The 140,214-nt window shown below is 57.9% G+C and overlaps 1 protein-coding gene and 1 long non-coding RNA gene across 3 annotated transcripts; both read right to left on the bottom strand.

Annotated features, from left to right (window-relative positions):
* Positions 1 to 5,433: 5,433 nt before the first annotated feature.
* Positions 5,434 to 59,714, bottom strand: WNT7B (Wnt family member 7B). Of its 2 annotated transcripts, none has more exons than XM_070790576.1 (4): positions 59,256 to 59,714; positions 32,191 to 32,417; positions 13,991 to 14,262; positions 5,434 to 8,168 (listed from the first exon to the last, which is right to left on the bottom strand). In XM_070790576.1, exons 1-4 carry the CDS (start codon positions 59,324 to 59,326, stop codon positions 7,689 to 7,691), a joined length of 1,050 nt encoding a protein of 349 aa, XP_070646677.1. In that variant the 5' UTR covers positions 59,327 to 59,714; the 3' UTR covers positions 5,434 to 7,688. The 2 variants fall into 2 exon arrangements, with proteins under 2 accessions (XP_070646677.1, XP_070646676.1); XM_070790575.1 differs by lacking the exon at positions 59,256 to 59,714 and adding an exon at positions 54,885 to 55,425.
* A 52,205-nt stretch (positions 59,715 to 111,919) lies between these two features.
* On the bottom strand, positions 111,920 to 113,050 carry LOC109558859 (uncharacterized). The gene is made up of 2 exons (XR_011566901.1): positions 112,905 to 113,050; positions 111,920 to 112,315 (listed from the first exon to the last, which is right to left on the bottom strand). It is a non-coding gene; the product is annotated as an uncharacterized lncRNA (long non-coding RNA).
* Between the last annotated feature and the right edge of the window lie 27,164 nt (positions 113,051 to 140,214).

Raw genomic sequence — 140,214 nt, forward strand, 5'->3', positions numbered from 1 at the left:
TGAAACTGGAACGCCGTGGGGGCTGCACACCCCCGCTTGCCATCGTGTGGAGGTCAGACTATGCTTCAATTCCTCTAGTGACGACGAGCTCCCTCCTTCCAGCAGCTCGGGCAGTGAGCAAGGCCTTCTAACGTGGCCTGAGGCCCACCCTGCACCGGACCTCCTAGGGCTGCCCCTCCGTGTCCTCGGTGAGCGGTGCTGGCAGGTGCTTTCCACCAGAGCAGGGATGGGAGACTGCCCCTCCCGACAGTGGGCACGCCCCCAGCTCCCGGGGAGACAGCCCCGGTGACTCAGCTGTGTCCACTCCCTCCCCTAGCATGTTTGCCTTTGAGATTTAATCGATGCTCCTTCCCTGGGAACACAGGAGGGGAAGCGGGCGTCCGGGTCAGGCCCCATCTGCAAGGCCAGCCCCGCTTACTCTGCCGGCAGCCGGCTGCCTTCCCGGACAGGTCGACGAGCAGAAGCTCAAAGCTCTGGCATAGGCCTCAGCAGCTCAGAGTGCGGGGTGTGAGGTGCTGGGGTGGCCAGGCTCGTCCTGGGTCTGAGGAGGAGCTGGGGAGTCGCAGACAACAGGGCAATGGATGCCCGACCCCCCGGGCTCAGCAGAGGAGGGCCAGAGTGGGGAGCTGCTTCAGGAGGGGCTCAGCGCCCAGCCTTCCTGCCCAAAGTCCTCCCAGCCTGGTGACTCCTGTTTGAGAGCCTTCTTTCTTGCAGCAGGTTAGGCATGTGGGATCGTAGTTCCCCAACCAGGAATCGAACGCGTGCCCCCTACACTGCAAGCGCGGCGTCTTAGCTGCTGGACCACCGGGGAGGTCTCACTGAGAGGTTTTCCATGGACGAGAGGGCCGTGGATTGCAGTTCAGGTGTCAGGGAAGCCAGCTGGCTTTGCCCAGAAGGCCCAGATCCGGGATCTGGGATCCGCGATGGCCCCGAGGAAAGGAGAAGTGGGGAGTGCGAGTTCTGGAAAAAGCTGGAAACCGTGCAACTCAAGGGCCGGGCTCCTTCCTGTCCTCCCAGAACCTTCTGGAACCTGGTCGGTGGTGGGGTAGCTGTCCAAGCTCCACTCTCCCCACTGCCCAGCCCCCGCACACTCCAAGCTCTGCGTCCCTCCAGCCAGCCAGCCCAGGTCCCGCCGGAGACCCTCACTCACCTCTGCTCCCAACCCCTCCTTTTCCTCCCTTCTCTTGGAGGCCTCAGCTCCTGCAGGGAGCTTTGCCGACAGCCCCCCAGGGTCGGTTCCCCACCCCTCTTGCTCCCACACCTCCTGCCTCTGCTGCAGCCTCACGGATGGGGGCAGGGAGGAGGGATGAAGGGACCTGCTGTTCATCATTCTGCCCCTGTCCTGGTTTGAAGCTATTAAGGGACCTGATTTCAGCCTCAGCTCTGGGCCCCACCAGGCCCAGCCAAGCCCTGGGCCCCAAGGAGATGAGCAGTGATGGATGAGGGGACAAAGGAATGCAGGGAAGAGTGGGCGTGCTGTCCTGTCCTGCTTGGAGGAAAAGGGGAACTCGGGAGCCAGCGGTGAGGGTCTGAGCCAGAAGCCAGGGGAGGGACTTGGTCAAATGCCCCCAGCCCACTGCGGGCCTGGGGACCCGGTGAAGCAGCAGAACAGCCCCGTTGTGGCCCAGCCCCCACAGCTCAGGCAGGGGGCTTCCAGAGCTGCAGACCCTCGGAAAGGCCTCCTCGGGGGTCCTGGCTGGCCTTACCAGCGAGACCCCACGCTGGGCTAGTTTGGGTGGACTGGAGTCCTAGAGACCACCCTGGGGCCTGAGGGTGGGTGGGCCGGCCACCCACAGGGGACGAGCGAGGCCACCTGTGCCCAGCGCCTGGAGGGCGTCCCAGCCCGGCTGGCCTCTGCCTGCAGGTGGTGTAAGAGGACTCCTGATCCAGGGCCCGTGTCTGGGCCACTTCCCGGCAAGGCTGGAGGGCTTGCTGTTCCTCGGCGTCCCAGGAGGCTGCAGGATCCCAGCTGAGCTCAGGGCGGCGTGCCTCGCAGACTGCGAGAGGACAGGCCAGCAGGGGGACCGGCCAGGCGAGTCTGCCTGGGCGCTGCTCACCCCTGGCACCCTGGAAGCAGTGCCGGCCCAGGGCAGGCTGAGGGTAGGCCCTGACACCCCCCCTTGCCAATTCATTTGGCAGACCACCTGCCACAACCCAGGCCTCTGCTGGGCACTCCTGGGGGTGCCAGGACTCCCTGTGGCCCCCTGCGTCCTCAGACCTACAAGATTCCCAAGACTCCTGGATGCTCAGGCCAGGCAGCTGAGTCTCCAGGTCCTACAAGACCAAAGACCTGATGAGGAGGCAGGGGCATCACAGAGAAGGGAGGTGGGCGCAAGCTCAGACTGGGAGGGGGAAGGGCAGGGGTAGCCGCAGGTGAGGTCCAAGGTGATGATCAGCTGAGCCTCCCGACTCCCGGGGCCCCTGACTCAGTGCTGTGCCTCCCAGGGGACGTGCTCTGCTCAAGGGCCCTCAGCCTGCCCGTCTGCCTGAGCGCCAGGAGCTCTAGTCCTCACTCACCTCTCGTGCCCTCCTGGGCCCCTCGGGCTCCCTAGACCACAGCCCTGCTTGCCCCAGGCCCCTCTTCCCTTCACCAGGCCCGTGACTCCGCCCTCCTAACCCCTCCCCACCTCCCAGCTCTAGGAGGCAGGAAGTTCACCCGGATGTCTAACCCAGATCCCGCCTGCTGCATTTTAGCCCAGTCTTCACCATTCTGTGCTCAGTGAAGACAGCTGCTGTCATCTCCTCCCCAGACCCGCTGTAGTTATTCTCTTCCCACTCATCTCTGTGAGGCCTTGGACTAGGCCCTGGGGCCTCAATTTCTCCTCGTGGGAGTTGGCATGGAGCTGGGTTGAGGGCAGACCCCAGAGATTTGAGTTCAAACCCCGGTTCTGCCTCTCACAGGCAAATGACCTGGGACAGAACCCTCTATTCTCTGTGCCTCGGTTCTCCCATCGATTAAACAGAATTAGCACAGGCCTAACTGGGGAAGGGGTGTTGTGAGGTTGTGGGTAACCGTGGGCCAGAGCCAGGCACTGGCATGGTTGGGGGCCCTTCTCACTTGCAAGGGCCCCCAGCCTGCTGGGAGGGGGCAGTCACAGCAATGAGACCTCTCTGCCCATGAGGACAGAGAGCTGGGATGGAAGGTGAGGGAGGGCAGGAGCCCTGGCAAGTTTGCTGGGGAATGGTGGGCATTATGGGGGAGAGGGTTGCAGGCAAAGGATGGGAGGAGACAGGGATTCCCTGGCTGGAGACACAGCTGCAGCAAAGGCTGGGCGGGAGGTGGGGGTGATGGGTAGCTCTGGGGAGGAGAGGTTTGCTGGCAGGGTCGGGGCTTTGTGTGTGGATGGGGCAGAGGTTGGCCGTAGGAGATGAGACAGAAAATCAGGAAGGACTTCCAAGGCCGCAGCAAGGAGAGAGCCTCTGTCACCACGGCCACGGGACCCCCTGGGAGCACTGGCCACTGGACAGCAGCTGAGTGGGCAGCCCTGGGAAACAGGGTGGGAGGCCTTGTTGCCAAAGCTTGGCCTGAGAGCAAAGTGTGGGCAGGAGTGTCCTCCAGAGAAAGCAGGAACGCGGGCCTGGCCAGACAGCTGGCTCCCATGTCCACTCTACGGAAGGGGACATTGCGGCTCAGAGGTGGGCGAGCCAGTCCAAAGCCCTTTCCTCTCTCCCAGTCCGCCTCAGTCCGGTTACACCCCTGGAATGGGCTGCCTTGCTTAGGGCAGGAAAGAAGCAAAGGCCTGGAGCCCCTGAGGGTCGGGGGCAGGCTTGAACCACCGCCATCTCCAGGGCCAGATGGGGCCTCCAGCAAGGCTAAATGAGCCAGTGAGTGAATGAATGAATGAGTGGGTGGTGGAGACATGCCCCCAGGACTGCAGGCGCCCTCCATCCCACCCCAGCGTCCCCAAATCCTGCCCAGGGAAGCCCTTGTGACCCACCAGCCTTGGTGATCCTTGCTGTCTCGGGTGCAACGGGAAGGCAAGCCCGCAGAAGCTGCATTCTGGGCAAGTTCAGAGGCAGGACGGGCCTGCACGCCCGGGGCCCACAGAGAGAGTTGAGGGCACAGGTGTCACTCTGGGGGCCGTGGGGGTGCCGGGCTGCTGGGAAATGCTTCTGAAACATCAGCCTCAGAGGTGGCGCCTGGGCTGGGGTAGGGGGAGGTCTGGGGGCCCCCAGACCGGGCCAGGCCGTGTAGGCTCAACGCCTGGGGCAGGGCTTCTTGGAGGGTGTGTTGGGCGGCCCTGGGAGGCCGGGGCTGGGGTTGAACCATGGCCAAGCAGTGAGTACAGTCTGGGCACTGGGGCCGGGGCATTCTCGGAGCTCTTTCCTCATTCCTGGCCCTGTGGGAGTAGCCGGACCCTGGCGTTCTGCGGTCGCCGCCACCGCAGACGCACTCACCGTCTCGTGGGGAGCAGGGGCCTCCTGCCAATCTCCCTGGGGCCCTTAGGGTCTGGCTTGGGGCCCCCCAAAGCCCGTTGACCCCCGAGTCCTGGCCCCAGCCACCTCCCACTCTGGGATGGGGACGCTGGTGTATCTGATTCAGACGCTGATAAATACGGGTGCAGGGGCACTAGAGGCTGTGCCCAGGGCGGGGGCGCCAGGAGGGGCAGAGCTGAGATTTCAGGCCCAGGGCTTGCCCCGTCTCCCTCCCTTTCCACGCCCTGAGGGGCACGTCCTCCTCCGAAAGCCCACCTGGGGGCCCCTCCCCCTGGATCTGGGCCCGGGTGCCCAGGCGGATGGGGGCTGTGTGATGCCAGGCTGCCTTGGGACAGCGGGCAGTGGCCAAACCGGCCCCACTGCATGCCTCCAGCCCTCAGCAGGAATGCCATTCATCCTCCCTGCTCACAGGGCCTCTGGCAGAAGCAGCGAGGCCTGATGGCCAGCCAGGGGCCCGTGGAGCTCCCAGGGACCTCGGGCTGCCTGGCCTCCCCCAGAGAGGGCAAGGAGCGCCCTGGGACGGGGGGGTCATGGAGTCACAACCCCCCAGATATAGCTGGACAGACCCACAGGGACCCTGAGGACAGATCCCACTGGGGTCACAGGGGGAAGGAGACACCGAGGGAGACAGATGGGGCCAGGGCCTCCCACCTTCAGCCCCTCTTCTCCCGAGAGCAGCCCCCTGGCACCAGGCTGACCCTCCTGCCCCTGTGGCCTGACCCAGGCTGTCTGGGGAGGCCTCAGAGTCTGTGTCCAGCCCCCCAGCTGTGGCCCTTGCTTGGTGGGGACAGGCCCAAAGTTCCTGGGGACAGGCAGGATGAGAACCAAGCCCCCGCAGCAAGGTGTGGAGGATGGCGTGGGGGAAGAGCCATCAGCACAGCGCCAGCTCTGCCCGCACACGGGGTCCAAAGGGTGGGAGGCCTTGTCCTCAGGGGACTGCTCGTGAGTCCCTCTCCTACTCCTGCGGCAAGGGCTGCAGAGACTTCACACACTTGCTTCTCTGATTCCAGCTTTATTGGAGCCGAGCGCTCCCCTCCTGGGGAGCCCAGACACAGCCCATCAGAAACCCGCCAGCTCTCCTGAAGGGGTGGGGGGGTGGCCACCGCAAGGACACACAGCGCCTTGGCCACCAGCGTCCCTGCCTGGGCCACACGACAGCCCCGCCCCCACCCAAGGGAAGGGTGACATCCTATTAGGGGAGGGCGGGGTCTCGGTGGCGGCCACCGAGTAGCCGAGGGACAGTGCACGTGACTTGGTGGCATCAGGGGCCCCAAGGTCCAAGGGCCGGTTTCAAGCAGAAGGAGGAGCCTAGCTCGGGGACAGCGCGGCCATCCCCCTGCCCCCCAGTACCCAGTGTAGGTCACAATAATTTAAAAGACACTATAGACATTTCGACGCTATATAACAATATAAGTTAACCAGGTTTCTTGGCAGAGGATGCTAGGCCTGTGGACTCAGCGGGGTATCCTGGGACCTGGGGTGGGGTGGTGGGAAGGGGGCTTGGGGGCATTCACAGTGGCCTGGGAGCTCCCAGGACAGCAGCTGTTGGTGGCATGTCCTGGCATCGTGCGGGCAGGCAGGGTAGACACCAGGGCCAGGGCCCAAGGTCACTCACCCCAGGCTAGTGTCCAGCCCACTTGTCTGGTTAGTGGCCTGAAGATTGTCTCCATGGGATTCTGAGAGAAAACGCCTTAAGCTCAGAACAGGGACGAGCGCATGGATGGTGGTGCACACCGTCCTTTCTGGCCCTGGACACCTCGTGCCTCGGTCTCCCCAAGGTGGGCAGGAGTACTGGCAGAGGGCATGTCCAGCACTGAGTCTCTCCCCACCCAGCCCACAGCTTAGAGTCAAGCAGGACCCCTTTCCATTCCTGTCTCCCCAGTTTCAGGGTAACTTAACCTCATGGAAAGGTCTGCGTGGGGTGGGGACCACAGATGACTGGAGGGCAGCCATCTGCTGGCGCAGCTGTGGGACCCTGGCGGAGCAGTGCCCTGGATCCGAGCTTTCTCAGCATCAGGGTCAGGATGAAAGGACTGGGCAAGGAGACCACCAGAGAAACCCTCAAAGGCACCTCGAGGCAAGGGGCGTGGACCCCATTGAAGCTGGCAGGGGGAGGAAGGGCACAGCCAGAGTTTTCAAGGCATGGGGACTGCCTGTCACCCTGGGTGTCCCCAGAGCACGTCCTTCAAGGTCAGGAGCCCTGGGATGACCGTCAGGCAGCCTGAGCCCAGGGGAGAGCCTCCACTCGCAGCCTTGCGGGTCCCCTGCTGGTGCTTGAGCTGCTCCGGGCCTCAGGGTCCCCATCTGTCAAATAAGGCAAATACCCCTGAACTGTCCCCCTGTCCCACCAGCCTGCCCCGGGATGGTGCTGTCCTGGGGGTCCAGCTGATTCCAGGGTGGGAGGGGTTTCTGTAAACCAGGGGGTGTCAGGCTGGTGGGGGGCTGGAAGAGCAACACACTCAGGGACGTAGCACTCCTGGAACCTGACGTGGGTGACAATCTGATTTGCTAGATATGATTTTCAAAAGAAGGGAGGAAGGGGCCAGAGATCCCTGTCCGTGGCTCTCCTCACAGGCTCTCGTCCGTGCCCCCCGCCCAGCTCACGTGGAGACCACGTGCACTGGCCACCTCCCCCTGGACAGGGCCATGCACAGGGATACTCCCGCGGGTACCCAGGGGCCAGAGGAGGGAGCAGAGGGGGGCAAGGGGACACACTAACAGAGTACAGAGTTAGGACCGGCTATGCCTTAGTGCTAAAATCCTCTTCGGATACTAAGAAAACATAAATAATTTTTGTCGACATCTGCCCAGACTGCCGCAGAGCCCAGTGACTGCTGAGGCCTGGGACGAAGTCTTTCTGCGTCCTGTACCACCAGGCTGGGAGAGAAGGACGCTCGGAGGCTTGTCGCCTTGCTTTCCGAGCATGTGTGTCCTTGAGGTTCACTGTCCCAGAGAGAAGAAATGCACTGTGCGCCGCTGGGGACACTCACGCCATCGGCCTTGCCCTCTGGACCAGCTGATGGGCACTGTTCTGCCACAAGAGGGGACTGGCGTGGCAGGAGAGAACCGCTGGTGGGCCAGGAAAAGGTGACCGGCCCGTGGGAGCGCTCTTGCGCCTGGAGCGCCCACCTCCTGCACACCCCTCAGGCAGGCCGGGGCAGAGATGCCAAGGGGGCGGGGCGGGGCCGCGGCGGAGTGGGCGGGGCCGCGGGCGGGGCGGGCGGGGCCGCGGGCGGAGTGGGCGGGGCCGCTCACTTGCAGGTGAAGACCTCGGTGCGCTCGCTGCACGTGTTGCACTTGACGAAGCAGCACCAGTGGAACTTGCAGTTGCACTGCCAGACCTTGGTGTACTGGTGGGTGTTGTAGCCCCGGCCGCAGCACATGGTGTCGCAGCCGTCTGCGCCGGGCGACGTGCGGTTACACAGGCGGCCCTGCGTGCCCACGCTGCCCGTGGCCGCGTCCTCCTCGCAGTAGTTGGGGGACTTCTCGATGTACACCAGGTCCGTCTCCATGGGCTTCTGGTAGCTGCGCAGCTGCTTGATGCGCAGGAAGGTGGGCTGGCGCAGGCGGCTGGCGCGCACCACCTCCACCTGCACGGCCACGTTGTACTTCTCCTTCAGCAGGTGGCCCACCTCGCGGAACTTGGGCAGCGTGGTCCAGCACGTCCTGGTGGTGCAGGAGCCGGACACGCCGTGGCACTTGCACTCCAGCTTCATGCGCTCCTCCAGGACCTGCGGGCCACAGGGCAGGCTCAGTATGGGCTGGGGAGGAGTGGCGGAGGGGAGGCAGGTGGTGGGGGGCCTGCCACCTCGCCTCCATCTGACCCAGATCTGGCTACCCACTTCCCACCGTGTGACCACACATCAGTGTTTCCTCCTCTCTGAGCCTCAGTCTCCTCATCCATGAAATGGGGCTACTGACCACAAGGTCCCTAACTGCATGAGACCCTATGAGGGTCCCCATGAGAATATTCAGAACTCGGCAGAGCAAGGCATGTGCTCATCAAATGTGTTCCTCGAGATTCTCACAACCCTTCAGGGAGCTGCAAGTCAACGCACTGATGAGGAAACAGGTTGAGTGGATGGGGCAGGCGTGGGACTCACTGTAGCAGGTGAAGAAGCTGGTGCATGCACCCTCCAGGTGGGGTAGCAGGTCCAGCAAGAGCAGGTGCTCAGTAAATGTGGACCCCCCCTCTGGTCTGTCCTGCTCCCCACCCTTGTGCCTGGTGTAGGCTTTGGCATGCAGTCAGCACTTAATAAGTGGCTGTTCAATGGAAGCCTGGCACGCACATGGAGCTCTGTACACCTTTGCTGAAGGACGGAGTGGGGGCAGGCGGCGGGTGAGTGCATGGATCAGTGAGGCCCAGGCGTGCCGTCTGCTGGGAAGCCGCCCTCCGACCAGTGTTGTTCTTTCTCCCCAGCTCCCCGAGGGCCCGTGATGGGTGCAGCCGTGTGTTTTCCTTGGGCCTCCCTCCTTGGCCCCGGAAGGCTGATTCCCAGAGCCAGCCCTGACCCCGGGCACTCATTTACTCAGATCGAAAAGGCCCTGCCAGCCGGGCCTGATTAAAGATGGGGAATCATTAGCTGCCGCCCCACGGCTGCACAAGGGCCATTTGTCAGCTGTCTTAGTTCCCGCTGGCCTCATTGCGACAGCCTAGCCCTGCGTGGTCTTGGCCACCCTCTGCCTCCTGGTCCAGAACCCCAGCCCTGACCCTCAGTGAATGAATGAATGAATGAACAAATGAAAGAAACAGAGAGAGAAACATCCCACGATATTGGGGACTGCCCAATCCCTTTCCTGCCTGCCCTGATCGCACAGGGCCCTGGACCAAGGCGAGGAAGCCCGGGACGCCCAGGAAACTGAGACAAAGCAGCAAAGCGCAGGGGCCTGTGGTGGGGGGGTGCTGGCGTGGGGCTTCCTGGGGGAGGTGGTGCCTGTGCTAGGCGTTGACGGAGGAGCAGAAGCTCCTCAGACAAAGAGGAGTGGCACTCCAGGAGGGGTGCATCGAGAGAAGGTCTGGAGAGCCGCCACCATCACCACGAAGGGAAGATTCGACCCAAAGGAGCACAACGCGCGGCTAGCGGCCTGAAGTTTAGGGGGCGAGAGTCTCCTCTCCTGTGCGGATGATGTCCTGGCGGATGATGTCCTGGCGGATGATGTCCTGGCCGAGGTGGGGAGGGACCCCGTGTTCGGAGGAGGGAGAGGGGGCCCAGGGGAATATTCAGAACTGGAATGGCAGCGCTTGATGACTGCCGTGGGGCGTTTGGGTCAAAGGCACTGGCCAGAAGTCTGGTCTGGGGGTCTGGGTAAAGGTGCGACCTCTTCAGAAAAAATGTATCTAGGCCTCTCGTCTGCCTCCCACCCCTCTCCTCACTCTTGTCCACCCCAGTCCGACCTCTCCTCCCCCTCCTTCCACCCCACCCCATGATCATCTTTGCTTGGACCATTGTAAGCTAAGTTGCTTCAGTCATGTCTGACTCTTTGTGACCCCATGGGCTGTAGCCCGCCGGGTTCCTCTGTCCATGAGATTCTCCAGGAAGAATCCCAGAGTGGGTTCCCATGCCCTCCTCTGCTTGGCAGGACATTGCCAGTAATGCCTAATGCGGCTCCCGACACTCCTCCAGGGGACCTTCCCTCTCCCCGAAAGCCCCTCACTCTACTAATCTGCCCTTCAGAGCTTGGAAGCTTCCTTGGCCTGGTCACGCTGCCTGCCATGGATGCCCCAGGCCAGGAGCTGACCGGATGCATAGCCCTCTCAGAGCCCCAGCCTGGGGGGCAGCTGGCCCTACCCCATGCTGCTGGCCCAGGAGGTGCTTCCTCAGATGGGCGGTGATGGCCAGAGACCTGGCAGAGTGTCCAGGCGAGCCTCTGTGCAGGCCGGGTGGTCCACCGGCGTGCCCACGCTGGCCCGCTGAACAGCTGCCCCCCGCCTCGCTCTGCCGCCCGCCCTGAACCCCTTCCCTCCACAGTCAGCTCCTCTGTGGCCAGTGACAGTCCGCAGATGAAGTTGACTGGACCGCTGTGTGCAGAGCAAAGGGCTGAAGCCTTGCTTGGCTGGGTCCCCGGGGCTCACTCTCCCGGGAAGTGATCACAGGATTCAAGAATGTGCTGTTTCCGGCTTCAGTGCCCTCATGGTAAGAGAGAGAGAGATGGTGGCGCCAGCCCCCACTGCCTCAGGAGACCACCTAGGAGAGTGGAGAGCGACGCACCCTGCCCAGAGGAGCTGCTGGCTGAGCCCCGGGCCTCACTCCTGCCCTAGGGAGCTCCAGAAAAGGGCAGACAGGGGTTCTTCCCAGAATAGGGGCTGGCCTACACTCTGGGGAGGGTGCTCAGTCAGGGGGAGTCCCCGGTTGGTGGACCAAAACCCTGAGGAGCTCAGAGTTGAGCAGGTCTGCACGCTCAGCTTGTCTGCTCCTGGCCCACGAGGGATTCAGTGGGCCATGTGCCAGTCTGGGGTGGGCTGAAGAGTGTCCTCCCAAATGTGTCTACTCAGCCCCTCAGAATATGCCCTTCTTTGGAGATCGGAAGTTTGCAGATGTAAGTAAGGTAAGACTCGTGATGAGATGGTTCTGGTTTTGGGGGGGCCTGAGTCCAGGGACCTGTGTCCTTGTAAGAGACAGACGAGGAGGGAACACAGACACAGAGCAGGGCCGTGTGAAGGCAGAAGCCGAGACTGGGTGATGCGGCCACAAGCCAAGGAGCGCCCGCGCCCCTGGAGCTGGAAGAGGCCGGAAGGACCCTGCCCTGGAGCCTCGGGAGGGAGCTCGGGCCTACGGACACCTTGACTTTCGGCCTCTGGCTCTGTGCAAGAACAAATTCCTCTTGCTCGAAGCCACTTCGCTGTGGGACTTCGGTGTAGCAGCAACAGCCTCCTCTCCTCCTGACTTGCTGAACTCCGTGCAAGGCCCGGGGGCTGGGGGTCGGGCCTGGCTGCTCCACGAGTGGGCCGGGGTGCCCAGCACTGAAGTGACCCGTGAAGGTCTGGACTCAGCTCTCCAGGAAACCTCAGAAGCCATACTCACCCGTCTCAGCTGCCATGATAAGCCCCCAGGGGGCCCTGTGTGGTCACTACCACGGCCTTTTCCAAGAGCTCAGACTACACATGGGCTGCACGGCCCCATGGGGTCGGGGCTGCTGGGGGCGGCAGGGGGGAGGGGCACAAGGTACCTTCTACCTGCGGGGGAGGAGATGGACGTGGGAGAGGGACAGGGCCACCAGGGCCTCGTGGACAGCTGGGGACAGTGTCAGCAGGAGAATCCTGGCTGCCAACCACGTTAGAGGCCTTTGCCGTGGCTGCCCTGGCCCCGACAGGCCCTCGCACGGCTCATCTGGCCCCCACCTTGCCTCCACCAGTCTGCTTCTCCTTAGAGCATGGCTTCCGGGTTTCACGGCTCCACCCCAGTCAAACTCCCCCAGCATATTGACTCTTCTCCATCCCAATTCCCCCCAACCCCCGAACAGCCCCAGGCCCATCACCAGCCTCCTGTTGTCAGCCTTCCTGTCTGCCTCAGGCCCAATCCTGCTAGTCTCCACTTCCCCTGTGCCTTTTTACCACCTGGCAATTGCCACCCCTTCTCCCCCGCCAGCCACCAAGTCCCCAAATATAAAATGGAGACAGTGAGACTGTTCTCCCAGGGGTGTGGGAAAGCCCCTGCTCAAGACCTAAGCCACTGCAGAGGCTCAAAGGGGATTGGTTCAGTTTAGACTTCAGATGTGCCTCCTCCTCCAGGGAGCCCTCCTGGTGTCCTCCATGTAAGTGAATCTCTTTCCTCTGCCCTTCCAGACACAGATCACCATTGCCTGCTCCCAGAGAATGGAGCCTGGGGCTTCCCTCGTGGCTCAGATGGTAAAGAATCTGCCTGCAATGCCGGAGACCCATGTTCGATCCCTGGGTCAGGAAGATCCCCTGGAGAAGGAAATGGCAGCCCACTCCAGTATTCTTGCCTGGAGAATTCCATGGACAGAGGAGCCTGGCGGGCTACAGTCCATGGGGTTGCAAAGAGTCAGACCTAACTAAGAGATTAACACACACACAGACACGGAGAATCCACAGCCTTCATGCTGTCTGAGAGCTCCATGGAGGTCCAGAAATGAAGACTCCTTCTTCACTATTTGTTCCTCTGACCATAACGGAACAAGCACGGGCTGCAAGGCGACCTCCACTTCTACAAGGTGAAGTCAGAGCCTGGGCCTGGCGTTCAAGGCCCATTCTGGGCTGGCCCCTGCATATGTCTCAAGCCCTGTCTCACCCACCCCTGGTGCTCCCACAGGCCTGAACCCTCTGCAGTGGCCCCCTCTTCCACCGGGCCCCTTCCCTGCCCTCACCTCTCACACCCTGCTTCTGCTCTTCTCAGCTCTGGCATGTCCTTCAAGGTCTCCCTAGGACACTACTGCCTTCAGAAAGCTACTGCTACCCCTCCCTCAGGCCCCTGGGCTCCCTGCATGTGGACCCACTGGGTGCTGGGGGAGCTCCCACAGCCAAGGCATGTCTCACCCCACCTGTGCCCTGTGCCCAGCATGATGCCTGGCACACAGACTGGGCAGGAGCATTGGTTGAGTGAATGAGATCAGCTCAGGGCTTGGGGGCAGAGGGCATTTTCAAGGCTTCTTTGCCTGGAAAGGCTAGTCTGCCCCTGGCCTGCAGAGCCCCTCAGGCCCTGGTGCCCTGGGTGCAGCCCCTGGGGCTGGAGCACCAGACCCAGAGGCGTTCCGCTCAGCTGGCTGCTCTATCTCGGGCCATCTTGCCGCCATGGCGGCCGCTCCTCCCAGCCCAGTATCTGGGGCCTTCATCTCCCCAAGGCGGAGCTGGACTCGCCCTGACTTCTTCCCCACTGTGTCCCGGCTTGAATGTCTTCCATTATCACGCACCTCTCTGCACCCCACCCTACACATGAAGCTGGCTGCTCGAGAACTTCCAACTCAGTTCCTGCCTTTCCTCAGGCTGCTCCTGCTTCCTGGCACCACCCCTTCCTCCAGCCTCTCAAAATGAATCAAAGGCCACCTCCTCCAGGAAGCCTTTCTGGGTGTATTGGCATGACTCCTATAGGAGCGGGGGAGGGACAGACTGTGATCTACTCCCGCACGACGCTTGCCAGGCCCGGCTCCTACCCTATGTGCAAAAAGGGTCCCCGTCTTACACCACTGCCCACCAGCTGGGGTCTGCGGACACATCACTTCTCTAGTCCCACCCTCAGTTTTCAAATCTCTGCAATGGGAATAGAAAGGCCCACCTTCTGGGATGGACAAGTGATGGCTTGTGCTCAGCATTACCCACCCAGCACATTCAGGCCTCAGTTCACCAACTCCCTTCGCTAGAAGAGAAGCCCAAATCTCAGAGAGGTCCAGACCCTCCCTGGATAACTGGGTAACTCAGTTGTCACACCTGAAGCAGGCCTGCCCCGCCCAGTCCTCCCAGCCCCTCCCCCTGCTTGCATCGCCCCTCCCCTTCCAGCTCCTGCCCCGCCCACCGTCGCCCCGCCCCGCTCACAGCGCTCTTCCCAGTTCCGCGTCGCCCCGCCCACCGCAGCCGCGCCCCGCCCCGCGCCCGCCCTACCTTCCTGCCCGCCTCGTTGTTGTGCAGGTTCATGAGGCGCCTGGCGTTTTTCTTGATCTCGCGGGCGTCCACGAAGCGCCGGGAGAAGTCAATGCCATAGCGCACGTCGGCGGAGCAGCCGCCCCACTTCCAGCCCTCGGCCTGGTTGTAGTAGCCCTGCTTCTCGCGGTCGCAGCCGCAGTTGCTGAGGTTGCCCTGGCTGCAGGCGGCGGTGACGGCGTGGGCCACGCCGGCCGCGGTGATGGCGTAGGTGAAGGCGGCCTCACGGCTCCCTGCGGGGAGGGGACGGGTGCGGACGGTGAGCCCCGCAGGTCCCGGCCGCGTGGGCTCGGGGCCAGGCGCTGGGCCCTGATCCTGCTGCCGGCCAGCCGTGTGACCCTGGGCTCAGCCCTGGCCCTCTCTGAGCTTCCGACTCAGCCACGTCGGGCTGATGGAGCCCACCTGGCAGGGCTTGTCGTAAGGACAGTACACCCTGGGCACTCGGTGCTTGCCCTGGCCCTGCCGCCACACGGAAGACCCTTCTCTTTCTGTCCCAGGAGCCTGGGCGGGGGCCCAGTTTCCTCCTGGGAGACAACGCAGTCGGGGGTCCTGGGAGGGGCTGTTTGGGGTCTGCACCTCTGCCAGCCTCCCAGCGCTGCTCTTCAGGAGCGGACCACCTGTGCTGATTCCTTCAGGGGCGCCCACCCCACCGGCCAGGGGCCAGGCAGAATCCTCCGAGCTTGCGGTGGACCCCGAACCCGTTTGCTGCCATCTCTCTCTCTAACCACCCACTGTCACCCCCTCACCAGGCCCTGGCCGCCTGAATCTTCCTTCTCCATCAGCCCTGCCTGCTTCAGGGGCCACTGAACTCCCAGGCTGGGGCACGGGTTTCCCCCGCCACCCGCACTCCCCAGCCATCCTCCAGGCGGGTGCAAAGTGCAGTTCCGCACACACCTGTGCTACATACACATTCCCTCCCTCTCCTCTGCCTGAGCTGGAAAGGGAAGGCCTGAAGTCTGTGCAGGTTGGATCCCCAGCCCTCTCTCCCTATCTTCCACCCCAAACAACTCAAATTCCGGTGCTGGTCACATGCTCCTGGAGGTTTCCTGGTCTTTTGGGTGGAATTTCCTTCCCTTTCATGCCCAAATTTTTACAACCTTTCAACGCCAGTTCCAATGTCTCCTCCTCCAAGCAGCCTTTCCAGACCACCAGCCAGAAGACAGCCCGGGCTGCCTGACCACCCTCAGTGGCAGATCTGACCCTCTCATTGCTCTTGACACTGTTCACCCAGTGAGCCCGACCACTGGGACTTCCTGGCTCCACGTGGGTCAAAGGCCCCTCAGTTGGGCAGTCCCAACTTGAATTCTTTATTTCCCACGCCCCGTCCCCTGCCTGTGCATCCAGCCATTCCAGCCCCAGTCTCTCGGGCACCCCTCACCTTGCCCACAAGCAGAGAGGCTCCCTGAGGGCCACGACTGAGACTGTGTGGTCCCCAGCACCTGCCACTACGGGTCTGGAGCTCAGTGGTGTTGACTGGACCAAAGCCCAGCTCTGGTGAGCGGCAATGGTGGTGCCCTCAGCCACAGCAGGGCGTGGCCCAGTTGGACTCAGGGGGGGCCTGGAAACCCAGGAGCCCTCCTCGCACAAGCCCACCCAAGAGTGCCAACATGCCCCGTGTGCTTGCCTACTGTTCCTGTTGTTGGGGGCTGGCATGGTCCCCCAGGTTGAGAAAGGGTTGAGAGTCAAGTTAGGTCCATTCCACGAGCATCCACTGAGCACCGACTGCCTGCCCGGCCTTGTCCTGGGTGCTGGCCTTGTGCTCTGGGGCCCACCTCTTCACCCACCAACCGGCTGAGGGGGGCTCATCCAGAGGGGGTCCCCACTCCCCTAGGAGGCTCACCCTTGGTGGGGGTACTCATCCTGAGCGAGTACCTACACTCTGGGGGCTCATCCTGGGGGCTCACTTATCTGGGGTCCCTGCTCCCGGGGTTTCTCCCATTCAGGATGAGGACCAAGGTCTCAGGGGCCCAGGGCGGAGGAGGCTTTGGTCGGCCTCTGCCTCTCGGAGGGGGCCATGGCTTCCTGGAAATTTCCATCCTCTGAGAAGAGCTGAGGGAAGGGTGGTATCCGACATCCCTTCCTCCCTAGGAAGACCAGGGGCTGCAAAGGGCGCCGCCTTCCCAGGGCCTTGCTGCTCATCCGCCCCTCTTCCCGGGCAGGCCCGTCCTGCCTACACTTTCCCCTCCTGCCCGGGGACCACTCTGATGGCACTGCTCAGTCAGAAGTCCGCCTCAGCCCAGTGAGGGGCTCTTGGAGAAGCACGGAGGAGCCCTGGTCCCACACCATCCAGGCCACTAGCCAGGAGCACCAGACAGACAGGGACAGGGAGAGCACGGTGTGAAGTGGGCGCCTGAGCTCTTGCTGGTGTTGGTGTCTCCCGAGCCCAGCAGAGCCTGCTGACTAGCTCATGCATGGGCAGGGGAGGTGGCAGTGAACTTCGGGGTCCAGGAGAGAAGGTGACCACGGAGCTCTGCAAGGAGGCCACAAGGAACCATGGAACCTCCAAGGATTCCTCAACCTGCCTCTCAGTGGGGGGTTGGGGGTGGGGTGGAGTAGTCAGGGAAGGCTTCCTGCAAGAGGTGACATCTTAAAGTAAGTCTTAACAAGAAGTATGTGTTAACTCATCATGGTTTGTGTGTGTGAATGTGTGTATGTGTGAATGTGTGTGTGGTGTGTGTGACTGTGTATATGGTGTCCAAGTATGTGAGTGTGTGTACGTATAGTTGTGTGGTGGGTGCACGCTCCTGGTGCACGTACAGCAGGTGCAGAGGTGTGCAACAATTTGGTGTTCCTGGGCCAGGAGTAGGAGATCAAGAGTCGAGAAAAAAGAGGTGGCCGAGGTGCCAGGGAGCCAGTGTGTGGGTGGCCAGAGATGTCCCGTGAAGCAGGTGGCTCTTTCTGCCGGTGTGGGGGTGAGAGAGAAGCTGCGGGGTTTAGATCTTAGAGCCCATGCTGGCTGCGGGGCGAGGGGGCTCCTGGAACTATTTAGCAAGCAGATCAGCGGAGCTGTGCTTCCCTCCTCCTCACCGGCTCTCACAGCACCAGCACTCCCTGACCCTTCATACGTGTCCTCATCGACCTGTCCCGACGATCATGTGACAGGTTTTATCCTTATTCCCATATCATAGGTGAGAACACCGAGGTACACAGAAGCTGTGAAGTGAAGTGAAGTGAAAGTCACTCAGTAGTGTCCGACTCTTTGTGACCCCATGGACTATACAGTCCGTGGAATCCTCCAGGCCAGAATACTGGAATGGGTAGCCCTTGCCTTCTCCAGGGGATCTTCCCAACCCAGGGATGGAACCCAGGTTTCCCTCATTGCAAGTGGATTCTTTACCAGCTGAACTACAAGGGAAGCCCAAGAATACTGGAGTGGGTAGCCTATCCCTTCTCCAGGGGATCTTCCTGACCCGGGAATTGAACCAGGGTCTCCTGCAGTGCAGACAGATTCTTTACCAACTGAGCTATCAGGAAGCTGTGAAATGAGGTGTTAATGGCTGAAGCAGGACTTGAACCCGGGCAGTGGAATCCAAGCCCAGCTTTGCAGAGGGAGGGCCTGGGGCATAGGTCATGGAGGTCATCCTACCTGCTCCGTGGCCCTTTGCCCTCAGTCATCTTGGGCAGGAGGAGACTGGGAAGAGGATGCACAGCCCCTTGGAGGGGGTGAGATTCTGCCTCTGCCTCTGCATCTGTGGGCGGTGGGGTAGGGGGTGGGGGAGTGCTAACCAGCAGGTGAACACTGGTTGGGAGCCCTGGGGAGGCAGAGCTAGCCTCGGAATGGGCGTGCCACACGCTGGGCACCGGGCAGGGGGTGAGGAATCTCCTCTGGTTGTGTAATCCACCAGGAGGCCAGGCCCACGGAGTTAAAAGCCCCACAACCAAGCCCTGCCTGTGCGAGCAGGGTGTGGGCGAGCCCTCGGAGGCCCTGGACCCCCGCACTCCATCCTCTTCTTCCCCAAACGCCCTCCTCCCCAGCAGCAGCCAGAAGGGGGACTCCCACATCCCCCACCCTAAAGCGCCAAGCAGGCCAGCAGGTGCCCAGGCCAGGGACGGCTGCGTGTTTGGAGGGCATTTCACAGAACCCCTCCTCCCATCTTTTCTGCTCCCGCCTGGTTTCTGCCCCGTACTCAGCTCAGACCCAGTTACTCATCAGTTACTCACTCGGTTGCCACTCCCGCTAATTCCTTTTTTATTTGGTTTTAATGAGCCAAGCCCTCTCATCTCACCATGGAGACAAGCGGGAGGTGAGCATGAGGGAGGCATGGTTTGGGGAGCTGAGGAGTCACGTGGGGTTCGGGATGGAGGGGATTGCTCACCCCCCCCCCACCCCGCTGCATTCTGCAGGCGCATCTCATTTAATGCAACGGCTTTGTCGCTCCATTTCACAGAATTGGACACTGACTCTGGGGGCCGACTCACAGTGTGCCTGGCCTGGAGGGAGGACATGGGCCCCTCCCCCACCAGATCACACCGGGGCGGCTGCCTGTCCTCCAGGGTGAGAAGGGGGAGGGCTTGGATTAGAGAGAAGCCCCTCAAACCCGTGGGCCTTGTCCCAGCAAACATCCGGGATTCCCGGCCCCTGAGATGCCCTCCAGCCCTGCCCACCTGTCCCACCCACCACTCCTTGAAGCCCTGCTTGTCCAAGCCCAACAGCTGGTCGCCTGTGGGCAGGTGCAGCTGCGCCCCCATGCACACCACTCTGCTAGGATAAACAGGGCAAGGCCCAATTCCTTGCTGCCTACGTGGAGAACATGGCTCCCTCTTCATGGAGCCCTGCCTGCCTGCCCACGTGCCTGCAGCTCACCCAGGCTCTGAACGCAGATAGGAGGACCCCTGCTTCCCGAAGCCCTGCTTTGGGGTGAAATGCCCGCCCCTGGCTCTTGCCAGGTGCCCGCAGGCTGCAGGGGTGGTGGACGGGATCCATGTCTGACTCCTCTGTGTGCCCCCACCCCGCAGCGTTACTCCCTGAGCCCCCATGTGAGCAGGGAGGGGGCTGGACGCGCGACAGGCATCATCCCCTTCTGTCTCCACGACCACCCACGGAATAACTCCTCTGAATGAGACCCATCTCACAGATGGGAACACTGAGCCTCAGTGCTGGGAAGTGATTTGCTCAGGCAGCAGCAGTGACAGACACGTGAGCACAGCGGCTGCTCCAGATGCAGCTGGTGATGGGGGTGGGGAGCTGGGCGGAGGCAGCGGGGACAGTCTGTGTGGGGCCAGCCGCTGTCCTGGGGGGCACTCTTTGTTCTCGGGAGCCCAGGGGCCCCGCTTGGGATCCGGATCCCACCCCAGACGGATCTGCACCCGCAGACCACAGAGCCAGCAGCAGGTCCGGCTGTCTGTCTGGCACTCAGGAAGTCAAGATGGGCTCTGTGAGCCACGCAGGGCCCCCAGCCCGAGGTTTCAGGGAAGCAGAGGGAGGTTCGGGCAGACGCGGGAGGAGCAGGCAGGAAAGCCCTGAACTTGCAGTCTCATACCTGCTGCGCAGCCCCAGGCAAGCCACAAACGCTCTCGGAGCCTGTGCCCCTTTTGCCCCACGGTCCCAGGAGAGCTCAAAGAGCAAACAACATACATAGGCATTGCCCTCACGGTCACCAAATGAGGGGGCCAGGGCGGGCCACGGACGACCAGGTACAACTCGGGGCCCCCAGGACGGGCCGGGCGCCTCTCTGCGCTATCCGCAGCCTCCTCCCAGGCAGCCTGCCCAGCTGTCCCCTCCACACATATTCTAGATGAATCCAAAACAGCTGACCCTCGGAGACCACTGTCCCATAGGTAAACCGAGGCGCTGGCCACTCAGGGGCCATCCAGCTCTGCTCTCTCTTTCCTATTGGTTACTCAGACTTAACCCCGCCCCTCCAAGCAAAGACCCACACCCACCCCCATCCCACCACTGCATGCCAGCCAGACCTGAGGTCCAGAGAAAAAGGGTCTTCCCAGATCATAAGGGCCTCGCTAACCCTTCCATCCCCTCACCCAGACCTCAAGGAGGACGCTGGGGACCAGGCAGTGCTTTGTGAGCAGTTACTGGAGGAGACAGGCTTCCCAGGTAGCTCAGTGGTACAGAATCCGCCTGCAATGCAGGAGACACAGGTTTGATCCCTGAGTCGGGAAGATCCCCTGGAGGAGGAAATGGCCACCCACTCCAGTATGCATGCCTGGAGAATCCCATGGACAGAGGGGCCTGGCACGGTATCTTCAGAAAGCCACCACCAGCACTAATTGAGCTCAAGATGACCTGATTAACTGCGGGCCTGGGGAGGCACGGCGAGCAAGGCGCTTGTCCCCTCCGAGAAGGGAAGCTGGGAGGGCCTGAGGGGCCATCCGGTGCTCCTCCACAAGGAGTCTGAGGCCCAGACACAGACAGCATGCTGCCCAAAGTCACACAGCGGCTCAGGAAGTGGGCGAACCCAGACCTGACATTCCGAAATGACTGAGGTGAGGTCAAAGTCAAAGGTCCCAGGGAGCAGCCTCAGAGTCAGAGCCCTCGAGTTCAAGTCTAGACCCTAAAACTGACCAGTTGGGTGGCCTTGGACCAATCAAGGGGCCTTTGAATATCTCAGTGTTTCCGCTTTGCAAAATAAGGATGAGGGTAATTGCTCTGATATGGCTGAGTCCCCACGTCAGAGGACCCATGAGTGGTCCCAGGGGCAGGCCTGGCCCAGCACACAGAGGGTGGCTGACCTGCACTTCATGTCCACACGTGTGTCACACACCACACACGGACTCTCCGTGGTGCACACAGGTTCGGGCATCCTGTGTACCGCTGCCTGTGTTCTCACACGTGTGTCCGGGGTGTATGTCTGGACCCACACCTGCACAAATGCAGTTCCCATGAGCGTGAGCAAACGTGTGCCCGTCTTGTGGCCAACAGCTTGGCTCTGTCAAACCCCACCTCTCTGCCAACCTGCACTTCCCCTGCTTTGAGAAAACACAGTATTTTCTACAATTCAGTAATAAAAAGGCAAACAACCCAATTAAAAACAGGCAAAGGATCTGAATGGACAGTTCTCCAAAGAAGGAATAAAAATGGCCATTAAGCCCACAAAAAGACGCTCGACATCATTAGCCATCAAGGGCGTGCAGATCAAAGCCACGACGCGAGCATGTCACATCCACTTTGCTGTCGTTGTTCAGCGGCCAAGTCGTGTCCGACTCTTCGTGACCCCGTGGACTGCAGCACGCCAGGCTTCCCTGTCCCTCACCATCTCCTGGAGTTTGCCCACGTTCATGTCCATTGAATCAGTGATGCCATCCAACCCTCTCATCCTCTGTCGCACCCACTAGAATGACTAAAATAAAAAGACACTAACAAGTGTTGATGAAGATGTGGAGAAACCAGAACCCTCATGCGCCGCTGGTGGGAATGGGTATGCAAACGGTTTGGCAGTTCCTCAAAATGTTAAATACAGAGTGACTCTGTAACCCAGCAACCCCTCCCCTAGATATGTACCCAAGAGAAACGAACGTGTGTCCACGCAACAGCTTGTGTGTGAATACTCATGGCAGCATGATTCTCAACAGCCAGAAGGTGGAAACAACCCGGATACCCATCAGCGGATGAAGAAAGCACGGTCCCTCAACACAACAAAACACGGCAGACACACAGAGGGACAAAATATGGACACAGGCTACTGCGTGAATGAACCCTGAGAACGTGGGGCTCACAGCTGCCAGACGATGCCACTGATGTGAGAGGCCCAGAGCAGGCGAGTCCACAGGGACAGAAAGCAGCAAGTGTTGCCAAGGGCAAGGGGGACTGAAGGGCGACCGCTGCGGGGTACAGCATTGCTCTTTGGAGTGATGAAAATGTTCTGGATTGACTATGGTGATGGTCGCACAGCCTAAGACTACACTAAACCCTCTGAGTTGTATACTTCAAATGCATGGGTTGTACTGATATGAGCTATATCTGAATAAAGCTGCTATACAAACACAGCAGGGACTTCCCCGGTGGTCTGGTGGCTGAGACGCCACACTCCCAATGCAGGGGGCCCAGGTTCGATCCCTAGTCAGGGAACTTGATCCCACAGGCCGCAACCAAAAAGTGATCCCTCATGCTGCAAGGAAGATCAAAGACCCTGCGTGCTGCACCGACGCAGTCAAATAAAATAAATATTTTAAAAAATACAGCAAAAAAAACTGCCCCCGACCAAAAACAAACAAAAAGCCCTACAGCAGGTTTTCAGGGGATTGCACACAACTCGTCCGAGTCGATTTAAACCTTCATGGGGTCCCCCTCACAGTGAGGGTACTTAGCTCAGAGGAGGCAGGGGACCGGCCCGAGGTCACACGGAAGGCAGGCTGACCTCAGAGCTGGGATCTGACCCCAGACCCCAGGGTCCATGCTCGGACCACTCTCCACCCACCAGAACGGAGAAACCACACGGTCTGTCTCCCGCCTCTCTGACCAGACCTGGGACCCAGGCACCCTATTCCATCTCACCCCTCCTTCCTTCATGTCCCTGAAGTACCATCCATATGTCTCCCCAGCACCAAGCACAGTCCGCCCTCCTCACCGACCCCACGGACTGGAGCCCCTACCTACCCCCAAGCCCAAGGCCGCCAGACAGCAGAGCAAGACTGGCGCATCACAGCCCAGGTGACTAATGGGCTGGGCGGGGGTTCACAGGGCGTGCAGGCAGACAGCCTCCGTCAGAACCACGGAGGGCTCGGCCGACAGGGTGGTTGTAGGGAGGCACTTGGGTGGAGGGTGGCCAGTGCAGGCCCCTCTCAGGAAGGAGGCTGAAGGGACTTCCCTAGTGGTCCAAGGACTAAGATTCTGCACTCCCAATGCAGGGGGCCCAGGTTCGATCCCTGGTCAGGGAACTAGGCCCCACATGCCACAGCTAAAAAGACCCTACATGCCACGACGAAGATAAAGATCCCGTGGGTTACAACTAAGACCCACACAGCCAAAATAATAAATAGACAAGCATACGGAAGGGAAGTCCTGAACCACAAGAGAAACGAGTCGTGCAAAGCTGCAAGGAACAGAGTTCAGGCAGAGGGAACAGCGATGCTGAGGCCCCGAGGACAGAATGAGATGGGGGCGTGTGGTTTGATGCAGGAGAGACAGCCACACCATGTCGACTCTGGGAGCCCACAGGGAGGATTTTACATTTTATTCTATGAAGATGAAAAGCCCCTGGAAGGTGCTGCTGTGACGGACATTGGAAAGGACGCTCTGCTGATGGCAGGGGTGTGGTGGAAGCAGGGAGACCCATGGGGAGGCTGTGGAAGGGTCTGGGTAAGAAACGCTGAGGGACTGCCAGGTGGAGGAGGTGAGCAGCCAGGCTTGGGATAGAGTCTGAGGGTGGAGCCAGTGGGACCAGCTGGGGGACTGGGTGAGGAGGTTTGGGGAAAGACACGTCCGAAAGGAATGCGCAGCTGCTGGGCCGTCACCACGAGAGGCGAGGAGAGGTCCCGGCTGGGGAAAATCAAGGCACTGCCTTGGCCACAAGTAGGGGGCAGCCGAGCACTCCCCTGCCCAGGAGACCCACAGCCCCGTCCAGATGGCCCTGGGGCTCCTGGGTGGCCCTGGCCCGGACCTTCACTCCCCCAAGTCTGTTTGCCCACGTAACACGGGGGTGGGGCCCAGTGCAGTGGGTTCCAAGCCTCCTTAACAGGATCCTTTGCCAGACTTGAACTTGAGATCCAAGTGAGGCTGCCAGGGCTGAAGTAGGGTAGGCACGTGGGCCAGGGTGGGCTCCTGGGCCCTCCAGGCCCAGCCAGTGGGACGCTGCCAGCTGGTGGGCTCCCCCGGCCCTCTGAGACCCCCACCCAATCTGACTCTCAGACTCCCATGCGCTTGGAAGGCGGGGAGAATACCTCCCCTACCCACGGTGTAGGTGGAGGGACGGAGGCCAGGAGACACCCCCAGCCGCACCAGCAGCTCCTGGGGTCCTCCAGCAGGGTAGGCGCAGTGCCCGTGTGGCCCCCGGCGCTGCTATGCCCCAGCCTGGCCCCTGGGCCCCAGCCTTGGCCCAGTCACGGGACCTGGGCAGGTGCCCCCTGCCTGCGGTGTGTCCCAGCACATGTGGGGTGAGGCAGGAGGCGGGGGCAGGCAAGCCCACAGGGACCTTGAGGCTGCCAGGCCCCGGAGCCCCATTTGTGCACCCGAAGACTCTGGAGCCCAGAGCCCCCGCCCTACCAGGACCCCTGCCAGCCCGACCTAGGGTTCTGGGAAAGGGGGCCCGGCCTGGACCCCCTGGGTGATGGCAGAGAGGCTCTCTTGCTCCCTGTTGCCTCTTTCTGAATCCCCCCCGCACCACCTCTTGGGGTCCAGGCAGTGGAGTGAGGGTTCTGGAAGTGCTCAGCGCACGTGGCGACTTTTACCGCCCATCTCAGAGCCGCCTGGACCTGGGCCTGGGTGGGTGAGCGGGTGGGCACGGGCCCGCCTGTGACCCGTGTGTGTTGCCCTCTCCGGGTCCCTCTTGCTGGGAGGCTCTGCCGGTCCCTGCCCACCCCCATTGCGTCTCCATCCCTCTGTCCCTCGCTGCGCCCCCCTCTGGCCCCACCCGGCCCCCACCCCGCTGGTTCCTGGCTGAGTCAGTGTCTCCGCGCTAAGCTCTTCCCCGCCGTCGTCATAAACACAGGGCTGGAAACAGCCCTGCCAGGTCCGAACACGCCGGCACGCCCGTGCCCGAGGCCTTTGTTCTGACCTAGCGGGGCCCTCGCGCCCACAGCGGCCTTCCCGCTGAGCCAGGCTTGGGCTGGCCTTCCAGGGGCTCCCGTCCTGCCTGGGGCTCTGGGAGGGCTGGCCCGGTGTCTCCCAGGAAGGACCCAGCTTCCGGCGGGCGGTCCCTCTCCTGAGGGGGGTCAGCCCCGGGCAGCCTGCCCTAGAGACGCTCCCCCGCACAGGCCTTGCAGCAAAATCAGCGGATGCCTGTGAGAGGGAACTCGGCGTGACCAGAGCCCCCTCCCCACGTTCTGCAGTTGCCCCCTGCCCCCTCCCCCAACCAGGCACCTGGATCCTCACTGAGCACAGGGCTGCACCGTGGGTTCAGATGACTATTTCTTGCCCGTGTGTGACCTCGGGCAGCTCAGGCTTCCAGGGGCTCTGTCTGTGCCGTGTGGACAGCGGAACCAGGAGCGAGCGGCGTTCGCGTGAGGGCCTGGCCACAGCGGCCTTGGAGTGATGGTGCCCCCGCTGCGGTGGCAGGAGGGGCCCACGGGGAGACAGGCTGAGATCTGGGTCAGGTTTGCCCTGGCAGCTCGAGGGTGGAGGCCTGCCCACGCTGTGACCTGTGTCCAGCATGGTGGACAGGAGCCCGGAGGCCTGGACCCCTTGTCCATGGAGCCTTGGGCAGGACCACAGGGTGGGCACCGAGGGAACTTCCTGCCCCTATTCTGGGGACACTTCGTCCCAAGTCCTGGGGGAATCAGGACCCCGGCCTTGGCGCTGGTGGGCAGACGGGTGCCCAGAGAATGTGAGGCTGTGCCCAGGGTCACCCAGTGGGACCCGGGCAGCTGGGCCAATCTGGTCTGTATTTGCAGAAGTGCCCTCTCTCCACCCACAGCCTGTCCTGTCTGTCCGGGCTCTGCCAGCTGAGGCTGGAAAATTCCCACCCTGGATGAGCGCCAGGCGGGCCTTGAGGGGCCACATGGATGGATCAGCCACCGGCCAGCCCACGCCTCCAGCTGGTCACCGCTGGACGGCCCAGCGCCTGCTCACCTCAGCAGCTGCTGCTCCTGGAGCTAGGGGCCTTCCGATGTAGGGCGCAGAGCCAGGACCCCCGGACTGACCACAGGCCTTATCTGTCCTGAACCAGGAGTGAACCGGTGGGAGCGCTGCCCTCAGGGAAGTCTTCCTGATTCTGACATTGGAGGCCCTGGGTGTCCCTGGTCTCCTGGCAGCCTGGACCCCAAGCCGTGAGCCTTGAAAAGGTCTGTTCTGCTGCCTCGGGCTGGGCCCCTGGGATGGGGGTAGGGGTAGGGAGTGACCAGACAGACAGGACAAAGATGCGCCTCCCTGAGAGGGTGTGCAGGTTCAAGGCCGGGGCCCAGCTGGGCCTCCCAGCCCAGCCCCATCAGCTCACCCGGGGCGCGCAGGGTTCGAGGCTTCAAGAGCAGCACCGGGTGGCCGTCACACCGCCACCAGCGTCCTGCCCCAGGCAGGCTGAGCCATCCGGGGCTGCTGAAGGGAGCCACCCTCACACCCACGTGCTGCCCCAGGGGGCAGACGGCGGTGACCCTCTGCCTGCGGCCGAGCTGGAGGACCATGTCCTGGGAGGAGACACTCAGATCTGGGTTCAAACGTCCACTCTGCCCCGACCAGGGTGACACAGGGCAACTCCTGACCCCTCTGAGAACAGTGCCACAGTGTCCCAAACACGAGACACAGGGGTCATTTAAAATTCTCTAGCAGCCACATAAAGACAAGTGAAGAGCAGCAGGTGAATTTAGATTTGGTGACATATTTTATTTAGCCCATATATCCAAATATTGCCATTTCAACATCCTTATGTAAAGATCTCCCAGGTCTCCCGCATTGCAGGAAGATTCTTTACCAGCTGAGCCACCAGGGGAGCCCAGGAATACTTGAGCGGGTAGCCTGTCCCTTCTCCAGCAGATCTTCCTGACGCAGGAGTAGAACCCATGTCTCCTGCATTGCCAGTGGATTCTTTACCAACTGAGCTACCAGGGAAGCCTAAATATTACCATTTGAACATCTTAATGTAAAGATCATGAAAGAGACATTTTACTTGCTTTTCTCTTTTGACATCTCTGAAATCTGCCGCATATCCTACACTCATGGCACCTCGCGGTTTGCATGGGCCGTATTTCAAGTGGCTCCTCTGCCCGTGGGGGCCTGTGTCCCCAAAGGGGACAGGGCAGCCCTCGAGCCCTGGTCCCTCCCGGGGACTCAGGTGGCACCTCCCTGAGCCTGCGCTCTGAGGCCCTGGTCAGGGGTCCAGGCACGAGCACGGGCACAGAGCTGCGGAGCTGCCCTTCTTCCTCCAAGGCCCCGGCCACTGCCCCACGGGGAAGCCCCAGACCATCCCCTCGGACGCGTGGAGGGAGGTCTCGGACTGTTCAGAAACTGAGACCTTTGCTGAGCCCCCACAGCAGGCGGCCAGCAGGCAGAGGGCCTGCTCCCAATGCCGATCTCACCCAGAGAGCAAACGGGCCCCACGTGAGGCGGGATTAGGGGTGGCCCTATGCCTGGTCATGTCCGAGCAGCATGTGATGGGCAGGACTCAGTGTTCCATGGCAGCTCAGGGTGCGGGCAGGGGCCGAGTGCATGCAGCCACAGCCCCCGTGTCCTGTGCCAGTGGGTCTCCAGGGGCACCAGGTACAGCCGGGGGCAGGGCAGTGGTGGCAGGGAACCCTCTCCTGCTCAGACCCATCTGGGCCTTCCTGGCCTTCACAGCACTCACGCCGCAGGCACCCTCCAGCCCTGACCCCTCCTGGGCAGCCTCGGGTCTCCCCATCTTCTGGTTTGCTCTGATGTTCCCGCAGTTCCCGGAAAAACACCACCCACATTCTGGACTCTGGGCTTTGGGCTCCTGGTATTCCCTCCACCCGGGGCCCCCTTCCCTGCTCTCAGCTTTGTGCTGATCTGGGTCACTCTGATAGTCACTGGGTCTCCATGAACGCTCACCCCATCAAGGAAGCCCTCAATAGGACCCCTGGCTCCATCATGGCGCCTGTCAGAAACACCCTGCCTCGGTCAGGGGCCCTGGGGGCCCTGAGTCGCTAACACGTGTCCCTGGAATACGAGGTTCACTCCAGAGACTCTCACGTTCCTCCCCATCCTTACCCCACCCCGCACCCCCACAAGCCCATTTCCAGGTAATGGAAGAGACGGGTTGAAGGGGCCAGGGTGGCCCAGCCTCGCTCTCTCGATGAGGAAATTAGCCTGAGTGGGCTCAGGGTCCAAGGCTGGAGGCTGCCAGGCACGAGGGGAGACCGCGTTGGTGGAGGGTGGGCAAGGGTGGGCCTCAGCTCCCCGAAGGAAAGTCCCAGCACACAGAGACTGGCACCCAGAGGGCCCCAGATGAAAGCTGGTGCAGGGTCATCATAAGAAACGCGAATTTCACCTGAAGTAGTAAGCCCCCCGTCCCGGGAAGCATACAAGCAACAGCACCAGGAGCTGGAGAAGGAGCTAGAACTTGGACAAGGTTGAACAGTACCTTTAAAGGGTTTCCCTGCAGCTCTCAAGGTCTGGGCACGGCCCAAGGTCACAGGCAGGGCCTGAAGGGGGCCTGTCCCACCCGCCCAGGCCATCCCCCCTCACAAGGCCAGTCATTAATTGGCACCGCTCGAGTGCCTGCCTGCCCACCCAGAGCCGGGCTCCGATCCCGTGCCCGGGGCACCCGCCTGCTTCTGACACGGGCTGGCCTCACTTCCTGCTCGTGACTCCTAGCAGCTGAGCCCTGGCAGGAGCAGGGTGCCAGCTCGGACCGCCACTGCAGCACCCAGCGGGACTCTGATGGCCCAGGGCTCAGCCTGGCTTGGCCTGCAGCCAGGCCCCCCCTGGTTGAGAGCTGGGCCTTCCTTAGAGGTCAGCAAGGGCCGGGGAGGGCGCCAGGCCCCGGGCGGGAGCCAGTCTGGTGGGAGGAATCCCGGCCACTGCGGGCAGAGTGCAGGGGGGCCTCGGGACAGGGGCTGAGCGACCCTGGGAGGGTGAAGCTCCTGGACGTGACTTCGGCCTGGCTGTGGACAAGGAAGAGCCAGGGACGGGTGGACAAAGGCGCTCCCTGGCCAGTGGGGTAATCAGACGCGAGCAAGCAGAGCGGAGGTGGAGGGCCTCCCAGGGTGAGAAGTGGCGGGAACAAAGTCCCAGAGGAGGGAAGGGGACTGGCCCGCTCGGGGAGGGAAAGGCAGGAGGCAATGGCTGGAGCTTGGCTCTCAGAAGGGATGGAGGGAGGCAGGGGTGAGGGAGGCAGGCGCTACTCAGACTCCACGCTAAGAAGCTACCTCCATCCTGGGCAGTAGGGAGCTACTTCAGGTTTTGGAGGAAGGGAGTGAGTGACAAGGCTGGGGTAAGTAGGAGGCAGAGGGAGGAATTGACAGCTGTCAGTGGAGAGGCAGACCCGGGGTCGGCGTGGAGGGAGGGGTAGAGACGGTTACTGCCAAGATGATGGGGCTGTCAGGCCAGCAGGGGGCTGAGGATGGAGCTTTCAGGGGCAGGACGCTGAGTGTTCAGCCGGAGGTGCCCATGCTCAGCTTTACCTAGCAGTCCACGGCCCGGGGGAAGGGGACATGCTGGTCTTGACCCTGGGGGAGAGCTGCCTGGGGCAGGGCTGCTGCTGCTGCCAAGTCGCTTCAGTCGTGTCCGACTCTGTGCGACCCCATGGACTGCAGCCTACCAGGCTTCTCCGTCCATGGGATTCTCCAGGCAAGAACACTGGAGTGGGTTGCCATTTCTAGGACAGAGCAACCGGAGAGCCAAGAGGAAGCCCGTGGAAGCTGAGGCCAGCCAAGGAAGAGGGTCGGTCGGCCACACGAAGGTAATGAATGGCCTGGCAGAGGGTGCCAGGGGGCATCCCAGGTGGCACAGTGGTAAGGAATCTGCCTGCCAAGGCAGGAGGCAGAGGAGAGGCAGGTTCGATGCCTGGGTCTGGAAGATCCCCTGGAGGAGGGCATGGCAACCCACTCCTGGATTCTTGCCTGGAGAATCCCCATGGATGGAGGAGCCTGGTGGGCTATTGCCAAACGTCAGACATGACTGAGTGGCTGAGCATGCACAGGGATGACAGGAGTAGGGGAAAATGAGGGACACGGATGGTGGGTGGACATCTCTGCCTAACGTCTGCCTCTGAACTGCTCCTGAGAGCGAAACGGGTGAAGCAGAGCCGGAGAGGCCTGATCCCAGAGGAGCTCAAGGCATGAAGAAGGTCACAGGCAGGGCCGCCCGCCCCCCCACCGCATCGACCGGTCCTTGGTGGTAGGCGCCTCTCTCCGTGGGCAGAGGGCTGGTCTCCAAGAAGGAACAGCTGGGACCTGTTAGCCAAGAGCCTTGGAAGCACCAGGGGATGCTTTCAGGAAAAGTGATCTGGGTTCCCTGTTGGGGGGGTGGGCCAGTCCCTGGCAGGAGTTGGGGGTCAACACCACTCCTCGGCTTTGCAGGGTGCATCGGAGCCTGGCATTTCCTGGGTACTCTTGGTGAACCTCCCTGCCCGGGGCGTGACCCTGAGGAGAGGTGCAGAGTGGCCAGCTCCCTCTTGCCGCCTGTGTCTCAAGGTCCTAAATGCAGGGCAAGCTCCTACCTGTCTTCAGGCTGTGGACCACGCCCACCGAGGTCCCCTGTGCCCAGGGAGGCAGGCAGGGCTATCAGAAGGGGGCGATCTGAACCCAGCTCCCCCGATGGGCCACGGACCACCGCACACCTCCCTTGGCCTCCGTGTTCTGGGAGCCCAGGGTCTAGGGGGAGGGGGTGCCAGGCAGCTGAGTGGGCACCTGGCATGAAGTGAGCACCAGGGCCCACGCCTGGTGCCCACGCCCTCCCAACCGCGGCGGGTGTGGAGGCAGCCCCGCCCTCTCCCCTGGCGCCTGGAGAGGGGAAGCCGCTCTTGGGTGGTGGGCCCTCGGGAGGGGGCGGTCTCACCCTCCTGGCGCTGCCAGGTGCCACCCACAGGCTGCTCACCGCAAAGGGGCCCCTGGGGCTTTCCCCTGCGCCTCCCCCAGCCCCACGAGCTCAGCGCTGGCCTGGGTCCCGGCGTCTGGGGCTCCGCTCGGCAGGCAGGCCCAGGCTCCTTGGGAGGGACCTGCGGTGCACACATGTTTGGAGGCCCTCCTTGTGCCTGCAGCGGGGGCCTGGGGTCACAGCGCTTCGTGCCAGGCACTGTGCCCCGTCCTCACTCCCCGCCCTCTGACACTCCTGGAGGGGGCAGGCCGGCTCGCCACCCCGACCCTCACCCGTGCAGCAGCTGATTATTAAGCACCTGCACCTACCCAGGCGGCGCTAGTGGGAAAGAACCCACCTGCTGATGCAGGAGACGCAAGAGATGCGGGAGACTTTATAGGTGTGATCCCCGGGTCGGGAAGATCCCCTGAAGAAGGGATAGGCTACCCACCCCAGGATTCATGGGCTTCCCTGGTGGCTCAGATGGTAAAGAATCTGCCTGCAGTGTGGGAGACCTGGGTTCGATCCCTGGGTGGGGAAGATCCCCTGGAGCAGGGCATGGCAACCCACTCCAGTACTCTTGCCTGGAGAATCCTCATGGACAGAGGAGTCTGGAGGGCTACAGTCCACAGGTGCTCAAAGAGTCGGACATGACTGAGGTGACTTAGCCCGCCCACAGGCAGGCCCTGGGAGAGGCCCTGGGAGGGGGGCCCAGACAGATGAGGAAACTGAGGCTCGAAGCCCCGAGCGCCAGGCCAAAGGTCACACAGCAGCTCCAAATCAGGTCAGACTCCACAAGCCGCATGCGCTTCTTCCTTTAGTCCTCCGTCTCCTTCCCCGGAGAGCAGGCTCGAGGGAGCCTGCCCCTGGCCCATGCGGGGAGCCCAATGCTTGGACACGCAAACACAGTGGGGCTCGGCCCCCTGAAACCCTGCCTGGCTGCTGCGGTGGCCTTCACTGCCGGTGTCCCCAGAGGCCCACTCCTTCCCCCGACTGCCCTGCACACCCACCCACCCTGCCGTCCCTCAGCCAGATGCCTCCCTGCCCCGTGTATCCGCTGCGGTGTCCTGCACCCTCTGCTCGTGCTGACCCCTGCCTACAACCCCTTCCGCTCTCAGAATCACAGCGGCATTTACACAGCACATCTTGGGGGCCTTTCCCATCAAGCCCCCGGCTCACTCCCTGTCGGAGCTGCTACCCTTAGCTCATTTCCAGACACAGACGCAGAGACAAAGTGGGGAGACAGAGCTTCACGCCCAGGACTGACCAGCAGCCACCGATCTGCAGGGCGGGCCTCTACCCGCCGCCCCACATCACCCCGTGGCCAGCCTGCTGTGCACGTCCGCCCCGGGACACCGCAGAGCATCCATTCACAGGGGCTGGCTTCCATCGACACCTGCCTCATCCCAGAGCCCTGGAGGGCCGGGCAGGCACAGAGCAGCACTGGGACGGCAGAGGAACCAGCCAGCGGGTGCAGAAAGCGAGTGGGCGCGGCCGGCCTGGCCTCCCAAGGGCGAGGGTGTGCCTGGCCCCTGGCACCCACAGCCCAGACGGCAGGTTCCCACGGGCCCGGAGGCGCCCTTACCTACTCGGAGCTCTTGCCCGAAGACGGTCTTCTCGCCGAGGGCGGAGCAGTTCCAGCGCCCGAAGCGGAACTGGTACTGGCACTCGTTGATGCCCATCTGCGCCCCCTCCCCAATCACGATGATGGCATCGGGCCGGCTCTGACAGATGGCGCGCTGCCGCGGGGCCAGGCCAGGAATCTTGTTGCAGATGATGTTGGCTCCCAGGGCCACGACGGATGACAGGGCTCTGCGGAGGGGAGAGGACCGAGGAGGTGAGCCGCCCGCCGTGCCCGCCCCACCCAGCCCCTCGGGCCACAAACGCGTTCCCTCGCCACACTGCCTGCTGGGGAACGAAGCGCAGACCCCTGCCCTCAAGGGACCACGTCCCACTGACCCCCACGCAGGACTCTGTTTTGAAAAGACATGCACACATCTCCTGAGTCCCCTCAGCCTCAAATTCACAAGAATGGGATTGGAAGGACCAGAGTCACAAGTCTGACGAACCGACAGTCCTCCAAACACAGGAACCACGCCTCTCTCAATCTCGGGATCAGACACACAGACTCTGCAGGCACTTGACGGCCATGAACTTGGGATTGTCCGCAGCTGCCCCCAAGCAGCAAACCCCAACTTCCCCATCACCTGGAGACCCCAACTCCCCTCTCCCCCAGGGGCCCGAAGCCAGGCAGGCTGCTAAGGGGGCCGCCCAGGCCAGGGGCCAAGCCCACCGGGTCCTGACTCCAGCTGCAGCCCACGTGTAGCCTGCCCCTCTGAGCCTCAGTTTTCACACCCTCGATGTGGGGTATAAAGCACCTATTCCCATCACACAAGCTCAGACCAGAGAAGCATGGGGGAGAAAGGCTGCACACATGGGGGTGACCGTCGTTATTTTATTCTTGTTTCTGGAAGTCGGGGTGCATGCGGAGAAGACAGGACCTGGCATGAACTGAGCCATGTGCCGGACTCAGCAGGCGCTTTACTGCGGTAAGTCATCCTCAGAGCGACGCTTCCTGAAAATGCTCAGAGTTAATCCCCCAGCACCCTGCAGGAACCCCGGGCATTTTCTGGGCTCTTTCTCTCTTTGCTTGGGTGTCATCAGCCTGACTGTCTGTTTAAGGAGGTGGAATTCACATGGCAGGAACTCTACCAGTTTACAGTCCTGTGGCATCCAGCATATCCCCAACGTTCATCAACCACCACTGCTGCCAAGTTCCAAGGCATCGTCACCACCCCAGAAAGCACCCCCTACCCCTTGGCAGTCACCCCCGAGCCCCCTGGCAGCCAAGACTATGCTTTCTGCGCCTGTGGACATTTCATACAGACGGAATCAAACAGCACATGCCCTTTTGTGTCTGGGTTTTCTCACTTAGTATAACCTGCTCAAGGCTCGTCCTCGTTGCATCAGGAACTTCCTTTTTCATGGTTAAATAACATTCCACCGTTTGGCGAGATCACGTGCTGTTTATCTGCTTGGCACTGACGGAGGGTGGGTTTGCTTCCAGTTTTTGGCTCCTAGGAATAACCCTGCTCTGGACACACACGCGCAGGTTCAGTCTGAATCCTCACTTTCCGTTCTCCGGGGCAGGTGCCCAGGAGCGGAATTGCTGGGTCACTGGGTCATCTGTCCTGCTCTTTGAAGAACCCTCTGACTGCTTCCCACAGAAGCTGCACCTGCTGCTTGGCTTTAAGCACCCAGGGAAGGGACAGCAAGCTGGAAAGAGGGGAGCTGGTTTTCACAGGCCCACGGCAACAGCTGGTTTTAAGATGGAGTCTGACTTCCAAACAGCAGGCCAGAGGGCAAGAGGCGGGAGTAGGGAGGCCACGAGGGGCTCCCCGAAGCCACTGCCCAGGCCCTGGTCTCCTAGCATGGTGAGCTCGCTCCTCCTGCCCAGGGCCTGCCAGCCCCTTTCTGGACAGGAGCGAGTCAGTGTTTTTCCAGGGCAGCTGGGCACCCACAGCCAGCTGGGAAAGTCCCCATGTGGCCTGAGCCCATAGCACGTGCTGCGCCCAGGACACTCCGGTGACACTCAATCCCCATGGCCCGCCCGCCCCACCCGCTAATCTGGCCAGGACCCCCCTGGGTCTCCCACGGGCACAATGGGCAGAAATGCCCGGGGCTGGCTTGGAGGAAGAGCATCTGGGCAGGCGGGGCTGGGAGCGGGCTGGAATCTGGGGAATTCAGCCCAAAGTAACTGTAGACGCTCAGAAAACCGAGCCGGGGAAACGAGATGGATGGGAACTCTGCCGGGTACTGGCCTCCAGGCCTCAGGTTGGAGCCTGGATGTGGAAAGCACATTCCCTGTCCTCGGATTCTTCCAGCAGGTTCTGGGCCATCAAGGGTGAGAACCCCCGTGCCTAGGGGCAGGGCTTCAGACAAATGGGGTCTAACAGGACGGACCTGGGGGCAGAAAGAAGCCGCGCAGCTCCGGCCCCCTCCTCCGGACTGGCCACCCCGGCACCCTCTCCCCTCATCCCTCAACCCCCACCCCCAAATCATGCCCCTCAGAGCCCACAGCCCCCCAGGCTCCTTGCCCAGAGCCAGAGGCCTCCTGGGATCTGCCCGCTAGCGACCCCGCCACTTCTGCTGGTGCTGGTCTGCCTGGGACGCTGGCCTCCCTCCCTTTTTCCTGTTCTGCAAGTTCTTCCTCCCTCCCAGGCCCCCGGGCAAGCCCCTCTGTGCTCAAACCCCTCCGCCCGTTCAGTTCAGTTCAGTTCAGTTCAGTTGCTCAGTCGTGTCTGACTCTCTGAGATCCCATGGATTGCAGCACGCCAGGCCTCCCTGTCCATCACCAACTCCTGGAATTCACTCAGACTCATGACCATCTCATCGGTGATGGCATCCAGCCATCTCATCCTCTGTCGTCCCCTTCTCCTCCTGCCCTCAATCCCTCCCAGCATCAGGGTCTTTTCCAATCAGTCGGTTCTTCGCATCAGGTGGCCAAAGTACTTCAGCTTCAGCATCACGTGGGGCCGTTACCAAGGACAAGTATGGGGGACACTGGTCTCGTGGACACAGACCCCCACCCCGGCCTCACAGTCGTTATTTCCACACCTGGCCTGTCTCCACCCAAGACCGCAAACGTGTCCAGGGCAGTGCAGATGTGAGCTGACCCTGGGGCCTCGGGGCTGCCCCCGTGTAGTCGACATGAGTGTGCAGTGGGTGAATGAATGGACAAATGAGGAAATACTCAGGGATTGGGACTTCCCTGGTGGTCCAGTGGTTGAGAATCTGCCTGCCAATGCAGAGACACCGGTTCAATCCCTTGTCCAGGAATATCCCACATCCCACGGGGCAGCTAAGCCTGTGAGCCACAAGAGAAGCCACCGAAATGAGAAGCCCACGCACTGTAACTAGAGAGTCACCTCTGCTCGCTGCAACTAGAGGAAGCTTGCACACAGCAACGAAGGCCCAGGGCAGCAAAAATAAAAAAATAATAGTAATAAAAATACTCAAGGATTGTGTCTAAAAGAGCACCTGCAGCTCAGTAACAAGAAGCCGGCTCAATTTGAAAATGGACGAAGGACTCAGACATTTCTCCCAAGAAAGACAAATGGCCCCCGAGCCCGTGGAAAGATTCTAAACATCGCTCATCACCAGGGAGATGCAAATCAGAATCACAGTGAAGAGACACCTCCTGCCCGCCAGGACGGCTGCGATCAGACAACAGAAAACAGCAGGCGTGGGCAAGGATGTGGGAAACAGGGACCCACTGCATCGCTGGTGGGTGGGGCAGCAGTTGGGATGGTCCTCGAAAAGTTAAATATAGAATGACCACAGGACCCAGCAATTCCACCCCTAGGTGTGTATCCAAAAGAATGAAGCCAGGTGTTCAAACAAAAACCTGTTCACAAATGCTCGCAGCAGCACAGTCACAATAGCCGAAAGGAGGAAGCGGCTGAGAGGCCCATCAGTGGATGAATGGACAAACAGAACGTGGTCTCTCCCGACAATGGAATATTATTTGGCCATAAAAAGGAATGGGGTTCAGATACACACTCCATGGATGAACCTCCAAAACATCATGCTCAGTGAAAGAGGCCAGACACAAAAGGCCACGTGTTGCAGGATCCCTTCGATAAGCAACGTCGAGCAAAGGCAAACCCGCGGAGACGGAAACAGCTGGGGGACGGGCAGCGGGGAGTCCCCGCTTCATAGCTGTGACGGGGAAGTTACGGACTCGACAGAGGTGGCGGCTACACAGCACGGTGAATGCACAGGCGCCACGGAACTGTATGCTCTACCCGTGGAAGTGGACACTTCAGGTTAAACACAATTTTAAACATTGCTACCTGTAGTGCTACAGGACTTGCACACCCCGGCCGTGGGTGAGATGTGTGGAAGGGGCTGAGAGGGGCCTCGGCCGGCTGACTCCCTGCCTGTAGCCGCTTGTCTGCCTCCCCCGGGGAGGGGTGGTGATGGGGGATGGGGATGGGGGCCCCAGCCGTCCCCCAGATGCCAGCGTGTGCCTTAGCGGTGAGACAAGGGCTTCCCAGGTGTCTCAGTGACAAAGAACCCGCCTCCCAGTGCGGGAGACCCAGGTTCGATCCCTGGGTCGGGAAGATCCCCTGGAGGAGGAAATGGCAACCCACTCCAGTATTCCTGCCTGGAGAGTCCCACGGACAGAGGAGCCTGGCGGGCTACCGTCCATGGGGTCACAAAGAGTCGGACATGACTGAGCAACAACAACAAGGGCTTCCGAGAAGAGAGCTGCATTGCACCCCAGAAGCATAAGAAATCAGATACGATTGATAATTCAGAAATGATTTCAGAACTGTGTCCTTTAGAACACGGGGACTTTTTTCCCCCTAAAGATATTCGATACTCCCATTCTGAGCACCCACCATGGACCACACAGGCCTCTGCAGAGTTTCAACCCTCTCTTGGAGGGATGAGCCTTGTCATCCCGATGTGACAGGTGTGCAGAATGGAGCTCAGAGAGACTGGGGGACCTGCCCAAGGCCCCCCCCCGCCAGGCCTCTGCTTCCAGAGCTCAGCACAGTGTGGCCCAGAGCACAGCGCGTGTGCACGCTCAATCACTCAGTCGTGTCCGAGTCTTTGTGACCCCGTGGACGTAGCCCACTAGGCTCCTCTGTCCATGGAATTTTCCAGGCAAGAATACTGGAGTAGGTTGCCATTTCCTGCTCCAGGGGATCTTCCCCACCCAGGAACTGAACCTGGGTCTTCCGCATTGCAGGCAGATTCTTTACCACTTGAACCACTGCGGAAGCCAACGCACAAAGCAGAGCGCATAGCAGGAGCAGAATATAGAAGATGCCTGGGTGGGAAACCGCGCCCACTTTTCATTCTCACAACACAGCCTCCATCCTTCCCGCATTTAAAATCCTCCAGGGGGACTTCCCTGACGGTCCAGTGGTTGACTCTGCACTTCCACTGCAGGGGCCTCGCGTTCAATTCCCGGTCAGGGTACCAAGACCCCTCATGGCACACGGTGTGGCCATACGTAAATAAGCAGATAAATGAAATGAATCCTCCAGGTCACTTGTTAGTTCATCGAGGTTTCTGGACAGCTTCCGTGGCTGGCCTTCAAGGTCTGGAAACTAGTCCATCCCCCTCCCGCAACTGACCTCCTTGAGCAGGCCTGGCCCCCCAGACCCCAGGACTGTTCCTTCTGCCTGGAAAAGCGGGGAAGCTGCAGATGTGAGAGACCAGGGAGTTAGGAAACCAAACCATCTGCGTGGGAAAGGGGAAGAGATACATGATCACAAAATAGCTGGTGCCCTGCAGGAGACAGGAGGGCGGACGCAGGCGGCATGCTGGGGTAACTGGCAGTTTGGGGGGTGCTGGACAGGCTAAGGGGACTCTTAGCAAGCGAGATGCCCCACCGGGGGCGGGGTGGCTCTCACCCTCCGAGAGGCTGCCCGCCCAGGTGCCCCGGGAGAGACTGGCAGGGCAGCTCTGTGGGGCCCTGAGCACAGAGAAGCAGGGCGGGGCGCTTGTGTTTCAGTCGCTGACTTTTCCCATGGAAAATTTTGCTCCGGGCTCATCCCCTCCGCTATCCGGGGGCCTCGGGACACAGGCAAATGCCAGAGGGAGTGGGCAAAGCTGAAAATCCAGAACTTTGCTCACCCCAGCCGGGGTCAGTCCCACGGGTTGGTGGGGGTAGTTTGGAGGAGGAAGTTTCAGGCCCTGCAGACAGGAAGCCCTCGCCTCTTCACTGGGGGCTGTGTACAGGGCTATCCGGTCTCAGACCAGAGGGTGCTTAGACCAGCACTGGCGCAGGAGGCGGCTGCCCCTGAACAACTATTAGATCTTTCACCTGCCAGAGCGGTCCAAGTGGGTGGGACCACCTGTAGGATGAGGGGCTCCAGTGGGGGTGGGGGAAGGCGTGCTGCCACGTGACTGAAGAGCAGAGAAATGGCCAGGGGCGGGCGGGCTTTTGCAGTGCCCTTAGCCAGGCTGCCCGCCTGGCCATGCTGTGAGGAGGGGCTAGGAATGCGAGTGCCCGTGCTGGCCAGCTTTGCTGGAGCCCTGGCTCTGCCTTCCCCCGGCTCTGAGACCTCAGGCAAGTTTCTTAACCATCCCTGGGCCTCAGTTTCCACATCTGTAAAGTGGGAGTAATAATTGCATTGGTACATCACAGAACTGCCTGGAGGGGTGCATGAGTCGCAGAACATGGGGCTTTGTAGCTGGCCTGTGGGGAGAGGTCATCAGCGTTAGCCATTAGTAACCAACGCTCACAGCCTGAGACTGCACCCGTCACTGAGCCTCTTCAGTGAGCCCCCAGGGTCCAGCCTCCTTGTGGGGACCAGGGAGAGACCAGCTGTGTCTCTCAGAGGACCAAAGCTTAAACCAGCAGTTCTGCAGCCAATGGGTGCCACACTGGCCACCGCACCCACCCACCAAGGGGTTCATTCCTGGACCAGCTCCCCCGTCTCCCCAGCAATCCCACTGTGGGGTCTATACACCCAAGAAAACCAAGCACTTATGTCTGCCAAAGGACACGCATGCAGGTCTCCAGCTCAAACTGAGAACAACCACCCACTATCACCGGGAGAATGACAGGCAAATTATGGCATATTCACCCCGCGGGAGAGACCATTTACACGGGTGACTCTCAGACGCCATGCTGTGTGAAAGAGGGGCAACGCAAATGCTGCTACACAGGAGAAGCTGCAGGCCAGGTAAGACTCAGCATCGAGCCGGGAGCCAGGAGAGCTGCCCTTGGTGGGAGGTGCTGACTGGGGGAAGGGGTGCACAGGGGAGCCTCCTGGGGGCTAGAATGCGCTCTGTCCCGAGCCAGGCAGTGGTTACACGGTTGCCCGTGTATGTAGACATGCATCACACCGTCCATCTGAGATTTCTGCGTTTTATGTAAGTTATACCTCAATAAAAAAAGTAAGCTGTTGCAGTACAGCAAGTCCCCGACGTACAGACCTTCAAGTTGTGAACTTGCAAAGATGTAAACGTTCCTGCCAGCCCCTGGATGCCAACCGGTGTGCTGTGCTACTTACTTATCAAGGCACTGTGCAAGTGTCAGTCGCTCAGTCGTGTCTGACCCTCGGCGACCCCACAGACTGTAGCCCACCAGGCCCCTCTGTACTATGAGCAAAACCGTCTTTATTTTTAGTGTTTGTTTTTTATGTTCGTATGGTTTATGTGGAAAGTATCATAAACCTATTACGGTACAGTACTATATAGCCGATTGTGTTAGCTGGGTACCTGGGCCAACTTTGTGGACTTACGAACACACTCTCAGAACGAAACTCCTTCATATGTAGGGGTCTTACTGTGCAAGACTTTACTGGGGTGGCAGAACAAGGCAAGAATGAAAAATCAAGTTTTCTTACAAAAACTAAACTAAAAAAAAAACACCCTTAAGAAATAAAATGTGAATATTAGAGGACATCCCTGGTGGTCCAGTGGTTAAGAATCTGCTTTGCAATGCAGGGGCACAGGTTCGATCCCCAGTCAGGGAGCTGAGATCCCACGCACTGCAGAGCAACTAGGCACTCGGGCCACAGCTAAAGGGTCTGTTTCACAGTGAAAGACCCCGCGCGGACCAAAGAAAGAGATAAAGTACTTTTAAAAACGTGAACCTTACAGATGATTCCTGTGTGCTTGAAGGCCGCTCACCCCTCCTGCAGCACAGGCTTGTGGGGGCAGCTGTGAACTGGCCCCTCTGCAGGCGGAGCTGGGCTGGGCCACAACACAGCCCAAATCCAGGCTCAGAGGCTCTGCTTAGGGCCCTCCCCTGCCTGCCCACCACCCTCTGCCTCTGCCTAGACTCTGTCCACTGATGTGGCCAGCCTGTGGCCACGGGGTTCTGGTCCTCTGGGAACCCTGAACAGGGAGGCAGGCTCCGCCAGCAGCTCCAGGGGCAATAAGAAAGGTAGGCACAGGGACCCCGAGGACCGTGGGGTGGAGGGAGCCCTACGTGATTGGGGGGTACTGCGCTAGGCAGGGCCTGTTGCTCTTGGCCTGCGCCTGGCCAGCATCCGGGGCCGGAGGCAGAGCTGCCCACCTGCTAGCTGTCCTCCGCCCAGAGGAGCCGGGCCGGGCCCTGAGGGGCAGCTTCCTCCCAGCGCTGCCGCACTAAGACCCCTGTCGAGGCCAAGCCCCTCTCCCGCCATGGCCCAGCCTCAGGGCTCTTGGGGCGTCCTTGCAAAACAACCTCAGGGGTGCTGCGGACCCAAAAGGGGTCGACTAGGGGGAGCCAGAGTCTCCCCAGTGCTCAGGACTAGAACCATCCTGTCCTCCCCGTCCCTGTGTAGGACGCTCCTGCTGCGTTCAGGAGCCAAAACCCTCCAAACCCACCCCGGCGGCTAGTAGTCTAGCCTAAGTCCTTCATGCTGCTGGACTCAAGGTGGCATGAGCACCTGCTGTGTGCTGGACTCGGCTCAGAGTCCCCTGAGTAGTGGGGAGGCGAATGTTGTAACAATAATAGTAATAGCGGTTGTTGTTATTCCTCAGAATAAACACTGAAAGCTCCAGAAGGTCCAACCACCTGCCCAGGAGCTCAGGGAGGGAGGGAGGGAGGGAGCCTGGTCCCAGGGGGTCAGTACCTCATCGTCTCATCCTTGACCCTCAAAGACAGTTGGAGGGTCACCTGTCCACCTGGAGAACCATCCTCCCCCATCGGTCCCCAGGGGCCACATTGGGGGGCTTCCCCGGGGGGCTGCTGAAGGAGGCCCCCAAACTCTTGCCAGGTTGGGAGCAGGGCCCGAGTCCCCGGCCTTCCCCACGCCAGCAGCCCCCCGCCGCACCTGCTGACCCACTCCCCACAGCGCGCTCTGCCCCGCCCACCAGGCCCCATCCAGCCTCAGTGGTCCCCATGGATGCTGGATGGACCTGCGAGTGAGCAGGACGCGTGGGAATATCCGCTGGGGACTCCCAGGGACAGGGACCCCACCCCCGCACAGAGAGCAGGACGCTGCCACTGACATACCCTCGGCAGGCCGGGGGCCCCAGGCGCGCCCCATCTTCTCTTCCACCCTTCCAGGTCCACAGAAAGCGGCTTGTGACAGTGACGGGCGAGGAAGTCTGACGTGCTGCCGTCCACGGGGTCGCAGAGTCAGACACGACTGACTGAGCGACTGAACGAGAGCCTTGCCACTTCACACACTGAGTGAATGCCTGCCTCCACGTGAGGCCTAGCACCGCGAGCCCCCGGAGGGGGGCAGGGTGCTGTGATTCCCGGGGGAGGCCACCCCAAAGTGCCCTCCCCTGGGCCCTGGTCCACTGGCATCCCTGTCTTCCTGCTGAAAAAGCCAGACAGAGATGGTGTCACTGCCAGCCCGGCCCACGTGACGGAACAGCCTCTCAGGCCCAGAGGAAGCCTCAAGCCATCTGATCCGTCCATGGGGCCTTAAGGCGACGGCCATGGAGGCGGCCGCTGGGCCAGGCACCTCCACCTCGGCATGCTGCTTCGCCTACAAATTCCCTGACGACCAACCCCGCAAACCACAGCCCGGGACAAAGATGCCTCCGCAGAGGGCAAACGCCCGGACCCCAGGCTCCCCCGTCACAGGACAGAGTCCCGGCCCTGATGCAGCCCTCCTCCCCACCCCAGGGCTGGGGGTTCAGCCTGCCCTGAACCCACCAAAGGATCTTGGGAATGCCCCTGAGCCCAGGACTGGGGCAGCACTCCATGGGGGGCTGGGAGCCAAGGACTTTCCGGAACCCAGACCTCATGACTGAGCCCAGCTGGGCCTCCACATCCCAGACCCCTCCCAGAGCCACCGGAGCCAGGAGCTACCGCCCGGGGGGGCGGTGTTAGGGGGGCGGGCGCGGGAGACCTCTGACCCCTCTCGTCCCCCTGGGGAGGAAACTTGTACCCGTCTTGGGGAGCTGAGCACTGAAGAAAGGTTTTTCCCGCAGGACGCCAGCCAGGCGGCCCGTTCTTCCCTCTGGTGATGCCCACCCCAGACCCGGCCTGCCCCTCTGCCCTGCCCCAGCACCGGCTGGGCGTGGCTTCAAGGCCTGAGCCCGGCGCTAGGCTGTTTCTCACTGGCCCTGGGTGCTGTCAATCAAGAGGCTGCCACACCCCTTATCACTCGGGTCACTAGCCCTGTGTTCTGCCTCTGCACCTTCACCCTCGGGTCCTTCTCCCAGACCTACTGACCTCCCCACCTCAGAGACCCTCCTCCGAGAGGTCTTCCCACCCCCCGCGGCCCCCCAAGAGAGCCAGACTCTTAAGCCTGACCCCTCCGGCTTTTCCTGAGGCCATGTGGGGCAGGGTCTATCCACCACCGCCAGCTGGGGGGGTCCCCAACATTGCCTGGCACCCAGCCAGACCTTGGACATGACCCCCCTCCCCACCCCAGCCCTGCCCCCAGCTCCCTGGGAGGCAGGGACAGGCTGGCTGAGCTGAACCAGATCCCGCCTCCCTCCAGGCCCCCAACCCTGGCCTGGCCTGGCCCTGGGGGGCCCAGCAGCCCAGAGCTCCTCCAGCCCACGTTCCTGGCCCCGGGCGCTTTGTAATTCTTCCTTCTCGGGCATCCTCCGGCAAAATATTTGAAGAATGTTCTAATTATCTGCGATCAGCCAGGGAGGCGAGCCTGGGTCCACTTGTCCAGGAAGTAACTGGGCAAATACCTGGGAGGGAGGCACCTGGCCCCCACGCCCACCCACGGCTGCGTCCCCGCCAGCCTCTGCCTCGGGTGGCCAGGGGTTGGCCCAGAACTTCCCAGCCACAGATGAGCCGGAAGAGGCTCTCAGTTCTGGAGCCCAGGAGGGCCCCAGGGGCAGAGTCGGGGTAAGGGACGCATGGTGGCCTCGGCGCTCCTGCTTGTCAAACGTGGACAAGGATGTCTTCCGGGTCAGGGAGCACTCTGCAGACCATCACAGACCCAGGGCTTGGTACCAGCAGGGTCTCCACAGCCTTCCTTGGTAGGAGGGATCAGGAGGGAATGGAGTAGCAGGCTAGGAGCCTGGTGCAGCCGGTGCAAAGGCCCAAGGGCACACAGGCCACTCGCCCCCGCTCTTGAATCTGCCTTGAATCTGCTCATCTCCTTTCCCGGCTGGGGTTCCAGGCTAGCTTGAGGGGAGGCATGTGACTTGGGGACGTCCCCAGACTTCAGGAAGGCCACTCCAAGGCTACTCTTCTGAGACTCAGTTTTCTCATCTGATAGTAAGGCACAGTCAGCCCTCTGCTGGCAAATGGCTTCTTCCTCTACTGGATCAGGAAGTGCTTTAACCCCCGGGACAATTGTGGGGTGGGGGGATGTGCAGAGGGCTGGCTTTACTGAAGTCTGGCAGGCCATCTAAGGCATCCCCTTGCCTGCCCTGTCAAAGGGCCTGCACCAGAAGAGAGGAGGGGGCCACAGGACAAAAAGACCATCCTTCCCGAGTAGCCTCCTCCCCGTGTCCCACGCCATCAGCAGCAGGTCTTTTCAGGGTGTGCCCTACCAGCCCCCTTTCCAGAGGGGGAGACTGCGATTCCGAGAGGACACCCCGCGGGGAGCTCCGTGGTGGGGGGCAGGGAGGAGGGGTCCCCGATGGCCCCCCCACCACACCCAGGCCTCAGTGTCCCATCCGTGCAGTGGGGCTGGGCAACCATCTAGGTACCTGCAGCTGGATCCTAGAGCCTTCTCCAAGTCGGGATCCTGTGTTCGGGTTCGGCTCAGCCCCTGACTCTTGCTGGCCCCTGGGAGCCTCAGTTTACCCATCCGTCCCCTGTGGGAAACGGTCCCCACTCGCGGGCGGGGTCTCCTGCGGGCTGGCTGCCCATGCCCGGGTCCCCGGGCTGCAGTCTTTCCAGGCCACTGCCCCGCTCAGCTCGCTGCCCGCAGTGTTCCCGGGGAAGAGAGCACGGCGTCCGCCGGCTCCCTCGCGCCCCCGGCGGGTGGCGGCCCCCCGCCCTCCCCGCATAACTGGCATTCCTGGCTTGGCATCCAGGGACCCCACCCTGGAGAGAAACTGGGCAGCCTGAGAGAGAGCAGGCGGCGGGCAGGGGGTCCTGGGAAGGGGCTGCAGCCACCAGAGGCAGACACGCATAACCCGTGCTCTCCCAGGCCCTCCCTGGCCCAGGAGCTGGAGGATCCATCCAGCCCCCACGTCAGCCAAATCAGTGAAGTCCGAACCTCACCCGGTCACTCAGGACATTGACCTCCGAACTCAGAAACATGCCGACCTCTGCTGGGCATGTAGGCCCTTCACGACACTCCCGGGGTTCTGGCCACGTTGTGCCACAGTTGCCCCTCCCGGCCACCCTGTCTCCTCCAGCAGCCAGGCAAGATTCAAGGCCCAGCTTGATGCCCTCTCCTCCAAGAAGCCCACCTGGGTCTCTCCTCCATTCTCCCTTCCTCTGCCCAACATGGGCGCGTCGACGCCAGGCTCCTGAGGAGGCCTTAGGGGCTGCGATTCAGCAGCTCCTGTCTGCCCAGGCCACGGCCACGCTTCCTGCACCCTCTGCTGTGCCCAGACTTTCCCCAGGCCTGAGCCCTGACCTTTCTCCTCACTCCCCGAGGTGCAGGTGGGGATGTTGATACCTAGAGGTGCCCGGGCACCTGAGGGCCCACACGAGCTGAGGCCCAAGCGGGCATGAGGCCCCCAGCCCGGGGCTCGGCCCCAATGCCCCAGACCTGTTGGATGCGGGGGCACCTGCAGGCCTGGGTGACCAGGATGCAGTCTGAAACCTCACGACAGACAGATGGACGGACAGGTGGGCGGGACAGGTGGGAGGAAGCTGGCAGGCCCCGTAGGCCTGTGGCCAGGCTGGGAGTCTGGGCGCTTAGTGGCTTGGCCAGCACCACGGCCTTCCTGACCACCCTGGACACAGTCTGAGCAGCAGGTCTGGGGGGCACGCTCCCGTCGGACAGTGGACAACGAGCCGTCCCCTATGGGCAGACGGCGAGGTCCAGTCCCCAACCCGGGCGCCTCAGGCCGGCGTCCTGGAGGGTCCCTCTTCCAGGAGCAGGTGTGGGCGGGAGCCTGCCCTGGCCACTCAGCATCTCCGAGTGACAGTGACTCAGCGAGCCCCACCCACCCAGGCTCTCCCTCGCTCCACAGTCTGCCCTCTGCTCCCCCCAAAGCTGGGCACCCCCTCTGGACCAGTCGCCCCTGCACAGCCCTCGCCACCCCCGTCTCTTTAAAGCAGCCCTCTTTCTGGACTGCTCCCTCCAAGGAGTCCTGGGCCACCGGGGCCTCCCCAGCCAAGGACCTCCCAGAAGCAGCGCCTTCACCACCTGCTCCAACCCTGGCAGCCTGGCTGTAGTGACTCGAACAACTGCCCTGAACAACTTCCGGGGCCAGCCCCCTCAGGACACCTCCCCGAGCTCAGGACTGCCCAGGGCTTGACCCAGGTGGCCGGGGTCCTCAGCACCAGCCCTGTCTCCTGCAGCCCGCCCTGGGTTAAAGGAGGGGGCAGGACCTTGGCCCCAGCCGCCCAGCCACCTGGAAGGGATTTGGTCTGGGAGCCAAGAGTGGGCTTGCAGCCTTTTCCCCACTACTGGCTCAGCCCCAGGCCCTGCCTATCCCTTCAGCATCCTTCAGCTCCTGCCATCTTCTCCCGCCCCACCCCTCCCGCCAGAAGTCTCCAGAAGTCACCAGGCTGAGCAGCAAGCATGGGGTGGCCCCGGGGGGAGCCTTCCCTCCTATGCCCACTGCTGGGGCAGAAGCTAGACGTCCAGGGGGACCCCCCCAGCCACTGGGGTCATCAGCCCTCAGCCCCTGCCTGCTCTTGGAGCCACATGGAAGGAAATGGCTTCCTTTTCCCACAGGGGTTGGGGAGGGGGAGGGGGCAGGGAGGGCACGGTCCCTTACACAGCCCCTCCGGGAGCTGCGGCCAGGAATGAAGCCCTGCCTGACCACACAGCCCTGGGCCGGCATCTCCAGGCCGCTGTCCCCGGGGTCCCCTGGGCCCTGGGAGATGAACCCAGAGTCCCTGTGTGCTCTGAACCCCTGGGAACAGAGGGAGTGGCCGAGCCCAAGGCAGCTGACACCAGCTTCACCGCCAGCCCTGGGCTCCTGGCCCGGCCAACCCCTGGGCACACGACCTGGGCACCCCCAGGCCACCGCCATCCCAGCCCAGTCCGTGGACCCGAGGCTCAGGAGGGTCACCATGGGAACCTGGGCAGGCAGGACCCCAAGCTCCACTCCCCGGGGGCGGCGGTACCATGAGAGGAGAGGACCCTGCCAGGGCGGGGCATGGTTCGTGGGGCCGCCAAGCCAGCACTTTGCCTGCCGCAGAGCTGAGCCGGGGCAGCCGGGGACAGGGGACGCAGGACAGGCCCGGGAGGATGGGCGCAGCGAGGGGCGGATCTGGCTGCTTCCGCAGGGGGGTGTCAGCAGCCCCCGGAAACTCCCGGGTCTCCTGCCAGTCACCCTGGGAAGATGGGAGTCTGGGGAACCTGGCTGTCATCCAGCCCCCGGCGACCCCCTGGGCCACCTGTGCCAACACACCTGGGGCCGGGAGGCCTCTGCCCTGCTGGGCAGGGGGCCTTGACCAGGTCCGTGGGCTTTGCTGGGCCCCAGACACGCAAGCCACCATTGGGCCATCCGACCTGTGTGTACTGGGAACCAGCTGAGAGCCGAGTGCTGCGCTAGGCGCTGGGGGACCAGCGGTCAATCCCACAACCACAGGCCTGGCCTCTCGGAGGCTGGGTGCTGACAGGGCTCCCCTCCCACACTTGGCCTCCCAGCAGCCCTGCCGATCCGCCTCCCCCGGGCACCCCTCCCTCTGAGGCTGGCCGGACCAGCCTCCTCCCTTCCCCGACCGGTCACTCTGCACCCAGGGTCTTCCCTTAGCTCAGAAGGAAGCAGTTCACGCCTGCCCTGCAGCTCCCCGGGCCTGGGGCCCCCTGCCCTGCCTCCACGCAGCCCTCGCCCCCCACTGCCCCACCCCACTCTAATCAGGGCCACCTCCTCGCCATCCATGCCCCCCAGGCCCTCACTCCCCTCTCCCAGCCATCTTGCTGCCACAGACACCATTCTCCTCTCTGGCACATTCTCTAGGACCCAGGTCAGAGGTCACCTTCTGGTCTACCATCACTGTTGATGGATTAGGGCTCCTGCTGTGGGTGCCACAGGGCTTGGCTCAGTGATGGAGAAGGAAGTGAGCTTCCCAATTACAGCCGTGCATGTGACCAGTATAGTCAAAGCTATGGTTTTTCCAGTAGTCATGTATGGATGTGAGAGTTGGACCATAAAGAAGGCGGGGCGCTGAAGAATTCATCCTTTCGAACTGTGGTGAAGACTCTTGAGACTCCCTTGGACTGCAAGGAGATCCAACCAGTCCATCCTAAAGGAAATCAACCCTGAATATTCATTGGAAGGACTGATGCTGAAGCTGAAGCTCCAATACTTTGGCCACCTGATGCGAAGAGCTGACTCATTGGAAAAGACCCTGATGCTGGGAAATACTTCGGGCAGGAGGAGAAGGGGACAACAGAGGATGAGATGTTTGAATGGCATCATTGACTCAACAGACATGAGTTTGAGCAAGCTCCAGGCGATAGCGAAGGACAGGGAAACCCAGTGTGCTGCAGTCCATGGGGTCGCAAAGCGTCGGACAGGACTGAGTGACTGAACAACAGCAACGCGGCCAGTCTTGTTCTCCTGGCACAGGGGCTGAATGGGCGATATTGGTGTGCAGAGTGAGCTAGCAATGCTGGAAGTCCGCCAGCTGATGGCGGGAGGGCTGGAGGGGGCGGGGTGGTCCCTGAGCATCTAGCCCCATCACCTGGAGGGAGAAACTGAAGTCCAGAAGGAGGCAGGGTTGCCCACAAGGCTGCCTCAAGTCCATAGCACAGGGCACCGTACACGTGCTGACCCAACAGAGGTCACAAGCTGGCAAGCTAGGGCCACCTCCTCTCTGCTCAAGCTGGTCTCAGAGGAGAAAGGTTGGGGCCCCAAGGCAGGGAGAGACCCAGGGCAGGAAACAGGCCTTCTTGGTTCCCCGCACCCACTGGGAAAGCGTCCCCGCTGGCCCCAAATCTAAGGCAGCCCTCACTCGGACTCTCAGGACTCCTGGTCAGCGGACAGTGCTAGCCAGCTGGGTTAGCTGGTTTCTCCACTCATGTGAGGTTACAGGCAGGGAATTGGTGGGTAGGGGAGTTTGTGGCAGGCAGGAAGCCTACATGAGCAGGACGCCTTGAGAGGCAGCACAGAACCTGAGAGTCAGGCAAGGTGTGTGTGTATGCTCAGTCGTGTCTGGCTCTTTGTAATCCCATGGGCTGTAGCCCCCCAGGCTCCTTTGTTCATGGGGATTTTCCAGGCAAGAGTCCTGGAGTGGGTTGCCATTTCCTTCTCCAAGGAGTCTTCCCAACCCAGGGCTTGAACCGGGGTCTCTTGCATCCCCTGCACTGGCAGGCAGGTTCTGTACCAGCTGAGCCACCGGGGAAGCCCAAGAGTCAAGCAGATTCAGCTTCAGTCTGGGCTCAGCCCCACTGAGCATGACCTAGAGAGTTACTCTGAGCTCTAACCTTCAGGTTTCTCCAAGTGGGGGGCCTTTCCTAGCTCCCCTTTCTGGCAGGCCAGGAGGAAACAGATTCAGAGCAGACCCCAGATATGAGAGTAAGCCTTTCCGAGGAGCCCTGGTCCCGCAGAAGCGGAATGCGAAGCCCTGGTCCCCAGTCAGGGGCCCACGGAGCAGGTGATGAAGGAATTCCCATTCAAAAGCATTTTTCATCTGTTTTGCAGCTTGGTTCACTGAGGGCCTACGTCCCGGCTCTGGACCCCTCAGCAGCCTTGGCAACACTGCCAGGTGCCATGGGAGGGCGAACCCAGCCCCCACCCAGACTCCCACCAGGGTGTGGCCCCTTCATGGCTCCAGTGGGCGTGGCACTGGGGCTTTCCAGCACAAGGAATACCTCTGGCCCAGGAGGCACGTGGGGAAGGGTCGGGAGCAGGGGTGGCCTTGGTAAGTGGCTCCAGAAAGGGATGAAAGCCCACAGGTGTCACTGGGCTGGGACCACCAGGACTGCGGACTTGGGCTTTTTCTGTTGATGCGGGGGAGCTGTTTGCTTGGCAGGGCCAAGTCCCCCGGGGCCTGCTCTGGGCAGCTGTCAGGCTTTAGGGTCTGCGGCTGCAGTGGCTACTGCAGAATTGCAGTGTCTTCCACTCACAGCCTCAGGCCGAGCTCTTCTGGGGTCCCGGGCGCCTCAGAGGCCACCTGCTCCAGCCCAAGGCTGGGCGAGGCTTCGGTGGGCAGGGTGCCAAGCCTGGTCGGTGCTCTGCTGCTGAGGCTGCGAGATGACCTGCCGGGGGCCTCAGCAGCCCATCCACAGAGCAGGTCGGCCATGCCACGTGGCTGCCTTGCACGGAGGACCAGGAGTGCTGGCTTCCTTCCGGGCGAGGCCTCTCCCCGTCATCCCTGAGCCTCCCTCCCGCATCTGCTTGGCCTCTCCCCGTCATCCCTGAGCCTCCCTCCCGCATCTGCTTGTATGCCTCCAGGGCCAGAGAGCTCACTGCCTCCCTGCCAACCGCGGGGCTGGCCCAGAAGCCGTAGATGCTCTGGGTGGGAGGCCAGACTGGGAGGGGGTGCCTGGGCGACTGCAGCGGCTCCTCCGTGAGGGAGATGGGGAAGATGGGGAGAGGGAAGAGCGCGCACCTGTGCCCACCCCCCTCTCCCGCCGGTCAGCCTGGGGGGAGGCCCCCACCCCGAGCCAGGGAAGGAGGACAAATGCTGGTTTTGTCCTTGGCCAGCGGGCGGCCCGCGCCACACAATGACCCTTTCATCAGGCTGAGGGAGCCCTGGGCCCGGGTTTCATCTGACAAGGGAGGGCGCCGGGCTCCCGTCCCCTTGCTGGGGGGGGGGGGGGTGTGGGGGGGAGCAGAGCCCTATCTGAGCCGGACCCAGGGCCTTGCAACTTGGAGGCCTCAAGAGTCAGCTGAAGCCCCACTATCAGCCCCGGGGAGGGGCGGGGGCCCACGAGGTGAGGGGCTGCCCTCAGGCTGCACAGAATAGCCTGTTCTGGGGACCCCGATCCTGAGCTGACAGGGTGCCCACCTCTCCGCAGTCAAGACCCTCATTCCCCATCCCCACCCCTGCTCCAGAGCACCCCAGCAGCGGCTCAGCCTGGGCCCAGAGCTGCCGGGCTCCTCTCCCTATTGGACCAGAGCTGACAGGGCTGCCATCCTGGGGCATGGGTGGCCTCAGCAAAGGGTCTCTCTACTGGACCCTGGCATTTGTGTCTTCCCACCTCAGGAGGTCGCCGTGAGGCTCCCTGGAGAGAAACCCGGGGTGAATGTGTTTGACAGTGAGTATTGTTCCTTCTGGGAGTCTCTCTCATGCTCCTGTTTAGTCCGGACAACTCCTATCCATCCGTCAAAACTCTGTCTACATGTCACCTGCTCCGGGAAGCCCTCAGAGATACCCTAAAGAGTTCATTACTCTCTCCTGAACAATTACAGCCACAGGGCTCCCCTCTGTCACGGGTGGCCAGCCTCTCTGCTCCTAATAACTGCAAATGGCCCCATCTTCTGAGCACTAACTATATACCAGATACCCAGCTGAGCACATCCCTGCATTTGCTTGTTGAATTCTTACACTCCTCTGAGTTAATGTTCCCCTGCCCCTCACTGTACAGAGGACATAGCTGAGGTTACGGGATGCACCCAGGCAATAATAGAGCTGTGAGCCTGGTATCTGGGTCACCATCAGGCCCCTTGGTCTCATAAGGATCAACAGGGACAGCTAGTCAGAAAATGGGCCCTTCTCCTGCGGGCCTCAGTACACCGCTGAAGGGCCTAATGCGGCCATAGGAGGAAGCACGTGGGAGACCCACCTTCCCCTGCCGACCCTCCACCCCACACACAGGGGGTCAAAGGAGCCATGTCGAAATGCATGCTCCCCCTGTCGTGGCTGCAGAGCCTCACGCACACGTCATCAGTGTCTTGAAGTTCTCTGCGATCAAAGCGCCTCTATCTGTGTATCTTGAGCTGGGGTCCCTTGGGGGCTGAGATTTCATCGGGACCCCCGGCTCCCACTGCTTGTGTGCACACCCTTCTCCAGAGTCACAGGTACTTTTGAATTCCAGTGGCGTTTGGGCCTGACCTGAGCCTGAGAAGCGACCGACGACAACAAGCAGACTGAGGCCCAGAGGCCACCCAGCGGCGTTCCTCCTGCACCTGGACAGACACGGTCTCCCTGGCTGAGAGCTGCTCCTCCTGAACCCGTGGCCCCCTTCTGCCCCTGCCTGGGCTGGTGATGCCCCGGGAGTGGGCCTGATTCAGCAACCCCCACCCCCCAGGGTCATGCCCACAGGGCCTCTGGGCCTGCGGTTGGCACCACCAGTAAAGCCACAGCGGCAGAGCCGGGAAGAGGCCAGTTTGGCAAGGCAGCGGTGAGCGCCCCTCACCCCCCGCAGCCAGGTGGTCGGTGAGTAATTGCCCCGTCACCATGACTCACCCGGCTCCCCAGAGCGGGCGGTCATCATGAGAAACTCCTACCGGAAGGTCTGGGGGGATCGCTGCAGCCAACCCCCGCATCTGGGAGCAGGAGGCCGAGGCCGCAGGGACCTGCCTGGGATGGCGGGCCAGCCTCGTCCTGGCATGAGGCCTCGGCCGGGCCCCACTACCAGCCAGCCGGGCGCTGTGGGCCCTCCCCTCGGCCTGGGGTCTCCCACCTGCCCTCCCAGAGGCCCTGGGGACCCCCGTGGGCCCCGAGAGTGCCTGTCCTGATGACACAGGAGAGAGGCAGCTGCCTGGTTGGCCAGCCGGGCCGAGCTCAGAGTCCGGCAGGGGCTCAGGGCTCTTCCAGGCCAGCACACCCGTCCGACCAGATCAGTGGCAGCGGCCCAGGCATGCATCTGGGATTCGCTGTGCGCGGACCACAGCCCGGGACGGGGAGCTGGGAGAGCAGCCCAGATGAAAGGGGCAGGATCAATTGTCCGCCAGTGCTTGTGATCCCAGCCATGGATGCCTTCTGGAAAGTTCTCTGGAGCAGAAAGACGCCTCCGCCCAGGGCCCCTCCTGCCCCTGGCATCCGCAGATCCCGCAGAGCTAACCTTACAGCTGACCCTCAACACTGATGGAAGCACTTTGCACCGGGGCGCCTCACCTGCAGCCTCACCTGCATTCAGGCCAGGGCTCGTAGACACCTTGCAGCGGCTTCTCACATACTCATCTTCGTTTGCATTACTGAGGCCCTGCTCCCACCCCGTGGAGCCTCACACTCCTAACCCTAATCCAAGTCAGCCCAGTGCCCACCAGCAGGTGGGGAAACCCCAGGGATGCAGGAGCCTCCCTGGCTCACTCTTGGGAACCCTGGAGTTAGTTTCTGCTTCAGCAACCCCCCCGCCCCCCCACCCCCGTGCTGAAGACCAGCACGCCACTGGGGCGGGGGTGCTGAAGGCAGGGTAGGGGGCAGAGTCTGTCTGACTGCCCTCCCCACCACCACCTACCCCAGACCCCAGCACTAGCCCAGGAACGTTCCGGAAAGCTGTCAACGGAGGAGAATTTCCGCCAACAAAGCTGGCAGCGCACACTCTGAAGTGTGTGGACCGAGCCTCTGTGGGCACAGATGGTCGTCACTGCAGGCCTGGATCTGGGGTGCCAGAGTGGAAAACTCTGGGTCCGTGGAGGTACACTGGCCACCACCTGCCCCTGAGCCCCTCAGCTGCGGCCTGGGCACCCCACTCTCATCAGCTCCTGAGACCGAAGATCAACCCCCCCTCCTCCCGGCTTCTTGCTCCAAACCACCCTGGGAGGACTCCTGGTTTCCCATCCCTGGACACCACCGCCCCATCAATGCCAGACCTCAGCCAGCTGGCCCCGAAAGTGATCTGTTAAGCAGAGTAGCTGCTGATTCTCCAGCAAGGCTTAAGACAGACTTGCCGGGGGTTCTGGGGAGCAGGAGCCGTCTCCACCTCCCACCTCTAAGAACCAGGGCCTGAGATTTCAAGACCTCCCCGAGTTCACCCCTAACCCCGGAGGGACGCCAAAAGCAGGACTCTCTAGACTGGCACTTTGCTAGCCTGAGCCCCCGACGATCAGGAGGTCCCCACCCGGCTCTGCGCCCTGCCCAGGGCGGCCTGCCCCCCTCCCTGCTCCAGGCGATGCCTCCGCAGCCAGCCGGGGCTGCCCGCCGGGCCTGGAGCTCTCTCTGCGCCGGGACCTTGTAATTATGTCCCACAGCCCGGGAAACCGCGGGCCTCGCAGCATCTGGCTGCGGTTGCGAACTTTTGTTTCAAGATGCGCGACTATTTATAGAAGGAAAACTGGTAGGATAGTAATTTCCTAGGAGCTGGAGGAGAAATTGGCTGCGTCTCTATTAAAAGGGGGTGGGGGAGCGGCGATTTATTAGGACTGCGGCCGCGCGGGGGGCGGGGGTGGCACACAGAGCGGGAAGGCAGCGGCTGCCCCCTCCGGCCGCGTTAGGCGACCCCGGACGTGGCCCGCGTGTAAAGGAGAGGGAGGGGGAGGGGAGGCAGCACTGGCCCTGAGGTTTAATCAGTAGCATCCAGCTTCAGTTCCCCCAAACGGCGGTTCCATAAATCAAACGTCTTTTTAAAATCGGAGGCCAGGGCATATGCGTCCCATTAGAGAATCCGGCGAAGCCACCGCTGCGCCGACGCGCCCCTCCGCTCCCTGGGCCCGGTCGGGCCCTGCCCGGAGCTTCCCCGAGCTCGGCGGGCGCTGCCCGGCCCGACGCGCACGCGGGCCCACGCGCCTCTCGCTGCCTTGCCCGGGACAGCCGGGCGCACCTCGGCCGGCCGCGCGCGGGTACTGCGCGCCCCGCCTCGCCCCTGGTGAAGTTCCGGCCGCTCGGCGCGGCAGGAAGCCGCGTGAAACCTCGGCAAACTCGGGGGACAGCTTGGGTGCTGTCTGGTGGGACGCGCTGTGCACGTGTGCGCCAGTGTGCACGCGGTGCAGCGGGCGTGTGCGTTCGGCTCTCCCGAGGGTGGCACGGCCGTGTGGGCCGCGTGGGTTTATCTAGGAGGGGGACCTTGCTGGTCCAGGACTTTGGCTGGGACGCGCCGGGCATCTTCACGCTGCCCGCGCGCCCTCCGGACCTCGCGCTCGGTGCGCGCAGTCGGTCTACCGGCGCCGTCAGGCCTCCAGCGGGCAGCCCTTTCTCTGACCTCAAAGCCAGAACCTCTCACTGCCTCAGCCGCCCCCCGCCCCAGTTCCTCAACCTTGGCGGCTGAGCCCGGCGAGGAGACCCAAAGTATCTCGGCTCCCGCGCGTGCCGGGAACCCGGCGCCCCGCCCCGGGACCTCACCGCGGCGTTCCCCGCGAGCCCAGCTCCGCCGCCGGAAGCCCAGGACGGGGGCCCGCCCGCCCGCCCCGCGTGCGGCCCGCGGCACTCACAGGTAGCTGCCGCTGGACAGGATGAGAAAGAGCTGCGGGCAGTACACGGAGAGCAGCGCGCTGCGCGGCGACAGCAGGAGCATGGTGGGCCGGCGCTCCCGGGGGGGCCGCGCAGGCCCCGCGGGCAGAGCGCGGGGGCCGGCTGGGGCCGGGGTCTCCGCGACCCTCCCCAAGGCAGGGCGGCGGAACGGGGCGCTAGGGACCCGAGCGCGCGGGCCCCGGCGCAGCGGTCGCCCGTGCCCCGCCTCCAGGGCCTCGCATCTCGCCGGGGCTGGGGCTGCCGCGCGCGCTGAGGCTGGAGGGCCCGGTGGGGGCGCGGGCCGTGGGCGCTGGGTGCGCCTCGCCCGCCGTCCGGCCCTCCGTCCGTCGATCGGTCGGAACCAGCTCTGTCGCTCGCTCAGCCTCACGTCTTCAAGTCTCCTGAGGCGCCCAGCTGCCATTGGACGGGCCACCCCTACATCCGCCTCCTCCGCGGGCGGGTTTTTTTAAAGGGGAGGCTGACCGAAGCGTGCGGCGGGAGCCGCCTCCAGGGCTTGCCCAAACCACCCTGGCTCGGACAGCTTCCCCACCGACTTCGGCGAGCCCCACCGCTCTGGTCCGCGCTGGAGGGTGCAGCTGGGGGGCAGGCACGGCGGGCTAACCGCGCGGGGGCGTGAGCTCCTCTGGGGTGTTGTGCGAGGCTCTGTGCTCCTGTGTGCATGCACGTGCCTGCATATGCCTGTGCGTGCCTGCGGCGGCGTGGGCGCGTCTGTGAGGGTGCAGGTGTGTGCGCCCAAATGCACTGTGTTCGCTGCGCCTCTGCCTGCGTGCGCCCCTGGGTCTGGGGAGACGGGCTGTGGGTCGCAGACGCTCACTGCCATGGCCAACCGGGCCCAGCGTGGTAGGGCTCACCTATGCACCAGCGCACCGGTATCTCTGCAGGCTCCGGCCTCCGAGCCTCTTTGGAAAGCCTGACAATGGAAACACACCGCCAAACAAGTGCACAGAAGCCCCCAACCCTGGCTTCCTCTACCTCACTCTTTTACCCTCCTCTTAGGGGTTGGTTGGGACAGGTGTGGGGTGGAGCCAACCCAGGAGAACACCCTTTTCTGAACTTCCAGTGTTTTGTTTTGTTTTGTTTTTTAAGCCCCAAACAAAAAGCTGGTTTTGAGTCCCATCTCCTTTCGTCTGCCCACCCGGAGCTGCATACGAATGTCTCTCTATACGGTGTAGATCCTTTAAGCAGGAGTTAAGGCACAAAGAGGGACAAGGACAAGAAAAGAGGGGCCTGTGCGTGGGGCCGGTGGTCCCAGAGGGAATAGGTTTCCTGGCTTCTAGAGCTGGCATGGAGACTTGTCCCTAACACCCAGGAGGAGGGGCCGCCGCCTCGACCTTCATCCCTCTGGGCCTTTCTGCCTCTCATGAACCCCCTGAACCCCAAGAGCATGGGGAGGGCAGGAAGCAAGGTTGCTCCTGGGACTTCATGACCCCAGTTCCAGGGGCAGAGGGTGCCTGGACCCCAGGTGGCTCGGTCCAGCCCCGGCTTGGCTTCCTCCAGGGCAGCATCCTACAGGTTGCTCAGAGCCATTTGTTTTGAAATTGCCCGAAATCCAAGGCACGTCTACTCGTGGGGCCGCAATCAGCAAAAGGATTCCAGGGGCTGAGCTCTCCCCTCTTGCCAGCCCAGAGGCTCCCCAGGGCTGCACATCTGCACTGGCATCGGGGCTGTGGGGCACGTGTGTGTGTGTGTGCACACACACAACACACATGTCGAGGTGGGGGTGAGGGAAGCTTCCCTGAACATTGAAAAACATGGGGGTACAGGCTGGGGGAGGCGGCTGTGATCACGGAGTAGTCCCTCCAATATACACGATCTCAGATATTTACTTGGAACTCTAAAACCCACACTTGTGAACCTAAAACCCACACTCCTGTGATTCGTGGTCCTGGAGGAGTCCCCGGGTGCCTGCGGTGGCTGTGATGTCATTAGCAACAAGAAAGGGTTGACTTGATTGGGACCTCCTTCACCGCCAGAGCGAAGGCCCCCACCCCGGCACTGACCTTCCCACCGCCCAGGGCAGGAGGTGTGAGTGTTACCCCAAGTTTCAGATGAGGGAAGGTGAGTTGGCAGGTGAAAGAGCTTGCCCAAAGCCACCCAGTGAGGTGTGACGGGGGTGGAGCCCCAGACCTTTCCTTGGGCACTAGGCTTCAGGTCCTCGAGCCCCTTAGACCACATCTGGCCCAGCTGCCCCGCTCCCCATCTCGTGCATCCCCCTCCCTTCCTAACGCAGGCACCATCGATGCCATGGGGGCCAGGGCTGAGTCCCCTCCCCCTGGTAGACCACCCCAGGGTGACTCTCTGGCTTCCTGGATGTGCTTCCACAGGGGCGTTTGGGGACCGGTCTTCTTGCCCCTCCCAGGACTGGGCGAGCGTGTTTTAAGGGGCACGCCAAGGGGAGGAGTCCCCCCTCCAGGGCTCCTTGGTGCCCGCGGAGGATAGAGCTGGGGCCCCCGCCTGGCTGTCTCACGTACTCCCAGGGAGGTTGGCACAGGTGCCAGGGCGCACAGACTGGTCTCACTCCCTGGGTTCTCTGCACGGACACCAGCTGCCACCCTGTCCAGGGCAGCCAGAGCTTCAGTCCCATTGCCAGAGGGGAGAGGGGGGCTCAGGAAGAACTGGGGGTGAGGGGACCCTGGCCCCAGCTCTGGGAGCTCAGGCTGGGCACCCCCTTCAGCTCCTTCCACTGTCCAGGGCTGGGTAGGTGGCGGTGGGTTCACAGAGCCCTTCCCGCAGCTGGGGGAGGGGTGCTTTCAGATGGCCCCCTGCTGAGGAGTGGGTATTAGGGGCATGGTCAGGGTGCCTGTCCCGGCTGCCTCTCACCCTTGTGGACAGTGGCTTGGCCTCCCTTGCCCCATCGTTTCCCAGTCTTTACAACGAGAAGAGCGAAGGTACCCACCTGCAGGGCCGCCAGAAGGCCACAAGGCCTGGGTGCTGAGGACCAGGCAGCAGAAAGCAGGACCCGCAAGGGGGTTGCCTATTACTTTACAGGGCCCAGCAAGAGTAATCCCAGGGGCTGCCTACCCCGGGGTCGGGGAAACAGCGCCTCCTCCCCGCCCCCACCCGAGTACAGTCAGTGCCCTGCGCGCTCACCACCCATAAACAAACACCCAGGGACACAGCCGGCACACAGACCCACGATAAACAGAGCCACCAGCAGCCGCAGGCACGCCCGCCCAGGCCTGCAGACTGAGGCTGGGGCGGGAGCCTCCAGGCTGCCTCTGTGGCCACTGGCCTCGGTCCCTACCGGCCCCAGGGCCTCGGTTTCTCCATCTGTAAAATGGCAGAGGAGGCGACGGACCAGGGGCGATGGATGAAATGGCTCTCGGGCCTGCTTCTACCTCTCCGCCTGGGAGGCCGCGGCGCGGCCGGCCCTGCCTCGGGGCTGTTCACTGGCTTTGCCCGCCGCCGGACCGGCCTGCCTTCCCACCGTTGGCGGCGCACAGTAGGCTCGCAGCGCGCGTCCGGGCGATGGAGGTACACTGCGCCCCCGTCGCGGTCATCCTGCGCGCCCCCTACCCCGCCCCCGACTTCGAGCGAGGCCGAGACAGATTCCGTCTAAAGGAGATCGCAGCTCAACAGGTAAGGACTCGGCTGGCTTCAGGAATGTGGAAATACGACTCGGAGCAGCTACTGCAGCGAGCACGGCCCGCCGGGCGCCCGCCCGCCCGCCCGCCGGGCCGCGCGAGGGGGAGCGCGGCGAGAGGGGGCCCGGCCGAGGGTCCGGGGCGGGCGGGGCCCGGACGGAGCCCGAGGCGGCCCGGCCGCCCGCACGGCCCGTTCCGAGCCAGCCCGACGAGTTGTCAAGGTAATTTCAACACGTCCGGGTGATGGATAGAGACGAAGTGCCGTGGCGGGTGCCCAGGCCTGCGCGCTCGCTCCTAGGGGGTGCGCCCCCCTCCCGCCCGGGGCCCTCGGCAGCCCGAAGCCCCCCGCCCCCGCCCCGGCGCGCCCTCTGGGCGGCGAGCGCTCGGCCCGGGCTCCGCGCCCAGCGCAGCCCGGAGGAGGGAAGGCGCGTCCCACCCCCGGGGCCTGGAGCCCAAACAGGTGAAAGTACGCGCCGGGCACGCTCGCCGCTACCCGCGAGCCTGGCCGCCCGCGCGTCCTGCTCTCCCTGCCCCGGCCCTGGGCCGGGCGCCCCTCGCGAGTACCCGCCGCTCAAGGGGCTCAGCGGTGTCTCCGCCGGGCCGGGCCGCGGGTTCAACACACAGGCCAGCCCGGGATCCCCGAGAGCTGCCCGTGCCCCGCTCCGGTCCCCGCGGGGAGCCCCTGGAGGCGGCTCCTACCGGCTGCTCCCATCCTGGGCGCCCGCCCCTGCCCACAGGGCTACTCACCCAAGCTTCACGTAGAGAACGCCAAAGCAGAGAAACACGTAGAAAATCCACTTGCGAAAGTTTCTGTGCATGATCCAGGGAGGGGGGCTGCGCCATAGACCGCGGCGGCCGGAGGGGACGCGCGGGCCGGGCGAGGGACGGGCAGGAGCCGGGGGCTTCGGTGGACAGCGCTCAGCCGGCGCTGCGGCTCCGGCGGCCGGCGACGCGCGGGCACTGGGCGCGCGCTGCCACCATGGTGAGCCCGGGCCGCCGCCGCCGCCGCGTGCGCCTGTGGGAGTGACCTGGGACGGGGGCTGCAACCTCGGAGCGGGGCTGAGTGACCGCGGGGCCCCGGGAGCACCAGCGGGGGCCGGGGCCCGAGCGCGGCGGGCGGGCGAGCGGGCGGGCGCTGCCTCCGCTGGGCGCAGCCGCCTGGGGCCGTGCGCGCCTCGCCGAGCGCCGCGGCGGCCAATGTGTCCGCACTTGTCGGCCTCCCCAGGTGACTCGCGGCCCCGGCAAGCGAGCTGCGAGCGAGCGAGCGCGCCCCAGGTAGGAGGACCCGCCTCCCGCCCGCCCTCCTCGCTCGCCGCGCGCTCTCTCTCCCTCGCTCCCGGCCTCTCCCCTCCCTTTTCTCCTCCCTTCCCCGTGACACACGAACGCATCTCTCCCCCGGAACCCCCTCCCCAGGCCGGCTCCCTTCGGATCGCTGAGCCCAGACTAAGAGGGAAGAAGGGGGTTGGGTGCGCGGGGAGGGCGCTGCACCGAAGAGACACCTGGGGAGGGGCCCGCGAGGGTGGGAGTGGAGGCCCGGCAGGAGTGGCCCCATCGGGCGGTGTAGCCACTGGGCTTCCAGTTTCTAGGGAGGAAGGGAGAGACCACCCATACCCATCCCCGTTCTGGGCACGTTTCCCCTACGCCTCAGAAATTACCCCGTTTGGGGTCCACCCATACCACGCCCTTCGCACAGGCATTTCTGCCAGCCCCCGAGGACCTCAATCAGAGCCCCTCTTCCAGCCCCCGGGTCCCCACACCTGTCAGGACCGCTGCCGGTGGCGCTTACTGAGAGCAGGGACAGGAAACGGACAGACAGACAGGCAGGCCTGGCCAGATGCAAGGCACTGGTTCCATGACCTCCCTGGGAAGCTGTTTGGCTGAGCACCGTGGTGGAGACAGATGGGAGGATGCTGAGGTGGGTTCCTTGGCTCTGTGGGAGGCTCCCACCCCAAGGATCCCCTGCTTGCTCTCCCCATCACCTCCGAACTCCTCGGTCTGCACCTTCTCCTCTGCAGTGCCCAGAGTGCAAGGTCAGAACCAGCGTGGTGCCTCGCGTACTGGAGCATCTGACTTGGCTCAGTGCCGGCCAGCGGGCACCCAGGTGGGCACACGGCCTGCCTTTGGCTGAAGCTCTGTTTGGAGAGGGCCGGTCCGTGGCCCTCTGCCTAAGCACCACCCTGGGCAGACGCCTGTCCTGCTCGGGGGGTACAGATCTGGACGTCTCTTGGGCGAAAGGATGAAACTGGGAAGTACTTAGTTTCAGAGGACCGACAGAGGCCTGAAACTCGTAGGCGCGGGAAGGGGCAGCGCTTCGCTTCCAGCCAGCCTGGGCCCCACCTAGCCTACCCGCCCCCACACTGAGGGCCCTGCTCCCCTCACCCTGCTGTGCGACCCCCTGCTCCTGATCCCCTCTTAATCCTTGCAAATCCCCTAAACCTTTGCCACCACGGAGACGCGGGCCATTCCTCGGCCTCTGATCGGAGGCCGCCGGTGCAGCTGAGCAGAGCCAGCAGACAGGGAGCGTTCACAGATAGATGAGAGGGACGCTGAAGAGCCTCACAGGCAGGGAAACTGTGGCACAGAAAAAGAGACATGACTATAGCAGCCTCACCCCCAAGTGTTCTCTGCGTCCCAGCCCCCCAGATGTCACCCCATTTCACGGAATGGGAAACGGAGCCCTGCAAACCGGAGGGTCCGGCCGAGCCCTAGCTGCCAGTGGCTGGAGCGGGGGTGTGCCGGCTGGGGCGCGCGAGCCGATGCTGCCACCCGGCGGCGACGTGAGACGCGAGGCTGCAGGCTCTCCACGACCAGGATGGGAGGGGGTGTCGCGGGACGCTGGGCCACGCGGGGCCCTGGGACTGCGAGGCGGACAGCGTGGCCCCATCTGGGCCCAGATTCCGGGGGCCACCTTGCCCCCAGCCTCAGTCTCCACCTCCGATAATGGGGCGAATCCCGGGGACCTGCGGAGTATGTCTGGACTTCGATAAAAGACACACACCTCTCCCGCACTGGCCGCCTCTCCCCGACCCGGAGCCTCGGCGACCGCCCAAACCTCATGCCCCGTGGACCCCGGCCGCCGACCTCGATCGGGGTCGCGCAGGGAGACCTCCGAGGTCGGGCAGCTCCTGGACAATCCGGGCGTGGTGGGGCCGGGAGAGGAGGGGTGACGGCCGGCGGGTGAGACGCCTCGGTTAGCCCACCCCTTCTGCCTGCTGCTCCCGGCCTCAGTTTCCCTGGGAGAACCGGGCGCAGAGCGCGCCTCTCTGGACTCGGGTACCGCTGCGCAGCGTCGTGCTGCCCCCTGCTGGCCGCGGGGCCGAATGTCGGCCGAGCAGGTATGTCTGGGCGGCTTCCAGGCCCGGCCGTGTCGGGTCCGGGTTCTTGTTGGCATCTCCAAGGGGATTCCTGAATCGCTCCACGGTTGGCGGAAGTCTAGTGTGGAAGAGCTCTAGGAACCCTTCTCCGTGTGTCTGTGCGTACACACACAGAGGCCGCATGCTTGAGGTCCCTTCCTGCCTGGGTCCCCGGGGTCCATTCCAAAGGCTCTGAGGTCTGAAGACACAGGCAGTTTCCTGCCTCCTCCAGCCCCATCTCTCCTCCCCCCACCCCTCCTCCCAAATGGGTTTGCAGCTCAGACATCGTGAACAAGGTGGTGGCCCGGGTCTGGCTCCAAGGGTCCCTCATCTGTTTGGGGTGGGGGAACGATTGGCTGAAGGCAGACAGGGTGCTTCTGCTAGGAAAGGGGTTCTGGCACTCAACAAATGTGGAGACATGCTGATGCCCAAATGAAGAGTTATCCAGAATCAGGGTGCCCTGGGGACCCCAGATGGGTCTTAGGGCACCTTAGTGGGGCTCAGTGGTCTCAGCCCCTCTTCCCTGTGTGACGTCAGGCAAAGCGCTCAAGCTCTGCAACCTGGGTTTCCTCATGGCTACATGAGACCAGCAATAGCCCTTACACCGTGTGGGGTTCTGATGTCTGACTGAGTTAACCCACATGGAGGGGGCTGGCACCTCTGGCCCCTCCGTTCAGTTCAGTCGCTCAGTGGTGTCTGACTCTTTGGGACCCCATGAATCACAGCATGCCAGGCCTCCCTGTCCATCACCAACTCCTGGAGTTCACTCAAACTCACATCCATCGAGTCAGTGATGCCATCCAGCCATCTCATTCTCTGTCGTCCCCTTCTCCTCCTGCCCCCAATCCCTCCCAGCATCAGAGTCTTTTCCAATGAGTCAACTCTTCGCATGAGGTGGCCAAAGTACTGGAGTTTCAGCTTTAGCATCATTCCTTCCAAAGAACACCGAGGGTTGATCTCCTTTAGAATGGACTGGTTGGATCTCCTTGCAGTCCAAGGGACTCTCAAGAGTCTTCTCCAACACCACAGTTCAAAAGCATCAATTCTTCGGCTCTCAGCTTTCTTCACAGTCCAACTCTCACATCCATACATGACCACTGGAAAAACCATAGCCTTGACTAGACGGACCTTTGTTGGCAAAATAATGTCTCTGCTTTTGAATATGCTATCTAGGGTGGTCATAACTTTCCTTCCAAGGAGTAAGCGTCTTTTAATTTCATGGCTGCAGTCACCATCTGCAGTGATTTTGGAGCCCCCAAAATAAAGTCTGACACTGTTTCCACTGTTTCCCCATCTATTTCCCATGAAGTGATGGGACCAGATGCCATGATCTTCATTTTCTGAATGTTGAGCTTTAAGCCAACCTTTTCACTCTCCTCTTTCACTTTTATCAAGAGGCTTTTTAGTTCCTTTTCACTTTCTGCCATAAGGGTGGTGTCATCTGCATATCTGAGGTTACTGATATTTCTCCCGGCAATCTTGATTCCAGCTTGTGTTTCTTCCAGTCCAGCGTTTCTCATGATGTACTCTGCATATAAGTTAAATAAGCAGGGTGACAGTGTACAGCCTTGATGTACTCCTTTTCCTATTTGGAACCAGTCTGTTGTTCCATGTCCAGTTCTAACTGTTGCTTCCTGACCTGCATATAGGTTTCTCAAGAGGCAGGTCAGGTGCTCTGATATTCCCATCTCTTTCAGAATTTTCCACAGTTTATTGTGATCCACACAGTCAAAGGATTTGGCATAGTCAATAAAGCAGAAATAGATGTTTTTCTGGAACTCTCTTGCTTTATTGATGATCCAGCGGATGTTGGCAATTTGGTCTCTGGTTCCTCTTCCTTTTCTAAAACCAGTTTGAACATCTGGAAGTTCACAGTTCACGTATTGCTGAATCCTGGCTTGGAGAATTTTGAGCATTACTTTACTAGCGTGTGAGATGAGTGCAATTGTGCGGTAGTTTGAGCTTTCTTTGGCATTGCCTTTCTTTGGGATTGGAATGAAAACTGACCTTTTCCAGTCCTGTGGCCACTGCTGAGTTTTCCAAATTTGCTGGCATATTGAGTGCAGCACTTTCACAGCATCATCTTTCAGGATTTGAAGTAGCTCAACTGAAATTCCATCACCTCCACTAGCTTTGTTCATAGTGATGCTTTCTAAGGCCCACTTGACTTCACATTCCAGGATGTCTGGCTCTAGGTGAGTGATTATCTTGGTTGTGAATATCTTTTTTGTACAGTTTTTCTGTGTATTCTTGCCACCTCTTCTTAATATCTTCTGCTTCTATTAGGTCCATACCATTTCTGTCCTTTATCAAGCCCATCTTTGCATGAAATGTTCCTTTGGTATCTCTAATTTTCTTGAAGAGATCCCTAGTCTTTCCCATTCTGTTGTTTTCCTCTATGTCTTTGCATTGATCGCTGAGGAAGTCTTTCTTATCTCTTCTTGCTATTCTTTGGAACTCTGCATTCAGATGCTTATATCTTTCCTTTTCTCCTTTGCTTTTCGCTTCTCTTCTTTTCACAGCTATTTGTAAGGCCTCCCCAGACAGCCATTTTGCTTTTTTGCATTTCTTTTCCATGGGGATGGTCTTGATCCCTGTCTCCTGTACAATATCACGAACCTCCGTCCATAGTTCATCAGGCACTTTATCTATCAGATCTAGTCCCTTAAATCTATTTCTCACTTCCACTGTATAATCATAAGGGATTTAATTTAGGTCATACCTGAATGGTCTAGTGGTTTTCCCTACTTTCTTCAAAAGTCTGAATTTGGCAATAAGGAGTTCATGATCTGAGCCACAGTCAGCTCCCGGTCTTGTTTTTGTTGACTGTATAGAGCTTCTCCATCTTTGGCTGCAAAGAATATAATCAATCTGATTTGGTGTTGACCATCTGGTGATGTCCACGTGTAGAGTCTTCTCTTGTGTTGTTAGAAGAGGGTGTTTGCTATGACCAGTGCATTTTCTTGGCAAAACTCTATTAGCCTTTGCCCTGCTTCATTCTGTATTCCAAGGCCAAATTTGCCTGTTACTCCAGGTGTTTCTTGACTTCCTGCTTTTGCATTCCAGTCCCTTATAATGAAAAGGACATCTTTTTTGGGTGTTAGTTCTAAAAGGTCTTGTAGGTCTTCCTAGAACCATTCAACTTCAGCTTCTTCAGCATTACTGGTTGGGGCATAGACTTGGATTACTGTGATACTGAATAGTTTGCCTTGGAAATGAACAGAGATCATTCTGTCGTTTTTGAGATTGTATCCAAGTACTGCATTTTGGACTCTTTTGTTGACCATGATGGCTACTCCATTTCTTCTGAGGGGTTCCTGCCCGCAGTAGGAATTCTGGCCTCTACCTGCCCCTCAACTCCATCACACACGTGAGCAGCCTTCTTCCCCTCCCCCTTGCCTGTCTTCTGCTACTTGAACGCACCAAGCTAGGTCACCCCAGGGCCCTTGCGCATGCTATCTCCTCTGGCACAGCGCTCTTTCCCTGCTTCTATGTGGCCTTACCACGAGCATCCCGCATCCGGGGGGCCTAACGTTCCTCCTCCCAAATGTACTCACTGGTGTTCTCTGTCATGACTCGGATGTTCCTTTTGTGACACTGGGGACAAAATGTCGTGATTTGTTTCCTAATTATTCCTTAGGGCTTCCCTGATGGCTCAGTGGTAAAGTATCTACCTGCCAATGTGGGAGACCTGGGTTTGATCCCTGGGTTGGGAAGATCCCCTGGAGAAGGGAGTGACCACTCACTCCAATATTCTCACCTGGAGGATCCATGGACAGAGGCGCCTGGTGGGCTACAGTCCATGAGGTTGTTGTTGCTCAGTCTCTGAGTCATGTCCTACTCTTTGTGACCCCATGGACTGCAGCACGCAGGCTTCCCTGTCCTTCACTATCTCCCAGACTTTGCTCAAACTGATGTCCACTGAGTTGGTGATGCTGGGGGGCTTACAAAAAAGTCAAACACCACTTAGTGACTGAACGACAACAGGTGCTCCTTGGGGACCATCTCCACATCTGCTTTGGCTCCTGCCCTATTCCCAAGATAAGAGGGAACCTGGCATATAGCGCAGGCTCTATAAGCAGCTGTGGAATAAGTGACTTTCCAGGAGGCAGCTGCATCTATGACTGCGGAGCGGGGACCGAACACGGGCTCCTTCGAGCCTGGAGTCTGAGCTCCGCCGCTTCTCCTGCGTCGGCCACACCCGCTCTCGCGCACGTCCTCCTGCCTCATTCTTGCATCTTGTATTGGCTTCACTCTTAAGTGTTTCCTGAACCCCAGCAACTCCGAATGTGTGTTGGCCCCGTCTAGATAAGCAGTGAGAGGATTCTAAGCCCAAGAAGGATCTGATGTGCCCCTGCTAGCTTTGAAGACGGAAGGAACTTCATGGTGAGAAATTCAGGTAGCCTCTATGAGCTGAGAGTCTTAGAACTGGAGAAAGAAGAGAGGCTGAAGCCCCATCTATAGGAGGAAGGCCCCTTGGGCTAGATGAGATTGAGAGAAAAGGAGCTGCGACCTTCAAGGTTGGCAGAGGGAGGGGGACAGGACTAGACGTTGGCATCGGGAGGATGTTCAGGTCAGTCCTTGGAGAGCTACATGGGCGTGCTCCGTCATGTGGAAGTCCATCCAGTATCCGAGGATTACCATCATGCAGGAGGATGCCGTGTGCTTGCCCAGGCGGAGGAGAGGCTGTTAGGTTGACCAGCTGTGCTGGCTTGCCCAGGACAGAGTGGGGTCCCCAGGATGAGAGATTTTCAGTTCTAAAACCAGATAGTCGCAGGCAAACCAGGCCGAGTTGGTGGCCTTTGCTAGAGCACTTCCTTTTCTCATTGCTGTGGACTAAGAGCCTCCATCAGCGCCTGCTGGGACATCCTTACCTTTCCTCATGGGGGCCCAGCCCCTTTCACTCCCTCTCCAAATTTCCCCATGCAAGCACCTTCTCTTTACTCTTTTCAAAGTTCCATAGTCATCAGAAGCCCCACAGGACAGAGGGTGGAGACAGGGATGGACAATGAGTATGGAAAGAAAAGTCCTCATATCAGTACTTGGATGGGAGCAGACAGTTGAGAAACTAACCACCATTGATTTACACAACTTGCAGAAAGCAATGAAAGCCACACTCAGAGGCAAATGTATTGCTTTCACCACTAAAAGGAAAGACGACAATAAGTGAACCAAGTATTGAGATTAAGAATTTTTATAAGTAATGCATTAGTCCAGGATTTAGCAATTAAAAAAAAAAAAAAGGCCAGGTAGTAAATATTTTAGACTTTTCTAGGCCACATGCAGTCTCTTAACAGTCTTCTTTGATTTATTAATTTTTAACAACTCTTCAAAAATGTAAAATCCGTTCTTAGCTTGGGGATTTGGCCCCCAGCCACAGCTTGCTGACTCCTGTATTAGTCAGGATATTTTCCATTGCAAATGACAGAAGCCAAAGCTGTAGGCAATTTAAAAAAAGGGGAAACTGTTGATTCACGTAACTCCAGAGTCTAATGGTGGTGTGGCTTCAGGCATAGCTGGATCAGGGCTCAAACAAACTTACCAGTGATTTTTTATCTCTCTGTCAATTCTGCTAACCCAGAAGTTGGCCACATCCCAGGCAGGCAGTGGCCCCTCACTGCTCCAGGGTTCTGCCGTGCAGGTTGACAACCACAGAAAAAGAGCGCTTCTCTTTCCCAGGGGCCAACAACTGTCATTGCCTTTGGCTGGCCTGGCGGGGGCTATATGCCTATCCTGCGGCCAATTACTGTGGCTGGGGAGGGAGGCGCTGGCCTAGGATTTTGGAGCCCAGGTTGGGGCCATTCCCATCAGCAGTGGCTCCGAGAGGAAAATGGAAGAAGGGAGTGAATGTTGGGTGGGAGAAATAACCAGTGTCCACGGCACACTGAAAGCTCCGTGTTTAATGAACACTTACATAACACAGCCACTGTCATTAACTCGTTTACTCTTCATCACAGCCCTGTGAGGGAGGTTTTATTATAACCCACTTACAGATGAGCAAACTGAGGCCTTGCTCAGGGACTTGAGGGTGATCAAATATTGGAAACTTACCATGGCCTGTCCTATCAGTGGCTCAAAGAAGAAAGGCCACAAGCTCATCTCCAAGGATGCTAAAAAGACATTGAGAAAAATTGAAGACTCCTTGATTGGAAAAAACAAACAGAAACTCTTAACAAACAGACAGAAACTCTTAGAAAACGTGAACCCGAGGCTACTCCATTAGCATGACAGGAAATACTTGGACTTCATCATCTGCCTCCCTTGCTCTCTCTCCCCAGAGCCGGTGTTTTGAGCCCCTCACTTGCTCCTCTAAAGCCATTCAGCCTGGAGACTAGGCAATCATCTGGTCCATGATTTGACGCTGCCTCTGTGCCTTTTCCGGGCTCCTCCATTCTGTCCCATCTGAAACTCCTTTCCCTCTCCTTTCTACCACTATCTACAGCCTGACTCTGACCGCTGATCTCCTGAGCCCTTAGGCTGGGTCAGGTCATAAAGGGTTCCGAGAGCCAGGCCAAGACCCTGGACCTTGTCTTTGGCAAGAGCCGAACGCTATGCCCTCAGGTGCCTGAGTGAGCTGGGGTTTCTCAATGGCGGCACCACGGGCATTCAGGGCTGGACCATTCTCGGGGTGGGGGGTGCTGTGGTGGGTGCTGGAAGGCGTTTAGTCACATCCCTGGCCTCCACCCACTAGAGGCTTACAGCATCCCTCCCCTCCCTGGAACAACCCAAAGTATTTCCAGATATCCTAATGAGAACCAGAGGTGTAAGCTACAAGATGTGGACTTGTGGGTGTGGAGGATGCAGGTTCTGTCCATCCTGTGGCTCGGACATCCCCAGGACACGGCTGAGTCAGCCAGGCTCAAATAAGCCTGGGTACATTTGCAATCCTGCTTGGCGGAAGCAGAAAATTCCAAATAAGCAATTTCCTTTTAAGCCCGTGACGCAGCATCTGCATTCCCTCTGCCCACATTCCACTGATTCTGGCTGGATTCTGCTCACCCTCAGCTACAAGGGGCAGGGAACCCAGGTCATGAGCTGAGCTGCTGGCCAGGCCGGTTTCCACTTAGAGGACAGGTGGGCACACAGACCCGGGCTGGGGAGAAGGGGACAGTGGGTTTTGGAGGACAGATGACAGTCCTTTGCATTCCTTTAGGCTCTGGTCGCCCCCATAGCCATTTTCTGACATCCTCCCATAGTATCCATCGGACTCCCGTGGGCCCCTCTAGGTCTTTGGTCCAGAGGGTGCAGCCTTACTGCCTTACCTTCGTGCAGGAGACCTTGTACCCAGAGTCAGGTCCCAACCCAGCCGGTCATCCACTGGTCCTGTGTGAGCCACCCAAACCACATGCAGTCTTTCAGCCTGATCACTCCTCTGGTTTTCATCTTGGTCTCTCTTCTTCAAGACTTCTTCCCCACTATACCAGCTTTGACTAGGGTTGACTGCCTATAACAGCAAAGCTCAAAACTGCAGTGCTTAAACAAGGTAAATGTGTGTTTTTTCTTTCCCATAAAAGAACTCTAAATGTGGGCAAGCTAGGGCTGCTGCAAAGGCCATGCATGTCATCAGGGACTCAGGGTCCTGTCTGCTCATCGCTCTACCTTCCTGAGCATGTGTTCCTTCACCTCAGCCTCCAACGTGGCTGCTAGAGCTCTGCCATCACATCTGCTTCCAGGCTGCTGGATGGACAAAGGGCCAAAGAAGGGCATGTCCCTTCCCATTCCTGGATACTCCTACTTCTCATTGGCCAGAACTTGGTCACGTGATCACACCTAGCTGCAAGGGAGGTGGGAAATGTAACCTTTCAGCTGAGCAGCATAGACCCAGGTGAAACTGGAGCTCTGTTACTAAAGCAGGTGGGGAGATGGCTATTGGAGCGCACAGTCCCTGACTTCTCCCCACCCCGCGATCTACTCGCACGTCCTCATCCCCAGTCCATTCAGACTGCGGACAACTGGTTGTCCAGACTTTCCTCCCTTGGGGCTCAGCTGGGCCCCAGGCTGCAGTCAGATCCAGGAGCTCTGAGCTGAAGGAATAAAGGAGCAGGCGGACACCCCACTCCCCCCACCACACCCCCAGCCACCCCTGTTCATGAGAAGAGTTTTGAGTCAGAGCCAGCCCAGGCTGATCTGGGCAAAGCCGCTGACACAGGGCCAGGGGGGTGCAGGCGAAGCCTCATTGTCTAATGCAAACACTTTCGTGTCTCCTGGTCGTCACTCTGCCACTGCGTTTAACGTCATGCATTTTTCATGCCTCTTAAGCCAAGTATTCTTTAGAAAACGGGACTGAGTCACTCGCTTTCCCAGCCTCTCCGAGAATGACTGGCCAATCATATGGGGGAGGGGAAAGCTCATTTCTGAACTGGGGACTCATCCTTAAGAAGTTGGATTAACTGTCTGAAATGTAATTGCATCTGAAGCCGTAATCCTATTTACCAGGTTGAGCTCCTAAAAGCAATGGGGGTGTTTGTTCTTTGTCTTGGGCACCAAGAACCAGAGCACCAGGGCCGACCACTGACCACAATAATGCCTGAGAATCTGCATTCTTACCCCACACCCCATGTGACTCACGAACAACAAAGACTTTGACTCATGGCCCTCATGGCTTTAAGGGCGGGAAGACTGACAGGGAGGAAAAGGACCTCCAGGGTCACCCAGTGGCCAAGCAAGGATTGGAGGAGTCCACGTGTGCTGCCCAGTACCCAGGGTGCCTGGGGGTTCTCACCCTGCCCCTGCTCCTGTAGCTATCGCTGGCAGAGCCAGCATCCAACCCTGGGGCCCGGGTCCCTGGCCTGGCAATATGGACCTCCTCGCCTGGATCCATCCCACCATGCAGGGCCCTGGGGAGGTGGGCATGCTGACCCGGACTCCACAGAGGCCTCTTGCATCGGCCTGAGATGCACACAGGCCACCAGAGGGCAGCACCCTGGGCCTCGGGGCCGTCTCCAGTCCTGGCCCAGGAAATGCCTCGGGATCTGGAAAGCTCTGGGCCTTGGCTCTTGGGAGGTTGTCCTCAGTGCTCAGGCCTTGGCCAGCACTGATGCCCTGTGACCCCTGAGCACCGGTGGCATCTCCGCGATGGTGAGTGAATGAATGAAGGGGTGAAGGAACAAATGAAAGAGGTGATGGCCCCGCCTTGGGTCTGCCAGACCCTGCTTCCTTCCTCGGCATCTTCACACTGCAGCCCCCCAACCCTGGCACGGTGTGAGGAGGTTCTGGGACGGGCACCTCACAGCTGGCTCCTAGGCCTGGAGACGGGGGCTGTGGGCACCAGGCTCTGTGACTCTGAGCCCCAGTTTCCTCTCCACGAAATGCTTGCTTTTTGCCTCCCTGGCTGTCACCCTGAGAGGGGCCGGGCACACATTTCATGGCCTGTGAGGAGAGGCGTCTTGCCAGTGCAGGCATGATTGCAAACACCGGGGCGTCTCCAGGGTGCTCGTGGTATGGAAACTGCTCTGCTCCATGTCGCTTCCTCTTTTTTTTTCTTTAAGATTTTTTTTTCCCGGTGTGGACTATTTTTACAGTCTTTGTTGAATGTGTTACAGTATTGCTTCTGCTTTAGGTTTTAGTGTTCTGGCTGCAGAGGCCTATGGGAGCTTAGCTCCCTGACCAGGGATTGAACCCTCACCGCCCCCACACTGGAAGGGGGGATCTTAACCCCTAGCCACCAGGGAAGTCCAGACCCTTCCTCCTGTGAGGAGCTGTGCCCAAGAGAGAGAGCGGGTGGGCATATGGGGAGGGCAGACCCACCCGCATCCTCTTCCTCCAGGAGGGCACCTCGGACCCCTGTGGAGGGACGGGGTAAATCCAGGCCAGGACCCAGGATAGAGCCCTGCCTCCGGGAAAGTGGATCCTGCTAGCACACTGCCCCCTTGCCCGCCACCCAGAACACGGGGAACAGCAGATCCTGGGCCCTGCTACATGGCCCTGAAGCCACCTGAGCACTCCGGCTGGCTCTCCCATCCCTGCCTGTGGGTGGTGGACATAAAGAGATGCCACGGTGCCTGGGCCTGGGGGCCACACTCAGCCTCCCCTCCCCTCCCCTCGGCACATCTCCCCACCTTCCCTGGTGCTGGTCCTTTCACCTGATGATTGCTTCTTAAGGCGGTCTGCCCGGCTCATCCTTCAGGGCTCAGCAAAGGTTGCCTCCTCCAGGAAGCCTTCCCTGATGTCCCCCATCTGGTGCTGGCCTCCCTGGGGCTCCTGTCTGTTTCTGTGGCATCTCCCCGGAGGGCAGTGCCACCCAATTTCTTCCTGGGGGTCTGGGGCTTTTATGACATTCTCTCCAGAAACTGGAGACAACATAGCAAAGGGTTTTTAGAGGGTGGAAGTCAGCATGGTGCAAGTGAGCCTGCCTCAAACACATATCTCACTGGTTTCCTGGCTGGTGAAAGTGTCTGCATCTGGTCTTCTCTCAGAACCAGGCCAGGAGGAACCTGAGCCTGACCCAGAAGAGAAAAGTACTGAAAATTCACACTGGGTGCTGGATGAGCTTGTGGCTGAGTTACGCTGCAAATGATAACCACCCTGCAGTCGTTTGGTTGACGGGGTCAACGTGGCTGATGCATCCTTCTCTGCCTGGAGAATCCCATGGACGGAGGAGCCTGGTGGGCTACAGTCCATGGGGTCGCAGAGAGTCAGACATGACTGAGAGACTTTCATTTCACTTCTCTGGCCAGGAAAAGAGCCTTTTCTGGTTGTTTTCTTTTTAAATTAATTATATTAATTGGAGGAAAATCTGGTTGCGCTTTAAAGAGCCCAGAGAAATGGGTGAAGACTTTATAAGGTTCTGAAGCTTTCGCTATGCCTCCTTGGACCTGGGCCACGGGCGCATGGAGGAGGCCAGAGACAGGGCACACATGGAGGGGCCTGCTGTTCCACCCAGAGGGAGACCACGGGGCAGGCTCCAGCATCCCTGGGCCCAGTGTCCACACCCATCTGGGACAGAGGCTCGTTCAGGGCACTGGCAACAGCCCCAGAAGAAAGGGGACCACCAGTCATGTTTGATGGGCAAGCCATGCTGTCCAGGGCCCCGGGGTCCAGAAAGAAATCGGATGACTCTGCCCTCCTGGGAAGATGCCCCAGAAACTGACAAGAGCCCAGGACCCCGGGAGCCCCAAGGAGGCCAGACAAGGGCGTTCAGGGAAGGCTTCTTGGAGGAGGACAACCTTTGCCGAACCTTTTAAATTATTTTTAAAAGATTTTGGCCAGCCTGTGGGATCTTGGTTCCCTCATCAGGGATCAAACCTGTGTCTCCTGCACTGGAAGCATGGAGTCAACCACTGAACCGCCAGAGAAGTCCCTGTATTTCTTACTATAAATCTCAGCGTCAGCCTTCCCGGCTGGCCCTCAGCCCTGGACTCCGGGGCCTCTTTGCCCTGAGTGTGGAGGGCAAGGGTCTCCCTCTCCTCAGGTGAATCAGGATCAGGGTTGGGTGATTGCAGCCGGGCCAGGCAGGGGGCTGGGGAAGCCTGGAACCCCCTGGGTGTGGAGGGCTTCCCGGGGTGGCAGGGTGGCCCCAGCCTGGCGGCAGAGGCGAGGCAGGGGAAGTGGGTCCCTGGGGTGAGGGCCCTAGGGAAACCTCCCTTCCTGGCTCCCTCTGAACCGTGGGGACAAGAGCAACAGTCACTTCTGACGAGTCACAGGCCTCTGTCTCCTCCACCGCCCTGTCCAGAGCGCCCCGCCCTGGTCCCTAGGATTCACACGGGCAGGTCTCTGTCCCCAGACAGCCCGCGGCCTCTTGCCCTTGACCTTGGGGGTCCAGGCCAGTTCTGGGCTTCTCCGGAGTCCCTGACATCCCCCAGTGTTCCCACCAGAGGGCGCCTTGCGGCCGGGAATGGCTGTGGCTCGGGGCCCGGCGGGGCTTAAGGCAGAGCACTGGGGGGACAGACTGGCGGAGGGCTGAGATCCGGCAGGCCCCGCCCTGGGGGTGCTTCCGGGGGCTGGACGGCGGGGGGCCTGGGGAGGGGGCTCCTCCCCCAGGCGGGGAGACTGAGGCGGGACGACCTTTTGGATGCGGGGTCCGCACGGGGCTGCGGGGCTACATGAGTCCCCGGAGGACCTCGAAGCAGACGCAGCAGAGGCCGGGTGAGCGTGGGGCGCGTGGGGCGCAGCGTGTGCGTCCCTTCGTCGCTGGGGCCGCTGGGGCGTGTCCTCTTCCGGCCGCTACGGCTGTGGACGTGCCCGGGGGCGGGGCATCCAGGGACTCTGCTTCAGGTTCCTGGGGCACCCCAGGACGGACTGCCGGTCACCCACCAGGCTTTGCCTTTGAGGAGCCACCAAACTGGCATCCACCGTGACGGCCTGGCCACCCCCGCACCCCCGGGCCTCCAGTCTCCTCCTGCGACCTTCTCTGCTGTTCTATTGCTGCTGTTCTTCAGCCTCCTGGTGTGACAGGCACCTCGGGCTTCGTGCCTTTTACAGCTGAATCATACCCAGGGCTCTTCCTCAGGGGCTCAGGGGCAGGAGGGAGACCCCCTGAAGCCAGGCGACCCCCCAACAGGGTCAGGGGCCGCCAGGGTGGCAGGGGCTGGGGGACATCAGTTCTTCCGGGAAACTTCCAGTATACACGGCGAGCAGGCCAGCAGACCAAGTGTGGAGTCCAGCACGCTCCAGGTGGTGGTGGAGCACACACACACACACACACACACAGGCACACAGATACACACTCAGAGACACACACACTCACATGCACACAGACACACATTCAGAGACACACACTCTCACATACACACAGGCACACAGACACACACAGACACACGCACAGGCACACACATTCACGCACAGCCAAATGGATACACACTCACAGAGACAGACACACACACTCATGCACTCACAGACTGACACACACACTTACACAGGCACACACACGGAGACACACATACACGTTCATGTACCCTGACACACACACACAAGGACACACACACACACACACACACACTCATGCACTCACAGACTGACACACACAGACACACAAACCGACATAGACAGGCAAGGCTGTGCGGTCCCCAAGCTGCCTCAGTCAGGGGTCAGCCAACGAGCATCTTTTTCGGGCCTAGTGTGTACCAGGTTTTATGCTGAAGGGTTTGGAGAATGCAGAAGTGAGCAAAAAGTTAACTCCTTCACCTTGAAAATAAAGAGCAGAGCCAAGCCTGGCAGGAGAGGTGAGACCCAGCTGGAGCTACACAAACCACCCTTCCCACCCACCCACCGATGCAGACTGACGGGGGCTCCCTGCAGCCCGCAGGGCGAGCACGGGTGGGGAGGAGCACCGCTGGCCCGGGGCAGGGGCATTCGAGGCCCTGGGGGGCCTCTCGGCAGAAAGGAGCCCAGGAGGCTGGGGGCCTGGCAAGGGCCGTGGGGCCTGCAGGCCTGGGAAGGAGCTGGTCCTCTGCTGGGGGTGGGGAGGTGGGACGTCCGGCCAGGGAGCAGGGCCCAGGGAAGGGCTGCCCTGCTCTTTGGAGAGTTTGGTTCTCAGCTCCTTCCATCTGGTTCAGAGGGGCCGGCCTCCTGGTCCGCAGGCCTGTCTCCAGAGGCAAGCCCTGGGGGTGCAGAGGAAAGGGGTCGTTGGTGACTTTGACCCCGACAGTCACTGGGGTATGCGGCCCCCAGCCACCTGGACCCTCACCCCAGCCTTTGGGCCCCTTAGAGATGGGCACACGGAGGTGGTGCGTGTGCTTCTGGAGGGGCCCCGGGGCTGGGGGAGCACGTGAGCTGAGCCTGCAGGGAGGCGCTGGCTGGAGGGGGTGGGCAGTGGACACAGGGGTCGGGGTGGTTGGGGGGAGCTCACCCAGACCCACTGGCGACAGAGGGGACTAAGGCAGACAGGTCCAGCTCAGGCCTGAGCGGGTGCTGGGGGCTGGGGGGAGGGAAGAGGGGCGGACGGCCCGTGAAACCCCGACAGGAAGGGGAGACGTGGGCCAGGAGAGGCCCCTGCAGCTGTAACCAGGAGGAGGTGGCCTTGAAGGGACCTGGAGGCCAGCATGGTGGGCAGAGGGCGCGGCCAGTGCAAAGGCCTCAAGGTTAGGAAGAAACTCAGCATACCCCGAGGGTGAGGACTGAAGTCCCCCCACCCCCGGAGGGCTCCCGGGCCCGTCATTTTAAGGCTGGAAGAAATCAGTTGGATTCGACTGCAGGCGCCTCCTCTGGGAATCAGACGCCTTGGACCGCAGTGCCTGCCGGAGGGTTCACTCCAGGACACGCTGTCTTCCGAGTTCCGGCTTCCTGTGTGGCTGGGATGGGGGTGGGGGATCTGGCCAGGGGCCACGGCTCCCCAGCCAGCTCATTGTCTGCCCTGCGGCCGGAAGCGGCTCCTGCCCAGGGCAGGCGGGGCCTGGGGGACCTTGACCCAGCTCAGGCTCCGCGTCTGCGCGGACGCCACTGGGCCCCCCCGCCCCCCAACAGCGCCCAGGGGCCTGGATCGTGGGGCTGGGGAAGGGCGACCCAACTGGGCCCCCTACAGGGCCACCCCAAACCTAAAGTGAGGAGGCTGGACACCGCAGGCAGGCCCCGCCTCCAGCACAGCCTCCCAGGCGGGGCCCCCCTCCCTATCCTTCCACCCCCCAACTCTTCCCACAACAGTCAAGTCACCCAGCTTGGGGGTGACCAGCCCATCGCTGGCCGTACTGCAGATGGTCACCTCCCAGCCAAGGCGGAGGGGGGGAAGCCAGAGAGAGAAAAGCCAAGACCTAATTTACAAGTGAAATGACTCCGGGGCTGGCCGCAGCCTCCTCTCCGAAGAAAAAGAATCCAGCTCTCAGGTTCCCACAGAGGCCGTGCAGCCACAGAGGCTTCAGTTCCGGTCCCCAGAGAACTGGACCTTAGACTGCGGGCCCAGGGCTTGGTGGGCGGGCCGGCGCAGAGGTCAAACCTGGGAACCCCGGTGTTCCTTGGACTCCATGGTGCCCAGCCTGGGCAGGGGCTGCAGGGTCCGAGACATCCCAGCCTGAGTCCAGCCTCGCCCAGGTCTCAGGACCACGGAGCACTCCCCCCGCCCCCACCTTGAGCATCCCTGAGGAAAGACAGCTGCATCCAGAGGGGGAAACGGAATTCATTTGTTTGGATCTGGTGCTCTGGCTTGAGCAGACCCCCAACTCCAGTATTCTTGGCTGGAGAATTCCAGGAACAGAGGAGCCTGGCAGGCTACGGCCCATAGGGTTGCAAAGACTTGGACACGACTGAGTGACTTGGCGCGCAGCAGCAGTGCATCTTGGTCATCAGGGTAAACTGAGGCAGCTCAGAGTCCTCCTTCTCCAGTAGCATCTGACTCCTGCAGCCTCACCGCCAGCGGCGCCCAGCCTCAGACGCGCTCTGTCCAGGCAGGCAGACTCTGGGTCCTCCTTCCAGCCAGGTGCCCCCGGGGTCACTCATGGCTCCATCCCTGCACAGCCCCGTCAGGAAAGTCGCTCAGTCATGTCCAACTCTTTGTGACCCCGTAGACTGTACAGTCCATGGAATTCTCCAGGCCAGAATATTGGAGTAGGGAGCTGTTCCCTTCTCCAGGGGATCTTCCCTACCTAGGGATCGAACCCAGGTCTCCCGGGGCATCTGAAAAGGTGGACCTGCTCTCGTGGCCACTGCAGGACCGCCCCGCCCCACCTTCCGCAGAGCTGGGACCAGCCCGTGGCTCCACTCACCGTGCTCCCAGGGCAGGGGACCCTGGGCAGCCCCGCCCTGTCCTGAGGGTCTGGGCCCCCCTCAGTTCCCAAGCCCCCTGGAGGCCTGCAGCTGTGCAGGTCAGGGTCACCAACGATCGTCTCCCCAGAGCCATTGTTTGGGGTCTGAGCTCATGCTGGCTGGGGCGCTGGCTTCTAGAAGCTTCTTTTGTTGTTTTTCTTCCAAAACTGTGGTCTCAGCCATACTTTTCAAAGTCTATTTTAACTTCAGAAATCTGGCCAGAATCCGTTATCCTTTCCCCAAATCATCGCCATTCTCTCTGCTGCTACCCGGAGGGGTTGGGGGGTTTCGGTGCCAATCTTGGGGAGAAAGACACACTCCCTCCCACACCAGGCGAGGGGGGCCAGGCTCCTGGGTCAGAGGGGTCCTCAGGCCCGACTGAATGATCAGGTCAGAACTGTGCCCCGAGTGAGTGTCTGAGAGCCCGGCACACCCTCCTCCCGGAAGCTTCCGTGTGCCCCCCGAGCCTCCTGCCTGCTCCCTCCTCCCCAGGCACAGGGGAGCCCTGCCTCCGCTGACCCAGGCCCCGGTACCCCAGGGCCAGCTTCGAAGGACCTTCTCAGCTCCTTGGCATTAGAAGGGCCATGGACCCACCTGTCTTGACTGCTCCTCACAGCCTCCTGCCTACCTGCTCGCCCCCACACCCCATTCTCCCGATCAACCCTATTCAGCTTCAGGTCTCACCTGTGAGGCCCCCTGTGAGGCCCCCTCCTCCAGGCAGCCTCTCCTGATGCCTCCCGCCCCCCAGGTGCTCACAGCCCCAGGACTTGCTCCATCACCTTGTCTCCTGGTAAGCCTGAGTTCCTCGGGACAGAGGCCTGGGGTGCCACCTACCGGGGACCGGTCAGGGTGGGGTGCGGGGGCACTTCTGCTGTGTGCTTGCTGCCTCCACTACTCAGACACCTGAGGGCCAGGCCGAAAGATGAGACAAGGATCACAACAGGAGGAGCACACGTCCCTGGTGGCTTCAGTGGTGAAGAGTCCACCGACCAGTGCAGGGGACACTGGTTCGATTCCTGGTCTGGGAGGATCCCATGTGCCTCGGAGCAGCTGAGCCTGGGCACCACAGTTATTGAGTCTGTGCCCTAGAGCCCGGGAACCACACCTTTTGAGCCCACGTGTTGCGACTGCTGAAGCCCGTGCACATAGAGCCATGCTCTGCAGCAAGAGAGGTCACCGCAGCAGGGTCTCAGGCCATTAGAGAGTAGCTCCAGCTCACGGCAACTCCAGGAAAGCCTGCACAGCAACGAAGACCCTGCACAGTGAAAAATCAGTACATAAAACTATGCAAAACAGGAGGAGAAACAGGAGACACTGGCAGCTGCCACCCGTGCCGGGCCCCGAGTCCTTCCGTCCTGCAGCCTCACTGGACGCGCTGACCCCCAGGAAGCAGGTGTGCTGGTGGAGGGGCAGCCTGGACCCGGCAGGGGGTGGGGAGAAGGGGTCTGAGCCCGAGCCAAGGGTGTGAACATCCTAGGCCTGGCAGGCGTGCTCCCTGAGGGCAGGAGTACGTGTCATCCACGGGTGGGGGGGCCTCTGCAGGGCTGTGGGGACCGAGGAGCCTGAAGGGAGGACTCAGGGGTCCCTTGCTCAGAAAGGATTTGGTCGTGCAACCAAGAAGCCACAGGGCGTGGTATGAAAAGCAGAGGCAAAAGATGAAGGGAAAGAGACTTCCCTGGTGGTCCGGTGGTTAAGAATCCACCTTCCAAAGCAGAGGACGTGGGTTCGATCCCTGGTCCAGGAACTACGATCCCACATGCAGGGGAGCAGCTAAGCCCGTGTGCCACAGCTGGAGTTGTTGTTGTTCAGTCGCTCCGTCGTGCCCAACTCTTTGCAACCCCATGGACTGCAGCACACCAGGCCTTCCTGTCCTTCACTCCCGGAGTTGACTCAAACTCATGTCCATCGAGCCAGTGATGCCATCCCACGATCTCATCCTCTGTCGTCCCCTTCTCTTCCTGCCTTCCATCTTTCCCAGCATCAGGGTCTTTTCAGATGAGTCAATTCTGCACACCAGGTTGCCAAAGTATTGGAGTTTCAGCTTCAGCATCAGTCCTTCCAATGAATATTCGGGACTGATTTCCTTTAGGATGGACTGGTTGGATCTCCTTGCTGTCCAAGGGATTCTCAAGAGTCTTCTCCAGCTCCACAGTTTGAAGCCATCAATTCTTAGATGCTCAGCCTTTTTATTGTCCAGCTGTCATATCCATACATGACTACTAGAAAAACCATAGCTTTGACTAGATGGACCTTTATTGGCAAAGTGATGTCTCTGCTTTTTAATACACTGTCTAGGTTTGTCGTTACTTTTCTTCCAAGGAGCAAGTGTCTTTCAATTCCATGGCTGCAGTCACCATCCGCCATGATTTTGGAGCCCGAGAAAATAAAATCTCTCACTGTTTTCATTGTTTGCCCATCTATTTGCCATGAAGTGATGGGACCGGATGCTATGATCTTCGTTTTCTGAATGCTGAGTTTAAACATTCACTTTTTCACTCTCCTCTTTCACCTTCATCAAGAGGCTCTTTAATTCTCTGCTTTCTGCCATTTGGTGTCATCTGCATATCTGAGGTTATTGATATTTCTTCCTGCAATTTTGATTCTAGCTTGTGCTTCCTCCAGCCCAGAATTTTGCATGATGTACTGTGCGTATAAGTTAAATAAGCAGGGTGACAATATACAGCCTTGACGTACTCTTTTTCCTGATTTGGAACCAGTCCATTGTTCCATGTCCAGTTCTAACTGTTGCTTCTTGACCTGCATACAGATTTCTCAGGAGGCAGGTAAGATGATCTGGTATTCCCATCTCTTGAAGACTTTTCCACAGTTTGTTGTGATCTACACAGGCAAAGGGTTTAGTGTAGTCAGTGAAGCAGAAGTAGATGTTTTTCTGGAATTCTCTAGTCTTTACTATGGTCCAGCGGATGTTGGCAATTTGACCTCTGGCTCCTCTGCCTTTTCTAAATCCAGCTCATACATCTGGAAGTTCACAGTTCACATACTGTTGAAGCCTAGAGAGAAGGCTGCAAAGGCAGCAAAGACCCGCATAGCCCCAAATAAAAGAATAAATGAAAATGCAGTTAAGTTTTAAAAACTGATTTTAGTCTAAGTGGAGCCAGAGATAAGCTCACGGCTTTGGTTCAGAGCTCCCCAGCAGCCAAGGCAACAAAGCAAAGTGGCAATTTCCACAAATTGTTCTCTAGGGTTAGAGTCAGACGTGTCAGGTCTCAGTCCGAATCACACCACCGGGGCACAGTGGCCCCTGCTTGCCAGGCTCTCAGCACGCGCCCATCGACCTGACCCCGCGCAGCCCCCCGCCTGTCACTCCTGTGGGCGTACAGACGGGGATGAGGAAGAGAGGCAGGCTGTCGTTCACGCCCGGCGGGCCTGTGTGTCCTGATGCCTCACCCCTCAGCCTCAGCCGGCGACTCACTCCACGGCCCCCTTCCGTCTCTCCTCTTTGGCTGACCCCTTGATGCCGTGACCCTGTGATGGGAACACGGAGGTCCTGGTCACCCCGCCATCCCAGCCGGGGGTCTCCGGAGGTTGGGCCTGTGCTGGCAGACTTGCCTCCGCCTGACTCCTGGGCGCTGCCACCCCTATCCTCCCCCTCCAGCCCTCCCCACCACTGCCCAGCAGGGGCCAGCTCCCTGCCCCGCTGCAGACCATCAGTGGAGCGCCCATGAAGGTTAGAAGGCGTCATTCGGAGTAAAGAGAGAGATGCTGGTGGGTCAACACTGTCCAGAGAGACAGCGCAGAAATTCCTTCATTTCCAGTGCATTTCTATGTCGTGATGCCTGTTCCAGGTGCTGGGTGAGCTGCTAACAGGTCGCCTCAGAAGACAGGGGCTTGTCGCGGTTGGTTTATTACCCTCAGGGGCTCCCTGGGTCCAGGATTTGAACTGGGCTCAGTGGGAATGCCTCACCTCTGTTCCACCAGGTTGAGGGCCCTGCTGGAGGTGGCTCGGGGCCCCCGGGGGGCCTGGAATCAGGGCAGGCAGCCTTGTTCACACGTCGGGCAGTGTCAGCTCTCGCCTGTGATCCCTGCACCTGGCGTCTCCTCACCCACTGGGTTCCTAGTGCCGGTGAGAGAGCCAGGCGGAGGCTGGGGTAGGCACAGCCCGGCCTCTGAACCCACCTGGTGCCCTTCCACACTCTGTACTCACCCGGGCCATCAGGGCCTCCCCCCAGACCTGAGGGGAAGGAACTCAGACGCCACCCCTGGACGGGACTTCAGCAAGCTTCTAAAGAAAGACCACAGAGCTTCATCCTTTGGTTTGGCTCTAAGCGGGGTTCTCTGCGCTTATGTTGCAGGAAAGTACTGTGGCTCCCCACCTCCAGCCCCATGAGGAATGTTCCACAGGCACAGGTCCCCTTCCTCGGGAGGCTTGCTGCCCCCTTTTCTCTTCGCATCTGCAGACCCACTCTCCGCCCACTCCAGCCTCCCAGAGGCTGACCTGGATGGAGGGAGGCATCGACAGTCTCCCTGAGTGCTGACATCCCTTTGGGTTCAGCCAGTGGGAGGCGCCCCGACAGGACTCGGGGTGGGGGGTCCTCTCCAGGCAACCTGCTCCAGGTTTGGGACCCAGTGTCCCCCTCACCCCTCCACCACCAGCCCTAGAGGACTGCTCGTCCCCTGCAGCTAGTCCTTGGCTCTGCGCCCACGTCCCTTCTTTAAATGCTCCTCAACCCAAACCAAGGATGCTCTCTGCTTTTCCTTTACACGGACTTTGCCCGACGGGGAGAGGAGATGCTTCCTCTGGCTCGGAGAAGGTGGCCACTGGGGTCCTGCAAGCCGCCCACAGGGGACTCCGGCTCTGAGCAGGTCACTGCCTGGCGGTGGGGACAGGGCCGAGTGTTTTAACTCCAGAAGGCCCAGTGGGGGAGCCGGCGCCAACTCACACAGCTGAATAAACAGCCACGGTCAAGTTTCCAGGCCCCCTGCAGCCTGGCTGCCCCGCGAGCTGGAGGCCACTCAAGGCCAGGAGTCAGGCTGTGTCCCTTTGGAGGTGGTGGCGCCCCACACTCCCTGCCCCCAGCTCCCGGGTCCCATGGGCCTCTGTCTGGTGGACACTGGGAGGGAGTGGGGGTTGGTTGCCCCCAATGGGGGTTCAGACCCTGCACTCAGGCCTGGCTCTGCCACCTTCACCCTGGGACCTTCGGAATGTTCCTTCTGCTCCCTGGCCTCAGTGTCTCCACCTGTGAAATGGACTGAAATGACCCCCAGCTGTCATAGGACAAACAAGAAGGTGGGTGTCAGAAGCCATGGAAGTTGGGATGCAAGGAGGGGCTGGACTAGAGAAGCCTTGAGGGGTACTGTGAGGCCTCCCCAAGGGCCAGGGGTCAGGGCTGGGCCATTTGGAATTTTAAGAAAACCGCTCAGGTGGTGGACAGAGGCAGAGGAAAGGTCGGGGAGACCCCTGTGGAGGCCAGGCGGGGCTGGGCCGACCGACAGTGAAGCCGGGCCAGGGCAGGGCCTTGGTGGGAGGTGGACGGGGCCGGGACTTGGAGGGTGAGGTGGAGACCCCCATGCCCTGCTGTTCCTGCCAGACCAGCCCTGGGAGGGGGGCAGTGGCACCCTCGTTGTCGTCTTTCCTCACATCCTTGGAATCCAGGGGCCCTGCTTCCTGGTGCCCAAGAGGCTACATCAGGGGAACACACCCTTGAGGTGTCTGGCCGTCACCTTGGGGAGATCAGTTTCGACTTAACCCGAAACAATAACTTCTCAGCTTTCCTAACTGTATCCAGCTGTGCAGGGCCTCCTGCAGGCTCACGAGGCCCCCGCCTCCCTCCACACCCCCCGCCTGAGATGGGAGACTCCAGGGCCGTGGTCCCTCACCTCGTGGTTCCAGGAACAAGTTTCATGGAAGACCATTTCATCAGTTTCATGGCAGACCGTTTCTCCAGGGCCAGTACTTTGGCCACCTGATGCGAATGGGGATGGGGGGTGGCGTCGGGATGATTCAGTCGCATTGCACACCGTGCCCTTTACTTCTGTTGTTATGACATCAGCTCCACGTCAGATCATCGGGTATCAGATCCCAGAGGTTGGGGACCCCTGCTCCAGGGCACAGGGGCAAATGAGAGCCAGGTGCCTCCTGTCTGTACCATGCCCTAGGGAGGCACAGTGGTGCTCTTGACCAGGGCTCTTAGGGAGCACAGCTGTGTCCCTGTGGGCGCCACACATCTGTGGGTGTCTATAGTAGGTGGGTACAGTAATCATGTATGGATGTGAGAGCTGGACCATAAAGAAAGCTGAGTGCTGAAGAATTGATGCTTTTGAACTGTGGTGTTGGAGAAGGCTCTTGAGAGTCCCTTGGACTGCAAGGAGATCCAACCAGTCCATCCTAAAGGAGATCAGTCCTGGGTGTTCATTTGAAGGATTGATGCTGAAGCTGAAACTCCAATACTTTGGCCACCTGATGCGAAGAGCCGACTCACTGGAAAAGACCCTGATGCTGGGAAAGATTGAGGGCAGGAGGAGAAGGGGATGACAGAGGATGAGATGGTTGGATGGCATCACCGCCTCAATGGACATGAGTTTGGGTAAACTCCAGGAGTTAGTGATGGACAAGGAGACCTGGTGTGCTGCAGTCCGTGGGGTCGCAAAGAGTCAGACACGATTGAGCAACTGAACTGAACTGAACTGACAGGTACCCCAGGGTCTAGGGATGTGGACCGCCATGTGTGACTTCAGCCACCAGGGGGCAGCAGAGGGGAGCATATCCGCTCCGGGAGCCTGTGCTTTGTGCAGGGGGAGGCGGGAGGGGGACAAGGAGGCCCAGCTGGGTCACTCTGGGCCAGCAGAGGAGGCTGGGCTCGGATCCTGGCCCTGCTGCTGACTCCCGCGCCCGGCCCTCCTCTGTGCACGGGGCGCCGCTCTGTGGCCGCTGGGTCTCTTCCAACACAGACATTCGAGCTGAAACACAGAGACAGGCTGCCCCCGCATAGCTGCGAGGCTTGGTCCTGGGTCGTCAGGCCTGGGGGTGGACGAGCCTCCGGTCTGCAGATGGGAGCAGGGCTTAGCGGTCACACAGCCCATTGGAGGTGGAGACAGAGCCCCGGGCTGCAGACACAGAGGCCTGCTCTCTCGCTCTGCACACCCCCAGGGTCCCCAAGCCGCCAAGGGCAGGGGTCCTGCCGGGCCTCCAGCTGGGCCCCGCTCAGCAGAGGTGACCTCCTCCGGCTCCCAGGACCCAGGGAGGACCCAAGAAGGCCTCTGTGAGCCTTGCCCCGCCAGCCCTCGCAGGGCGGTTTCAGATCTTAAAGTCCATTCCTCCCTACGAGAGGCCCTGGGGGCTGTGGGGTCAGCCGGTTCCTGTGGCCTCCTTGGGTGGGGAGGGGAGTCACCTCTGGGGACACTTCTGCACTCAGTTGCCGTGTCTCTCCAGCTCCCCGCGGGCAGGTTCCATTTTGCAGGGAAGGGGGCCTGGCTTCGAAAGAAGAGGCGCGAGAGGGACGTGGGTGGAGGGGCACAAGGGTGGGCCCCAGCCGGCCTCCGCATGGGCCCCCTCGGCCCCAGCCCCGGAAGGCGGCGGCCTCGAGCTCTCTGCCCGTGGCCGGAAAGAACTCACGCTCCAGGAACACGCCGCCTGGCAGGTCGGAGCCCGCATGCCGGCCAGGGCCCTCCCTCCCTCGAGGCCCAGTGAGCGCCCACTCCCGCCTAGCCAGCCCCAGCTCCCCACGGGCACTGCAGCGTCCCAGGCCCGGCTCTGGGCTCACTATGGGGCCACGGCATGGAGGCTGGCAGAGGAATGAAGGCCCCGGGTCCCGGCCGCCCCAGGGCGAGGCCACCAAGCATGCGGCCCCACGTCCTCTCCCCGCGGGGCCCTGTTGGGTCCTTTGGGCAGCGGGGCCAGGAGGCCGCGGGCAGCCATCTTCCAGGCGAACTGGGGCCCGGCCAGCAGCATTTCCCGGCGGCCTCCTCCCTCGCTCCGAGCGGCATGACCTCATCGGGAAGCCATTCCGGAAAGGAGCTGCAGAGCCCCCGGGAGTGGGAGTGGAGGGGAGCTTTCCAAGGGCCCTCCTGGCAGCCTCCGGTGCCAGACCAGGGCGGGCGTCACGCCTCCGGGTGTCTGCCTGCCGGGCGACCACTGGGAGGGCAGCTGGCTTTTGTCAGCTCCTCGGGGTGACCGGGCCAGGCGGGAGCAGGCAGGCAGCGGGGCACTGGCCCCGGGGCTGGCTGGCTACCTGGCGGGCGGAGGCAGGCTTTCAAGAGCCGGAAGCGAAGGGCTGGACAGGAGGGGAAGCCGGGCCCAAGCTGGTGGCAGAGGCCTTGGTTTCCCCTCATCCAGCACCTCTCCCCCCGAGTTCTCGCCCTCCCCCGCCCGTGGCCCCAAGGAGCAGTGGACGTGAGTGAGCACGTGACCAGGCTCTCTGCTGCCTGCTGATCTAAACCAGAGGCCCGGCTGGCTGCAGCTGGCTCTGAATCGGCCTTTCTGGGCCATGTGGTCAGGGCTGAGAGGGGTGGGGAGCTGCGGGGGCAGCTGGGGTGCGGGGGGGAGAAGAAGAACTTCCCGCCCTGCCTGAGCTCAGTCCCGAAGGATGAGGCTGTGGGGCAGACCAGAGGAGCTCCCAACCCCTGGTCCCAGCCCTCCCACTCCACCTGGACTCCAGAGGAACTGCTCAGAGCCTCGGTTTTCTCATCTGTGAAATGGGGCTAACAGCGCCCACCTACCTACCCCAGAGAATGCTTCGAAGGACTCTTGAAACCACGTAAAGCAGAGAAGACAGGCAGACAGGCTTTTCTGGGGGTGCCCGTGGGCAAGCACCAGCACCAGCTTGTCCTGGGCCAGCTGCCAATCTTCATGCAGTTGGGGCCAGAATGGTTAGGGTTAGAGTCCAGGCTGTTTGGTGCACGGCCCCACTAAAACCTCCTTGCCCCAGGGTAAGCGAAACTCTGTCCTCCAGCCACACCTGACTGCGCATGTGCTCAAGCTTACCACACCTTCTTTCAAACTCTGTCTGGAGAACTCCTACTCATCCTGCAAAACTCTAGGTGAGATGCCCCCCTCCTCTGCAAGCTTCACAGGGTTGCTCTGACAACCAAAAAAGAACACACATGTGTGGGTGCACAGGCAAGGCAAGGAGTACCATGCCCATGGCTGTCCCCATTATCCGTTAGAAAGGGGTCCTAACCAAGGGCGAATGTGTGAGCAGAAAGTGCTACTCAGGAGAGGGGTTATCAGGATGGTTTTCTGGCTTCAGATTTAAGCCCAGCCTTGGCTGACGGCCGCTTCCCTGATAGGTCAGTTAATAAAGAATCTGCCTGCAATGAAGGAGACCCCAGTTCGATTCCTGGGTCGGGAAGATGTGCTGGAGAAGGGATAGGCTACTCATGCCAGTATTCTTGGGCTTTCCTTGTGGCTCAGCTGGTGAAGAATCTGCCTGCAGTTTGGGAGATCTGGGTTTGATCCCTGGGTTGGGAAGATCCCCTAGAGCCCCTGAAGAAGGGAAAGGCTACCCACTCCAGTATTCTGACTTGGAGAATTCTATGGACTCTATAGCCCATCGGGTCGCAAAGAGTCGGACACGACTGAGCGACTTGCACTCACTTGGCCGACGGCAGAGTTTTCAAACCACAGGAAGAAATTGGAGGCTAGGAATAGGCAGTTAAGCAGCAGTGTTAAATATGGCTGCCAATGCCCTGCCTCTCCTCCCGTAGAGAGCGGAGGTCTCTGTCCTCTCCTCGCGGGTCTGAGGGGCTGGGGGCTCCTTGGGTCTGTAGGCTGTGATGCTGCCTGTATCCCCCCAGCTGACCACATGAGGCTGCACAACTGCTACTCCACAGTCCTGAGCGACCATAGAGGAAGGGTGTTCGACGCCTCGAAGACCTCCGTGCCCTGGGGAAGCCTGAGCCACGTGGAGGGGCCACACAGAGCGGGGCTGGGGGACAGTCCTGGCCCAGGGACCAGACAGGCAGAGCAGAGCAGAGGGGTCCCCACTGTGTCCTTTCAGGATAACTGGCCCACAGACTTCATGAGAATAAAATGGTTGTAGCTCTACATCTGGAGAAGGCAACAGCACCCCACTCTAATACTCTTGCCTGGAGAATCCCACGGATGGAGGAGACTAGTGCACTGCAGTCCATGGGGTTGTGAAGAGTCAGACATGACTGAGCGACTTCACTTTCACTTTTCTCTTTCATGCATTGGAGAAGGCAATAGCAACCCACTCCAGTGTTCTTGCCTGGAGAATCCCAGGGACGGGGGAGCCTGGTGGGCTGCCGTCTGTGGGGTCGCACAGAGTCGGACACGACTGAAGCGACTCAGCAGCAGCAGCAGCACCTCTGCATCGCTGCTTTCGGGTGCTTTGTTATGCGGCACTAGCTGACTAGAGAGGGGGAGAAACTCAGAACGTTTTGACCCTTCAAGCCAGCCACATGGCCCCATGAAGCACGCGTGAGTGGTCAGTTGCTCAGTTATGTCCAACTCTTTGTGACCCCATGGACTGGGGTCTGCCGGGCTCCTCTCTCCATGGGATTTTCTAGGTAAGAATACTGGAGTGGGTTTCCATTCCCTTCTTCAAGGGCTCTTCTTGACCCAGGGATCAGATCCAAGTCTCCTGCATTGCTGGCGGATTCTTTACCATGGAGCCACCTGGGAAGCAGGATCGTCCTAACCTGGAATACTGTCCCAGGAGCAGAGTCTGCTCAGATGCTCGTGGCGGTCCTCAGCCCAGCCTGGCATGTGCCCAGTTCTTCTAGGGCCTTGTTGAATAAATACACAACGTCCAGCCTCATTCACGGCGCTGCTCCCGGGCCACTCCCCAAATCTGGAGAAGGGGCTCCCTTCCTCAGAAGTTCCCAAGGCCTTTGCAGTGGGGGTGGCCATGGACCCGGAGCTCTGGGGTGTTATCCGTGTTCCAGGTGGCATGGCCACCCCCTGTGCCTCGGTTTCCCCTCCAACAGGATCTGGCACTGAAGTCCTGACCTCTGGGACCCCTCTGGGCTCCCAGTCTGCCTGGCTGGGGGCAGAACATGTGTGTCTCCCCCGAAGTCTGCTTATCCACAGGCCTCTGCCTGCCATAAAGGCAACAGTCATGACCGTAATGTCACCTACCTGCCCAGCCCTTGCCGGTGGACACGCCCAAAGGTGGACACGCCCAAAGGTGGAGACTACTGGTGTTCACTGAACAAAAAGTGGGACAACAAACTGTTGAGCGAAAGCCCTTCCCACGCCCATTCATCCCGTCAGTTACTCTCCACGCCCCCCAGGACTGCCTTGGAGCAGCTCCAGGAGTCTACTCTTGCACATCTCCCGTGATGGGGAGCTCACCTCTTTTCGAGACAGCCTATCTTATATTGGGGCAGTTCTGATCAGGGAGCAAGGCTCTGAGCTGGCCCCCTGCCCGGGCCCCAGGGGTGAGCGCTGGACAGAAGGAGGGACACGAGGCAGAGGAAAGAGCCCTCAGTACCCGATATCCTCGGAGCCCTGAGTGCCAGGAGCAGGTGAGGGGACCCTGGGGCTCCCGAGCCCCTGGGCTCCCTCTGCAGTGGCCCAGCTGAGGTCCCCGGGCAGGCAGGGCCGAGTCTTGGTCTGCCTGGAGCGCAGCTGGGCCCAGGCCAGCGCACCAGGAGGTCCACAGAGACTGAGGCAGCGGCTGGGCAGAGCGCAGAGCGGGGCGGGACAGGTGGTCTGTGTGGTTTCCATGGCTGCAGGGCTCCTGCCTGCCCGGCTTGGCCTGGGAAACACAAGCTGGGCACGGAGCGCGGCGCCTGTGACCAGCAGGACAAAGGCTGGCTGCTGGGCGCCCATGGCAGCCCACGGGCCCCGGGGGGCAGAACGTCGGTCCAGACCAGGCCCGTCAGGGCCAAGCTGCCAGCCCCTCGGCCTGCCCCTCGGAGCTCTGGGGCTGGGGGCCAGAGCGGACGCCCCCTCCCCAACTCTGCCCGGTGCACGGCTCCCTGGCTGAGGCTCCCAGGACTGGGGCCTGGCAGAAGCCCCTCGGATAAAGGAATAGGATGTCCCCTCCATCGCTGGGCGAGGAGCCGGGAGACCAGACTGTCAGCGCCCACACACCCGTGGATCTCCTGCCCCTCCCAGGGGCACCCCCCGGAGGGCGTCTCTGCTGCCTCTGCAGACAGATGCTGTCTCTGGCTCTGAGTCAGACAAAGCCCAGATGCCCAGAAGCAGCCCCCGACTCAAGCATGTCTGGAGCAGGCAGCTGACTGCCTCCGGCCAGGGCCACACCAGCCTGTGCCCACCCCAGGCCCCCAGCACTCCCCAGGGGCCTGGGGACTGAGCCCCGGCAGCCTCAGAGGTGACTTGCCTGATGACACCGGCCGTAATAGCTGGGTTCCCTCCTTGCCACCCTCCTTCACGCCCTCCGCATGTCTCCTGGGGTCCCCTCCTAAGTAAGCTGGGCTCACACAAGTGGTGCTTCAGGGCTGGCTCCTGGGAAGACCTGGGGGAGCCAGGGGCTCCCAGAGGGGTCTCCGTCAGTGTTTCGGTTACCGGGCTTTGGGGTGTGCAGGGGAGTGTGGAGGTGGGACAGGCTCCGAGCAAGGAGTCTGCACGAATCACAGTTCTCAGGCCTCCAGAAGCCCCTTGCTGACCCTTCAACTGTGCCTCCACTGTGGGTGGGGCAGTTCCCAGCACCCCTGGCCTGGGCTGAGCCGCCCTCTTTGCTAGAGTCCCAGCCGCTCCCCTGGGGGTGGGCACCGTGGTTGGGGGGCAGCGTAGGCAGTGGGGGGAAGCTACTCTGGGCGGGCTTCGGGGACCCGGATGTCAGTTCACGATGGCCCGGGGTCACCACTGTGGCCAGGAGGGGAAGGATGCAGGCCTGGACCGAAGACTGACCCTGCCGGAGCCCTGGAACTAGAGGGGCCACCAGCGTGGGCAGGAGTTGACTGCAGTCAGGCAGACCCGGTGCGCTGGCCTGCCAGTATCACCGGATGTGGCCGGCCTGGGAAAGCCACGATCTAGGGCTAGGCAGGTCTCCACATCTAGAGGCCAGCCCTGAAGGGGCCAGAGCCTGGGACTGAGCATGCTGCGGGGAGACCTTCGGAAGCTGGGGCAGAGGAGGCTCAGAGCACCCACGGTGAGGCCCTGCCCCGGGGCCTCTCCTGTCCAGCTGCCCCCGCTCTGCCCCCGACCCCTCACCCTCAGCCCCCAGCCCCAGCTATGTCCCTCCTGCCTCCTGCCGCAGGTCTGGGGAAGCCGCGCTTCCACAGTGCCAGCCTGGCGCCCCCTGAACCCCTCCCCACTTCTGCACCCTCACCCTAACCTGCGGCCCCGATCTCCTAGGCCTGCAGCCTCCACTCCCCAGGCCTTGCAGAACACAGTCCCTGTCCGGGGTCTCCTCCACTCACACCCCAGCTTCAGCCACCCGCACAGTCTGTAGAGCTTGACCACACATTCCACCCACCTCCACCTGTGCCCCTAAAACCCTCCTTTGCCCTTTCCCCAAATCACCCTTTTGCTCTCAGCTGAGGTCTTTAGCTGAGAAGGCAATGGCACCCCACTCCAGTACTCCTGCCTGGAAAATCCCATGGACAGAGGAGCCTGGTGGGCTACACTCCATGGAATCACTGAGGGTCGGACACGACTCAGTGACTTCACTTTCACTTTTCACTTCCGTGCATTGGTGAAGGAAATGGCAACCCACTCCAGTGTTCTTGCCTGGAGAATCCCAGAGACAGGGGAGCCTGGTGGGCTGCCGTCTGTGGGGTCACACAGAGTCGGACACGACTGAAGTGACTTAGCAGCAGTAGCAGAGGTCTTTAGAGGCCTTCCCTGGCCCATGGCCCCAGCTCAGGGTTCTCCACCACTTACTGGCTTTGCTGCTGCAGGAGAAAGATTCCCAGGGGGCTTCCAGGGCAGGGCCACGTCTCCATCTCACAGCGTCCCAGGGCCCAGCAGGCCCACAGTGGACACTCGGGAGAAGGGGGGAGGGAGGGAGGAACCAACGGATGAGCATGTGAACGAGCAAATGAGATCAGGGTGGCCGTGAACTGATTTCATCACCCTGAAGATGGTTCCTTCACTAGAAGGACTGATGCTGAAGCTGAAGCTCCAATACTTTGGCCACCTGATGCGAAGAGCTGACTCATTGGAAAAGACCCTGATGCTGGGAAAGATTGAAGGCAGGAGGAGAAGGGGACGACAGAGGGTGAGACGGTTGGATGGCATCGCCGACTCGATGGACATGGGTTTGGGTAGACTCCGGGAGTTGGTGATGGATAGGGGAGGCCTGGCATGCTGCAGTGCATGAGGTCACAGAGTCGCACACGACTGAGCGACTGAACTGAACTGAACTGAACTGAAGATGGTGAAGGATTTCCTTTCAAGCCCCATGAAGGGCAAGCCCTGAGCTCAGAGGCTGTGGGACCAACCCAGAAAATGTCTTTGAACTCCAAGAGAAGGAAGGAAGCCACAGGCTCCACTGAGGACCTCTAAGAGGCATTCCCAGAACACACCCAGGAAAGGGCGCTCAGGGTGGGCCAGGACCCGCTTCGTCACCCCAGCGGCAGCCCTGCTGAGTCAGGGCCTGAGTCAGCCTCCACCTCCCACCTGCGCCCATGGGAGGGCGGAACCTGCTGGGATCAGCCGCCTCTACCCTGGCGCTGGGCTCTGGGCGAGACCTGCAGCCTTGGGCGCCCAGCAATCTGCGCCACTGCCTGGGTGGAGCTCTTTGTTGCAACTTGTGCGTTCCTGAGCCCAGACGTTCTTCCAGCTGTCTTCCCACGGGGCTGCCTCAGCCCATCTGATTGTCACACGGATAAGTCAGCGTCCCAGGTGCTGGGGCGGGCTGGGGCAGGGGGTGGTAGAGGCAGTCCCCGCACCTGGGGCAAGTCGCTGCCTCACCTGCCTTCTTCTCGGTAGCATGCCCCGTCACCCTGCCACCAAAGCCGCCGTGCGGGGTCCGCGCCCTGCCCTCTGCACCGCCACCTGCTTATCCAGGTCCCGGCCGTCGCCTCTGCCTTGGTGACAGCCGCCTCCTGCCTCCAGTGCCTGCCCCTTGGCTCCCTTCCCTCCAGTGCCCAGTGCTTCCCTCTCCCTCTTGGGGAAAAACATCCTTTGGCGCTCAGCCTTCGTTGTCCAGCTCTCACATCCAAACGTGACCACTGGGAAAACTGTAGCTTTGACTAGACAGACCTTGGTCGGCAAAGCGACGGCTGTACAGCAGGACCTTGTTTATCCCATCTCCGTGGCTTTTGACCTCTGACTCACCCGTGGCATAAGGAGACTGAACTTGTCCTGCAGGCCCCCGGGGGTCACTCTCAGATCGCAGGCTGGTGTCCCACATCACCTAGATTTCTCTGGGTGTTGTCTCTGCTACCATCTAGATCTGAGCCGTGCCATCCCTCCCCCTGGGGGAGGTGTCACCCCCACCCAGCCCAGCCCCTTTCTAAGATGTTCAGACCTCACAGGTGAGTCTGCCCCCGGCCAGCTCCTTGCCGCTCCCAGGCCCCTCTCCCCTTCTTGGTCAGTTTTCTGCTGACCATGATTTCAGGCCCATGGAAAGCTGCTGTGAGGGAAAAACGATTAATTCCTGTTGCAAGTGTACTTTCTCTGAATAGTGATGAGGTTACTTCTCTGTTTAACAGGTTGTTCACTTTTAAGTGAACTTGTGTTTTTCTTTTTTCTGTATAGGAGCTCTTTTTCTATTTATATATTATATATTACGAATTCAGCCTCTTGTAGACAAAGAATGATTTTTAAAGAGATTAAAGCTTGATTTTCATGGGACCTCCTTGGCGTTTCAATGAAGACTTAGGTTTCAATGAAGGATGTGCCAGTTCAATTCCTCGTCAGTGAACTAAAAGAATTAAATTTTTAAAAGCACGATCCTCATGCAAATAGAAAATGAACACATCTAAGGTTTTGCTTAACTCACTAATTAATAAGGAACCAGTAATATGTGAGAAACAGTTTGAAGGGGAATTTGATGTATATGTAGGCAATCAGAAACGCTGAAATGAATTTGCTAATAGGTACAAAACTTGTTAACATCCTACAAAGTACTATTTTGGGTTATCTTTGCTATGAGACAGAATACAATTGTAGCTCTAGTATAAAAAATTCACTTGCATTGTTACGGACAAAAACCATTTACCCAATAGTCAATTTTCCACAGCTTGACTTCTACTCTAACCAAGCTGGTACTTATAAACTCTTATAAGTACTTTTTGTAATGTATAATACCTTTATAATCTTTGTATAATTATTTTAAAAACTAGTCCTATAGTGACTCATAGTTTTTTTTTTTTAATAATTTTAGACTTTTTCCCTCTTTCCTGGATGTCCTATAATTCCATTATGGTGTACCTTGATGTGGAATGTTTGGATTTTTCTTTTTGTTCATTTATTTATCTTACTTGATGTTCACTGAGCATTTTCAATCTAAGCTCTCACATCTTTCTTCAGTTTTAGGGAATTCCTGGTTGGTTTTTTATTAAATATTAATTATTTTCCCCTCTCACTAATTTCTGCTTTTGAGGATCTTAATAGGTAAGTCCATGGGGGTCACAAAGAGTCAGACACAGCTGAGTGACTGAACAACAATAGGTAAGTGAGGCAGCCTCTGGGTTCATGTCTTTGCTTCTTGGTGAGAAGGCAGGTGTTAACTGTATCACAGTTCCCCTTCACGGAACAAGTTGGGTTTTTGTTTTTTCTCCAAACTTTTCAAGATTTTTCCTTTTCTCTGGCTTTCAGACTTCGACTGTGATTTACCTAGAAGTGCTTTTGCTGGTATTTACCCTGCTTGGGTTTTTGAGCTGCGTGGGTATTTAAGTTAAATTTTCCATTAGTATTGAGAGGGCTCCTTTCCTTACTTTTTCCCTGTCCTTATATCGTTCTCCTCTCCTTCTGAAGAAAAGATATGCATTTGGACCACTCGATATTGTCTCTCTGGTCTCTGAAGTTCCATTCTTTTTCTTTTTTTCTCTCTTCCAATCCTATTTCTCTCCTTCTTTGAGTGGAATGCTTTCTGTTGATTTACGTTCAGGTTTACTGATCCTTTCTTCTGCCATCTCAGAACTGGAGCACATCTGGTGAATTTTTGAAAGTTTCAGTTATTGCCCGTTTCAACTCAAGAATTGCGGTTAAGATCTCATCTGTCTGTGGTGGCTCCCTATCTGTTCACTCATTGGCAAGATATTGTCACTTAATTCCTTGAACATGTTTTTCTCTAAACATGTTTTTCTTTAATTCCTTGAATTTAGAGTAGCTGCTTTGAAGTACATGACTGCTAAATTTGAAATCTGTGTCCACTCAAGAGTCTTTATCTATTGACTTCCTTTGTGAGGCACACTTTTTAGTTTCTCGGATAATCCAATAATTTTGAGGTGAAAACTGGCTACTGGAGATAATATATTGCAGCAGCTCTGGAATCAGGAGTTGAGTCAAGAAACACGAGAAGGGACAGCGAATGCCGGGAGTGACAGGTGCAGGATAGGGGAGAACCCCAGAGATCGTCAGAGTGTTCACATCGTCATTTTCTCTGCCCAGAACGGTTTTCCTCTCCATTCTCCTCGCTAAATCCTTCTCATTGCACCAAATCCTGCAGCTTGGCTGCAGGATTACCCGCTAGGGAAGCCTCCCCAGTTATCCTGACCAGGTTAGGACCCCTTGTTAAATATAAGTACATCCTACAACTGCAGTAATTACAAACCTGTTTGTATACTTCTTTCTTTCATGCCTATCTCCCCACCACACTGGATGCGAAACGAGAGCAAAGATGAGTGGCGTGTTGTTGCCACGTGCCTGGCGTGCAGAGGAGCTTCGTAAACATTTGTTTAATGAGTGAACGTTGCTCACTTTGTCTCCAGGATATTTCCCAGTGTGCTGTCTCACCAGCAACACATAGGATTGTTCATTCCCTGAACTCTCACTGGTATGTACGATCTTTAACAGGTATTTTCATCTTTTCATAAGCTTTTTCAATCTAATATTCGAAAATTGTAATCTTAATGAATGGGCATCCTTTGATAGTAAACTTTCTTCACAGATGTGTTGGAGATTTGAACTTTCTCTTCTCCAAGTTTTCTTCCCGTATCTCCGCAGATATTTTGTCTTGTTGATTTACAAGGGGATTTTTGTATATCGAGTTAGAACTATTTTTTCCGGTGCGTATTTTTTCTCAGTTCATTCTTTGTCTTTTGACTTTGTTTATAGTGTTTCTATATAGCAAAAATCTCCATTATTTCCTTTATGGCTCCTGACGCATGTGACATTGCTTAGGAAGATTTTTATCCACTCAGAAATTACATAAATAAATATATTCCTTCCCAGTATATTTATGGCTTTACTGTTTTACCTTAAGATTCTTAATGCATCTCAAGTTTATTTTGGCGCAAGAAGAGAGAATGTACCATCGGGTCATTTTTTGGAATGGCTGCTGATTGCTCCATCCCTAATTTTTCTGCTGTAACTTGCATTGGTCTTGACAGATTGATAGAATTTAAGTGTAACAGGAAAGGAAGGGGAGAAGGTATTCCAGGTGATGGAAACACCATGGACAAATGTTATGAGGATGCTGGAAAGGATGTTTTTAATATGAATGCTGTTACTGATCTAAAGAAAAAGGAGGTATGAGATTTATGTCTGCTCTTTTACCATTTGCTTCTTTATTCATTTATTCTTTCGTTACTATCTTTTATAGTGTTAAACAGATATTTTCTAGTGTGCCATTAATTTTTTAACTTCTTTATACATCTTTTATATATAAAGTAATTTTGTTAGTGATGCTATAGAAATTATAATTAACATCTTATAAAAATCTAGCTTGGCTTAATACCAAGTTAATGACAAATGGTCAACAAAACTTTGTTCCTCTATAACTTTGTTCTGTCCTCTTCTTTGTGCTAGAATTGTCACACAAGTTATATTTCTATATTTTATAAGCCCATTACCACAGTCTGATATTGTTGCCTCATATAGTTGTATTTTAAGTCAGAAGACAAGAGATTAAAAAAATGTATTTATATCATTAAAAAAAAAGGTATACCTAAACAGAGAAACTTATATCCCCTGCCTTCATTTCTTTCTAGATTTTCTATTCTTTTTATTGATCCACACAGCCCAGTGATGGCCCTACACTTTCTTGAAAATATTTGCTTTATAGCACATTTTACAGATATTAAATTCCACTTGAAAAAAAATTTCACTTTATTTATTCTGCTATTTGTTGAATTCCTATTTTTAGTCCAATACTGTTCTAGGGGGTGGAAACAGAATAACGACCCGCAGAGACAGGAACTTTGTTTCCCTGAAACTTTCATTCTGTTCAGACACTCGCTGCTCATCTCCTCAAAGTCCTATGAACCGTGAGCGGCAGGTGCCTTCAACGCCAGAGGGTGGGAGACGGACTCTGGCACGCGGTGCTGGGGCCCCGAGATTAAGAACACGGCAGTCCAGGAACCGAGGGGAGTACACTGGCCCAAGAAGTAGAACCAGCTCCTTGGTCATCCCCGAGCCTAGGCTTTGTCAAGCGAGAGGTCTGGTTCCCCCAGGGATTCTTCCACCAGGGGACAAACTAAAGATTCCACAGCCTTGAGGCCTCAACTCTCTGTTGGTCCTTTTGGCTTCTTGTGCCGGTGTACGATCCGGCAAAGTGCCAGGCACCACGCCAGCAGGAGGAGCCAGGCTGGGGGCAGGCAGGAGAAGCCTGTTTTGGTTATCTCTAGGGTCTCACTCCCCACCGAGCTACCAGACGGCAAGCCTTTATCTCAGGACCTGCTTTCAGGGACAGCAGATTAAGGCACATTGCATCTCAGAGAGACAGATTATGAAAAACTGAACTCACACATTCGGATAAAGACATGTGCCATGCGGAAGTGACAGCCTGGTGACATGGAGTTGTGACTAGATCCGTGCTGTCTGTCTGATGCAGTAGCCCTTAGACACAGGGGACTATTTACATCTGAATTGATTTAAGTGAAATAAAATTTAAAATTCAGCTCCTCGATTGCCACGGCTCAAGAACTCCCTGGCCACGTACATCTAGTGGCTACTGTGGTGGGCAGTTCAGATACAGAGTGCAGAAAGTTCTGCTGGACACCATTTCTCTGGATTATTTGCAAGGTGCCTGCTGCTTTGCACTAGACTGAGTCGATGTCTGCTCAGTTTCACCCTCTGCTTCCAGCGACCAGCACAGACAGGGACAGAAATAGGAAAAGAGCAGAGAGAAAAGGGAGGGAGGAAGGGAAGGAAGGAAAAAAGGAGAAAGGGAGGAAGGGATGGAAGGATGGAAGCGGGGTGGGGGGCACCAGCTTAGCAGTGGACCCAGACAGTGATTTCCTGCCAACCGCTGGGGACCAAGGCCTCCGTAGAGGCCCTCATGCCACTCAGCAAAGCTGCCAGCTTCAGGGTCTCAATCAGTTTGTCCCCTTCGGCTTGAACCCCTCTCCCGACAGCCTGGGGCAGGACAACCCTGCCAGCAAGCTTTGCCTGGACATCACTGATGGGTGTCGGACCTCAGACCCTTTCCTCCAGCTGCCAGCTCTTCCACGTGGAGCAGTTTGAGACCTCAGATTTAGGGATCAGAATGTGGGGGAGAAAAGACAAAACTGCCATGGTTTCCACATCTGGGTATAGGACGGGGTGGGCGGTGGAGGCTGGGGGTGGCGGTGGGGGAGTCTGAGCATCAGATAAACGCTGGCACTTCCTGAGCTCTGACTATGGGCCCAGCACTGGGTTATGTTTGGGGGCTGGTTTCACAGGGGGAGGAGATGGAGCCTGGGGAGGTGAAGCGGCCTGCTGTGGGCGCAGGACCAGTGAGCAGCGAGCCAGACTCAAGTTCAGGCCGGCTGGCTCTGGTGCTGCCTTCCTGGCCTCCAGGTCCACCCAGGGCAAGAGCAGGACGGCGCTGGGGGGCCCCCGCCCCGAGCCAAGCATTTATGTGTCCTTCCTCTCCTGGGCCCAAGAGGCTCTGAGGCTTTGCCATCGCCCTCAGGCCAGCCAGCTGCCCACCTTGACCGCCTCCCTCTGCCGGTAGCCAGCGCCCAGGGTGCAGGCAGGGGTGGGGATGGGGGTAGCAGTGGGCGGGTACCGCCCCAGCCAGAGCCCCCAGCACTGATTTCACACTGGAGCCCAGCCCGTGATGTCGGCACTGCCAAAGCATCCTTGTTAACTGCCCCTGAGGGGGACGGAAGCCAGCTCCCCTCTCTGCACGGGATCTGGGGGGACCCACCACACCCCAGGTGCTCACAAGGAGCCAGGACGGAAAATATGACTCTCTTCCTCCCCCAGCGTGGGATCGCTTTTCCATTGCTAATTTCCGAGGAATCTGGTGAAGTAGTGGAAAGACCTAGAAGGCGGGAGACCCAGCCCATCTGGGCTTCAGACAAGCGCGCTGCCGGGGTCTCAGTCTCCCCTCCTGTGGGTCAGGAGCCAGGGCCCGTGCTGCTCAGGGCCCCGTCCCAGTGCGGATTTGCCAAGATGCCCAGGTGCGGGAGAGGCCCAGGAGGGTCGGGGCAGCAGCTGGGGCTTGCAGCCTTCCTGGCTTTTGTTTGTTTTCAAATGTGTCTTTGGGAGTGAAGAGCAGTCAACCGTGACTTACCAATTTTCCGTGGTTCTCCCCGCCTCGCACCGCTCCCCCCCACACCCCCGCAGCCCTCTGCATGTCTCAGCTTTATCTCTGAAGCAGCCAGATTTTCAGCCAACTGAGGACGCAGAGGAGGTGCATTCTGTCCCTGGGGCTAACCGTGTGCCAGGCTCATTTTCATCCTTGCCCGTCCTGGGAGGCTTGCACCATGTTTGCCACCGCCTTGCAGCCACGCTAACCTGCCTGCCGGAATAAGGCCAACTCTTTTGCATCACTTCCTCCAGGAAGCCTTCCTTGATTTCCAAGTCTGGCACTGCCCTCTCCCTCCCCGCCCCACCGCCCCAGCCGAGTAGACCATGCCACCCAGCATGTTGAGACGTCCTCTCCCCTCGCAGCTGTGCCTACGCTGAGAGCAGCAGCCCTGGCCCCTGGCACCACACTCAGCGACACCTGTTGCATGGCTTGTCAGAGGGACAAGGTGAGGACCTGGTCTTGCTTTCAGGGACAGAGTCCAGCTGCTGGTCTCCTGGGCACACAGCTGCTCCCCAGTACCCTGAGTCTTCTGTGCTGAGGACAAGAGAAGCCCCACCTGTGACTCCTCAAGAGCAAGAGGAGTCTTTTCACCCGCCTCAGCCCTCCCCCATCTCATTCTCCTGCCCGGACGCCTCTCAGAGATCTTATTTTAATTTTGGTGTCTCTCATCCTGCTGGCCACCCAGGAGGCAGAGCGTAGACAGGCAAAGAAGCAGAGCAGTTTGCCCGCGGGAGGGATTTCCCTAGTGTGCGTTCTTCCCATCCTCCACCTGTTAGAAGGCTCCCCTGCCTAGAATGCTCGTTCTGTGTCCCCTGAACCCGCTCGGCCTGAAGTGTGGCCCACTCTTGTCTCCTGATAAAGTTACACATCCTCCTGAAGACGTGTTAGCTCAGGCAGCCCCCTCCCAGGAGCCTTCCTAGACCCCTCCCACCGTTGCCTCCTCCTCTGTTCTGCTCCACCACGCACAGCGCCTCACCACCCTCCCCTCCACCCTTCCGATCCTGTCCCCCCCAACCCCCCACCCCCACCCCCGCCTCCAGCTTTGAGCTTCTTAAGGGCTGGGTGGGCTTCCCAGGTGGTGCTAGAGGTAAAGATTCCACCCGCAGCACAGGAGACATAAGAGATGTGGGTTCAACCCCTGGGGTTGGGAAGGTCCCCTGGAGGAGGGCATGGCAACCTACTCCAGTATTCTTGCCTGGAGAATCCCCATGGACAGAGCAGCCTGGCAGGCTACAGTCTAAGGGATTACAAAGAGTTGGACACACAAGGACTGGGCAGAGACTTCACTAGTCCAGTGGTTAAGACTCCGCCCTTCCAATGCAGGGGGCCAAGGTCCCTGGTTGGGGAACAAAGATACCACCATGCCTCAAGGCACGACCAAAAAGTTAAAAAAAACAAACAAACAGGGGCAGGGGGTGCGGGTCATGCCCTTTGGGGGTCTATCCCAGCATCCGGCCCAAAGAGGTATCAGTGTTTCAGCATTCAGCCCAAAGAGGTGTCAGTATGTGAGTCAGCTGCTAAGAACCAGTAACACCGGCATGTTCAGGAGCCCTGGCTTCAAAGGACGCAGCCCTGGGCTCTGCTCCATCCTTTGAAAAGCTGTCCTCCTCGTGTCTCTCAGATAGCGGGAGCAACTTTCAGAGACTCTCTCTACAGCTTCCTTGTTCGTCACCTGGGGAAGCGGAGGCCAATGTCACCTCGCCTGGTCCTCTCCCTCCTGCCCTGGGCCCTCTCTGCAGCAGAACCAGGCTCCCCGGCACTTTGGTGGGAAGGGGCCTGTGCACACTGCCCGCACACAGGGCCTCCCTCACACCTGGGCAGCCTCTGGCACCCACAGGCTCAGCCCTCACACCACTGCCTCCGTGACATGAGCAGGCGAGTGCGAGACCCCAAGTCCCAGGAGAACAAGGTACCAGTCACCAGCCAGGTTCCAGGCTGCGTTAGGGGAAAATACACTGACTGACACCGCCCACCCTGGCCAGGCACCATAGTAACCATGTTCGTGAGTTATTATACCACAGGAGGTCCTGGTAAGGAACACGGAACTAACAAGCTACCACCTACCAGGAAACCAGTCAATCCAAAAGGAAATCAACCCTGAATACTCACTGGAAGGGCTGATGCTAAAGCTGAAGCTCCAATATTTCCACCACCTGATGCAAAGAACTGACTCATTGGAAAAGACCCTGATGCTGGGCAAGATTGAAGGCAGGAGGAGAAGGGGACAACAGAGGATGCAATGGTTGGATGGCATCACTGACTGGATGGACGTGAGTTTGAATAAGCTCTGGCAGTTGGTGATGGACAGGGAGGCCTGGCATGCTGCAGTCTATAGGGTCGCAAAGAGTCGGACGTGACTGAGCGACTGAACTGAACTGATGCCAAAACCTGACTCATTGGAAAAGACCCTCATGCTGGGAAAGACTGAAGGCAGGAGGAGAAGGGGGCGACAGAGGATGTGATGATTGGATGGCATCACCGACTCAATGGACATGAGTTTGAGCAAACTGGGAGATCGTGAAGGACAGGGAAGCCTGGTGTGCTGCAGTCCACAGGGTCGCAAAGGGTCAGAAAGGACTTACCCAACGGAACTACAGCAACAACTGAAAGAGTTCAATAAAGGTCAAAAAAGAGACGCCGCATGTTCTACTGCCCCCCAGAGTCCTTCTCACTGGCGTCCATCAACCACCAGGAAGGACCCTGCATCAGAGTGATTGGCCAAAGAAAACCCGGAAAATAATCCCATCATCATAAAACTCGAGACCGAGAGCTATGTGGCAGAACAGTCTTCCTGGGCTCCCTTAGCCTGCTGCTCTCCACCTGGGCGCCTCCTCCCAGTAAAGTGCCTTTCTCTGTCAGCTTGTGTGTCTTCTTGGACAATTCATTGCTGAGAGTTAGACCAGAGCCCCCTCTCTGGGCCCTGGAAGGGGCCCCTTTCCTGCAACAGCTGGAACATCTGTCTCCGGGCTGGGCCTCTGTCTGCTACTGTGAATGTGCCCAATTCAAATCCATAGAAGGTGCTGGAATCATCTGGTCACTCACGTGTGCATAAAAGCCTGCTTAAGCTTCCCAGGTGGTACGTATGCTTTCTAAGATGCCTACTTAGTCACATAATACAGTATCCAGGCCAGTGAGGACTGATGCTGGAGAACCCACACTGTGGCCTGGCACAACCGTTCCGTGTTCAGTTTGCGTATGCATGGGTGCTCAGTCGTGTCCGACTCTTTTGTGACCCCATGGACTGCAGCCCTCCAGGTTCCTCTGTCCACGGGATTCTCCAGGCAAGAATACTGGAGTGGGCTGCCTCTCCAGGGGATCGTCCCAACTCAGGGATCGAACCTGTGCCACCTGTATTTGTAGACAAATTCTTTACCACTGAGCCACCTGCGAAACCTGGGTTCAATTTAGCGACTTACAATTTAGGGACTCATGGTGACATTCCCCCCTCCCCAAGTCTTTTCTCTCTGAAGGGACACCCAGGCATCGAAGAGCACAGCTCAGCCACGGAGAACAATACTGTTCAGCCTTTAGAAGGGACATGAGTGAGGGGTGTGGAGGGCAAAGGGAAATGCCCAGTGACAAAGGCAAGATTCTGAACTGTGAGAGCACACATCCCACCACAGCAGGGAGGAGGAGGAGAGGTGGTAAGCTTCCCAGTTGGTGCGTATGCTTTCTAAGGTGCCTACTTAGTCACATAATAAAGTGAGGACTGATGCTGGGGAACCCACACTTGGGCCTGGCACACCGTTCCAGGTTCAATTTGTGTGTGCATGGGCGCTCAGTCATGTCCGATTCTTTTGAGACCCCCAAGGACTGCAGCCCTCCCCGAGGAGAGGGAATGGGGGGCAGGAACCCACCTTGGGGAGCACCAGGTCCCTCCGGGGAGAGGCGGTTATTGGGGCCACCTTTATTTTTTTACCGATTACTTAGAGGATCTAAAAAACTAACACCAGTTAGAGAAAGACAGGAAGGGCGGGAGAGGCAGTCACGTAAAAAAGCCTCCGAGATCTCCGGGCCGCAGCCGCGCGGGGGCGCGGGGGCGCGGGGGGCGCGGGGCCGGGGTCGCCGCCCGCGGGCGCGGTGGATCCGCATTGGCATTCCGCGCCGCGCCGCCGGGTGCGTGCCCGCGCCGTTCCCAGCCCGCGGCTCCGCGCGGGGACAGTGGCGCATTGTTCGCCCGGACACCCCGGGCGGCGCAGCGCCCTCGGGGCTTGGCGCGGCCCCGCCGCGATTTGCATGCGCTCCAGTCACAAAGGTTCAAGGTCAGGAGCGCGGGGCGGCCGAGCCCCGCCCGGCCCAGGCGCTATTCTTCGCCCCTGGCGGCGGGAATTCCTCGCCGCCCGCGCCCGGGCAGCCCCTGCGCGTGAATGGCCGAGCGCCGCCGCCGCCGTCTGAGGCGCTTTGTGTCTCGGCCCGGCCAGCTGGGCCCGCGAGGGACGTGCCAGCTCGCCCGGCGCAGCCCCCGCGCCAGCGCCCCTCGCCCATGCTAATCAGCCTGGCAGCGCGTCCGGGCGGGCGGCCCGGTGGGCGCCCCCGCGCTCCCTGCCAGGAGGCCCTCAGCCTCCCCCTGCGTCCCCGGAGGCCTTCGAGTCCCTTGCCAGGGGTTCCCCACTCCCCGCGCTTCTGCCGGGTCCCCTGTCCCTCTCCACCGCCACCCCTTCGACCACGAGACCTCCCCTCCTCCCGCGCCGCCGGTGGGAAAGGCAGGCCCACCGTTCTGGGAGTGGCTGGCCAGGGCGCGGAGCGCGGCGGAGGACCCTGCCCCCGCGCGGACAGGCCCCTCGGGGCGGCCCGGGCATCCTCTCCGGGTTTCAGATTCGCGGAACAGTCCCTCAGGTTGCCCTGGAAGGTCTCCAGGGGCCCATCTGGACCGGGCTGTGTCTTCCTGCAGGCCTGGGGGAGCGGGGTGCTTAGACCACTCTTCCCAGGGTCTGGCCTCTTCTGCAGCCGTCCAGACTGGCAGCCTGGAGCCCTAGGGCAACCGCTTCTTCTGAAAGCCGAAGACATTTCCAGGACGGACTGTGTGGCTCTGTGGGAGACGCCCTCGTGAGTGCCCTTGTCACAGCTCCCTGTCATGACCACCGCTCCCCCTCAAGGCCATCACCCCCTGGTGTTCTAGTCCCCTGCCCCCCGATTTCCTGGGGGCAGAAACTGCTATATCGCCACCTCACAGCAGCACTCAGGATGTACCCATTGTCTTCATAATCGAATGCATGGATGCCAGCCCGTGTGGGTTCAGCCGTGTGGTGGTGGAGGTGTACAGGCCATGGTGTTTGGTGTTTAAGGGAAAGGGGCAGAGAGCCTGTCTTGTGAAGCGGAATCAGGCCTCTCTTAGGGGAGCCCCACTGTTCCCCAGGAGTGTCCCCACGTGTGACCGTCCGGGGAGGGTTATGAGTTGGCACGCAGGGCCCCAGGGCGGTGCAGGAGGTCTAGAGGCTGGCACTGCAGAATCAGGGGCCCTTGGGGCACCTGGTCAGGCCTGCAGGTGGGGTGGTGCGTGCTCTGGGTGCGTTTATGTGGGTCTCCAGCAGCAGCCGGGGTTGAGCTGAGCCTCGTGGCCAGTCTGCCCTAGGCAAGCTCAGGCCCGAGAAGAGAAGAGGGGAGTGGGTGGGGTGGGGGCACAGGGCACCAGAGAGGGGACTACCACCAGCCCCAGAGGGGCCCTCTGGAGTGGAGAGTCTGACCTAAGGAATCAGACAGGTCCAGGTTCAAGTCCCTTCCCCAGCCCCTGGCCCTGGTGGTGCGTCCTTCTCTGAGAGCCTATGAAATGGGCGTGATTATGTTTTCCTCATTGCTGGAGCTTTCCTCAGGATCCTGGGGTTAGACTGTCCAGCTTCCCTAACCCCGTGCCCGCTCAGCCAATCCCACTCCTAGCTGTTTCAACCATCCCTTCCTGGGATGCTTCTCAGTGGCTCAGAAGGCCCTCCTGCCTGCCCCCAGCCTTTCTCCGTCCACCTCCTGTCCACTACTCAGCCTGTAAGGTGTGGTTCAGTTACCGCCTCCTCATGAATGCTACCCCGACCCTTGCTTTCCTCCTTCCCTCCCCCCACCTTCCTAGACTTCCCATGCCGCATTAAGGTACTAGGCTCCAAACCTGAGGGCAGTAGGGAGCCACTGCAAGCTTCACACTCAGAGTGGCAACGCTCGCCAGTGGCCTCAACGGGGAGCACGCAGAGAGGGGTCCTCAGACATCTGGAACTCACAGACCTGTCCCAATTTCAAAGAAAATATTGCAGATCTGTTGGCAACTTTCTACTTTTCCATGTTGGGATCTTTAGAAAAATAACTAATTATAATTTCCTTTTTTGAAAGCATGCTTTAAAACAAACAAACAAAAAAAAAACAGGAAGAGCATCTCAAGAGAAAGGCCATCTCTTCATGCTGATCAAACGTGGCGTTATGAATAACTTCCACGTCACCCTTACGTTTGTCATTTCTTTGTCATCAACACTTGCAGCCGTGGTCGTGGCAGGGCCCTCACTGAGGCAGGCCCTTCTTGGGCATTTTGTCCTCTCTGAACTACTCCTTTCCTGACTCCACTGGACCAGGTGGTCTCCTGATGGTCCCCTGACTCCACTGGGGACCTCTAACTCTGCAGCTCTCAGAAACCATCCCAGGGTACCCGGTCAACCATTGCAATGAGCTGAACCATGAGGAGGGTCCCATGGGCGGCCTGCAGGGGACCTGCCACAGGCAGGGGACTGCCAACCACTGGAGGAAGAGGGGAGGGCAGGGCCACCTCAAGTGAAGCTGTGGTACTGCACCTTGAGGAATGTTCTAGAAGGAGAGTCATCCTCACTTCCACCAGCAGGCTGCACCACGGACCTTTTGCTGATTGCAAGGTGGAAAAGTGAGTGAAGTTGCTCAGTCATGTCCGACTCTGCGACCTCATGGACTGTACAGGCTCCTCCCTCCATGGAATTTTCCAGGCAAGGATACTGGAGTGGGTGGCCATTTCCTTCTCCAGGGGATCTTCTCGACCCAGGGATTGAACCTGGGTCTCCCGCACTGCAGGCAGGCTCTTTACCATCTACATTCTGGTTAATAGCTATCTGTCCAGGGTCCGCAAGGTGGATACCATTGGTAATTAACATTGACACCTTGCACCCTGTCTTAGAGCTGGGAGGCCCGGTGTGGTCACTGAGGGCTGAGACCCAGAGAGGGACAGCTTATGCCCAGGGTCACATAGGAGGGTTACACTGGAAAAACAACTGCTCTTCTGGGCGACATGAACTTGTAATCTTGTTTCCAGCTTTCCTTTACCCTTTTATCCCTCTGTTGAGAAAAAGTTCAAGCTTTCCTGTTTCCAGATGGTTGTTTGAAACTAGATGGTCTGAATTAATTTCTGATCTGCTCTGCTCAGTGTATGAATGCTCAGCTGCTCACTTCTACCTCCCATGGGGTCTTGTACTTGCTGCCCCAAACAGGATGTGACTGGACACCAGGGACAGACCCTGGGCTGGGTGCTGAGAACAGTAAAGACTCATGTTCTTGCTCTCCGAACACCTACAGCTTGGTGGGGCTCCAAGGCAAGGATGTAGAGCTGGTTACCAAAGCTGGATGGCTGGAGTGGTGGGTCTCAGCCAGGGGATCCACCCCAGAAAGCTTCCTGGAGGAAGTGGCAGCTGGGCTGAGGCTTTGTCTGCGGTATTTGCTCAGTAACCAATAATGGAGCTGCTATTGTTATTCACGGTAGGAGTAAGGGAGCAGGAGCTGGGAAGGCAACGTGGGTGGGAAGAACATCCCTTTCAGAGGGAACAGTAAGTGAGAAAATGCAGGCAGTTCTCTCTGGAGGGAGAAGAGGGAGGCAGTGTTGGAGAAAGGGTGGGAGGTGAGGCTGGAGAGAGAAGCATGGACCACGTGCTTAAGAAGAGGGGGGCAGGGACTTTCCTGACAGTCCAGTGGCTAACACTGCACTTCTCCACGGTAGGGGCCACGGATTAAATCCCCAGTTGGGGATCTTGCATGGCCCAAGGCACGATCAAAAAATAAATAAAAGCATAGAAATAAAATGTACAATCCCATTCATTAAAAGATTAAAAACAAAAAAAGGTCCGCAAACACTCCGTTCATCTTTCCTGGAGGGCCAATTGGTAATATATTCAAGAGCCTTTAAAAAGCAGATCCTCTGTGATGTTACAGTTCTTCTCCTGTGTGTGTATGTGTGTTAGTCACTCAGTCATGTCCAACTCTTTGCCACCCCATGGACTGTAGCCTGCCCCCGGTTCCTCTGTCCACAGGATTCTCCAGGCAAGAATACTGGAGTGGGTAGCCATTCCCTTCTCCAGGGGATATTCCCAACCCAGGAATTGACCCCAGTCTCCTGCATTGCAGGCAGATTCTTTACCTTCTGACCCATGAGGAAAGCCCAGTTCTTCTGGTTTAGTTGCTAAGTCATATCCAACTCCTGCGACCCCATGGACTGTAGCCCGCCAGGCTCCTCTGTTCATGGAATTCTCCAGGTGAGAATACTGGAGTGGGCTGCCATTTCCTTCTCCAGGAATTCTCCGAGGAGTACCTAAATTAATAGAATTTAGAACTTGGTGGATGAACAACAAGGTCCTACCGTATAACATCAGTTCAGTTCAGGTGCTCAGTCGTGTCCGACTCTCTGAAACCCCATGAACTGCAGCACACCAGGCCTTCCTGTCCATCACCAACTCCCAGAGTTTACCCAAACTCATGTCCATTGAGTCGGTGATGCCATCCAACCATCTCATCCTCTGTTGTCCCCTTCTCCTCCTGCCTTCAATCCTTCCCAGCATCAGGGTCTTTTCCAATGAGTCAGCTCTTTGCATCAGGTGGCCAAAATATTGGAATTTCAACTTCAACGTCAGTCCTTCCAAAGAACACCCAGGACTGATTTCCTTTAGGAGGGACTGGTTGGATCTCCTTGCAGTCCAAGGGACTCTCAAGAGTCTTCTCCAACACCACAGTTCAAAAGCATCCATTCTTTGGCACTCAGCTTTCTTTATAGTCTAACTCTCACATTCATACATGACCACTGGAAAAACCATAGCCTTGACTAGACGGACCTTTGTTGGCAAAGTAATGTCTCTGCTTTTGAATATGCTGTCTAGGTTGATCATAACTTTCCTTCCAAGGAGCAAGCGTCTTTTAATTTCATGGCTGCAGTCACCATCTGCAGTGATTTTGGAGCCCCCCAAAATAAAGTCTGACACTATTTCTACTGTTTCCCCATCTATTTGCCATGAAGTGATGGGACCAGATGCTGTGATCTTAGTTTTCTGAATGTTGAGCTTTAAGCCAACTTTTTCACTCTCCTCTTTCACTTTCATCAAGAGGCTCTTTAGTTCTTCTTCGTTTTCTGCCATAAGGGTGGTGTCATCTGCGTATATGAGGTTATTGATATTTCTCCCAGCAATCTTGTTTCCAGCTTGTGCATTTCAGCCCGGCATTTCACATGATGTATTCTGATATAAGTTAAATAAGCAGGGTGACAATATACATCCTTGACTGGTCTTTTCCCGATTTGGAACCAGTCCATTTTTCCATGTCTGGTTCTAACTGTTGCTTCTTGACCTGCATACAGATTTCTCAGGAGGCAGGTAAGGTGGTCTGGTATTCTTATATCTTGAAGAATTTTCCACAGTTTGTTGTGATCCACATAGTCAAAGGCTTTGGTGTAGTCAATAAAGCAGAAGTAGATATTTTTCTGGAACTCTCTTGCTTTTTCAATGATCCAACGGATGTTGGCAATTTGATCTCTGGTTCCTCTGCCTTTTCTAAATTCAGCTTGAACATCTGGAAGTTCTTGGTTCATGTACTGTTGAAGCCTGGCTTGGAGAATTTTGAGCATTACTTTACTAGCGTGTGAGATGAGTGCAATCGTGCAATAGTTTGAGCATTCTTTGGCACTGCCTTTCTTTGGGATTGGAATGAAAACGGATCTTTTCCAGTCCTGTGGCCACTGCTGAGTTTTTCAAATTTGCTGGCACATTGAGTGCAGCGCTTTCACAGCATCATCTTTTAGGATTTGAAATAGCTCGACTGGAATTCCGTATATAGGGGTATTCTCCACATTTTAATGTTTCAGAAGAGTCCGTGGTTCAGACATCTCCTTTATGTAACTTCTGCACCCGGTTTACCATTGGCTGAAGTCACTTTGCTGTACAACAGTAATTAACACAACATTAATCAACAATACTTCAATTAAAAATTTAAAAAAAAAACACAGCTTAGACTGAAAAAAAAAAGAATTTAGAACTTGGGAATTATTAAAGATGTGCAGGGAGGATGTTCAGCATACTACATTTGTAAATCACCTAGATAGTCAACCGTGACCCAGGTACAGAAGTTATATAAAGGGGATGTCTGAACAATGGGCCATTCTGCAAGCATTAAAATGTGGGCTACGATACGACCCAGCAATCCCACTGCTAGGCATACACACCAAGGAAACCAGAACTGAAAGAGACAGGTGTACCCCAATGTTCATCACAGCACTGTTTACAATAGCCAGGGCATGGAATGGCTATTGTCCTAGATGTCCATCAGCAGACTAATGGATAAAAAGCTGTGGTACATATACACAACAGAATATTACTCAGCTATTAAAAAGAGTGCATTTGAATCAGTTCTAATGAGGTGGATGAAACTGGAGCCTATTATACAGCGTGAGGTAAGTCAGAAAAACACCAATACAGTATATTAACGCATATATATGGAATTTAGAAAGATGGTAACGCTGACCCTATATGTGAGACAGCAAAAGAGACACAGATACAAAGAACAGACTTTTGGACTCTGTGGGAGAAGGCCAGGGTGGGATGATTTGAGAGAATAACATTGAAACATGTATATTATCATATGTGAAACAGATCGCCAGTTCCAGGTTCAGTGCATGAGACAGGGTGCTCAGGGCTGGTGCACTGGGATGACCCACAGGAATGGGATGGGGAGGGAGGTGGGAGGGGGGTTCAGGATGGGGACACATGTACACCCATGGCTGATTCATGTCAATGTATGGCAAAAACCACCACAATATGGTGAAGTAATTAGCCTCCAATTAAAATAAATACATTAATCATAAAAAAAATGTGGGCTATAGAAATATATTGAAAGACAAAGTGAGTTGTTGTGTATTAGCGAAAGTGAACAAGATGATAAAACATGCTATATAACCACCATTGGTCATGAATAATCACAATATATGAATATTCATTGGAAGGGCTGATGCTGAAGCTCCAGTCCTTTGGCCACCTCATTCAAAGGGCTGACTCATTAGAAAAAATTGAAGATGCTGGGAAAGATTGAAGGCAGAAGGAGAAGGGGATGACAGAGGATGAGATGGTTGGATGGCATCACCGACTTGATGGACATGAGTTTGAGCAATCTTCAGGAGCTGTTGAGGGACAGGGAGGCCTGGTGTGCTGCAGTCCATGGGGTCGCCAAGAGTCAGACATGACTGAGTGACTGAACTGAACTGAATGGATAACCACCATCATTTTAGGTATGTGTTACGAATACAGAAGAAACACTGGTCAAATATATGGTTGAATGTAAGCCGTGGTTTTTTGGAGATAGGATTTTATATATTTGTTACTTCCTTGTGAGTGCCTTTCTGCATTTGTTGATGACAATAAACGCGTATCATATTTACAGTCAAGACAAAGAGATTTGCTTGTGTGTGTGTGTGTTTCAGTGGCCCAGAAAGAAAACACCAAGTTCAGATAAAGATCCACAGTGACGCATTACTTCCCCAGAGCAGGTTTCTCTTTCCAGCTTGGAAATGTTTATGGGAAATCCTGGATGTGTAAGGCTAATCTTGGCCCCTTCTTCTCTAGAGCTCCCCAGAAGGGGCTGTCCTGATCACCTGGGCAGGGTCACCCACCAGATTTGTGACATGTACAAGCCTTGTCCCACCCAGGCACCTTAGAACCAGAATCTGGGAGAGATCTCCCCACCCTCCACAAGAAATGTCTTTTGTGTGTGTAGTAAAACACACATAAAAATTACCATTTACCATGTCAGTGTCATTAAGTATTCACATCTGTGTGCAACCATCATCAGTACTGTCCATCTCCAGAACTTCTCATCATTCCAACACAAACTCTCTACCTATTACAGAATGACCCTCCATTCTCCCTTCCCCCGAGCCCCTGGTAACCAGAGTTCTACTTTCTGTCTCTATGAGTGTGACCACTCTAGGTGCCTCATATAGTGGGATCACACAGTATCGACCCTTTGGTGTCTGGCTTACTTCACTTAGGATACAGTCTCAACTTTCATCCACGTTGCAGCATGGGTCAGAAGTTCATTCTTTTTTAAGGCTGAATAATATTCCATTGTGCATATATGCTACATTTTGTTTATCCATTCACCTGTGGGTGGACACGGGATTGTTTCTACCTCTGGCCGACCATGAGTAATGCTGCTAAGAACACAGATGAGTGAGTAACTGGGGTCCCTGCTGTCACTCCTTTGGGGTGTACGCCCAGCAGTGGCATTTTTGGGTCACATGGAAGTTTTATGTTTAGTTTTTCAAGGAAACTGCCATTCAGTTTTCCGCAGTAGCTTCGTCATTTCACATTTCCACTAGCAAATGCATGAGGGTCCTAATTTCTTTACATTCTCACCAATGCCTGCTATTATTATTTTCGTAATAGCTATCTTAGTATGTGTGAGGTTTCATTGTGGTTTTGATGTGCATTTCGCCAATGATTAGTGATGTTGAGCATCTTTTCCTATGTTATTGGTTATTTGTATACCAACTTTGCAGATATGTCTATTTAAGTCCTTTGCCTGCTTTTTAATCAGCTTTGTTGTTGTTGAGTTGTAGGAGTTCTTTATATATTTTGGATACGCGCAGTCATTTTTTGCATATATGTATTTTGGGGTCATATTACTTGTTAAAACATTCATTTATTATTTTTTAAGTTTGGAAAACACAGAAAGAAAAAAGAGGGCTACAAGAAGCATTAGTGACTATATTCATTTACTCAGCAATTCCACATCTAGGGATTTGTCATAAGGAATTTTTGTGAACATGCACAAAGATTTAACCATAAGAATGTTCATCATAAAGGAAGGAGGAAGCAAGAATTAATGTCTAACCAGAGCATATAGGTTAAACAAAACACGGGTGACTCTACACAGTGCTCTGCTGTTACAAGTAACACTGTAGATGAGCCCTCTGCACGATGAGTGGACATCTGTCATTAGCCACGCATGAAAGGAGAAAACTGCAAAACGGTATTTACAGTGCGATCCCAGTTTTGTTTCAAACATATGTGTGATTCTGTAAAGAGGAAGGAAAAATGACAACATATTAATAGTGGTGATCTTCTGTGGTGGAATCTCGGGTTATTTTTATTTTCTTCTCCGTAGTTTTTTCCAGTTTCCAATTATTTCTGCAATAAACATGTGGCTTTACAGTAAAAAAAAAGTGAATTATTTTTAAGGCATCCACAAGTGTATGCACAGTGTTACCCTGTGAAACAGGGTTAAAATATTATGTGAAAATATATACACATATATATTCATAAAGAGTCGAACACACCTTAGCGACTGAACATCAAAAAACGAATAAAAAAGGGCTCTGCGCTGTGAGATTCTGAGATGTCTCATTTTTATTTGTATTCACCCCGGTTTTCCAAATTCCCTAGGGTCTGGTTGTTTCGTTATCTGGTTAGGCAAGACATTCATTTATTACTTTTTAAATTTGGAAAACACGGAAAGAAAAAAGAGGGCTACAAGAAGCATTAGTGACTATATTCATTGACTCAGCAATTCCACATCTAGGAAAAAGAAGGAAAACTGCTAAACTTTCAAAAATGAAAACCTAAAGTAAATGAGAATCTGAATGAGATAAAATTTAGCTCAAATACCTCGGACACGCGACCAAACAGCGAGGCAAGAGGCGGGACGCAGAAACCGACCTACTACCGCAGCTCCAGAAAAGAGGCCCCGCCCAAGCCCCGCCCCCGACCGCGCGTGGCTCCGCCTAGGCCTCGGCGCTTTCTCGGGGACACGACGTCCGCACAGCCCGCTGCCCAGGCTGTTCGGCGACGCTCCCGCAGAGGCCCCGCCCCCAGGAGCGTAAAGACCACGCCCTCAGACCCCGCCCCGCCCCCTCGGCCGCCCCGCCCCCTCGGCGGCCCCGCCGCGTCGGACCTCTAAGCCAGCTAGGCCGCGCCCTCGCCAGGGCTTCCGCAGCCGGCCGCGCCACAGGCCCCGCCCCCGGGAACGTAAGGCCACGCCCCCTCGCCGCCACGCTGCGTCCGCGCCGCCCGTCGCGCAAGTCCTGGCTTCCGGAACGGGACGGAAGGGTGGGCAGCCCGTCAGGCCGAGGCTGCGAGGCCCAGCCACGGAAGGGCGCGGTTCCCTGAGGAGCGCCCGAGCGTGCTTCCTTCTGTCCGCCTCAGCCGTGTCCCCGCCTGCCCCCAGGTGTTCAGGTCGCGGAGGCCACAGAGGAGGCCGCGCTGCCGAGGGGGGCAGAGATCAAAGCGGGGCGGGCTGCGGGCCCTCCCCCCGCCCCCGCCCCCGGGGACGCGCGCCGCGGGCGGATCAAAGCGCATCAGGCCGGGGCCCGCCCTTCCGAGCGAGCGAATGGCCGGGACGCCGGGCCTGCAGTGAGCCGGCCGGCAGGGCCCGGCCAGGCGACTTCCTCCGGCTCCCGGTGGACTCTGCCCCGCGTAAGGGGTCGCGGTGGCCTCAGGCGTGTGAGCCAGGCAGAGTTTGCAAGGCCGCTTCTAAAATAGGAGGCCTCGCGGTCATGAGAGCAGCTGCCGGTTATTGAAAAACAGTGCCAGGCAGGCCTGGGCCGTGTGCCTTCGTAGCAGCTCCATTGAGTACCGGTCACCTTTCACAGATGAGGGGCCGAGCTCCGAGAGGAGGCTCCTTCAACGCCTCCCAGGAGAAGGGTCACAATCTGCATTCTGGTCCCTATCCCCAGCCGTGGATCTCAGGCTTACACTTGATGCTAACCTGACTCTTGACGGGTGGGGGGCACAGCTGGCTGCCAGCTCTTAACTTACCTTAGCTCACTGCTGCCTCATCCCCAGCAGGTAGACCCAGAGCTAAGAGCTAAGGCCATCTTGCCCCACTGAAGGTGCCCAGCACCCACCAGCTCTGCCCCAGGAGCCTAGTGACCTCGGCTAAGTTAATACCCACCTGTTTGCCTCAGGTGTTGGGAAAGACACGCTCTGCCCAGCATCTGAGAAGAGGGTATGAAGAATCGAGTGGTTCCAGAATGGTCTGTTTGTTGGGCCAGGTCAGCCATGCCAGTGGTGCAAGGCCAGGAAGTGTGAGTGAGAGCAACCCAGGATAGTCACACACACACACTCACACACACACACACAACTCTGTTGAAGAAACCAGAGCCCCAGCTACACCAGGGCTGCCTGCCTCCGTCATCTGCATGCACCCCCTTCCTGGGAGGCACTGAGGGGCATTTTGTTTTCCACAGGGCTTTCTGGGTTGGTATATGAAGACCACGTGATGCTGGACATTGGCAGCGGGTGGGACACAGGCCCCAACCCCGGCCAGCTCGAGGCCCAGCACGGCGTGCCTGCAGCAATCCAGATTTTCCAGCCTCCAAAAGTACCTCAGAGAGGAAGCTGCACATTTGATTTTTTTTTTTGGCTCCATATTAAAGAACAAAGCATGGGAACTGGACAGGCCTCTCTGTAAACAGAAAACACATGTTTTCTGAGAGGATGGGCTCTTCCCTTCCTGGTTTCTTCTCCCGTGGACAAAGGCCTTCTTAGGCCTCCTTGCTTCAGGAGCCAGGAGGCCTCAGACCCAGGGCCGAAAGAAGGGGATTATTTTTGCCCCAACTCGGGGCACAACATCCACATTCTTAAATGGGAGTGGGAATGGGTGTTAGGAGTCCACTCAGCACTGGGTTGGGCCTGGGGTGTGGTCCTGGGAAGGAAGACCCTCAGGAGCCTGAACAGGGTTGGAGTGGAGGGAGGGGGAGTCTGGGCCATTTGTGTCTTCCGAGCACTTGAGAATCGCCTTGGGCTGTACTCAAGCCGTCCTCTGGTGAACGCGTTTCCTGAGGCCTACTAGTCAAACACCAGGGTAGAGACCTCTCTGACTCAGAAGAAAGGCTGGGGCCTGATGTCTACAGAGAGCAGGCACACAGACTGAGTGTGCGCTGCTGTGTGACCTCAGGTAAGTTTCTTAACCTCTCTGAGCCTTCGTTTTCTCATCTGTAAAATGGGAATAATGGTATTTGGTTGTTGAGGATGAAATAAGATAATGAGTATAGCCCTGTCAGACACAGAACAAATGAAAAAGTAAAATAAATCAAGCCATGCCTAAGTTTCAGTCGTGAGCTCTGTCCACAAGAATGGCCTGAGAACCCTCTACAAATACGGAGAACTCCCTCACTTCACAGAGCACCTCCACATCCCCTGTCCACTAGATGAGCACCAGCCACAGCATCTCTGGAAGCAGTCATCTCGGGAATGCATCATTCTTTCGAATCACCCCAGCAGCCTGATCGTTGTCCTTGGGAGAGATTTGATTTTGCAAATAACCAGATGTGCTTTGGGCCAAGCTGGCTGAGTAGAGGTGCAGAAGCCAAACCCGTTCAGCGCCAGAATGTGCGGCAACTGCGAAGTCAGGGGGCCTGTGGCTCCCAGCTCTGCAGGCAGTTTGGAAGGTGAATCTGGACCAGATCGTCTGGACTGGCCGCTGCTAGTGTCCGCAGGTGTGAGAGTGCCAGCATGCAGGCATATGAACCCAGGAGAGTCACACACACCCAGGCTCAGTGGACGAACCAAACCAAAGCCAGGCTAATTAACACAAGGCTGCCTTTCATCTCTCAGCTCACAGTTCGAGTTTCATGGAAATCTGTGTGGGAAAATTCCGAGCGTTTGTGACACAAGCAAATGCGTGAGAGGGAGGCAGGAAGTGGTCCTCGAAGAGTGCAGGGCTCAGAGGCTGGGGTTTCCTCCTGGCTTTGTACTTAACGGGCTCCGTGGCCTCTGGCTGATCACTTCTCCAGCCCTTGGCTTTTCCATCTGAACAATGGGGATGATGCTGTCTATAAGTAAATTGGGAGCTGGAGGGATGGATAAAAACGTGTCTAAAAGTCCTAACCTCATGCAGTGAGGGCCTTAAAAACATGGACACTACTTGACCTAACATGCCTGCTTCTGGGAATTTATCTTCAGGAAAGAAACATAGCCACATGTGACATTGTCAGTACAAAGATGTTCCAGTAGCATTTTGCGGGGGTGGGGTCAGACACATCTTGCTGCTTTTGGATCTTAGTTCCCTGATCAGAGGTTAAACCCGTGCCATCTGCAGTGGAAGTGTGGCGTCCTAACCACTAGTTCCCACCAGGGGAGCCCCCCAGCAGCATTATTTACAGTAGCAAAAAGTTTATTTTCATTTTTTTATTTTGGCTGCGCTGGGTTTTCGTTGCAGCGCGTGGCCTTCTCTTGTTGCAGAGAACGGGCTCTAGAGCCCAGGGGCTCAGTAGTTGCAGCTTGCAGGCTTCGTTTCCCTGCTAGCATGTGGGATCTTAGTTCCCAACCAGGGATCAAAGCCTATTCCCTGCTTTGGAAGATGGATCATTAACTACTAGGGAAGTCCCGCAAAAACTTTAAGGAAAACTTCACGTCCAACAGGGCTTCCCTTGTGGCTCGGCCAGTAAAGAATCCGCCTGCTATGTGGAAGACCTGGGTTGGATCCCTGGGTTGGGAAGATCCCCTGGAAAAGGGAAAGGCTACCCACTCCAGTATTCTGGTCTAGAGAATTCCATGGACTGTGTAGTCCGTGGGATCACAAAAGAGCTGGACACGACTGAGCAACTTCCACTTGTACTTCACGCGTCCAGCAGTATAAGATGGATGACTACACGGCTCTTGGGATTACTCCAGGCAGGCAGTACACAGGCTGTGCCCATGTGACGTCGGTCCTTAACCTGTGCCAGCGACATTGTTAAAAAAGCATTCATAATAATTCTATTCCCAACAGCCAGAATATCAGAAACAGCTCGGTTGTCTGCAACAGCAGAACAGGTAAACAAGCTGTGATGGGCATATAATGGGTTAAAATAAAACAGTCAACAGAGTGAGCTGCTGACGGACATACTGACAGACGAATGTCAACTAGGCTGTGTGAGTCCACACTCTGTGATCCCACTTATAGTAAATAAAGGTAAAACATCTGTAGTGGTAGAATTCAGATCGGTGGTTGCCTGGGCCCAAGGAGGCAAAGATTGCCTGCCAGGGGATATTCTGTGGTGATGGTATTTTCTTTCTTGATTGTAATGGTGCTTAGAGGGATGAAAACGTTTGTAAAAACTCATTGAACAGCGAAGTGAAAAGGGTCTCATTGCATAGAAATTAAACCTCAGTAAAGCTGATTTTTAAAAAATCAACGGTATTTAAGTTTCATTTTTAAAATTCTGGAAAGAATAAAATTTAATGACATAAACACTCAAAGCATATTAAACCAAAAGATTCTGAGATAACCCATACTGTGATCACACACACACTCACGGAGTACATACACATATGTGGTTTGGAAATACATCAGAAGGACTTTCAACAAAATGTACCTGGTAATTATCTCATGGGTAATTTTTGTTTTCTTTTTTGTGCTTTTCTATATTTCCAAATTTTCTACAACAAACACTTTCCTTTTTATAAACAGATCAAATAAAAAACAAATACATCTCCTGTGCCTTCTTCCAGCTGTAGTGGCCCAGGGACACCAGGCTGCGCTCTGGGACAGAACAGTGACTATGCCCGGGTCCAGCGAAAGGGAACTGCCTGGAAGGCAGTAGTGGCGATGGGAGTGTGAGGGTGGGGCTCTCTGCCCCACCCCTTTGGCCCAGGCTCTGTGCTGGGTTATTCTTGAGGGCTGCCATGCCCACTGGGCACTATGCATGCAGGGAGACGCAGGCTCCCTGGGCCAGCCTGGGTGAGCGGGAAGCCAGACCTTGCTGTCTGGAGTGACAGGAACCTGTGACTCCAAGCCCTCCCCACTGCAAGTCTGCCGGTCTTCCCTGCTGCCGTGGGCAAGGGCAGGTGGGGGTTCTGGTCTCTGCCCCGGTGCCACTGTCCCTGCTACCAGAGGTCCTCCTTGGGGAGGTCTGCAGAGGGGCCGAGGGGTGGCAGACCCGGTACCAGCGAGTGAACAGCAGTGCCCTGCCCTTGAGGCCCCAGGAGGCTGGGGCTATTGTTTATCACTCCCACTCCCTCCAAGCTGGGGACACTGAATGGAGAAGTGACTTGCCCAGAGTCACCCCGTTGGTAGCCCCCGGCAGCTCAGATTTGACCCATCGCCTGGGTTCCTACTGCCTTTAAGTTTCAGCTCCCAGGAGCTTCTGGAACCCAAACGGCTCATGAATGCAGCGTGGGTTTGGGGGTCACGTGCTGTGTTTTTCTTGTGCCTGTTGTCTGCTCTTGGTATCGTGCGATTTACTATCTACTGCAGTTTGGGTGGACCGGTCACCTGGGCTGAGCAGGTGAACATGCGTTCCTCTGAGCTCAAGGCTCTGCCTGAGTTTAGAGCTGCTGGGATCCCCTCCCCTATCAGGCCTCTCCCCTCCAACCAGCTGGCCTCACAAAGGTGCCGAGGAGGAGACCTGACTGAATGGGTTTCTTTGCCCTCCTCGACTGAGCAGATTCGACAACAGACTGCAGAAATTAAAAATAAGAGCCTGAAACTGTAAAAAAAAAAAAAAAAAAATTTTTTTTTTTTTTTTTTAAACCAAGTCACAAATGGGAAAGATGAGGCAGCAGCAGGTTAAGGACATTTTGTGACGTTGAATTTGTATCACCCGGCACTTTGGTGACTGTAAATGCCACAATTTATGGTCCTTGGGAGCAGGGGGCAGTAGAAACTAGGGGTTCGCACCCGTGTGTGAAGCTGCGCTGAACCAGGCTCAGCCTGGCTTCAGTTCACAGTGCGGGGGCCGTTCGTTGTGCTTGGATTCTTCTGCGGGGCCTCATGGTTCCCATTTAAAAACAAGTCGATGGAGTCAAAGAAAACAATTTCTAAATGAAGTGCAGGGGGGTAGGATGAATCGGGAAATCAGCATTGACTATTACACTATAGGACTATACACGACTGATACTATGTGTATAAAATAGGCAACTAATGCGAGCTGACTGTGTGGCACAGGGAACTCAGCGCTCTGTGGGGACCTAGATGGGAAGGAAGTCCAAAAGGGGGGGTACAGGTGTACACAGAGCTGATTCGTTTTGCTGTACAGCAGAAACTAGCACAACATTGTAAAGAGACTATTCTCCAATCGAAGCTAAGTTTTAAAACGCGAAGTGTGTTTGTGTGTCAATTTATATAAAGAAATAAACCGTAGTGTGAGTGGCCAAAGGTGGCTTTCAATTAAAAGGATTAAGAGGGACATGCGTACTTTCTGTGTGTGTGTGTGCACAGTGTCATCTGTATTAATTTTATAACAAGAAGGGACAAAATATACTCTTATTAAAACTAGTCAAATTTCACCTGAGCTTTCATGTCAAATGACATAACACGACAGACGATCCAGGGTATTTTTATTGAGTATCTGATATGTGCCAGATATTCTGCCAAATTCTCCCACCATCCTGGCTCCTCAGACGCTCCACAGGCAGGAGCTGTCACCCCTGGCACACGCCAGCCGAGGCCCTGAGTCCTACATGCACCCACGTGGCAGAGCTTGGGGCTGAACGCGGATGGTTCCAACTCTCAGAACTGCAGTGTTTTCCGAAACAATGTTCTGGCTCTTCAAGGTGGACATTTTTCCTACAATGATCTTTCGTTCAAATATTTTATCTTGTTTAGATAGAATCTGAAATTATTTCTATATACAAAATTTAATAAAACAAATATAAAAATCATCTCTTTTTTTCGCCCTTAACTTTATGACCCTGTTAGCCAACAGGCAAAGTAAGCAACAGCCCAGGAGCCAGGGCAAGATGAAAATGCGAGGCTCCTTGTTCAAAAAGGATTAGGAATTTTAAAAACAACAAGGTCCTGATAAATCATGATGGAAAACAATGTAAAAAAAAGAGCATATATATATGCGTGTGTATATATACATAAACATATGTATAACTGAGTCACTTCGCTGTGTAGCAGAAATTGACACAGCATTGTAAATCAACTATACTTAAATTTTTAAAATTTGATTAACAAATAAATGTAAGACAGGGACAGCAGAGCATTGAGCATAACTGTGCAGGCTACATACCCATAAACAAGATCTTGGCAGTTTTTGGCCAAGCTAAGGTGATGCCCCCTTGGGGAACAAGCTGACCACCAGCGACCACATATTTGAAAGCAAATGGGTGGGCTCAAGCTTCAGGAAGCCATGCAGTTATGGGTGCATTTTTTAGTCTTGGAAACGCAAAGTGATTGCAGCTCAGGAGTGGAGCCCCCAGTGAGGATGCTGGGGAGAGAACAGGCAGCTTGTCCCCACCCCTAGAAAGGACCTGGCCTCTGAGCAAGGGGCTTTCGTGTCAATGAGAAATACCTACTGCAGGATGCACCTCAATACTGAGCCAGGTGGAACTTCAGTGCATTGCTGGAGTGTGGGGCTGACCAACTAAGTCTTGGGGAGAAATGCTTGGTCCTGTGAAAACACCGCTTCTGGGGAAGGTTCCTGGGCTTCATTGGTAGGTGGGTTCTTTTCCAGATGAGGCAAACTGCAGGTACTGCAGGAGGTGAACCGGCCGCCTAGGGCCGTAAGCTGACAAATGCCCGAGGCTCTAAACACCGGCTCCACACGCCGCCCTGGGCAGCCCCAGGCTGACCTGCCCGCCTCCGCCACCACTGCGTCCACGTCAAGCTCTGAAGTTTCCAGATGAATGGGCGGCACCCACCAGGTGGCCCCATGAGCAGCCTCTTCCGTGACCGGCTTGTGGACATCCAGGACTGACTCCGCAAAGGGTCGCATTTGAGAAGTCACTGGTGGAGGAGGGGCATTGGGGGCAAATATCCACTGCGGGGAGAAGTTCTCTGATGCTTGGAGGGAATACCCACTTTCCTGGGACAAGAGACAACATACCCCCCCAACCCCAACCTGTCTCCACAGTCCCCTTGCCTATTTTTCTTTAAAAGAACAACCCGCCCCATTCTCGCAGCCTCTCACAGAGCTCTGGAATAGTGGGCCAGGGACTATTTTCTCTACGAACACGTCTTCCTGGGAAAGACAGACAAACGGACAAACAGGGCTCGAATATCCCAAGGCCGAGTGACAATGGATGCTCCATGTCCCTCTGCTCCTGTTTCAGGGCTCACATGGCCCTTAACGGGACTGGGCTTGGCCACTCAGAAGGTTCCCAGGCATGGGGACATTGGCTGCCTCTTCTAGCCCCAGACACGTCCCCAGGACCCTGCCAAGCAGAGCCCAAAGGGCAGAGAATGGTGCCAGCAGCCAGGGAGCTCCCGAGAAGAGGAGGCCTGAGCTTCCAGGTGAGGGCAAGCCTGTGAACCCTCCTGCCTTGCCCAGGACAGCTGCCCAGAGGGCAAAGACGGTCCTACATTCACCGCACACGCGGCCCGGAGCAGGTGGGCAGGACCCTGAACCCTGTGTGGAGCCCAGGTCCTCTTCTGGGCACCTGCATCCCAGCTGTCCCCCTGCTCTCAGACAGAAGCACAGGGAGCTGCTTGCAGCAGCTGACCTAGCCAGCGTGCTGGGGGGACAGACAGGAGGGAGCTCCTCAGAGCCCAGGCCTGCTGCTGCTGCGCTGGGGTCCACCACCTTCCGGGAAAATCTGGGGCCGCCTCACTCCCCACCCCCCACCCCCCGCCAAAAATTTGCCCAGGATGCACTGGCATGGGTTATAAAATAGGCAGGTGCCCGAGGAAGGCGCCTCAGCCCTGGCACCAGGGGCCCTGGAAACAGCCCCGCCCTGAGCTGGGGGTGGTTGTTTACCACTTGGGAAAAAACATCCCAAAACAGCTTCTGGGTGGAATTTCAGGTCCTGGAGATTTCTGAGTAGCCAGGCGTCTCCCCATCGTATTTCTTTCTTTCCTCCCCTCTCCAGGCCTGCGCTCCCTCTTTGTTGCCAAGCTCAGACGACGCTGCTGAAACCCAGCCCAGAGCCCCGCGAAGCCCGGAAACTTCCAGCTCCGCGACTGTGCGCAAAGTTGGGGTCGCGGAACCGGGGTGACAGCGGCGCCGCGGGGCCGGGTGCGGCGTGCCCCGGGGCCGGCGGCCTCTCGCGGCCTCGCTCGGCCCGGCCGCGCCTGGACCTCGGACCGTGCGCAGGCCGGACGTGAACTTGACTCCGGCGGGACCGCGGGGCACCGGGGGATGACCTGGTAAGCGGCGCCCGGCTCTGCCGCCCTCGCCCTCGGCGCCCCCCGCGGCCGCCGGGGTCCGGGGCTGGGCCGGGGTTGGGGCCGGGGATCGGGCCGGGAGGGGGCGCCCGGGGGGCGGGCGCGGGCGCGGGGGGCGCCGCCGTGACCGTGGCCGCCATGGAGCGCACGGCCGAGCCCGCGGCCCTCCGCCCAGCGAAGCCGCCCGCCCTGGCCTTGCGAACAAAGACTCGGGAAGTTCGGAAGGGAATCTTTCCCGACATTTTCGTCCCCCCCTCCACCCCCTCGGCCGCTGAGTCTGGGCGGCGGCCATCAGGGCTCTTAAAGGGGACAGAAGCTCGCTATGGTTTTCTCTGCCCTCCGGTCTTGCTCGACCCCCACCCGCGTTGCTGAAGTAGAAAGAGGGGGCACCTTGCCGCTCCAGCTTTCAGGTGTTAAGCACCCCCACCCCCCACCCCCCAGGTCCGGGCCAGCCTGAGGCTGCAAGCAGATCAGGGCCTGTGGGATAAGAGACCCCCGTAGCCAGGGGGACATAGCCCTGGACCCCTGCCCTGTTGACCCCGGCCACTGCCATGCCAGGGGGTCCTGGGGGGCTTCTGATCCTCCCCTTCTGCTGAGCTGCCTCCCTGTGGCCCTCCAGGGTGACCCTCCGGAGTGGACCCCCAGCCGCCACCAGCGGCCCTCCACACCGTTCTCTGCCGGGAGGCTGCTGTGCCGAGGCAGCGTCAGTGCCACGTGTGGTGGTAGGTTTGGGGGACACAACCTCACAGCGTGGTCAGGGCCTGAGGGGAGGGGTCGGCCTGGCCCTGTGGGGCCTTGTCCACGGGAAGCAGGGCTGGGGACACTGTGCCCCCACTGGCTTCTGCCCACAGGCCTAGGCCCCCTCGGGCCAATTTCTCTGCACCTTCCTCCTCCGTTTGCCTGAGACAAGGCCTCCTGTGAGTGGCCTGATCCCTGGGGGACACCTAGGCTGTGGGTGGTGGCAGAGCGTCCTAGACCCCCAGAGCAGCGCCCGGCCTCTGAGGCTCTGAGGTTGACTACCCCCGTTTCCCCCTGTCCCAGGCCAGATCCTCCAAACCCCAGCAGGGAAGGCCTGACTGGGCCTGCTCTTGCCCGTGGGTCAGTTCCCAACCTTCCAGAGGCCATAGCTAAGGTCACCTCCATCCCCAGGACACCTGGACCCCAGTGTCCCCTTCACAGAAGGCCATGAATGGAAAAGGCCTGGGCCTGCCGGGGGCTGGACCGGTCACCGCCCTCGGCACCCTGGACATTCCAGCAGGGGCCTCGAGTGGACAGTCTACAGAGATCAGGTGGGGTGCAGTGCAGAGTTCGGGGGACGGTGGGAACAAAGAGCCCAGACCTGCCCTAAGAGGAGGCCTCGCGTCAACTCTGCCCAGTGGGTAAAAGCCTATGGTTCCAGAGCTTCTGGCTCTTTGGGGGAAGGAAATCTAGATTTGTGCACGGAATGCCCTGCATCTGAAAACCCCAAATGCAGGACAGAGGAAACGCATCCCTGGGGTGCAGCCAGCCTGTGGCCTTCTGGGTTGCAGCTCCTGTGCCCCCGTGAGCTGTTTAGTGTTTGGGGGGTGGGCAGGTTTCTTAGAGAACCCAGCCCCAGCCCCAAGCTATGACAAGGAAGCCCTGTAGATCTGGGGTGCAGGGATGGGGGAGTTTGTGCCTCATTTATTTCTCATTTCGAAGGAGTCACTTCCATATACTGAGTCATTCAGTTGGCTGAAGCTGGTTTGTCTCTTTAAGACCCGAAATGCTTAATTGAGCTGTTGTGAGGTTAAAATCTTTCTAAACCGAAGTACCCAATTTACCCTGGCCCCAGATCCCCTGGACAACCTGCCTGTCCACTCGAGCTGGGCCCTGCAAGTGAGGAAGGAGAGGCAGGATGCAGAAAGTGAACCTGAACTTGAACTTTCTTACATCCCGGGCAATTAAGCCGCTGCTGCTGCTGGTTAAGATAGCCTGGGTTTATTGTTGCAACGAAGGGTCAGCTCTTTTGTGAGGCAGGCCTGCACTCAGACCCTTGTCTTGTGATGGCTGGATGACCCTGGGCCAGTAATCTCACCTCTCTGAGCCTCAACTTCCTCACTCATAAATTGGGCTAAATAGCAGTTCTGATTCAGTGGCATCCTGGGGGAGAGTTGTGACAGCCGTGTGACTACTCAGCGTGGCTCGAGCATGCGGAGGCACCCGGTAAATCTAGCTGCTCTTATTTGAGGTGGACTGTGGCTTCCTGCTTCTCTAAGACTGCACCTACTTCTGGGGCAGCCTCTCAAATCTCGTATCAACTCTCAAATGCTTGCCTCTCCCCACTTTTTGTGTTTCTTTTCTCACCCCTAAAGAAACCATCACCGAGCCACTTCTTTGTGTTTATAGCCCTGTGCTGAATACAGGGGGTCGAGCGATGAGTCTGATATGGGCCCTGCCTTGAGAAGCTGCAGGGTGCCCTGTGCAATGGTAACACCAGGATGAGTCTCTCTCAGCTAACTTGCTGTCCAGAGAAGGTTGTTTCCTTCAATGCTCCTGTTGCTGGCTGTGCAGTCTCTGTTGAATGCCCCCAGGGGTGAGCAGCTCACTACCTCTTTAGCAGTGTTTCTGTAGAAGCTGTCAGAGGAAGCCTCCTAGAAAGCTCTTAGGAGCCTTCACTGGTAGGACCAGAGGGAGACAGGACTGCAGCAGTGGTTCTGGGTCTGAGGCATTTGGTTTTCCTGGGGAAAACACACACCTGGAAAGAAGGTCCTAAAAACTTGGCGAGATGCTGATTTTCAGTCTCCAGGGAAAGCACTGCACACGATCAATGCATGTTTTTGCAAAACAGAGCCCTGTTTCCCTTTTTTGCCAGTAGTGTGTGCAGCAAGGAGAAGCAGGAGAGAAGGGGTCACAGAGTGGGGAGTAAGACAAACCGAGGACAGAAAGCTGGCCGCTGCCTGCGAGCAGGAAACTGGAAAGCAAGCGCCAGGTTCTGGAGGCCCCAGGCTCCTCGCTGGGGCTGGCTACATCGGTGCGGTGAAAGTGAAAGTGTTAGTCGCTCGGTCGTGTCCGGCTCTTTGCCACCCTGTGGACTGCAGCCCGCCAGGCTCCTCTGTCCGCGGGATTCTCCAGGCAAGAACACTGGAGTGGGTTGTCATTGTCTTCTCCAGGGGACCTTCCCGACCCTGGCATTGAACCTGGGCTCTTGACTGCAGGCAGATTCTTTACTTCCTGATACCAGTGCAGAACCCAGTGCAAAATTAAAATTTAAAAGTGTTAAGGATTTCAGGACGGTGACAGCAGAGCATTAAAGCAAGTACGGGACCTTCGGAATGCAGGGCCTTGCTGAGTGCGGGGCCCTGTGTGGCAGAGGCCACAGACCGCCCTCCCCCCGCCCCAAGCTGGCCCGGCTCCCTGCACGTGTTCCTGCCGCGTGCGGAGGGCCGGGGAGGGCCTGCCGGCAGCTCTGTTGAAGGAGCATGACTCTTCTCCTGCAATGATTTTTTTTTCCATCACTGATGTTACATGCTAATTTTAGAACATTTTGAATCCTCATAAAAGAAGAAAAGAAGTCTTCAATCACCTGTGAAACCACCCTCAGAAATAGCCAGTGGGAGCACTTCATCTAGCTTCTATGAAACGTAATTTTAAGCAGAATGAGCATCTTAGCATCTGATTATATGTATCATTTTGTCTTCTGCTTGTTTCACTAAATATTTTATCACAACTCGTTCCCCAAGTCAGAAGATACTTTTCTGCAAGTTGATTTTTAATGACCGTTTAATATTCTATTGATGAAACTCCTTATGGGCTCAGTCACTCAGTTGTGTCCGACTGTTTGTGATCCCATGGACTGTAGCCTGCCAGGCTCCTCTGTCCATGGGATTTCCCAGGCATGAATACTGCAGTGGGTTGCCATTTCCTTCTCCAGGGGATCTTCCTGACCCAGGGATCGAACCCACGTCTCCTGTGTCTTCTGCGTTGGCAGAGGGATTCTTTACCACTGAGCACCTGGGGAAGCCCCGAAGCTCTTTAACCCCTAATTACTGGACACTTCGGTTATTCCCAATTATTTCCGGTTTTTCGTGTTGTTTGGGGAATGTCTGTGTGCCCGTTGGGGCTTATTTCCTAAGGGATCGAAGGCTGTTAGGAGAGACTTTCAGGTTCCAGAAGCCTTTGGAGGTTGTCTGAAATTCCACCTTGGCCAGGGGCTCAGCCCCCAGCACCTGCACAGCAACAGTACTGAGGGGAGGGCCTGCTGGACCTCTTTTGACTTTTAGACTCAGCCCTCGCCGGAGCTGACTCGACCGGGCAGTGGTGAGCGCACACAGCACGGCTGCCCCGTGAGGGGCTATGACCGGCCCCCTTCACAGACGCGGCCAGAGGCACTGGCCAGGGGCTTCCTGCCTGTCCTGTGCTGAGAAGACCACGTCCGTGATGATGAAGCAGGAAGCGGTTCCTCTCCCCAGCAGACTCCTGGGAGGATCTGGGGGTCCAGGCTGCCTAGAACCCGGAGGCTGTTAGGCTGGGGGTGAAATGAGACAAGGTTTATCGAGGTGCCCACTCGTGGGCAACATGCAGTAAATGGTGACCAGGAGGAGGAGGAGGTGGGGAGGAGGAGGAGGTGGAGAGGAGGAGGAGGTGGGGAGGAGGAAGAGGTGAGCCGGGAGGTGAGGTTATAGCCCCTTGGGCAAGGAGGGCTCTCAGGGCAACCGGCCAACCGCTCGAAGGCTCCTGAGCGCAGGGGTGAGATCTGCTGACCCCAGCCCAGTGCTGCCCAGCGCTGCGTATGGGCCGCATCCTCAGGGTCTCCTTCGGAGGCATCTGGACATGCTGGGGGCAGGGTGGGGCGTCAGTTTCCTGGTGCTGCCGTGACGAAGTCCACCGATTTGATGGCTCAAGCGGTCAGAGGTTATGGAGGCTGAAGTCTGCAGTGTCTCACGGGCCTCAAATCAGGTGGGGGCAGGATTGCCTTCTTCTGGAGGCTCCAGAGGAGAATCTGTTTCCTGGCCTCTTCCAGCTTCTGGAGGTGCCCACATTCCTTGGCTTGTGGCCCCTTCCTTCGTCTTCAGAGAGAGCAGCGTGTTGCTTCCTCTGATTGTAGCTGGGAAGGAGTTCTGCCGTCAGCTCGTCCCCACCTGCATAATCCAGCTGCTCTCCCAGCTCCAGGCCTTTAACTTCATCACTTCCAGAGTGGATTCGGGCTGTTTTGGATTTATTCCTGGGCTGAGGAGCATCCTGCCCGAGGCTGCTCCGGCTCCAGGCTCCGTCCACCTCAAGGGCAGAGGGTCTGGGGACTCTGGCAGCTTCTGTGCCAATTTGGGAGCTCCCCTTTCTCTTCCTCAGCCCCGTGGGGCAGGCGCAGTGGGCACTGCTATCACCCCCATTTTACAGATGGGCAAACGGAGGCCCAGACAGGCCAGATAACTTGCCCAAGGCCATACAGCTGGCAAGGGGCAGGGTTGAACCTTGGTGATGGCTGGACCTTAAATCAGGGATCCAGGGGGCCCACCACCTGCTTCCAGGAATGTGGTCTTTCTCAGCTCTCAGACATAGTTTGTGATTCTTTCCAGAAGGGTGGCAAGGCTTCCCGCCCCATTCTCAGAGCAGGCCACTGCTGTAGGGGACAGAAGGGCCTTGGGGCAGCCCTGGGGAGGGGGCTCATTTGAGTGTGGAGGGATGTGGGGGGGTTCACAGCGGGCAGGGCCTCACTGCAGCCTGCATGTCGATAGGGAGGGTCAGGGTGCCGAGAGCAAAGGACAGTTGGTCCCAGGCTCTTCACAGGCCAGTGCCCTGCCGGGGGCTTTGGGGCGTCCCTCCTCGCCACCGGCACAGAGCCGAGCCGCTCGGGAAGAGAAAATGAGGAAGAGGATGTTCTGCGGGCGCCTTTGAAGCTGGGGTGGCTCAAGGTCAGCCGAGGGCGTGCCCCACCCCAGGCCGGGACCCCTCCCTGCCACCGCCTGCTGCAGCCGCCTCCGCACCGGGCCTGGCCTGGCATGGGAGGAGTTAAGCCTCCGCGGGCACCTTGGCACGTTGTGCCGCCCAGAACGTCCGGCTCCCCACCCCCACTGCTTTTCTTCCCTTTTTGCCTTTTTTCCTTCTTAATTAATCATACGCTACTGCCCAATTTAAATATGGAAATGCCCAGGCCAGGCAAGGCAATTATTCCTCCGGCCAGGCGGGCTGTCCGGGCGGGCCTTGGGCTGCGGGGAGCATGGTGGCATCGCCCCCTTTCTGGTGTGTGTGAAATTACGTGCACAAAAGGCGTCTCCTCATCTGAGTGTGTGAACTAAATAAATAAATAAGGGCTTTTGTTTGTTTGCCGGCTCCCGTACATGACTGTTTTGACTAAACCGCTCGTGTTGTCTGTGCCTTTATGGGACTCGGGGGCCGGGGGCCGGGGTGGGGGGCGGCCGGCGGGCATCTGGGCCTCTCTGTCCCCTGGCACCAGCGCACCCCCGCCCCTCCCCGCACACACACCCTCACAGGAAAGTTCCCCAGCCCGGGCCGGGCTCCCAGGCAGCTTGGCGCTGTGCCAGGCTCGCCGCCGAGAGCGGGCAGCCGGGTGGGGTGAGCGGCGGCGACACTGAGGACGTGGCCGGGCACCCTGGGCGCCAGCAGGACCCAAGGCCTGGAGGCCGGGGCCCAGAAGGTGAGGGACCCCCGGGTGGGCACAGGGTGGCCCAGCGGCAGGCCGCGGGTGGCGCGGCCAGCCCGGAGCAGGCCCGGGGTGGGCGGAGGGGAGGCGGGCAGAGGACGCGACCACAAAGCCGGGCAGTGCCAGGCATCGCTGCCTCCCTCCCGCCTGCCCTGCCGGCCCGGCTCTGCAGGGAGGCCGCGCGTGCATGGGGCCGGCCAGCGGCTGCAGACCGCGCTGTGGCCGCTCTGGCCGGAGGAAGGCCCAGCGAGGCGGGGCCCAGGGCTGTCAAGGAGAAAAACATCCCAAGGCCTGCAAATTGCTGCTCTCAGCTTTTTTTTTTTTTTTTTTTCTCCTCTTGCTTGAGAGAGAGAGAGAGAAAAAAAAGCAGCGCTTCCTCTGGAGGCGGATGCAAAAAGGATGCAGAATTTTAACCATCTCCTGCACCATTTTCCCCAACAGGGTGGCCCAGGCCCTGCACGGTGGCACCAGAGGAGGGGTGGGTGGCTCGAGCTTCAGATGCCTCCTTCCGAGAGGGGCTGAGAAGCGTGGCCTCCTCACCCCAGTTCCAGAGGCTGGGTCCCACACGGGGGTGTGAGGCCTGGACGGCATGGGTGCCCAGAGCTGGCTGGTGGTGGCCCGCTGCACACCCTAACAGTCACCCCTTGGGTCGCCATCACATATTTAGTGGGCTCGTCTCTTGGTGGTGAATGTGGCACCCAGAGCACCCGGTTAGGGACCCCAGCACTGAGCTGGGTGGGAATGGGGGGGCTTGGTTCTCACCGACTTGGGGCCTTCAGTCATGCTGCGATCCTGGGCCTTGCTCATGATCAGTATTTGTGCTTTAAAAATAATGTAGAAAGGTTTTTGGTGTCTAGTGGGGACTTCACAAGCCATTCATCCAGGGCAGGACTTAAGGAAGGAATTCTAGAGGGTCATCTGGTCACTGGAAGGGTGGCAGGGAAGTCCCAAACGCAGAAAGAGAGGCCGGCGCACCTCTGCGGGTGAGGACGCTGCTCACTGAGTGGTCAAGGGTGCTCGGAGTGATGGTCCAGGCAAGCACCGTGCCCAGGGTTCAGAAATATGTTTTAATTTTAATCAGGAGAAAAAAAAATGACTATAGCAATAATGAACACATAATGATGAATTCAGTGTGGGTTATATTGTTCTTGATACCAATGCAGTCATAAAATATAATTGTTAATATTTATGGAGGAAGAAGCCATGAAAGCAAAAGTACTTGAATCCAGGAAAGTCATGATGGGGCCTTGGGCGAGTCTGGCCTGTCTCAGAGCAAAGGGTCAGATGTCCAGCTCTGGGGGCCTTTGGGTGCCCTGTGAACCGACTCTCTCTGAACGCCAGCTGGCACAGGTGACACTGCCTGCAGTGGAGAGTCAGGGCCTTCAAGCATGCGTGTGCGTGTTCCTATGCACACTTACGTGCTTTACAAAGGAGTCCCAGACACCTGAGTGTGCAAGACCCATCCTCGAGTCAGTGAACACAGGCTGGTCAGGTGAGGCCGTGAGGGCCTGGGTTCCTGGCCGCTGGGCGAAGGGTTGTCCCTGGTTGGGGCGGGACAGTGGGGTCCTCATTGTCTGCCCAGGAGGAAGCGGGCTGCAGGCAAGGCCTGTTCCCAGACCCCCGTACCCGCAGCCCAGCGCAGCTCTGTCTGATGGAAACATCGTGTGAGCTGCCAAGGCAGCCACATCTGTAATTTAACATGTTCCACATTTTTACAAAAGTAAAAATAGACAGGTGAAATTCACTTTAATAATACGACTTCTTTAATATACATCCGAAATAATGTATTTCGATGTGTAATTAATATGAAATTATTAATGGGATATTTTCCCTTCCCTGCTCTCCCCACCCCCGGTTTTGTATCACAGAGTGTATTTTGCACATACATCTTCGTTCTGAGGGACTCTCCGCAGTCCAAAGGTTCAGTGGCCACGTGTCGGGAAGGGCCATGGCACTGGGCAGGGCAAGTTTAGCGGTCCCCAGGGCTCCCCTCCCCCAGAGTTGGGGAGACTGGTTTTTCTGCTTCTTTTTTTTTTGCTGATATCCCTTCTTGACCAGGGAAAGGACGCTGCCACTGGCTAGTCATGCCCCCAGCAGCTCCAAGAGCTGAAAGAATGGGTGTCGAGGCTGCAAGTTTCCAGGGCAAGGAAGGTTCCTCGGCCTCGGTCCCAGACGCCAGGGGGATGGTACAAAGGGCTGGCTTCAGGGCACAATAGTGGGGCGGTTAGTCACAGTGCCGGGCAGCGGGCGGGCAGACAGAGCTCCCTGTGTCTGCGCCTGTCCGGGCTGGGCCCTGCAGCCCGGTTTGCCCTGCCCAAGGCCTTTTGTTTGCACCTTCCCCACTCACTGCTTAACCCCCTGCTGCCCGCTGCCCACCTGGCCACCTGGCCGGGACAGGTTCCCAGGCTCTGGTTTCCATCAGCCACCCCGGCCAGAGGCAAGCTTTCCTCTCGAAGTTGGGCTCAGGCCTGCGTGATTCCGTTGGCATCTCCAGGGACAGAGGCGTCAGGACAGCTCTGTCGCCGTCAGCGTGGCCAGGGGCATTTGTGTGGCTCTGGGACTGGGTCCTTGTGACTTAAAGATCCCATCAGCATTTGAGAGTATTCGCCACGCAGGGAATGTGCGTTTCTGGAAACAATGAAAAGCCAAAACTGTGAAAAATTAAGGAGTGGCCCTGAAGCTGGTGCCTGCACTGCATGTTTTAAAGTGAACAGACTGATATAAATATTTTAATCCTGTGCACAGATAGATGGATAAGATAAAATAAATTAGTCATGTCCCAGCCTTGTCTGGGGATTGAAAACAGGACTTCTGTCAGCATTTGCTATTTAGCAGTTACAATTAAAATCTCCCCTTGTAGGTTGCAATCCTGGCATCTCAGAAATGGAATTAGCTGTTTGTTGTGATTTGACAGTTAAATTATTAACACGTGGAGAAGGTAACTGCCCCCCCCCCCCACACACAAAAGGTATAAAACACAGTTAACAGTCTCCCCTGTCTCTCTTTAATTTAAAAATGATCTGTGCAGAGATTCTGCATGTTGGCTTTTCTTTGTGAAATTAAAGTGCATGTGTTTTTATTTTAGAAGGCAGAGATGGTTTGCTGTGCCCTGGTTAACAAGGGGAAGTAAAAGAAAGGGTCCTGTGAAAATGTGCCCATCTCCTGACAGCTTAAAAAGCCAAGAGCCAGACGTTTTTTCTTGGAGGAAATAGATGTCTCCGATGTATTCACCTTACCCGTGGGTGACATTTTGTAATTTATTTATTGTATCACTTAAACCTTATCTACAAATTGAGGATGGCTTTGGAATATCACAAGCTTGGACCTGTTTGGCCCCTCCGATGTTGGTGACTCTCTCTTAAAGATCACTGACCGTGGCCTCTGGGCCCAGCCCGCTCTCAGGATGGAGCACACAGCCCACCTCTGCTCTCAGATCGTACGTGATGGGAGACTCATGGTCAGCTCACACCCTTTCGTTCTGATGTATTTTAAACCAGTTAAGATGATTTTCACACAGAGTGGTATAGCTTACTTGCCTTCTGAGGGCCACTGGATTTTCAAGCTGGAGTACAAAATTTTTTTTTTTTTTTTCAAAATCCAAATTTAGAAATTGCCTTTTAGAGTAGAAAACAGCATTCTGGTTTGCCTTTTAACTCCCTTTGAAAGAAAGACACCAAAGATCAAATGTATTTGATTTATGGATTTGCTCCCATCCGTTGTTATCGAGGGGCTGGAAATGGCCCACTTCAACAAAGTCCGGTAGGGAAAGGCGTGTGCCCACGCAGGCAGAGAGAGTTCTTCGGGGTGAACTCGAGCCCCAGAGGGGCACAGGCATGTTTTTCCCTCCCAGGAGGAGTGCGGCGTTCGGCTATAGTGTCATCATATGAAAACAGGACAGCCCCTGCCTTTCTGAGACGCTGTCACACCTCTGCCAGGCCACTTCGCTGCAACACACCTCTCGAGATAATTGGATCCTGTGCAAATACTATTGTTTTCGAGCAAACCAACACAATCTTCATTCACTGCAGTTCCGCCCCGGCCATAGGCACCACCTCCAGTAATGAGGAAAAATAATGGAAAAAACGGGAAACACACTGGATCCTTGGGAAAAATATCTCCCCTGCAGGAAGGTGCTAAGATGGAGGCCCAGAAGCTGCCAGAGGGACAGTAGGGTGGGGGCGGTGGGGAGGGGGGCGGCGACTCTGAGCCTCCATTCAAATCTTGGGGCTCTTAACTTGGCTCTTCCACCCCTGAGTCTCCCAAATTGAAGAGGAGGAAGGTGTCCTTCCCTGCTCCCTGTCAAGGGTTGTTGAGAGAATTAATCACACGGTGGCCAGTATTTGCATAGCAAGGCTGCCGGCTTTCATTTTCTGTTTGAAAGCGTTTCTCTAAAGGGCAAAGTGCTAGAGACACGCGACCCAGCATTATCACCCTGAAAACTTGCCTGGCAACAGCGTATGGTTCTTATTGTTTATGTTCAACCCCTGAGTAGTAGTAATCATTTATCTTAGTCTTAAGATGAATTCTGTTGGTTGGACTTATAATAGTTGTATTAGCAATAGGATCCCTTTCTATTTTGAAAGCAATAATTGGAAGATGCAGGAAAAGGCACGACAGGGAGAAATCGTTCAGCACCCATGGAAGCTCTGGTCACATGTCCACAGATTTCCTTCAAGCCTGTCTTCTCTGCCTAGTCGTAGCATCTACTTTCCGATGCCTCCACGGCACTTTTGGGCTGGGGCCACCTGGCCTCTTTGTGTTTCTGTTTTCCGGTGGCAGCGCCCAGCTCCAGGCCACCTCCTTCACGCAGGTCCTGGTGTTTGGGGAGAAGACCTCGGCTCTGTGGTCCCGGGGCTCCTTCCCCTGCCCTCCTGGGAGCCGTGTCAGCAGAAGGCCAGGCCGCCAGCGAGGCCCCAGGGCACAGCCCAGCCTCTCCTAGGGCCTCGGGGACAAGAGGCAAGCGGCCGAAAACACAGCCTCCCACGGTGCCCATGGTGGTGATGGCCAGCAGCTCGGCCGGGCCTCCTCCGAGCTGATCAGGGCTGGGTCTTGGGAGGACGGCAGGCACCCCGCGGCAGGCAGTGCTGAAAAGCAGGCCTGAGGTTTGAATTCTCCCAAAGAAAGCACCTCGGGCCAAAGCACTCCTCAGATGTGCAAAATTTCGACAGAGCTGTTGAGATAATGTTTCCAAGGTATTCAGCTCTCTGGTCCTGACCTAAACTCACCAAGTGGATGGCAGTTAGTGCCAAGTGACTCGGTAGGCACACAGAGGCCAGAGCTTTCATGCAAGGGCACAGTTCCCAAACGCTGTGTTGCAATCAGGCATGTGCCTCAGCTGGTCCCACAAACCCATCAGGCGAAAGTTCCAGAATTTGTGAGTTCATTGCTGCTACCGTGAAGTCTCCGTAGCTCTGTCTTGACCCCCTCAGATAACGCTGTGGCTTCAACGTCAGATTAACAATGGATCATGAAGAGATTTGTTAACAACCCATACCGCAGACAAACTTCACAGGCAAGGTCATTGGTCATAGTGTTAATTACGGTACAGAAATACTAGCAAGAACTGAAGTTCTTGTAATAATAATAGGGAGTTCTGGGGTGAATTATCACTTAACAGTATAATGGAATATTAATTATGTCACTGTTAAAATACTGTTGACAAAGAGTTTGTCAGCGCGTAGGGACATATGGGAGCCAATATTTCCCAAACAGTAAATATGTATGTAAATTATGCATTAATATTGTATGCATATGTTCACTGTTGGGAAGGAAATGCAACTGAATATTATTTTCTACATAATGGCATATAGGTGACTTTTCCTTTTCCCCTGTATTTTAGACTTGGATTATTTATACTTCTTATTACTAAAATTATCTCTAAAATGTCTATCTTCATATTTTACTTTTAAATTACTTATGTTTTAGATTAGGCTGTGCCTTCTCTAAACATGTGGTATTTTTATAAGCAAGGAAAAATCATTTTTAAAGTTTTGTGAGTAGAAATCTAGACAAATGGCATATTTTCCTTCAATAGTTGTGGATAGATGGCATGTAGCAGAAATATTCGTTAGGTCAACAAATATGTATAGTCAGTAAATAGTATTCGTTCTCTTATAAAAGATTTGTATGTTGATAGCTTATTAATCAAATCCTATATGAGTTTCCTAGTGAAACATATATACTTGAACAGCTAAGGCATAAAAATGTCAACTAGGATTTTGTTTGAACTTAAGAAGTATTTTTGTCCCCATAAACAACAGCATCAAGAAGTGGGGGAAAGGCGTTCTTATTCTTGGATGTTCGGTCCAATGACCTCCTCCCCACCCCGCCCCCCCCAATGTTAGACTCTGCTTGATTTTGAGTTTGTGCTTTCTGCTCCTATTGCTTGTTTTGTGAGGGCGATTAAAAAGATCCTGCAAGTTCCTATCTGGAGAACACAGATCTTGAATTCAGCATGCCAGATGATACACTGTGGTCGTTGGGTGGAAATCTTAGGGTTTATTTATACACTCATGTGCTTTCTTTTACAAGAAAGAAAGAAAAGGTGATTTTCCCCCCCAGCTTGTACTTCCCAGGACTTCTCTACCTCAACATATTATTTTTAAAATGTATGTTATTCTGCAGCCTTAAGTCACCTGCTGCTGGGCGGTGCATCTCTGTGCCCAGACAAGAGGCAGGGCATTTTCTTTTTTAACCCTCACGCTGCAGGATGGTGTGACCTGAGAAACGCTGTCCGTGTTTGCATCTAAAAACATCAGCCTTCAAGCAAGTGCCATTTGCTGTCCCATAAAATGAATTAAATGAATTCCCCGGACCAGCAGTGTTGGAAAGGGTCGGGAAATCTATGACTCCCTGCCCGAGGTTGGTTTACAAGGCCCGGTGGAGGGGCGGGCGGTTCCCAGAGTGACCCCCTCCCGGGCCGCCACGGGGCGCAGGTGAGCCGGGCCCCGGGGCCCCTCGGATGGCCGCCCGCGCGCGCTGACCCGCGGCCTGCGTATCCCCGCCGGTTGCGCCGGTCAGGGCGGCCCAGGCGGCGGAGGACCCGGGGAAGGGCTGGTGGGGAGGCGCCCGGCTGGGAGGTCCCGGGGCCTCCGGGGCGCGACCCTCTAATCCGCTTTAGTCACTATATTGTGCGCTTCGCTCGGGCAGAGTAAACAAGGCGGGCCCACCGGGCAGCGGCCGGCGGCCCGCGACTCCCTGACCCCAGGGTCGCGCCCTTTGTTCGCCCTCAATGGGGCCGCCCCGCCGCCAGCCCGCGGCTAATTGGGGCGCGTGCCGCCGCCGCGACCCCGGCCCCGCCTCGGACCTGGACTCGGACAGGCCCTCCGACCCCGGCCCTGGGGACCCTGGCGCGCATCCGTTCCGGCGGGCGCTCGGACCCCTGCTCCGACCCAGATCCTTGCCTGCCGGACCCGCCCCGGACTGACTCCAGGACCCCCAGCCACGTGGACCCGGCCGCCGCCCCGCTCCCCACCCGATGCGGACCCCAGGCCCCAGATCTGCCCGGCCCTGGCCCCGCCCGGAGGAGGCGCACGAGGCCGCCCAGCCTCAGGGCCGTGCGGACCCGCCCGGAGGAGAATAGCCCCGGCCCCCACTGCCCGCCCAGGTCGCCGATGCGCCGGTTCGACGACGGACCCCAGGCGGCCGCAGCCCGGTCCAGCCGGCGCCCGGCTGGAGGCGCCTCGGCAGGGCCTTTAGGGACGGCAAGCCTCCCGCCGAGGTGCGGAGGAGGGTCTGCGGTGCCAAGTTTTCCTTTCTGCCCGCCTCGGTTTCTCTGGGCATCCTGCCGTCGGAAAAGCAGAGGTGCTCCAGGAGGGCCTAGTCCAGAGTCCTCAGCGGGGACACAGGGACCTTCCGACGCTTCTGCTCTGGGATGCGGGCCCCACCCCTCCCAGCCCTGCCTTCTCCTCCAAATCACTGCCTTACGGAGGCCCCGGCAGGTCCAGGTGAATCCTCAGGCAGGACGTGCTGAAGGAGTTGAGGTGACACTCAGCTTGAGCGTTGTCCCCTGCGTTCTTTGTTTTTTCCTCCAATGCTGGACAGGGTTATAATTTTTATCCCAAGCAGCTTTTGAGACTTAGCGCCTTGTAACCTTTTTCAAAAATTTTTAAACATTTTGTCTTTTTTTCTTTTTTAAGCCTGTTTTCTTGTAATTAAGTGTAAAAAGAAAGCAAGTGGAAGGAGTCTTGGAAGACTTTGCCTTTGAAAATGAACAGGGCGGAGGCTTCAAGTTCTTGGCCAAGCCAGACCCTCTGGCCTGTGCCTCATTGTGTTCTGTGGGTTTTGTTCACCTGGCTTTGCCGAGGAAACTATAAAATGCTGAGTTTGTTTCTGAGCTGGTCGTTTGTGGGGTGCAATATTCTGAGATGGAAGTTGGCTTTGGGGGAAGACCTGCTGTCCTGAGGGTGATCTGGTGGGGTCAGCGTGTACCAGGAGCCCCGGGAGGAGGCAGGCGCTTAAGGAAGCTTCTCCCCGTGGTGCAGGTCTCTGCTGGAGAGGGCAACACCATGGCGACTGGCCCTGCTGGCATCACCTTCAGTCCAACCATTTCCCAAATAAAGCTGGTTCCCTCTTTCTTTACCCCTTCCCTGTGGTCCTGGCCCCTCCCCAACCGTGGCAGTTTCCCCAGTGCTTTCCCGTTTCTGAGAAGCAGGAACCATCTGACGGGAACGCATGTGCCCCTGCAGACCGCTGGCATCTGGGCACGGGACCTTGGCCACCCCTCCAGAAAAGAGCTGCCCCTGGAGCCTCTCCACGGGGAGCCGGTCATTAGGGATGCTCGCTTTGAGGTTCTCTCAGGCCGTTCTCGTCACCCGTTTGGCCTTTTACATTGAGACTACGGGGTGGGACCTGCCGGGTTCACAGAGGGCCGGAAGCCAAGGAAGGCTTGGGTGGGGGCTCGGCGCTTTCCTGGCTGTGTGGTGGGGGAGTCTCTGGTTGTGGGGTGTTGGCACCCCAGCAAAAGGGATGGTGAACAGGGGGCACTCTGACCCCTCAGCTCAGGCGAGGCGGCTTTGTTCCGAGGACTCTGGCAGGCCCAGCTCGGGTGCGATTTTACACCAGGATGTTGGTTGGTCCAGCCCAGCTTTGAGGGTGATGCACCTGGCGGGGAAGGGTGGACGCCTCAGATGACCAGAGCTGGTTGTGGAAGGCGGGAGATTGCCCAAGCTGGCCAGCTAAGGCAGTCCTGGGACCCAGATTTCAATGGAGCTCTGTTTTTCCTGGGAACTGTTCTTACATATATATATATATATACACACACACACACATATATAAAAGCCTGAGTGTGCATGAGTGTGAAGGGGTGGCGGTGATATTTTCTGTTAAAAAAGAAAAAGCAAAAATAACGAAGCAGTGTGTGTGGCCTCTGTGACGCTGGGCCAGAGTCACTGTTCCAGCCACGTGTGCCTCAGTTTCTCTCGTTTTTAAGGAGGTTTGACCATTCTTGTTCTGTCTGCCACTCGGGCTGTGAGGATCACGTGGGACGGGGTTCGGAACTCGCCTTGTAAGTGACGAGATGCTTGCTACACACTCACACGAAATACTATCCTGCTACCTTAGCAAAAATCTTCACTTTGAGTCGTTGCTTTCTGAAACTGTTTTGTGATACCTGGCACTGACTAAATGCTTGGGGTGCTTTGGTTGATTTGAACTGTATCAAAAACCCTGTGCGGTGATGCGAGCCGGCTGTGGGCTGTGCGTGGGGAGAGTCTGGACAAGATACGAAGCATCCTGGTGCCCTCAAGGCCTTCAATCCTGTCAGCAAGATGGCCCCCAATTTGGAGGATTGGACTGCATGCTTTGGAGACCCTCCTCTTCCTGGCATCTTTACCGAGTGCCTGGGCACGTTCATCCCAGGGTCCACGGCTCTGTCTGCAGCCTCACCCAGCCTGGCTTAGGTAGTGATATTTGGGGCGTGAACCCCAGCCTGACCTCCTCTGTGAGGGATCAGGCTCACCCAGCTTCAGAGCTACAGGCCGGAGAACACGCCCCGGCCCCGGGCCCTAGCCGCGCTGCCCGAAGCTGGCCTGGCCGCTTTAGTCCTGACTATGCCGAACGAGGTCAGCTTGGTTTCCCATTCACAAAACACAATTTTTTTTTTAATTACGGGGAAAGTTTTTCTATATCTGAGGTCTGTCCTTCATGCCTACAGCAGGTTATGTTTTCACTGGCTTTTGGTGTTTGCACATGTGTCGTGATACGAGTGATCCCCCCAAAATACAGGTAGGGCCTGCCCTTCCTCTGGGCTCAGCGCTGGCCACCAGGACCTCAGGGGAGCCCACAAGCTGTAAGAGCCGCAAAACCTATGTCCCTACACACGTACACGTGGACACACACACATACATGGGAGTCCACGCGTGTGCACGCACACGCACAGGTCCCAGGATATTATCTTCACGCTGCCAATGTTTTAATGTTCTAATGTTCAAGTTTGAGGCGGCGACAGGCTGTCGTGAAAGGCTCGTTCAGCCTGTCTGCCTTGCAGCTATTTCATTTATAAGTCTTCTTGTCACGTCAAAGAGCTCTGTGTTTCTCGCAGGCTGTGTTCGGGTGGTTGAGTGTTTTGGCTTTTGGCTACAGCTGGTTAATTTTTCCGAATCTGTAGATCCAGGTGTGCGCTGAGAAGTTTTTTCCCAGCGCAAGAAGTTTGCCGGTGAGCCTTGGGGTCCTCCTAGAAATGTGTGTGTGAGAGACTGCCAATCTCGGAGAGGTTGTGAGTGAGAGGAGGAGGTGGCCGTGCCTGCGTCCACAGCCTCCCCTCAGACGCCGAGTCTGGGAAGGACTTTGGAAGCAGAATCTTGAAGCTTGTTTAGAATACAGAGCTGAAAAACGGGTGAATGGCTGAATCGTTAGCAACTACATTGACGGGAGTTGAAAATCCCTCTCTCTGAACATCATTGGAAGCCAGGCACAGCTGTGAAAACGCTTGTCCACATCTCTGGTTGTTTTCAAATATATCTAAAAAATATATGTTCATCATGTAAAAATTATTTAGACCCTTATTTTCAAGTCTAATATCATCCACTGTCTGATTGCTTACATGACCTCTTTCTTTTGGTTAAAAAAAAAAATGAACTTCGTGTTTCTTTAAAATTAGGAATTACACCAAAAGTTGCTCTATAAATAGCAAGAAACAAAACAGAACAAAAGCACTGACTTTCTTTTTTAGTATTTTATTTTGCAGCCATTAAATATTATCTTGTCTTGCAGTGATAAATTTAGGTGAGACATTTTTTCACTTTTTATAGAAAGGGCATATGTGAAAA

This window comes from Bos indicus, chromosome 5, assembly GCF_029378745.1.
Source record: "Bos indicus isolate NIAB-ARS_2022 breed Sahiwal x Tharparkar chromosome 5, NIAB-ARS_B.indTharparkar_mat_pri_1.0, whole genome shotgun sequence".
Taxonomy (NCBI): domain Eukaryota; kingdom Metazoa; phylum Chordata; class Mammalia; order Artiodactyla; family Bovidae; genus Bos; species Bos indicus.

Excerpts from the sequence above, each read along its gene's own strand:
- WNT7B (XM_070790575.1), bottom strand. The coding sequence starts at position 55,324 with ATGGCAGCTGGGCGCCTCAGGAGACTTGAAGACGTGAGGCTGAGCGAG. Across the intron at positions 32,418-54,884 it reads CTGTCCAGCGGCAGCTACCT|AGCCCTGTCATCCGTCGTGG; the intron begins GTGAGTGCCGCG and ends TCCCCTCCGCAG. Across the intron at positions 14,263-32,190 it reads CGGGCAAGAGCTCCGAGTAG|GGAGCCGTGAGGCCGCCTTC; the intron begins GTAAGGGCGCCT and ends CCCTCCCCGCAG.